Source organism: Juglans microcarpa x Juglans regia, chromosome 1D (genome assembly GCF_004785595.1).
Source record: "Juglans microcarpa x Juglans regia isolate MS1-56 chromosome 1D, Jm3101_v1.0, whole genome shotgun sequence".
Taxonomy (NCBI): domain Eukaryota; kingdom Viridiplantae; phylum Streptophyta; class Magnoliopsida; order Fagales; family Juglandaceae; genus Juglans; species Juglans microcarpa x Juglans regia.
This window is the reverse complement of record NC_054594.1, coordinates 38330697-38474875: the sequence shown is the minus strand read 5'-3', so window position 1 is coordinate 38474875 and position 144179 is coordinate 38330697. Positions and strand designations below refer to the sequence as shown.

The following is a 144179-nucleotide window of genomic DNA, read 5'->3' as shown; positions in this document are numbered from 1 at the left end:
TTTGAAACTACGAGAGAAGCCAACGAAATGGATGGCTTGTGAAATTCATGCATGTTCAGAGCGGCGTGTGTGGCTCACGTGCCGATGAGTGGGTTCGCCAGGATAGGAGGAGAGTTGGAGCATGGCGGAGGACTGATGCGGATTCATGTGAACGTGAATGTTAAACATCTAACCTTCTTTCTTAGATAAACATATTTAAGTGTAACTATGCAGAGCTCCTCCCTTGCTACGTTAACATTGAAAGAAAGGAGGATTCAAGTAGGTGTTGAAGAACTACTGTGATGAATGGTTTTTATCGGGTACCCTGGTATAATTGATAATTGATCTTGATTTTATTTGATTTTTATTTTTTTTCTTGTTCTTGTTCATGTTTTTTTCAACCCATTATTTATTTATTTATTGACCTATAATTGGTATGGCTAGAATTTTTGTATCATTAAAGCATACACAAGCCAATGCTTGATGTCTGGGACCGATGCCGGTACCAAGCACTGGCTATATAGTGACCAACTGTGTGCCAACCACTGCCATCACAATCAGAGGCAGTCCACACCAGAGTACAGGAAGAAATTTATACCTATATGCTTAAAACTTATTATATAAATGACTTGATTGACAGAAATAAAAAGAAAACTGTGCTAGAAAGTAAACTTGTTCAATTTGATTTTACCGGTTTGCGTTTGGTTTTTATATTCAGAGGAGTTCAGTTAAATTCAATTTAATTTTAAATTGATTTTAATATCTAAATATTCAATTCTCAAATTATTAAACTCATTCCAACTCAAAATCTTCTTATACGTGAGACCTACAATTTTTTTTAACTTAAAATATCTTTTATACATAAGACGCATAACTTTTTTCAATTTTTCATAAAAAATATTAAACTCATTTTAACATCCAAATATATTTTAAACTCAATTTAGATGGACCTTACATAACTCTCTCCATTACTCAACTCAATACTATTCATAAAAAACTCGACTTAGCTTAACTCAGCTTAATATCAAAACACAATCTAATATTTCTAAGTTTTTTTTTTCCATGCAATACATGGTACAAAACAATTTAGGCTGTTTGGCTCGTGAAGAGAAAGTTGTGCCCTAAAAATGGATATCTAGGGGAATTAATACTCAAAGTACAAACATTTTGAGATTAGGGTTTCAGGGAACCATATGGCTTATTAAGAGTTATGGAAGGTAGGACCACCCAACATGAGAATTCTTTTAAGTCTTTCACCGAACAAGGAAATTCTTTAAAGTCTGCAACTTTTCCTCAAGTCACAAAAAGCAATTCATTGCAAATCTAAAGCATTTGGGTCCCCAAAAGCTAATAACAAGCTCATGCTCCCTAAAGCTTTTAGATATATAGGAAATGATGAGTTGTTTTTTTTTTTTTTTTTTTTTTTTTTTAAATCCAATAATTTCAATAGACATCATCAAAAGAAGTTCTCACTAAAGTGGCATCAATAGTCTTTGCCACATTAAAGTTCTAACAAGGAAAGATATTGTGAACCAGCAGTTTAGTGACAAATTGCTAACCCATTTTGTTTTTACTAATTGTACAGCTTTGGCTTCTCATCATTCAAAGCATAAAGTCGGGAAAAAACAAAAAAACAAAGGAAAAGAAAAGATAGCTGCAGTGTTTTGACAAATGGTAAATTTTTAATTTTTAATGTTGTTAGGCACTACTTAGGCCTTGATGTTTGGGAAAAAGTAGATGCTGGTATTTGAAAACTTTGGTTGCCAGTTACTTTGCTCAATAATATTGGTATACTGTTTACACCAATTTTACAGCTTTCTTTCATCATGGCAAAAGGCTACATGCTCTCTATCTATGGAATGCCACTTTTCCTGTGCAAGAGTTAAGATTCACACTAATTTCACATAATGCTTAGTACCATAGATATCTAGCATTACAATCATGACTCATTTTAGATCATTGAGATGTTGCTTTATTGAAATAATCATGTTAATATTATCCCCCAAATCAACGGTCGTCAATGTAATTTAAGATACACAAAATTATTATCAACGTCGGGATATATATCACGTCTAGGCAAGAGTTTTCAAGCTTTTGGCGACAACCCACCGCGGCCATAACACAAAAATAAACATGTATTAAAAATTATAATAGGAGATACTGAGCACCTAAATTCAAGACAACAAAGAGTCATATGTCAATTTCTTTCATGCGAAGTAATGCACTCTCAAGGTTGGAGGCAAACTCATTGGTGCTTTGTTTTTCAGAAGCTAGAGCCAACAGTAGTGCATTCAACTCGACCATGCATTGGCTTTGGTTGCCTTCAATTCGTATTGGGTGGAATTGTTGATCTTGTTTTGTCCCTTTTGTATGAATAGGATGACATTTTTTTAGGTAAATGTACCCACAAAATTGAACACAAAATAGTAAACATTGTTGTCCTGGTTATAAATGATAAATCCGAGGACAATGACCACACAAGCGTGCCAATGAAGAGTCATGCTCACTGTAAACCTTGATTTAACTCTTTCTACCCTAAGAAAGTAAGACACATTTGTCCATTTTTTATTGATTTCAAATGTGGGCTCGAACAAACGGTCCACTTCTTGCAACTGTTGACTGGTCATGCTCCCCCCCTCAAATATTAACTCTTCATTATTGCACTATTAATCGATTAATTAATAATGTATTAGATTTATATATAAGTAATGTTACATACAGTCATAAAGTGAGTAAACAAAGTGTAATAATTTTGAAAAATAATGAGGTCTACAATTAAAAAATTAATTTTTTTTATATAAGTATTGTATTTACTCATTTTTTTCAAAAAAAATTGTTCATTATTTACACACTCCACAACTGTAAATAACATTTATGTTTACCATAATATTCAACCAAGTATTTTCTGGCTTATTACTCAAAAAAGTATAATATTCTCACAAAACCCGTTATGTGGCACGTAAATTAATTACTTTTTATTATTGACATTATAATCTTGACAAATATAGACTATCACGTCAATAATATTATACTTATGTTATATTTAGGTGTATTTTAGATGGTAAATTGAGATGAAAATTAAATACAGTATAGTTAAAATATTATTTTTTAATATTATTATTATTTTAAAATTTAAAAAATTTTAAAAAATTAAATTATTTATTATATTTTATATTAAAATTTTAAAAAATTATAATAATAAAATGATTAAGTTCTTCGTCAGAATGTTAACTACTTTCAAACGCTAACGCGTTCTTTTTAAATCATCAAATATTAATTGCATTAAAGTACAATGAGAAGTTTGATTACTGACCTATGACTAGATTTTTTGCGGTTGTCATTAATTGGTCAAGTCTCTTGACTTTGTATTAAATTGCCATCTAAATATGGTAACGCAGTGGATTAAAAGAAAAATCAACGCTTATGTTTTCTCAAGGAAATTAACGATCTAAGTACTCAGGAAAGTAAAAAGAAGAAAGGAAAAGTTTTCTTGTAAGTGAGTTCATGCATTAAATTGTGTACTGATACTGACATGTAAGGAATTCATTTAATAAAATAATACAAATTGAGACGGATATAATTTTTATAAGACAGATGACTTTCTTATTTTCTCAATTTTTTTTCATTTATTTTTCTTTTCAATAAAAAAAAAATTATATCAATATTAATACATGATTTGGTGCATCAAACTACTTCTATCTAATAAGGCTAAAAAAGAAAACAATAAACTTCACTTCTTGAAGATATAAGTAAAGAGCGCGCAATTCTTGAATCTTTACAATACAAATGGAAAAAACACGTACAATATGTGCCAGTCGATCTCAAATCTTCCCCTTTGTGGGCCAAATTACAGCGAGCCATGAAAAATGACAAGGAAAGAAACCAGATACATTCCAAGTGTCAAACGATTAGGCCCCTTGGCTGGATAAATAGCAAGCAAATTAAATTAATGCAAAATATTATCTATACTATAATTATATATATATATAGATATATATATATTCTACACCTCACATCATATACAAGATAAGATATAATTTGATTTGTAAGATTTAAATTATAAAATTTATATTTTAAATTAAGTTATACAGATAATATGTGGTGTAAAGGCTTTCAATAGAGCTATTCATTAGTTATACATGTTGACGCATTAGTTATAAGTCATTCTATTCGTCATTTCTACAATACACATTACATATTACACTTATTTTTATTTTTATTTTTTTCTTATTCTAGCTAAACTAAAAGAATTTTTCTACTCATCATCTATATATCACATATTTAATAAGAGAAAAAAATAAAAAAAAATTATGTATAGTGTGTTATGTAAAAATGATAAATAAAATCTTTCGTTAGTTATTGATATTAAAAATGTTAAAATTTAATTTAAAAAATAAGTTACTGATAAAATAACTTTGTTTGACAAAAAAAAAAAAAGCATATATTATATATATGGGCAGAAAAGAAAATAGTCTTTCAAGTGTGTTATAATGAAAGGAAGGAAATGGGGCAGGATTGTTTTTTGTCCTATACATCAGGTAGCAATAGAAAGTAACACTTGGCTATTATATAAATTATTAAAACGACAGTGTCGTAATGCAGGCTATAAAAAAATTTCACAGACAATTCTGCTTCTTGAATCTTTTGCCATTGTGATGTGGCAGAAATTTGTTTGTATTCGTCGTTTCACATGCATCCTTCGTCACGCGTAAGACCAATAATTGGTCGGTCTGCACGACAACATTTATTCGGACAGTACCCAATAAAAAATAAAAAATAAAAATAAAATTACATTCAACAATCTAGAATTTATACTTTTTTTTATTGGCAAATATAATTTATATAAACTAATTTAGTATCAATAATTGCATATAAGCAATCGTTTTATATACCTAAACTAACTTTCTTAATGCTCATTAATTACCATTCAAATGTACAAATGAGTCTACAATTTAATTTTTTTTTTAGTTAATGAATTATAGACTAATGTTAGGATTTACACTGTCTATAAATAATATTAAATAATCAAACATTTAGATCGATAATTATATAGAATATTAGTAAATTATACATTCACCCAAAAAAATTATTATAATCATTTACATCCATTTATCAGAAATGTATTCAATTTTCAACACCAATAAAAAAGAAGGTAGCTTGGTCAAAAAATGATAAAAAAGAAAATTAGCAAAGACAATGTTTTATAGAAACAAAAATATTAAAAAAAAAAAACGTAAGGAGATAATAGAAGATATTAATATATATATACAACACGTGTCATGCAATGACTGGAGTACACCACTGAAGATCGTCCGAGTATACACACTTTAAGATCTCCCCGTTTCTGAAAGACTGAACCCCACCATCAACCTTACTTTTCTCTTTCTACTTTTCAAACATTTACACATTTGCCACCATCGCCTCGAAGACGGTTGAGTTTTCGATATCTCCGGATTACGAGGCCGAAAATTCCACACAAGTGGCAGGACTGTTTAGTAATTTCGACCGAAAAGAGCCAATCGAGACCGTCCTTGATCGTCACCTTCAACACGTGTCGCCCACTCCAATTGTCCACAAACTACTACTGCATGTAACCCCTAACATGTGAGCGAACATCCGCTTTCAGGATAACCCCGCCATGTAGGACTACACGTGGCAAATGACTCCGACTCAGCATCCCCAGACCTCTTTCGTTCTCCCTATAAATACCCATTCCAGCACATCACCCACTCCACGAGTCTTCGCCGATAACCAGAAACCTCCAAAGCCATTCTCTCCGTTTCTCCTAACTTTGACATTGAAGATCATCTCGCCGGGAAAATGAATATTCCGGCGAACTTCTCGTCCCTACAAACACCTGCTCTCCATATTTCCGATCATCGTCGTCACGTGTTCCACGAAAGACCCTGACTGGAAAAAATATTCTTCATCATCGTGCCAAAGGTTATTCCATTTTTCTTTGCCACTATAATTCCTGGAGAAGGTACAACGATTTCTCGCTCGTTTGAAAATTTGTTTGAAAATTTTGGTAGATTATTTTTTTGTTCTTTGTTTAGTTTAGCTTCGGACCGGATTGACCCGGTGATCGGCGAAAATTTACGACCGGCAGAGATGCTTTGTCTGTTGAGAGACTTTTCAAAAGATGAAAGTGGATGCAGACTGTGTGTGAAACTGTGCACTGAGTTGTGGCATTGAATTGAAGTATATTTTTTGTTTTTTGTTTTTTTTTTCTGTTCTCTGGTTCATGGATATGTGTGTGTATTTGGAAGTGAGGGAGGCACATTTGGATTAAGGTGCAGTTTGCTTTTTTAAAATATTGTTACTCTGAGGCTGTGAATTTCCAAGCGAATCCGATATTATTCAGCTCTGAAAATGGACCAGAAATAGCAGAGCGGTTTCATACAAGATTGTATTAACTTCACCATGCCTTTTCCGATGAAGATCCAACCCATTGACGTTGATTCTCAAGCAGCAGTGAGGGAACCGGTTGTCAGAACCGATAATGCCAAACCGGTGTTGAAATCACGGCTCAGGAGGCTTTTTGATCGGCAGTTCCCTAGCGTTCTGAAGATTTCTTCGGTGGAGAAGCCCAGTGGTGGCGAGGCTCAGTACAGCAACAAAGATGGAGGGCCAGAGTTCGAGCCCAGCTCGGTTTGCTTGGCGAAGATGGTGCAGAACTTTATCGAGCAGGAGAGCAACGACAAACAATCCTCCGCGGCGGCCAAGTTCGGCCGGAACCGCTGCAATTGCTTCAACGGCAATAGCAATGACAGCTCCGATGACGAATTTGAGGTGTTCGCTGGTTTTGGCGGCGAATCCATGACCTCCGGATCATCGTTCGGCGGCGATTCCTTTGATATAATCAAGGTAAAATGTCGCTTCAATTCCTGCTTCCGCCAACTTCTAACTTGTGATCGTTTTAAAAGATTTTCAATAACCAAACGGAGCATAGGTAATGCTTCCTTTAAGAATTGAGAAAAAAAAAAATCTTATGAGCTAAAATTAATCAGGATGAATCCTGTTTCTTGCAACAGAATCTAATTCCTTGCTCCAGCGTCGCCGAGAGAAACCTCTTAGCAGACGCAGCGAAGATCGTCGAGAACAACAAAACTCACAAACTTAAAGACGATCTGAAAACAATTGTCACGGAGTCTCTCTCATTTCTCGGCTACGATACCTCAATCTGCAAATCCAAATGGGACAAATCCCCCTCTTACCCAGCCGGTATTCTCTCTCTCTATCTCTCTGTTTTTTTTAATCAATTTCTTTTTAATTAGATACAAAAATTGAGAAAATTGGTTGGTTTTGGTTCAGGGGAATACGAATACATAGATGTAATAGTGGAGGGGGAAAGATTGTTGCTCGACATCGATTTCCGATCGGAGTTTGAGATAGCTCGATCGACCGGAACCTACAAGGCGGTCCTGCAATATCTGCCGTACATTTTCGTGGGTAAACCGGATCGGCTGGACCGGATTGTCTCAATCGTATCGGAGGCAGCAAGGCAAAGCCTGAAGAAGAAAGGGTTGCACTTTCCGCCGTGGAGGAAGGCCGAGTACATGCGGGCCAAGTGGCTCTCTACTTACACCAGAACCACCCAACCCCGATCATCCTCTACCGTTGGAGACACAGTTTCGGGGACCGAGAATGAAGATTCTTCGGTCACGACGGACAGCGATTGGGGTGAGTTGGAGCTGATCTTCGGAGAGGAAATGGTGCCGTCCGATGCTATCCCATGTGATTCGGTATTTTCGCGCCAGTCGAGAAATCTCGGTATGGAAGAGGAAGCGAAAGTGGTTCCCCCGTGGCAGCCACCGGCGGTAAAACCGAAGAGCGTTGAGAGAGGAGCAAAGATGGTCACCGGATTGGCTTCTCTTCTGAAGGAGAAGCCCTAAAAATATTTTTGGATTTTCAACCGTATATTTTTCCCAAAACTTACGGGTATAAAAGGCATCAATATATAAATAACATATAGTCGTAATTAGGGCAATGGTACAACTTTTTTTTTTTTTCCCACTCTTTTTGATGATCTAAGAAGCAGTAAATCTATGATCGTTGTAATAAAATAGGACCAGAAAAGGTGAAAAAAAAAAAAAAAAAGGAGAGTACATAACTTCCAAAATCTTGTAAATTGAAACACACTGAGATCGTTAAGATATTTTATTTGCTTCTTATCGGTTTCGTAAAATGAGTTTTGTGTTTACAATACAAGAGTTGCTTTATTTTATTTTTATTTACCATGTTGGAATATATCAAAATGCGCAAGTATTTTTGGTGGGGTGGTGGCTTTCTAGTTGTTCTCTTCAAGGCATGGTGGGTGCGGTAATGACGGTTTCTTGGAAGGGAACAAAGGGGAATCCTTTTACCAATTTCACATTTTTTTAGAGGGCACTCGTTTCTTTTTTTATTTTATTGAATTTGGTTCGTAGCAAAGAGAGAGAGGCAGAGAATGGTAGCGATAGGATTACTACCTATCATTATTTAGCAGAGAAAGGGCTCGTGGTGTCTCGAACGTTTTAATTCAGAGGCAAAAGCTCTCGCACTAAAACAGTGTGATACTCAATGTCTTTTATTTGCTCTTTGATCTGTACACTTTTTAGCTTTCGGAAGAAGGTATTGGGAACGCGTTTCTTTGGTATTTGACCCAACTCGTGATCGTGAAACCCACCGGTTAAATGACTCGAGATCCACGGCCACCGGCGAACCGTGAAATGGATCCTCCTTAGTTTGACCGAATGTGCAGAGGAGGTGCTGTTATTAGCACGTGTGAGATTTTTATTTTTATTGACCAGTTAATTTTTATTATTCAAGTCTGAAAAACAGAATTTTGACCATCTCGAATCTCTTGACTCACTCTCAGTTCACTTATAAGCCTAATCCTTATCTGATAAACTGCGAAAATATGTTATCTATTTGTGCTCTGAGTCCAACATTTGATACTACCTCGTATAAAATTTTTTGCACTCATATAATTAATTGTATTGTTATTCTTTTACGGTGAAAGGTGGTGCATAATCTCTGAAATGAACTCTCGAAATTGCCCCATTTTTAGAAATTGCATAATTTGGGATATAGGCATTTCAAGCAAAAGCCCAATCAGCTGGGATTTTTTTTTTTTTTTTAATTCACAAACACCTTTACCATTGTAACGTTATTTTTTATTTCTTTTTGTAAAACTACATCTCACAATCATTGTAGTGTGGGGACACTTGCAATCTATTGTGCTTTGTATTTATCCTTTGATAATACATTATGGAGTATAATTTAGGAAGTGGGTAGGGTCGGTTGCAAGGGTTGTGGGGTCCTTTTCCTTATCTCTCTTCTTTTTTTTTTGGGGGGGGGTGATAAGACGCATACTGGGGGGTCCCTTTCCTGTTGCAAAGCAAAAACTATAAAAGCAATTTGCCCGAAGTTTGACAATAATACTCTCTCTCACCTATGAAAGCAACCTCTCACCTACTCTCTCTCTCTCTCTCTCTCTCTCTCTCTCTCTGAGATTGCTTGTTGAGCTTGCCTAGGCCATACGGAATCAGATATTCTGATTGGAGAGCTAGGGAAGATTAAGATGCGTACAGTTTCATTTTAAGAATAGTGAACTCGATCCCATTTGGGTGGATCGGGATATTATTTATGTGATATATGCACTCCTTTTTGGATGAGCAGGAATGGCGAGGAAGTGGAACATTGGCATTAATCAGGGACAAAAGCTGTGTGATAGAGTTCATGAAAAAGTCTAGACACCTTCCCCCTCTTATCCAATCATGATTTGACATGTCTGAGGGTACAGATACATTGTTGGAATCTTTGTTTAATCGAATCTTCTTCTTCTTTTGACAATTTTCAATGCATGTATCATGTATGCATACAATTTCATGGGGAGTGGATGGATTGCCATACTTCATCATGATTATCCAATTAAAATGAGAATAATGAAATCTGTTTTACTTCCCATTTAACACATTGCAAATTCGGTTTGAATCGGTTACTCAATCTTATGTTAAGTCGCTGGGATTAAATAAAATGTCACACAATGATCTCAAATTCTCAATAATATGCCAAAATAATAACATATTGCGCCATTACACTATAAAAAATTGACACCATGCACCATTCCTTGAGAGAGTAATGTAATGCCCGGTTCCACACGGGTCGGAGAGTTACTTTCTATCACTTAAACTCATATTTCAACAATATAATAATAGACTATAAATTCCTAATATCATATAGAAATTTCGTTTCAAATTAATTTACTCAATATAATCAATTTTTCAAAATGCCAAGTCATCATAATACAATAAATTTTTTTTAATAAAAACCGACAATACTCATAAAAACTTTTTATGCTTAATCCACTATATTTAAATCATCTCACCCAATGCCTTATAATCTTGATCCTCAGCTGAACCATCAAAATATCTAAAAATGTTATGGAGATAAGGATGAGTTATCAACAACTCAGTAAGCAGATAACTTATACTAACATGTAAATATGAGCATTTATAAAGTTTGGTATGCAGAACAAAATATTTACTTTCAGAATACAGAAACAACATATTTGCTTTCAAAATGTATAAACAAAACTTGTGTTACAAAATATCAAAGCGAAAACTTTCAGAAAAAACTTTCTTATTAAAAAATCTTTCGACATATCATAAACAAAGACATCATCTTCATATCATATTGAAACATTGCATCATGAAAAATACCATGTTTAACCCAGGGTTATAAACCATTATTATACCCGTGGTTGGGCTATATACCATGTTTCATCCCGTGGTAGGGTTATAAACCACCATTATACCCGTAACTGAGCCTTAACAGAAACAGAACATAACAACATTAGAGCCAAATCATCTTCAAATTTAGAATCAGAAATTCATGCCAAAATTTTCAGATACCACATCATATCAAAACCGAATACTGAACAACTTCATATCACTTCACATGTTCGAAATAATATAATAAAAACATCTTCATTTATTCACAGTAAAATCTTTTAGATTTTCATATTCGCTCTTTTTGTATAATTTAGAAACAAAATGCACAAAATTAGCTCATGTTTATACCAGTCATGATAGAAAAATATTTTCTCTTATATAAAATTTATGCATATGCAGAACAAACATATGAGGTCGTTTTTAGATTTCTTTAAAAAAAAAAAACATGCTTATTTTCAAAATCAACCTTATTTCATTTATTTTGTGCAAAACTAGTATATGAATCTCGCTTACTTGGACTTCTTAATTTTTCAGAAATTTTCCTCAATAATGCCACACAAATATAAATAGTCATCTATAAAAATAATCGCATAACTTCCGTAAATTTCTAAATGAACACATCATTTGTAATTAAACATAAAAAAATGTTTAAGTAACTTACTTTATTCCTCAAGCCCTAACATCTTCGAAACCTTAAGATCTGATTACTCCAAATATTCTAATTTTCCCATCAACTCTCCAAATGATGATGTGATTATAATGTAAAATTTCTCCAATAGTCACACATCTAAATTCTCTTAGTTTAATCAGAACAATATCATCATAATTAAGAAACTGTGTGTTATCTATTAGGGCCTATATGTAATTTACTATCTAAGGGCTTAAAAATCTGACAATGGAAAAAGGAGGAGAGACCGAGCAGAGTGTGCATGCGGCGTGAGTCATGGGTTCGACTGTGGACCTCCGACGTGGGTGAGCGGCAGTGGATGTTCTAGTTGGCAAAGCACGAAAATGATAGAGAGGGAGAGAGAGTAAGCCAAGAGAACACGGTAAAAGAATGAGGGAGAGACGGAGAGAGTACAATGTGCGAAAGGGAGAGATAGCTCACCGTGGGACAACGAGGAGGCGTGCGACCGGTCGGGAGCTATGTGCGGTGGCTTCCGTTGTGTAACGTGGCTGAAAAACCTAGGGGCACGGGGTGAGTGAGAGGCCGACGAAGGGGAGCTCAATGGAGGACTTGAGCAAGAACTTGCTCTGTTTTTAGCTAGTTAAAACAGAGGAGTATGGGGCTTGGTGGTGCACGACATCAAAAAGGAGGAGCTGTGCAGTGGGCTATGATTTCACGCGGCTTGGCAGCAGCAAAGCAGGAGTGTTACGGTGCAACCGTTGAATGTGGCTGAGCCGTGACTTTCTCTAGGTCCGAAAGTCAAGGTGCAGCAGCGGTCTCCTTGGAAACTACAAGGCTGCATGCACATGAAGGTGGCTCGCGGGGGGAGGTGTTTTCCGGTGGTTGGTTGCTATTTTCATGGTATTTTTGACGCGAGGCAGTGCCTAGTGAGATGGTTGAATAGAGGAGAAAAGCTGTTGTCTAGTTTGCGGAGGAGGCTGATCGAAATGCTTGGCATCGAAGGAGCGTACGGGAAAGGAAAAAAAAGAAAAGAAAAGAGGAAGGTGGTTATGTGCATAGGGGCAGCGGTTACCATGCAGTTGTCGTGCTTGATGCAGTGAACTTCTTGTACACGGGGAGGAACAAATAATTGGGAAGAGAAACGGTTAGGAGAACAAAAAAAAAGCACACGGAGTAAAGAGGGCAAGTGTGCCTATAAAAAACAACAAAATAAAAGAAACCGTTGTGCAAGAGAAGGAAAGACATAGGAAAAAAAGGAGTTCAGTGTAAGGGGAAGACAAGGACATCGGAGAATTAGTTGTGGGAAACTGAAGTGAAGGAGAGAGCGGAGATTTGAAACCGAAATAACATGGGGGTTTAATTGGTGTTGTGGTTGTGTAAAAACCTAAGGGCTTTGAATCTATCACGAGATAAGAAAAAAAAAAAAAAAAAAGGGGGCCTATATCTTGATAGTATAAGAACTAAAAATAAGAATAAAAAAAATAAAAATTGAATGCGAGCTTTGTGTTGGGCCCGGGTGTTACAAGTAATGTTAGATACAATTCAAAGATACACAAATTCTATATACTCTATTTGTATAAAAGTGAGATTCACTATTAAAAAAATAATTTTTTTATGTAGATCTTATATTTACTCGTTTTTTTCAAAATGAATGTGCGAGACTTGCACACTATAAAACTGCAAATGTCATTTCTCCCCTTGAGAATTCTATCGTCAAGAGTGTGTGCCTCACCTATATTCCATCCATTTTTACAAGAAAACTGTTATACATCAGCTACTATTCACTCTCATACCTCACACCTATAATTTTTTTGTTCATAAGACGTGAGGTTTGGGGTAGTGAATAGTGATTGATGTGAAGGATTTTTTTTTTTAACAATACTAACTAACGGAAGATGATGCAAAATATCAATTTTTAACTCTTTAAATAATGCAATGTGCTAAATTTATTAGTTATGAAGTATACAATATAAATACTCTAATTTGAAAGTACAAGATCATATACATTTTCCTTTTTTTTTTTATTTATTAAATTACGTGGAGGATTGTTGGGCCAACCCCACCAAGCTGCACCCGATAATCACAAAAAGAAAAATTAAAGGATTTTTATTTAAAGCAACAACATTTAATGTATCCATAGAACATAAACAAATACAATCCATGCATACTTTTCAGCCTAAATAGAGGCGAAATGTTCAATTGAGGAATGTTCATAACTTTGATTTCCTTTTCTAATTGTCTATACACAAAACCTAATCCAAGTAAGAAATATATAAAGGCAAAAATCTCAATAAATTCTTTGAGTAATGATATACCTATAATATTTTATATAATATATTGTATAACAATATGTTAAATGAGAAATATTTTTATAAAATTATATTATTTTTATAAGATATTTTACAAAAATATTCTTTATTTAATACATTATTATATAATATATTATATAAAATATTGTGAGTAAATTATTTTCCAATCAATTTAATGTTATTTGCAGAAATCTGGTCAGGGATTTAAACCGTACACGACAAAGGGTCCAATAAAACGTAGATATATATCTCTAAGTCTCTAACATAACATAATATTTGATTTATATGTACAATACTGGGTGATGTTAGAGATGTGAGACGTATGCCTGCAAGTGCTTTCATTACTTGTGGATATGAATGGGATTTTGGAAAGCAATAAAGGAAGATTATTGGCAAAGAAATTAAGCAACTGGAAATGATGAAGCAAAGCATTAATTTGAGATGTGACAACATCATTTCCTTGTCGCTTTGAAGCTGCTTCTTATGATGCAGTTGGAGCTAGAACAAACGATTCGCCACGAATCCATCTCTTCACAACTGGAATAAATGCCAAAGCTGTAAAAAGTCAGACATTCGGGGAGCTTTGATTTCCACTTTGGATAGCATTTTCAAGCAGTCCCCTCTCTCTTTCAAATATGTGCAAAAAGTTGCAGGAAAAAAAAGAAAAAAGAAGAAGAAAATATAAACAAATACAAATAAGAGGTTATTGTATAGAAATAAAAAAGAACAAGGAGGTTGGTAATTAGATTTGAATTTTTATCCTTGTTTCCGGTGAGGAAATTCAAATGGCGCTTTTTGTTTAAATCACTAATTGCACAAAAAGTTTAAGTTGATAAGTAATAACGGATTTAATTATTTAAATAAGATATTCTAATTAACTAACTTATTAATAAGATTATATGAGCAAAACCATATCTTGGCTCTCTCACTCATGATATGTAGTTTACATAATTAAGGACAGATTGTGCAGAAGATCTTGATCATACTTTTAAATGAATTGCTCATGAATAGTGTGTGTGTATATATATTTATATATAGAGTTCCTTGGGAATATGATATGGATGGAGTTGAAGCCAAGCAATAGGCATGTTGCTGAATGAGCCTTTTATGGATCATATGCAACCTCTTGCAAAGACATACATTATATATTAATAACTTGTTATGTGGTATTCTACAATAATTCAACTGCAAAAATGTCTTAATGTAATAATCATTTGTGTCTATTCTATTAAAAGAGTATCGACTAATCAAACTAAAGATGGTACGGAATTCTAACTAATCTTCATAAATAAATATGAACAAATTGGTGGGACCATTATCTAATTTTTAAGACAAAAGTGATAGAGACTGTACACCTCATGTTCGATTTCTGGAATAGACAGATGTTCAACAATCAACATACATATATGATATAATCTGCAACTGCATGCAATTGGGTAGAAACCGAAACCAAGCTTTGGCATTCCTCATCATCAGGATCTGAATATATATATATATATATATATATATATATATATATATATATATTTTTGAGTTGGAGGAGGGGAGTTTCAAATTCTAGGATTCAATTTTGAAGGCGGAGAGTTATGCCAATCAGGTCACAGGCCTTCAGCCAAGTCTCTATATCTTCTATTTGAAGCAACCATTTGAGTCAATTTTTCATAATCCTTGAGGGAACGTTAGGGGAATAAAGTTCAAAAAGAAAAAGGGCCACAATTTTTTTCCCTTGTTGATAGAGAACAAACTGCCTTGGGCCACAATTTTCCTCTTCCTTTTGTCATCATTTTCTTCCAACCTTGGGCCACAATCTTCTTGCCTGCCCTCTAGCTTTTAAAAATCTCTTTTTCCAAATGAACCAAACTGCTCATTAAAAGGAGCAGCCTTTCAAATCTCTGATCCTGTTTGTCCAAAAAGATAATTGTAAGTCCTCAGCTGAAATCTTAATTACCAATCATCAACCCGGGCATCTTCACACATTCTGAGTCTAATAATGTGGATGTTACTCCTTTCCCAACGTTCTAAAGCATAAAGCATCCTTTGCTTTGCAACTAACACGGGAGCAGGTTTATCTCTCTACCTCTGGCTATTGACCTTTTACAGAGTTAAGTCGCTTAAATGACACAGTAGCTTGAGAATGATCACAAGTTTCCCTCTTTTTTCATTTTTCTCTCTTTTTCATAAGCTCACTATGCATCAATGGGAATCGCCCCCTTAAAAAACTGTATGTAATAGATGGCACCTTCATAAGTTTCCCCAACTGACAATGTATACTTGCCATTTGCTTTTGATGATCTGGTCTATTTCAATTAATACATGAACTCCTCCTAATTCCTATGCAGTTTAAATAATTCTCTACTCTGATTGCTTTCCTTATTTTAAAATCTTTATGCCATTAAAAGGTTTAGACAAAAATTAAGATAGAAATGAACAAAAAAGAGAAGAAAAAGCTTTTTGAACAGCTTTTCCAGTGGGCCAACCATGGGTATGCCATAAGGACTCATGTCTTGCACATGGACCACAACATTCATGATCTAGGTTGGGCGTTGAGTATTGTATTGGTGAGATGAGTTGAAGGGATAGGGAGGTCTGCCACCACGACCATTGTAAGGGTAACGTCCCCTATTGTGCTCTTATCGTCCTCCTCGATTGGGTCCACGACCACACTGATCTCTTGTAGAGGAGGTGTAGTTTGCAGATGGTTCCAAAGAAGAAGAAATGGATCAGTTGGTATGAGTAAGTCTAGATTCATGGATTAGAAGAAGTTGATAGAGTTCATGGGAGGAGACCAGGGTGGGTCTGGTGGTGATAGAGGTAACAAACAGCTCATAAGATGGACCAAGTCTATTTAACAGATATGTAACAAGGTCCTTATTTGATAAAGGACTACCAGTAGCGGTGAGAGAGTCTACAAGGCGACAAACTTTGTCAAAGTAGTCGAATATGGACTGGTCACCTCGGGACAGATTTGTGAGTTGGAAATGAGTTTGAAAATCTTTGGCATGGGATTTAGATGAGTACATGGATGAGAGAGAAGTCCATAGTTGATGGGCAGTTTTGGAGGAGAGAACGTGACTAGGGGTGTAACTGGTCCGATCTGATTTTAGACAAAATCTAGGACCGAACCGGTATGTATCGATTTTGTATTTTCTAAAATCGATTACGCACCGGTTACCCTCATAAATCGGTACTTCCAGTTTTACCGGTTTCCAGTCTGATTTTTCGATTTTTTTAAAATGTAAGTTTCACAGTTTGTCATTAAAAATATTTAAAAAAAAAATTGATTTAAAAGAATCTGTTTTAACTTTTACTAAAAAAATCTGTTTTACTAAAAACTACTTCAATAAAATATCTGCTTTACTACAAAAAATCTGATTAACTAAAATCTGTTTTAGTAAAATCCGCTTTCCAAAAAACTGCTTTACTAAAAATAATTTACAACAAACTTATATATATAACTACTACAAAAACTGGAAAAAAAATATGCAATAAACTGCTTCATCCGCTATGAGTCTATGACTAATGGTCCAATGGATACAACTTACAGAATTTACACATCATACATTAAATAAAACACTGCAAGTCTACAACAAGTCCTTGCATGTTAAAGGAAATAACTTAGTACTTACACATATTTTTTAGAGCAGTCACAAGAAATTCAAGAATGAACATCAACAAGCCTATGAGCATATGGAATAAAATAAGTTCAAAAGTCTAAATCAGAAGTCCAAAAGTCCAACAAATTACAAGTCCAAAAGTCTAAATTACAAGTCCAAACACTTAAAAGTCTGAATTACAAGTCTAAAAATCTAACAAATTACAAGTCTAAATTACAATAACTTAGAAGTTAGAACATCCAACAAAAAACTTCAATAACTATGCACCAAGCCACCAACTCCAATAGTCCCTTCAATAATCCTTGCAATTGCATAAAAATAAATCAAACAATTAATTCTAATAAAAAGTTAGTAATTACATTAAATAATAAAAAAAATTAAAGGAATATGTTATACAAGTTGACCTACCTTAAATTTAATTATCTCCAGCCAAAGAAGTAGGTCTTGAAGAACTTCCTAAGTCTTCCATGAGCTCTACACAAAAGGGAAAAAAAATAAGCAATAATTAAAACAAATTACTAATACGATTTACACTTTAGATATAGTTAAAGAAAATGTGAATGATGTTACATACCTGTATCAATTTTCTCAAACTCCTCAACATCATCCATTAAAGTACGAATGTTAATCGGGGCAGAAGAACGAAGCCAATTTTGTGTACAAATAAGAGCTTCTACCATAAGTGGAGATAGGCTGTTGCGGAAAGGATCAAGTACTCGACCTGCTATGCTAAAAGCTGACTGAAAGGCCACTGTAGATATTGGAACTGCAAGAACATCCTGTGCAACTCTTGAAAGCACGCGGTATCTAATGGAGTTGACCTTCCACCAAGTCAATAAGTCGAATCTCACATCATTTTCTTCACATTTTTCAAATAAATCTCTCCAATTCAGATTTAGTCACCTAAGAGTTCTTTTGACTCCAAACGCTTCTTAATTTATGCATGAATTAATGATCTAAAATCACCTTGACCTACCCTTGCAGTTGAACTTGTACTACTAGCCCTTCTCTCGCTTGATTGGCTTATAGTTTGATTTTGTGCCCTAACATTACTTCCATCATTTTCACAATAACTGTCATATAAACGAGTCAAGACATCTTGAACCCGATCCACCAACATAAGAACTTTTGAACTATTATCCTCATATATTCCTTCAAAAATATATGTTAGACCACGCATTTTATACCAAGGATAAAAAAACCAAACCAACATATAACAAAAGATTCATTTTTTCAATATTTCTCCAATACTTCTCACATTTAGATTTCATACTAAATGTCATTGTCCTCAAATTATGAGTCCCTTCCACACACTCCAAATTAATTGCAGCTTGAATTGTTACTAGGTCAAACAAAAAACTGTTGCAAGTGACATAATTGGTCCCCGAGAAACGTAAGGTTGCATCATAAAAAAGTTTCAAAAATTTTGCAAACAACCTACTCTTATCCCAATCATCCATGGTTGGAGGCCCTAACTTGGATGCCCCTCCCTTACCCAACTACCTAACACCATCATCATCCTCACTATCATCTTCCCCAACACTCTTAAGATATACCGGATCTTCATTCTCTAGCCGTTGAAATGCTTTTTGAAACTTTTCAGCCCTATCCAACATCATATAAGTGGAGTTCAAACGAGTTGCTACATCTAAGCATACACCACTTTTACAAGTAATGTCTTCACTGTCACAATATTGCTTAAATGTGTTCCACCTTTATGGAGATGATTTTACATACTTCACAGCTCTTCTAATTCTTGCAATTGATTGATCATATTCTTTCAACCCATCCCGAACAATCAAGTTCAAGATATGAGCACAACATCTCATATGCAAGAACTCATGTTCTAAAATAGTATCCCTTCTATTCCTTGTTTTTCTTTTGAAATACGAAACTGTCTCATTATTTAAACTTGCATTATCACGTGTAATTGTAAATATTTTGGGTCTTCCCATTCTAGTAAACACATTTCAATTTGTTTACCTAGTGTTTCACCCTTATAGTTTTCAACCTTGCAAAAATTGATAATTTTTTTGTGCATGTTCCAATTTTCATCAATAAAATGTGCAGTGAGATACATGTAGTTAAAATTTTACACAGATGCCCATGTATACGTGGTTAGACAAATGCGCTGCCCTTTAAGAGCATTTTTCGGATTGTCTTTCTCTATCAAATAAAGTTTATAAATATCTTTTGCAACCGTTACACGTAATGGAATTACATTCCATTTAGGTTGCAAAACAAGCATGAATTTCTTAAATCCCTCCCCTTCCACATGTTTAAAAGGAAGCTCATCAATAACCAACATTTCTGCTAAAACTTCTCTACACGCCTCAACACTAAAAGAAATAGGTACAAGCCCCCTACTGCTTGATCCAGACTGGAAACCCAATATAGATTGGTTTCTATCTACTTTCCTAAGTGGAGACTTCTTACATGTTTTTTCCAAGTGTCCTAACATTGATTTTGTGCTATTTATATTAGGATCACAAGCATAAGTCATCCCACAAAGGTTACATGAAGCCCTAGGTTTCGACTTATCCTCAGTACGAATCTTTGTAAAATAATCCCAAACTACTGATCTTTTCCTACCAATAGATGGCTTACTTACATTGGATTTGGGAGAAAGCGGATCATTAGTCGCCATTGATTCCACAGTCCTTTGACTCATTTCTATTGTAGGTTGAATATTACTGTGTGTTTCTGTTTCATTTGAAGGATTCATATATGATTTTGTAGTAACAAAAATAAACATCAATTGTTGATCATATTTAGAAAAGCTTACTCGCAATGATTGTAAAATCTAGAAATACAAGATTTTAAATACAAGATTATAGAAAAATCCCATGGTTCCTTAGGTTTCTATACATGTTAACCATCCACTGATCTAGGCCATTCATTTTATTTGGGTAAGTTACCTGGTGTTAACATTAAATACCACACATACATGGATTGCCTTTTACCGATCAACCTAATTAAGGTTTGAGTAGAATGGTTCATTTTATTACAGGAGAATGGGCATTAGACCAATTCAACAACAAAGCCTAGGCCACAACCAACAACAACCCAATCGGCAATAACAAACACTAATAAATTTCGGATTCAAAAACCCTACCCTAATATCACAAAACCCAATCAACCCAATCAGCAATCAAGATTCACAAAAATCCCAAAATCACAAAACCTAATCACAAAAACCTTAATATCACAAAATCCAATCACAAAAATCATAGTAGGCTAGTATGTAATTTCAAAAAAAAAAAAAAAACTTACCGTGGGGGCAGATCGGCAGAGAGACTGAGACAGGGGCTGAGAGAGTTGAGAGAAGAGAGATTGAGAGCGACGAGAGAGTTGAGAGATGAGAGAGTGAGACACGGGAGAGTTGAGAGTGAGAGACGAAAGAGTTCAGAGACGAAAGACTGAGAGGCGGGAGAGTTGAGAGTGAGAGACGAGAGAGTGAGAGACGGTGAGAGAGAGCTGCGACTGTGAGAGAGTGAGCCATCGAGCGCAGTGTGCACGCGGCACGACGGCACAAGAGACGGAGAAAGCGAGATGCGAGAGGCGAGAGCAGAGTGAGTGAGAAGTGAGAATACTGTGACTGAGAAGTGAGAAGTGAGAGACGAAGGCGGAAAGACTACTGCTGACTGCTGAGTTCATGAAAGAGATGAATTAGATTTTAGGGTTTTCAAATAGATTAAAACGGCACCGTTTGGCCTTTGGCCATTTACTATTTAATTAAAGTTTAATTCTTTGAATCTTTTCAATGTGTTTTTTTTTAACTGATAATTAAAATTTGTATATATTTGTAATACATTTAATAGACTATAGACTATAGTGATTATAGTGATTTAATATAATGATTAACTATATATATTTGTAATACATTTAATATACTATAGTCAAATATTTTATATTTTATATATTAGACTATATAATATATATATATGTAATACATTTAATATACCATAGTCTAATAGTATTAATATTAGCCTATTAGTATACTTATATATTAGTATTAGTTATAGCGATTTAGTATAACTATATTAGTATAACTATAACTATAGTCTATGGTCTACATTAAACTATTAGTATTAGTTATGGTGATTTAGTATAACTATATTTGTATAACTATAACTATAGTCTATATTAAACTATTAATATTAGTTAAATAGTTATAGACTTATATATCAGTATAACTATATAATATATTAGACTAGTCTAATAGTATTAATATTAGCCTACTAGTATAGTTATATATTAGTATTAGTTATGGTGATTTAGTATAACTATATTAGTATAACTATAACTATAGTCTATATTAAACTATTAATATTAGTTAAATAGTTATAGACTTATATATTAGTATAGCTATATAATATATTAGACTATATAATAATATTAATATTAGCATATTAGTATAGTTATATATTAGTACTAGTTATAGTGATTTAGTATAAGTATAACTATAGTCTATAGTCTATATTAAACTATTAGTATTAGATTATTAGTTAAATAGTTATAGACTTGTATATTAGTATAGCTATATAATATATTATACTATATAATAGTATTAATATTAGACTATTGGTATAGTTATAAGTTATATATTAGTATTAGTTATAAACTATATATTTAATATTAGTATTAGTTATAAACTTTTAGTAAAAACTTGTAGTATTAATTATAAGTATAACTATAGTCATTAGTCTATATTAGACTATTAGTATTAGTTATAAACTTTTTGTGATTTATTATTAACATTTTATGTAATAATTTATAAATTATAATAAGAAATTATTTCATATATGATATTATTTCATATATATAATTATATATAAAAATTTCACATAAAAATTTATAATTATACATAATATATAAAACTTATATATATATTAATTATTAATATATATATAATATTTTGTATAAAACTTATATGTACAATAATACAAATATTATTATTTTATATATATTTTTAATCAACCGGTCCAGTCCGAGCCGAAAAATCCTAAAACCGAAACCGGACTGGAACCGGCCAGTTTTCACATTATAAGAACCGATCCGGTCCAGTCCGGTCTGGACCGATTTTCCAATTTGAATTTACACCCCTAAACGTGACCCAAAACAGAGTCCGAAAGAGAGGAGAACATGATGCTAAGAATAAGTTGGTCGGTGCGCCTCCATGAGTGAAAATCAGAGTTAGGTTTTGGGTTAGATTGAGAGGAATTGGGAAGAAATTCTAATGGAAGTTTGGAAGAACCATCAAAGAAAGAGAAGAGATCATGTCCAAATCGGTAGGCAGAAACTTAAACATTCCATGAAAGATAGTTATCAGTGAAAAGTTTTGTGGATACAATGTGAGAAAAAGGAGTAGCGGAAGAGTGAGGGGAATGAAAGGGAGGCGGATTTTTTGCCATTGATGCAGAATCGAAAGGACTAGTGGTCTGTTGGCTCTGATGCCATGTTAAACATAGCATGAATTAATGGAATTCACCTCAGTGATTTACTGTATTGATGCGCTGGTATATATACAAGAGAAAAGGAAAAAAGTTTGTTACATGTAACCGTAGAGAATAACAAAATTTTCCTACTCTACAGTTCCTTTCTAGTCTGCACATTATGTGTTTGTGACAAGTTCTCCTCTTGTGTAGTAGAGTCTGAAACAAAGGTGGTATATATCTTAATATTTAGGACACCATTTTAATGGTGAAATATTAAAGGCGAACCTTGTTTGTTTGAAATATTTTTTCAAAGTTTTATCTAATTTTAGATTTACAAAATTAAACCTACAAATTAATAGGATTTCATGTTAAATATACTTTATAATAAAAATTAATTTTATAATCTAAAATAACACATTAAATATTTATTTTTATAAAAACTTTTTATATTTAAAGCATTTCACAAAACTAAATAGCCGTCACCAATACTCTTATCCTAATCAGATATACGAGAGAATATATTTCAAAAAAAAAAAAAAAAAGATATACGAGAGAATATCCTAGCAATTGGGACGAAAATCTAACCCAACCCAAAACTCACTGAATCTATACCGTCTCTACACAGACTCACATAGGGCTTTCTTGAGGGCCTTAGGCCCAATATTGCAGTTTGAAATCAGTCCATTCGGTTCAATTGTCGGATCCGGGTCTGAAATTCCGCATGCCCTAAATCAGGTATCTGCCAATTTACCAAATCGCCATAGCAGAACCCGAAAGAGAGTGAGAGCGCAATGCAGAAGAGAGACCAGAGCAAGTCGGCTGGAGGCGCAGGAGGCGCCGCCGGTCCCACTCCCAAGAGAGGCCGCCCATTCGGCAGCAGCTCCGCCGCTGCAGCCGCAGCATCTGAAACGGCTGCTCCGTCGAACCTTCTCGGCCCATCTCTCCACGTTCATAGCTCCTTCGCTGGTCAGTTTTTCAAAACCCTATCTCTCATAATATAGTTCGATTTCATAGGACAAGACTACCGAAGTTTAGTTAATATTCTACTTAGTCATAAGCCCTAATGCATGCGTGAATTATGCTTTAAGATAATATTAATTTTAGAGTTAGAGCTGAATGTGAAGCTGGTATTGTGTAATATTTCTAAAGCTGAAGTTAAAATCGATTGAATGCTATGAAATAGTCCATGAATTTCAAGAGTGATCATTTGGAGGCAAAAAGTGTAATTGTGCTTTAAATGGTAAAATAATATGCCGCAGATCCCTGGATTTATTTATCTGTGCTTATATTGAGTGGTCTCTATTTGTATTTTGTACAATTCACTATGTTTTTTGCCTGGATGCAATTATGATGCACCTCAAATCGACATGGTAGAGTATAGGTGGCTCAGATCAATGCAACATGTTCTATATTGTGTTGTCAAGTTGAACTATAGATATGAAGTGGGAGCAGAAATGGTTGAGTATAAATTATTAGACGAAGGTAAGAAAAAGTGAATAGAATTGTGTAGGTGACGTGAGGTGAGAAATTGAATTTGGAATCTCACTAGAACACGTTGGTGCAACAGATGGGGACTGTCAAATAACTCAAGAAAGTTTATATGGTGAGCTGAGGTAGGCATTTTAAGAGAAGATGGAAATAAATTAGAATGGTGCGCGCATGAGTTATGTCTTCTGATATTTTGGGAATCTAAGTTTAATGAAAAAAATAACATATACCTCCGACATGCTTCTTATATTTTCCCCTAAGTTCTCCCTTTTCTCCTGTCTTGCTTCCTAAACATGTTGGGACTAGACTTTTCTGTTGGTGGTGATTATGATATATTCTGCTCTATCTCTTCACTTTATTCACTCTTATGCACTACACGGGCTTTCCAAGATTTGTCCATCATTAAAATTTTAGATTGTTGTTGACCTCTTCTGACTGTTACACTCATTCTAGATCAAAACAATAAAAGGATAGTTCTTGCCCTTCAAAGTGGATTAAAGAGTGAGCTGACCTGGGCATTGAATACTCTCACACTGCTCTCATTCAAGGAAAAGGATGACATGCGCAAAGATGCAACCCCTCTTGCAAAAATTCCTGGGTTGCTGGATGCTCTTCTCCAAGTTGTATGTGGTTTCCTTTGTCTTTACCATGCTTAATTTGATCATAATGAATTAAGTACTTACTGCATATCAAATGAAACAGATTGATGACTGGCGCGATATAGCTCTTCCTAAAGAACTCATAAGGACACCAAGGGTCAGAACACTAGGTGCAAATTCTACCGTAACAGGATTTGGGAATGAGTTGGGTTCGTTGGGGTCAAATGGTACTCCCCTGCATCCTATGTAAGCTTGACGTGGTTCTTTTCTTCTTCTTCCAAAATTTTTCTGTCTGATCCAAGTGTTGAATATGTTAAGCTTACTTTGAATAACTGGATCCTGAGTATGTGATAAGTTCATATGGCAGCCTAAAGTCTGGTTCGTCTGTCATGGAACCAGTGGTACAGAACAATATTTCCAAATCTCATCCTTCGAATTGGTGGTTTGATGAAGATGGTCTGTTTAATCTTGATGAAGAAGGGCGAGGAGAAAAGCAGCAATGCGCTGCTGCTGCTTCAAACATTATCCGGAACTTCTCTTTCATGCCTGAAAATGAAATTATTATGGCCCAGCATCGTCATTGCTTGGAAACAGCTTTCCAGTGCATAGAAGATCACATCACGGGTGAGAATTGTTGTTGTTGAAAGCTTAAGGGTTTCTTTCATGTCATAAAATGTAATACTGTCATGGTATTAGTCCTAGTACATTTTTTTTTTATCAGTGGTATCTCCTAGTATATTTGATCATTTGATGTTTGTCTTTATGTTTTGGTGTATGACATCTCTGAAAGTTCCCATTGTTAACAGAGGATGAGGAACTTGTCACAAATGCCCTTGAGACTATTGTAAATTTGGCTCCATTGCTTGACCTTCGAATTTTTAGCTCATCAAAGCCATCCTATATCAAAATAACGTGAGAAATCTGACCTTACTTTTCGCTTTAGCTCCTGCTACTTTTGATTTCTAACTTCTGGCTTATAACTTCACCAATCAAAAAGTTCATAAGCTATTTCCTCCAAACAGAGAAAAACGTGCAGTTCAATCCGTAATGGGGATGCTAGGATCTGCAGTCAAAGCATGGCATTGTGCAGCCGCTGAATTACTAGGGCGTTTGATAATAAATCCTGATAACGAGCCTTTCCTTCGTCCCTTTGTTCCTCAGGTTAGTTTTGTCCCAGTATGGGTAGATTAAACATGTACACATGCATGCATTAAGACTATAATATGGGTCGAATGCACAATGCAGATACACAAGCGTTTAGTTGATCTTATGAGTTTTCCAGCGTTGGATGCCCAAGCAGTTGCTGTCGGTGCTCTCTATAACCTTGCAGAAGTTAATATGGACTGCAGATTGAAGCTCGCCAGCGAGCGATGGTGATTGATTTTCTTTTTGCTCGTTCAGATGACTAACATTTCAGTTTTATGTTTATGCTTTTTAAGATTTTAAAATAGAAACGTTTGTTGCCGATATTCAGGTAATAATTTTGTTTTTAATTTCACCAAATACAGGGCAATTGACCGACTGCTCAAGGTGATCAAGACGCCGCACCCTGTTCCCGAAATTTGCAGGAAAGCTGCAATGATACTTGAGAGCCTGGTCTCTGAACCACAGAATAGGGGGTTGCTGCTAGCTTATGAGAATTCCTTTGCGGAGATACTCTTTGCCGATGGCAGATATTCTGATACATTTGCGAGGATATTGTACGAGCTAACGGCTAGACCCAACAACAAAGTGGCAGCAGCTCGTGGTGTTTGGGGCATGTAACTGGAAGACCGACATCTTTTGGTGATCTGGCCCAATTAGCATCCATCCGGGCCTGGTATCTCTGAATGTATATATCTGCTGCCTTTGACTCACTCGAGTGTCTACCACAAGAATTATTTATTTATTCGGTCAAAACGCAATGCCTAATTTATAGATTTATTAATAGCCAAATCTAGTCTTTTTGGACTTCAGAAGCTATATAATACATATATATATATATATATATATATATATATTTGTTAATATAGCTCACTCGTGTGTCATCGATATCAGTAGTTTATTTTGGTTAATATATGATGTTCAGTACTTTTTTTTTTTTTAGTGTTGATGTTCAGTACTTGGTGCTTGCTGTTGTTTTTCTCATGTCTGTCTCTCATAGGATTGCTGTTGTTTGCCGATTCTCGAAGAAGAAAATGTCAAGCTGAATCAATAATATATATATATATATATATTTTAAAGAAAGGTTTGGCTAAACTATGACTAGTCCAATACTAGTGCTCTTAGCTAGAAACCTAAAGAATCTTTGTTATTATTTTCATTTCTGCAACAATGGTGGCATGCATGCATGCATGCTTTTCGGCCACTGCAGCAAAGTCTGCCACCTTTCACGGTGTTATATGTTAGATTTAGGCAGACCAAGCTATCCAAAAAGGGAAGTAGTCATCAAGCTATACTGTAGATGATCGCAACATGGTTTTAATAGCTTGATCATGATCACGTTGATTAGACACCAATTAAGGAAGGATGGACGGTTGCAGAAAACGATCTGATCAGTTCACCACCTCCCGTTGAGCAAGCCACCTTGCCTGAGGCTGACATACTTGTTTCTGCAAATTATCACGTCGTCCCTATGCAAGTTAAATAATATTTCCTAATGCATGATCTCTTGCCGTTCATAAAATTGTTTTTGCTAGCATTTACCATCTTTGGTTGGAAGTGGATCAAATATTTTTTTTAAGAGAAGTGGTAAATGTACGAACAATTTTACGCACAATAGTAGTATACGTATTGAATATTTATTCCATTTTATCATGTTCTTATCTTTTAATTCGAATTTCAATTTTTAAATTTCAAATTTTTTACCATTTCAATTACTGACACGTTAATACATATAGTTATGTGGATAAAATTAGAAGTGCAAATAACAATTTTCTTTTTTTTAATTATCAAATTAGCCCGCTTGAATTGTGTAATCCTTACATATACAGTACCATAGGGTCGCCAAACATCAAGATTACTGAAGGTGGAGAATTATCTGGTCCAAAATATTTTACTTGCAAATTACTTCAAAGACATTGATCCTCCAATTAAAAGCTAGCCAGTTTTGTTTAACATCGAGAAGTTATATCGGATGCAAGCCCTATGAGATTTCCCTTGTTTATATACAAAGATTAAAGATATATATGTAGCTGCAGGGACTTCATCGATTGAGACATGAAAACCATGAAATTGATTATGCATTAACATATTAAATCACAATATACGATCATTCAATACATTCATGATATAACAGATTATCTCAGTTTAACGTCATGATTAAAGCACAATATATGTATATATATATATATATATATATATTTATAGGGATATAGGGGGAAGGATGCATTGCACTTGGAAGTAATAAGCCCAAATCCGCTGCTCCCACGACTGAAACTTTCATGAAATAATATATAATGGATGCCACTTCTGGAAATATTCAAGAAACGTTAATGGATACGACTTTTGGAACATGAACTGGGAACTCGTGAATCTCATCCATCCAAGGACTCTTTTCCTTTGTCGGATCGATGGTCCTCAATGCACGCCACACAGCACTGTTACACTTAAATCCAGAACCGAAAGCAATCTGCCATGTTCGGTCACCCTTTCTGATCCTACCCTTGGCCTCAGAGTAAGCCAGCTCATACCACAGAGAACTGCTTGAAGTGTTTCCAAACCTATTAAGAGTCATTCTTGAAGGCTCCATGTGCCAGTCGGTGAGCTCAAGGTTTTTCTCAAGCTCATCCAGCACTGCTCTCCCTCCTGCATGAATGCAGAAATGCTCGAATGCAAGTTTAAAGTCAGGAATGTATGGCTTTATTTTCATTTTAAGAATTTTTCTTCCCACCAAGGTCGCAAAAAATAGGAGTTGTTCTGACATGGGAAGGACCAAAGGCCCAAGCGTAGTGATATTGGTCTTGAGTGCGTCTCCAGCAACTGCCATTAGATCTTTAGAAAGCGAAACGCCAATTCTTTTGGTTTCATCCTCTCTTTGTAAGACGCAGTTGTAACACTTATCATCGGAACCCTTGTGAGTGCGTACGGTGTGGATTAGCTGGTACTTTGAGCGGCGACGATCGGAGGATCGGTTTGATAAGAGGATCGCTGCGCCGCCCATGCGGAAGAGGCAATTGGAGACGAGCATGGATCGGTCGTTGCCAAAGTACCAGTTGAGGGTGATGTTCTCCATGCTCACAACCAAGGCATAAGAGTTGGGGTGCACCTAGTAATTTTAAATTGACAAGTAATATTTATTTCAGAGTTAAGGCGCTGTATGTCATGTGTACGCATGCACTTGTCAAATTAAGAGCAAATCCACCTTATAATTAAGCAAGAGAAATGATAGAAATACGTACATATTGTATAATTATTTAAAAAAAAAATAAATATAAAATTTATATAAAAATAAATTATTTTATTAATAATATATTTTATTCTTTTTCAAAATAATTATACGATATTTATATATTTTGCTATTGTTCGTGACATTACCCCTTAAACAAAAACAATTACTAAAATTGGGTAAAGTAATGGCTTCAGTCCTTACGCGCGGATCCCATTAACTGGTACATAGCAGCATTCATCATTAGATCAGAAGGTTAATGGGGATCGAGGCCAGGAAATTTTTTAATTTGTTGCCAACCTAATATCCTTTAAAATGTCACGCTCCAAATTAAGCAGGTTGATACGTGGAGAATAAGATATCTCTATTTTATTTGAAATAGATAGATATTATATATAGCACCTGTTTAGTATATATAAAACATGAGGTATTTTAGACATATTGGTCATTTCATTTAATCTAATATTAATAACGAAAATATCTCCTATGGTATATGAAAGAGATAAAATGTTATAGCCATAAATAGATTCTACAAAAATAAATCTAAAAATTGATATGATTTTTATGATATGTTAGATTTATTTTACAATAAAAATAATTTTATAATTTAATATATGACATATTACGTCAGTTTATAAATTTACTTTTATAGAATCTCTTAATAGTTAAAACATTTATCTACATGAAAGATATATTATTTAATCTTGCAAAACAACATTAAAAAATTATGAGAAATATTATAACTTAATACATATATGCATAAAATTAAATAATTTTTTTTTTAATCCAACGAACGTACTCCGAATTATTATAGGCTACAAATAACACATGCAACCATCAACACGGTACGTAATAAAAGCTAAAAATGATGTTAATAACAATATATAATTGATAATGACGACGATGATGATAATATAATAACTGACCTGTAGAAGTTGTTTAGCAAGGTCTATAGAAATAAGGCCAGCACTGCAACCCATACCACCAAGATTATAGCTTACAATGTTCCCTCTGAGCTTGTAGTGATTGACGATCATGGCCGAGAGGGACGGAGTTGGATTGAACAAGCTACAATTGACCACAAGAATCCCGATGTCCTTAGCCCTCACTCCGGTCTTTGCCAAGAGCTCATCAATGGCTCCGAACATCACAGTCTCAGCCTCCTTCCTTGCCTCGGCCATACACGGGTTGGGGGGGACTCGCAAGATGGCCTCCGGCAAGTACGTTTTCTGGCCCAACCCTGACCTCTCCAATATCTTCTTTTGAAAGGCCAAGTTTTCCTCTGAGAAACTCCCAAGTCGAATAGATCTTTCCATGAAAATCTCCCGAGTACACGTTCGCTCTGCTTCTGGCTTGTAACATGCGAAGTTTACCAGGTAAACTTTTCTTGGACGGCTCATGAAGTAAAGGGTGGCAAGGAAAACCATAAGAGCTGAGCAGACAGTCCCCGAAACAAGATCGAACTTTAGGTTTTGCCATAACTGGACGAGTTCTTGGACATTGATTGTTGAAAGATGAGCTGAAGCTATGCAAAGAAGCGGAACAAGCAAGAGGTACATGGCGTTGGAGATCAAGTAGTGGTACCCAAGCTTCACATACTTGAGTCTGACAGACAAGAGAAAGTTGGGAAGGTTGTTTTTCCTTCTCTCCACCGGAGCTTGAACCGAAACCGATTCAGTCTCCGGATTTTGTTTCCTCTCATCTGCCATAGTCGATCAGAATATAAAAGACGTAAAGGAGGACTTGGAATCAAGCTTTCGAAGCAAAGTAGCTAGCATGCAACACCCAAAAGGGAAAAAAAGGAAAAGAGACCAAAGCGAAAAGAGTTATTTGAGCTGAAGATCTGTACTTGTATTTGAAAAGGAAAACCCAACCAGAATTGCAGCGAAAAGAATGTGAGAAGGAAAGAAAGCCGAGGGACTAAATTAAATGTTGGAAGGTGAATTGGAGTCTGAGATAGTAATGCCCTGCGAAAATGGAGGGCGGAATTACAAGATTTAAAGGGATGAGGTGTGTGCGTGAGAGAGTGGGGGATGCAACCACCCCCAACGAACTTTGATAGTTAGGCCGCAGGAGCATTGAATTTGCCAACCATGAGAATACATGGGGTTTCGTGGGAACAAGTATACATTTGACCTTTTAATTGCCATTTGCCACTCGCAACTCACAAGGTACTATCTCCCACAATTTCCGGACCTAGATAGCTAGCTGCAGCTTGATGATCTCTTAGTGTTCGAATTTAGAGTGTGAATGTTTGGGAATATATTTAATTAATTAAAAGCTTAAAAGTATTATTGTACGTGGTGAGATCCATTTTAATTTTTGTATATCCATCGATCGATCGATCGCTCTCACTGATCATCTACATGCATGCATGCTAACTAAAACACGAAAGAGATCCATAATGTAAGTACGTCCACACGATTTCACCGTCATTGGGGCGTACTTAGTACGTGCGAAGTATAATGACGATCGATTTTAGGCGATTTCAAGAGATAGCATATATATTAGGCAAATACGTAAGTAATTTTTTAGGGGCCGGGGGTGCAATTGCGTCGTTTTATAACACTTTCTATAAGAAGTTTTACGTGTTTTTGATAAATTGGTCAAACTTTGTTATCTGAACACAATACTAGCTATTATATATATATATATATATATATATATATATATATATATATATATATATATATATGGCCGGTCAACAACCCATTGCCTTCTGATCTACTGGCACTTTCTGTTTTCTATCCCAATCTTTCCAAAACTTCATGTGTTTTGTTTTTGGATGAGATCATCCCCAAACTACTTAAGCATATTGCAAGAGCTGATTCAAGATTCTTGTACATGCAGTAGTAGTAGTACTGCATGCAACACCATGCATATACATATATAGGTGTCCATTAATTGTGTACAGGCTAGCTAGGAGGCTTGAATTAATATAAATATTCAAATCAAGACTTCATGCATTTTGCCTAGACGTGACCATAAACTAGTAATTACCCCATGCAACATTCTCCCGGACTTAACCGACCTAGCTAGCTAGAGTTTTCCTTTCATTAATGCGATGTTTGGAAGTTAGTAATACTAGCTGTTTACACTATAACAGATCTCGTTTTTTTCTAGAGAGTGATTGTGGTGGGAAAAAGTGTAGATTTCGAGAAAAATATCTATTTTTCACTAATTTGTATGGTAGGAGAGCCGTGGCATAAAATTGGTGGAAAAAAATTCTTTTTCCATCAAACCACATTTCTTTTTACCATGAACTACTGTACGTGGTGGTTAAAATATTTTTTTCTCGTGACAAATAAGGTTTCATCTGGCATAATATGGTGGAAAATAACACTATTTTTCATGAAAAAGAGGTTGTGACAAAAAGTGTTTACTCATGACATATCCTTGTGGGAAAATATTATTAAATGTATTTTGGAATTGAAAATTAGATGTAATAGAGTAAAATCTTCTCTTTTGCATCTTATTTATCAAGCTTCCATACTCAATACGATACCAACTCATTACTTATTTGGAAAACCAAAGGCGCCGCCGGCATAGATATCCTTGGCTAGCTACTTGGTTTTATGGTACATATTATATTTTATATATATATATATATATATATTTATATATAACTAGGTGAAAGCAACGTGCAATGTACGTTGGCTTAGTTTATATTTATTTATTTTGTTAAGAATTAATTTTTTATTAATAAAGACGTAATGTTTTGGTTAATTAAATAATAATGTAATGTTTATGTAATTTATAAATAATTACACGCTATGATATATTATAAAAGAAGAGCATTAATAGAAGCTTTAATATGGTCCTATAAATAAACATCACAAGCAAAATAGATCATTGTATACCTAAATATCTATCCCTACAGCATTTCTGGAATGTGCAGGAAAAAAGCAGGAAAAAAGGCGATGCAGCAGATAAGACAAGATGTGCTTTATTTTGAAATTAAACTTGGGAGGAAAAACATTTTGGTACTTTCTCTAAACAAATTGAAATATTGTTTCCAAGGGACAAATAATTAGAACAGAAATTATTTGTGGAAACATCAATGTGTGAGTTTGCTTCTGCACTTAATTTCTTGCATGTGACCTTCGGAAGCCATATTTTTAAATTTTAACTTATAAAAATTATATATCATCTTATATATAAAAGCGGCAATGCAAAAAGCAACAATATTTTTCCTCTCACGTTTATTTTTCAATGTTGCCCTTCTTTTTTTGGTATTTTTTTGCTTTATCCCTGTTCTTTTTTATATTATGCTTGTGCTTTTACAGCTTTTCCCCTCTTTTTTTTTTTTTTTTAATTTGTGATTTTATGTTTTTATCCCTCAATTCCATTAACAGTAGCTTCTCGACCATTTTTCCTTCCCGTTCAGATGTAAAGAAAAAAAAAATATGTTTAAATCCTATTAGGTTTGTTAATTGCATTAGTTTTGAAACTATCCGATCATAGAAATTAATTGCATGCTCGATGGATCGAACTATATATATATATATGAGCTTTATTATAATTACCCATTACTTATGATAATATTATAATATATTTTATAAACATTAAATGTGAATGTCAGGAGTACATATCTAGCTAGCTTATACGAATTCATGACTTGATAAGCCGGCCAGCTTCAAGTGATCTTCTAGAATCTAGATTGCAGATCATCAAGATGCTCATCTGAGATACACAGCTAGTGACAGCTTGTCACCAACAAAGTCCCACTCACACCTCTATTCCTCCTAACTACGTTTTTTCTCTCTCCCTCTCTGCTCTCTCCCTCTTCGTGCGAATAGGGTTTCTCTGATCTTGTTTTGTAATTCTCTAAAGATCTGAGTGGTTTTAATTTTTTTTGGTGATGTAAATCTATGATGTTATTGTGTGATATGTTAATATTGTTTCTTTTTCAGAATTGCAATTGTTTTTCCCATTCTTGTCCATTTTCTCCATTTTTCTTTCTGAGATGTAAATCAAGTACTTGACTCGTGAGATGTTAATATTGTTTTTTTCTGAGAGACTTATCCTTATAACAAACATGGTGTCTAGATCTGTGTGGTTTTAATTTTTTTTTCTTTTTGATTGATCTGCAAATTTCTTTTTTGATTTCGTTTTCTGTTGTTTCATTTTTTTTTTTCCCTTCTATGGTGTGTTTGGATGTAGATGAAGAAATAGGTGGTTTTTTTGTGATTCTGTCTAATCCTTTTTTTTTTTTTTTTTTTTTTTTTTTTTTTTTTTTTTTTTTTTTTTTTTTTTTTTACTTTCACTCCAATATTCGTTGTCTTTTATTTATTTTGTTTGTTGTCTATTTTTCTGTTGTTTTTTTTATTATTATTATTCCTATTAGGTTTGTTAATGATGTTCAGATCTTCATATCTTCAAAGAGGTCGTGTTCAAATCTGACTATTTTTTTTTTCTTTCATTTTCCTACAGATCTGTAGATCTTTAGAAGGGAGTTAATGTTCATTTTTCTCTCTTAATTTTTTTTCTTCATACACATCCGAGTCGTTGTATTTTTTTTTTTAAAGTTGGTTTATTTCTGGTTTCTTTTTCTCTATAGATCTGAACAGGTCTTCATATATTTGAAGACATGGTGTCCATATTTGAGTGGTTTTATTTTCTTTTTCTTTTACTTTTTCGTTGATCTACAAATTTCTTTTTTGCTTTCGCTTTCAGTTGTTTCATTTTTTTGTTTTTCCTTCTATGGTGTGTTTGGATACAGTCTATCACTATAGAATGACCCTCCAGGTGATTTCTAGCCTTTCTTTTTCCTCAGTTTTTATACTTGATTTTCTAATTATTACTGCTACATTTTTCTTACAAATATGAACAAACATGTGTAACGGATAGATAGACTATATATATACTATAAACACACAAAACATAGATAAACTATATATATATATATACTATAAACACACAAAAGGTAGTTAGACTGATTTTTTCAATGTTTCTTCAAACCTTAGGACCACTGCACTACTTCCACACACCTGATTTGAGAGAAATGGAGCGTAGAAGAAACTGAAATAAATAGAAGATAAACTGAATATGTAGTTGCACGTATAATTTTTCTGAATTGAGTTTTCTGAATTGAGTTAAGTTTTCTGATAGGTTTTTTAATAAGTTTTATGAATTTCTAGGTTTTATGATATCAGTTTATTTCATTTCTTAGAAATATGAACAAACATATGTAATGCATAGATAAGCTTATACTATAAACACAGAAGGCAGTTATACTCACTTTTCAATCTTTCTTGAAACCGTAGCACCACTGTACTGCTTGTTATAGAAGGGTTATTTGAGAAAGAAGGTATTAAGTCACTTTTCAAGCCTTAGCACTAATGCACTGAAAGTAATAGAAGGGTTTTCTTAAACATAATTGAATGCCTCTAGGGTTGCTACGAAGTATGTCTCTTGGTGTTCAAATTACATTGAACCTGACTACTGCACTACCTGGCCATTCGACTGCCTCATGTGATTATAAATTTCAAATTTATCACTGCCTAGACAAACGAACATAAAAAGTAAATTATTAAAAATGATAAGTTATACTGCATATTATAACTTACATGTAATTAAAATCTGCCTCCACATATTTAATACTGCATGCAATATAATATGTTATCTAATTTCTAAAATATTTTCTCTCTCTTTGCAACTACCATTCTAATGCATGTATTCACAAATTCAGTTGCTGAGACACGAACAATAATGGAAAAATTGCTATTTAAATTTAGTTGTTGTGTTTTTTTAAATTGTAAATTATTATAATGTTTTGCTATTATAATGAATAGGAAATGACAATTGCATCCATGATTTATTATTATAATAAATCTATTTTATTAGCAGATTTAAATATATTAATAATGGAATACAAACCGACAGAAACAACAAAAATAGCCACAAAAGGAATGTATAGGAAAATACAATTATATCCCTGTGCATTGTTTTCAATGTTGATTTAAAGTTATTATAATGGAATACAAATAGACACAAATAACAGAAATGGACACAAACGGAGGCTTAACAGAAAGTTAATGGAAACAAGAAAATTCCGTTAAAACAAAAAAAATTCGATTGATAGGCTCTTTATATATATAAAGAGATATATGTATGTATGTTCATGGCCTTATATTGAAGTACCTAGCTAGCTGCTATCAGCAATTCATGTGTACGTATAATATTAAGCATTAATATTGTTTGCGCTTATTTATATATAATATTATAGGGATAAGCAAGCATATATTACGTACGGTGAAAAGGTGGTGTCCATACTCGATATATATATACATATACGCGGGTAGCCGTCCAGAAATTAAAATAAAGACAGCTATATATTGATCACTGTCCGGTACGTTCCCAACTATATATGAACTGAAATGAGAGCAGCAGCCTCATTCATAACACATATATGCAGGGGACAGTTTGGAAGTGGCGCCCATTTATATCACACGTACGTACAATATGCATGCATGCATGCAGAGATATATATATATATATATATATATTGTGGTTGATCTCTAATTTATTTTTCTTCGTTTAGTGTAATGCTCGCTCCAAATTATATTGATCATGATTCATGTTTACATTTTTGGAAAATCTTTTGGCAATCATATTCGAACATGCATGTTTCTTAATTTGTCAGGAGAGCTAGGTTTTTTCATGGGACGTTTGGTACTCCGATCCGTAGTGACTTGGGAAATATTCTCTCTCACTCGCCCTCCTGTCTTTACCTGATCTCTTAGTTTAAGAAAATGATACGGAAATATTATCTTTCTTTCTTGTTTCACATGATCATATTTTACCTTTAGAATGAACAAATTAAAAGTGTCAACTAGCTAGCTTACTGATGATCAACATTGAGATCAAACAAAAGGGTTACCTTTTAAAAGTGGTAGCTAGCTTAAAGAAGCTGCATTTATTTATGTAGTGGGGGCCCGTAACCTCGATCAAATATCATGTATAAACTTCCACAAAATAAACAGAAACAAAAAAGTATATATTTTCATGTAATTGAATTCTATGAATATTGATCATTAAGGCCGGGCCGGGTAGCATCAGGGCGGGGGTCGACCGGTCAAGTTCCCTCAAACTTCAAAATCCACATATATAATATTATTTTAACAATATCATGATATAATTAGATAGTACTTTATTCACTTTGTGTCTTAATTTTCCCTTTTGACTGAGAACCGAATTAGCGTATCTGTTAGCTAGGCCGATCAGATTCACATTGGAAATTAATTAAATGAAAGATATACCGAAGGTGGAAGAAAAGTAGAAAAAATTGGTCATCCATGGCCGAGCGAGGACGGTTGGAAAGAGCTCATGGCCCCACTCATTTATAGAGGTCCATTTATGTGTTAGAGCTAGCAGAAACTGCATAATTAATATATATATTTGGCATTATTTTTAGAAGAAAAATTCTTTTGATCATCATCTTCATGTATACCACACATTATACATAATTTTTTTTTCCTTGCCAAATATGTGATATATGAATGATGAATAGAAGAAATCAATTAATTTAAGAAGAATACAATAAAAATAAAATAAAATAAAAGTAATTGTAGTACTGTATATATGAAGTTGATGAGTAACAAAACTGTTTCTAGAATACAACCAACGACGTGTGAACGCAGAAGGCCCAAATGGATATGAAATTATATATGGGTCTGGTAACAGGTGTGTGTGTATATATATATATATTATATATGAAAAAAGTAATTAATGCCTCCCACTCCCAGCTTCATCTAATTTTTAAAAAAATGCGTTTCGTTTGAGGCACATTCATATGAAAGCTACATTAAACAAACTGATCATCAAAGCACCATTCGTCTCTTAAATGCTCAAACTTCCAACCAAATCTCTACCAATTTATGTAAATTGTGGGAACCGAACACGGTTGGATACAGCATGCACATCTGCCCGGCCTATAATTAGATAATGGATGGAACACCACACACATGATATTATTACGTCGTCACGTACGTGTTCTCAATTCGCAGGAGTCATGCATGCATGTCGTACGTCCCGCTGATCTGGCAGCTAATTAGAAGGGCTGCTAGCTGCGTATATATGAGCCACATATATACATATATACTCATGCATAAGCTGAAAGTAATTAGGAAACATTGTGGTGGCCGGTACGAGCCTAACATCAGGAACGTCCACAACAAGTTAGAAAGGCCGGTAGACAAGAAATAATCCGCACACGAAATCTAATTCCATACTATATATTAATATATATATATATATATATATATATATATTGTACGTACGTACTATACTGGATCAATTTTAATTTATAAATTGATCAAAAGTTAATTAATTTTTAATTAATTATTTTTTATTGTTGAGTGTTGCTAAGCTAAATATTGCCTGTCCAACCTGCATTAATGTTGGTTGGATTCCTTGCTTAACAAGTAATTGATGGAGCACTTTTTGGACTTGGTAAGTTTGCCGACCCCTGCATATTCTAATATCTAGCTATCTAGTCTAATTTATTTGTACGCTGTCTCGGCAAACCAACTACTCTATCTATCAATTTCGGGAAAAACTCTAGCTAAAGCACCAGATCATACTAATAAAACTATGTCTTGCATAGAATAAAAAAAAAAGCAAATGTAAGCTGGGGACCTCGAGTTCATCATCATGACCGTAAGTTTAGAAGTCAGCCTGTGGATCATTTGCTAGCTGCTTTTTTAAATTTCGGCATCGTACAAGTCAAAGCGGCTAATTAATTAGGTTTAAGGTCAAAGCAAGGGAATCTTAAATAGAACATTTATAGGATTATGTTTGGTAGGAGATCGAGGTGGAATTAATGGAGAGAGGAAGGGAAGGAAGGACGCATGCAGGCATCATGTCGACGATCGTTTGGTATATGTTACTTTCTCATTCCACATCTATCAATTTATACTACTTTACACGTTGATGTAACATTATTTATTAACCATTAGATTAGTTTTTTATTTTTAAATAAAAGAATTAATTAGGATTAATGATTAATAATAACAAATCATGACATGAGTAGCATATATATATATATATATATAAATATATAATTTTAGTAAGTATATAACATGATTTTAATTACTTATTCGAAGTGGGTGGGTTAGTTCTTATATAAATATATGGTGGCGTGGGATTGGATTGATCTAGCTACATGCATGTACATCCCAGCTTTAATTTCCTCTGATCTCTAGCTAGCCTTTTCCCGGCCGGCCTCTATAAAATAGGGAGTCGATTCTACCTCCCCATTCCCTTTCTCATGTCCTCGATCGCGCGCATCCCGCCAAACAATAGATGGCTATCTATCATGTGCAATTAAAATGATCAAAGCGCCCTAAGTATATATAATATAAGGTATATATATATATATATATGTATGTATGTATAAGTACGTATAAAACATGATCAACGCGGTGATTTAATCTATCATTTTGTTAAATGAAAGAAGATTAATAATGAAAAGCAACGGCTGATGAAATAAATATAATCAAAGAAAGAAAGATGGAGACAAGATCTCAACCACCTTGAGAGAAGAATCAAAACAACGTCGTACGTACTACAGCTAGGTTCATGTATGTTTGCGTACGCAAGCTGCGTGCACGGGGTGAGTGAGCAATTATTATCTATAGCTAACCCAATTTATAAACTTTGTTATAATATTAATATTGAAAGCATGACCCTTAGTCCCTTCTTGACGTGGACCCCTCTAAGAGCACTAGTATTGTACTAACCAAATGTCAGTCAAGTCCAAATTTTGACTAAATTTTCTCAAAATCAATTGCATTGGATTAGCCAAATTTTAAATCAAGTTATAAGCTACAGTAAATGAAAAACCAAAGCCATATTTAGTGAGTTTAACCAAAACCTCAAATTTTAATTAAAATTTAGACTAGCCATTGCCAATGCTCCCTAGCTACCACATCTTCGCAATAACATGATCTATATATATTAATTGGTTTATATGCCCAGGCTAGGTTAGGTATTATACGTGAAAGATGATCATCCTGAATAATTTTTCTTCTTCTGTTTTTGTTTTTAAATAAAAGAAATAATATCTATATTCATAGAATGCACAAGTACTGCCATGCAATCTTTTTTAAAAAAATGAATAAATGTAAAATTCATATGAAAAAAAAAATTAATAATTAACCTCATTCTCTTTCAAAACAATTACACGACTCTTAAACGTTTCCATGATATAATATTACTCTTTCAATAATTACTGCATGTTGACTGCATATTTCTCGAATCATTATTAATATTATTTTCTATTACTTCAAGTTATCTGAGAACACTCTGGTGATTTGGTCCAATGGATCATGTATTTTACATGCATGTATATTCAAAATAATCATTTTTTGTCCAAAAAAGAGCTCCAATGGATCATGTTTTTTATTTTTATTTTTATTTTTATTTTTATTTTTATTTTTATTTTTTTACTATGGTGGTCCCGCTAAATTTCATCCATGCAATTTTTTTTTATTCATTTCTCTTTATCTTCTTTTTAACATTTGCTAGATGAAATGGGCTTCAATATTTTGCTACATGCGTACCTAGGAATGAAATGATCGTTCTAGTATTTCTAATTTTTTTTCTCATAATATAGTCACATTTTTTTCATTTTTTGATTTCATTTTCCATTTTTTGCTTATAATTTTTTTAAAATTTTGTGTATATATAGGAAGAAATAATATTATATTGTATATGAATAGATATTGAAAATATAAAAGAATATATATATATGGAGATATTGCAAAGTCATTTGTAGTTAGAAAGAATATTTGAAATTAATAAATTAATTAAAAAAATATTTAAATGATATAAAGAAAAACAGATAAGCTAATGTATATTATATTATAAAAATGATTAGTTAAAATAGAAACAATAAATTTTGAGATGTATTATAAAGAAAATATTATACACGTCCCATTAGGAATGCTCTATAGTTTGTTGCAACTACAATAAAACAATGAAACAACTTCAATGTCCCACGCTTCAGGAAATTAGGTACACGAATTTCAAACCAACATAGTATAAGAATATTTCTTCGAAGAATGCGCCATATCAATGAGTGTGCCTGGGTGATTGGGTTGTTTGATAAGTGAGATAATCTTGTTTTTACTTCAAAAAATTTTTTAATTTTTTTTCCTAAACATAATTTTATAAACATAAATACTTTTCAATTAAGAACCGCTTCACACCTGTCGGATTGATTTTCTCATAAAAACAGCCTCCATTCATCTCAAGCCATATTGGAAAAAAACACTCTAAGAGAAATACACCCCACCACAGACAATCAATTCATATGTGTTAGCCTTCTTTTCCTCATTTCCATTGTCATCTGCCTTCTCTTCCTCACTGCTCTCTCTGCCCTCAGTCTGATACCAACTCCGACACAGACGCCGACGCAGACGCAAGCATCTCAGTTCGACACTGACTCAACCATCTCAGTCCGATGCATCTCTATCGCCGATCTCCCCCATCTCCATCGATCGTCTCCATCTCCTCTCCATCAAAACCCAATCAAACCAAAATTCACAATCAAACCAAAATCAACCCACAATCAAACCCAAATTCACAATTAACCCACAATCAAATCATAATCCATTCAAAATCACAGTGAAAATCATCTCAAACCCACAATCTCAAATCATCAAGTATAGAGAATAAACTCAAAATCATAATGAAACCATCTCAAACCTGCAATCTCGAGTTGAGCTTCAACAAAGGGGGTGCGATTGATTTCCTTCGGGTTGAGCTTCGACCTAGAGGTTATGATTTGGGGGGGTGAGTGCGATTCGGGGTTGCGATTTGGTATGGTGCGAGACACGAAAGGGGGTGGGTGCGATTCAGGGTTGCGATTTGGTATGATGCGAGGGACAAAGGCCTATGCGAGGGACAAGGGATGAATGGGGGTGCGATGATTTCTCTGTTTGAAATCAGTTTTCTAATGTTTGCTGGTTTAGGATATATATGATGGAATGCATACGTGTAACTATATAAGTGGCAGGCTGTTTTTGTGTGAAAACCAACCAGACCGGCCTTAAGAATTTCTCTTTTCAATTTCAAATATTTAACTTTTTCATTTAATCATTACTATTTTTTCAAACTTCTAAATAACTTTTTCAAATTCGAAAATAAAAATTATATTTTAACAATATTTTAACTTTATAATATTTTTATTTAACTTTTTCTCCCATCTTTCCCAAAACCTAATAAAACATCTTAACTCAAACCATTTGAATACTATTCACAAAATTCTCATCTCATCTTACTTTCCAAACAAACACTTATTCTTCTTCAAATCTTACAAAGGCATTTTATTAGAAGTCTACAAAAATGCAAATTAAAACATAATCTTTTGTTTCAAAAGGAGAATTATAGAAATTTTCTTTCATTCCAGTAGAATTTATCATAATATTACTTATCAAAAAAAGAATTTATCATAATATTCATTAGCTTATCACACTATTATAAGATCTTATAATTACTTTGTTGGGAACTATTTTTCAATATCCTAATTTTCGTCATCTTTAATTACACCAATTGATGTGACATTTTATAAGGGCTATCTTTAAGGTTGCGTTTGGGTGCTGAGTTGATTTATGAATAGAAGTGTATTGTGAGTCCCATTAAGATGTGTTTGAATGTATAAAATATGTTGAGATATGTTTTTGAACGTATGAAATAAGTTAAGATATGTTTAACATTTTATAAAAAGTTGAAAAGATAGTAGATCTCATCAATAATTGGCCTGAGATAGGTTATGATGTGTTTGACACACAAACATACACTAAGTGTTTGATATAAAAGGTTAGTTCAACTGTACTACATCGTTTCTCTTACCGAGGAATGCTATACATCAACTATTATTCACTTCCACACCCCACACCTATAATTTTTTACAGGATGTGGGGGTATTTTTCATAGAGTATAAGGTATGGGTGGTAAATAATGACTGATGAGAAGAATTTTTCATACAAGAATTAGAGTCAAATCTGATTTAATAAGACAAAATTAGAGACAGACTCAGTTGCAGCGGCAGTAAACTATATACGTTGGTAGTAAACTATATACGGGGCAACTGAATATCACATCAAAATGTTTTTCAGCTTCCCAACAGAAACAAGTATAACTTAAAAGTTTACCACATCTTCTCACTCACAATTAGTCACAGAAAGTTTTTGTTTCTGAAGTTCCACAGTTGACTTCCAAGCTCACCAATTTCAAGCTAGTTACAGAAAGCTCCCTATTTCATATAGCTTCAGCATGAGATTGCTGTGAAATTATGCAGATCTTTGAGGTATACAGATTTCATGGGTGGGTTCCATTAGAATGATTGCATTATTATGCAAGAATTCTTTCACCAAGTCCCTCAGCTTTGCCCATGAAGAAAAACATACATCTCTTAAGCCAATAAAAATATAAACGAAAGCGATTTATAAACAATAAGAAAAAGAAAACCATACAAATTATTCTACTTCAAAAATGAACTCCACAGGGTCCATTTTCGCATATTACATGTATTATGACTTTTTAAGAGGCACTAGTAATACAACTGAACAGAACAGATACAAATGGTCACTCACAAATCCAAAGAACATTCAGCGGTTTTTGTTCTTGCGAGCTAGTTCACGGGCCATCTCCCTTAGTTCCTCTGGCGAGGGAGGCCTTGGTCCCTCAGGGGGATACACTACATAAGAACGCTTCACACCAAAAATAATCAACAATAATGTAGGCCGTTGACAATATATCAAGAACAACACCCCCCCCCCCCAAAAAACAAAAACCATAAAAGCCTATACAGTATGACCACATCTCAATGGGATAACCCAATCTCTTCGTGAAATTTCGCTGAAAAGGATTATGTATTTTTCGAGTAATATTAAGCCCAAAGCTAAACTACCAAATTATGCAAAAAGGACTCCTCTATATCACGCGCACACATAAACTGCATGTGAATTGATATATATTACCAACTATCAGTAAAGAGGACATTTTTTACATCGTATAACAAGTTGAATTCTTGCAAAACTTAAAACAGAAATTGTTGATTCTGAAACACAAGCAGTACCACCTACCATAAACAGTGATAAATGTTTTTGATAATGCTATACAATCGAAGATTTCAGCAATTCCTACAACACAAGACAAAGTTCCCATAAAACCACGACTGCTTTCTCGCAAACTAATCAAATTCTGATCCGTAAACTGGAAAGAAAAGTCCAAAAACAAACCCATGTACAAAAACATTCAGACAGTGAAAGAAAGAAGGGGGGGCTTACATTTCCCATAAATTTCTGAAGATTCTTAGTATTGTTAGCGAAGGCGTACATAAGAACGATCGGCACGGAAACATAGATCCCGAACTTCGCGATCTCAAGGACTCCCTTCGAAGTTCCCAGAGAGGACATTTTTCCACCGCCAAAATACCAATACTAAATTAAACGAAAACTACTTCGTGGAAAAATTTAATTCAACTCCCGCAACCCGAAAGTCTAGAAAAATGCTTCGCCTAGAGAGAGAGAGGAGCTGCACTGCGGTAGTGCGGTGCAGGGTTTGTGAAGCCGAGGATGAGGACAAAACCTTGGCGACGTGGGTGCTTCTGAGTTACGAGTGCAGCTACGAGATTGGGCCGACTAAGATGAGCTCTAACAGATTTAGTGGGCTCAACTTTTAGGATCCTATTCATCCATGATAAATCTGGGCCTTCTTCTACCTAGGTCTCAAAAGTGATGCAGTTCTTCAACTTCGATTATTTTTAATCAAATACTTTCAGCATTTATCGTTTTTAAAAAATATTCAATTTTTTTTTATTCGTTTGTATCAAACCAAATTATATGTCTTGTCAACGAAATATTAACCATATATTTAGAGTAATGTTATTCGTCATTTCAATTCTCGTCATCTTTTTATTATTTCATGATGTGATATTAAATGGTTGGAAACTATTTATTATATTTTACTTATGAACCTATCATCTAATACCATATCATAAAATGATGAATGATAAAAAAAATAAATAATAAAATGATGAGAGGATGATAAGAAAATAGATAACGAATAAATTTTTTTCTCATCCAAAAGAGGCCTAAACCGTGCATTGTGATTGGACAGTGTCAAATTAAAAGGGTTACTTGAACCATACACAATTTGGAAAGCAGTCCTAAAGTTGCGTAAAAAATGCAAAGCAACTTCACAAGATTGGCCAAAAAGTTCAAATGCCTTAGTTGCTAGGTACAGTCACTATTGAAGGATTGCAATATAAATCTGGATAATTTTATCTTTAAAATTTTTTAAAATTATAAAATTATCTCTCTTAAAATAATATTTTTTTTTTCATTTAATAAAGAGTCTGGACAAACAGTCTCTAAGTAGAAATTACAAATAGAATTTCTCTTCGTCAAATATCCCCATCAAAATGAAGTACAAAATTTTGAGCAGTCAAGTGCTTTATCAATTTGGCTTGAGATAAGGTTGTGCTTGAGTAGTGAGATATTTAGAGATATTTTGTGAATAATAATAAAAAAATAATAATAAAAAAAATATATAAAAAATAATAATAAAATAATAAATAGTAATAAGGTATTCTTAGAATACCTGAAAATCTGGAATTAAGCAAAGCAAATGGTTTTACTCGAAGCTCATTGTTTTTGGTGTTAGCCAGTCTTCTCTTCTTGTACAATAATATTAAGCATTTCGCGTACGTTGTTAATTTATCTAACAGTGTCACATTGATATGCACAGATATAATACTCCATCCCGAGTGGTCAAACGAGGCACATGAATATTGGCATCTCAATCCATTAAAAAAGGGTAGGTCTATGCCTGAAATTAATTAGAAGATAAGATATATAATGATTTAGATAGATATATAATTATATCAATGCATTATAGTTATCATGAGAAATTATTTTTAATAGGCTTGGAGAAATCTCGAAATTATTTTGTGTTAGATCCGGTTTCTTAATACATTCTTTTTTTTTTCTGTTAATTCTCCATACTAAGTATTAACAGACCGTAACAAGCCGCTGAATATCAAAACTGGCCAAAACTGATGAAAAACCGGTCGATTAACGGTCCAACAAGGTGGAAACCGATAAAAATTAACTCGGTTTTCGATTTGCACAAAGTTTAAACTAATTAACCAATAGATTATATATTTTTATTTTTATTTATTTTAATTTATGTTTATATAAAATGACGGTCTAGAATTGTAGACCAGCAATTCTCCTTGTGAGCATCGTTTCGCCAATTTCCACCCCGGCGACTCAAAACAATGAATTAACCGTAGCTCGGCCGAGGCCAAACGAATCAGTCAGTTCAGTTTGGTTTTGGGATAGAAACGAACAGGCTAACCTATTTTTTACCCCTAATTTAAAACTAACTTTAATAAATTTATGGAATGTAAGAGTCTGTATACATTCTTCATTTGTTATGAAAGTCGCCATGAAAATCTCTAAATTTAACCAGTTTTAAATAGCTTAGATATATGCCTCGGCAGTAAACTGATCGGGCTCCTTGTTTTGTTCAGCTTGTCGTTTATCGTACAAAAAGTAGGCTTAAACATATATATAGTTGTTTCTTTAAAAGTGTGAAATTGTTGGATGATAGTAAATCATGTCTTTTCATAATCTTCTTCTTGCTTCGGCCAATAAACATGAGCTTTAGATTAATCAGCTTCATGTCTGTCTCTTCGTAATTTTCTTCTAGCTTCGGCCAATAAACATCAACTTTATGGCTGCATTTGATATCTAAATTCAGCTGAGCTTAATTGAGTTTAATTTAATTTTAAACTAATTCTAACATTTAAACATTCAACTCTAAAATTATTAAATTCATTCTAACTCAAAACTTTCTTACACATGAAACCTATAACATTTGTCAATTTAAAATATCTTTATACGTGGGATCCATAACCTTTTTTAATTTTTCATAAAAAGTATTAAATTCATCTTAACATCTAAATATACTTTAAACTTAATTTATATAGGTCTCATATAACTTTTTTCATTACTTAATTCACTATTATTTATAAAAAAAATTAAACTTAACTGAACTTAACTCAACATTTAAATACAACCTAAATTGTTATGATCCCTAGCTCCTTTCTGTGAATAAAAAAAAGTGTGACATTGATATAAGAAATAATATAAAATACTCTCTACCCAGTGACCCAACGAGGCACGATAGCATCTAATAACTTGTTCTTAGTGGTCCAAATGGATGGCATTGTCCAATCAAAATGACAAGGTCTATGGCCCAAAAAATAGAATACAAAATCCCCACTTGCATTGTACCACACGGATTTAGATTTTTTCTTTTTTAATCATTAGAACATAATTTTCGTGAAGTAAACTATAGCTTTCCAAAACCACTAGGAGTGCAAGTGGAGGGTGCATCGGTGGGTAAATTAATCGGAAGAAATATGCTACTTTATCAACTTATGACTCGTTTGTTTTCAAGAAACATCTTATCTCATTTTATCTCATTTCATTATTACAACTTTCTCAAATTTTCACACAAAATAAAATAAACAATTCAACTTTTTTAAATCCCAAAATAAAAATAATATTAAAAAATATATTTTAACAATATTTTATTTAACTTTTTAACTTTAATCTCATCTCATCTCATCTTATCTCTAAAAACAAACGAGTCTTAATTTGTCTCTTATTTTAACATCTCATATATTATAATTTTTTTTACTTAATAAGAAAGTGTCGGTTAATATATTGATATTTTTTACTTTTTAAAATATTTTAAAATGATAAAAATATATGAATAAAAATATTAAAAAATAAAATAAAATGATGATTTTAACAAGTGATAAGCTGCAACGGATTACACTGAGCGACAGAGTAGCAGTGGTCTTCATTGTAATATTCAATCAGCAATGCATGGTATATTCTCTGCACAGAAACCCCGTCAACTTATCACGTGATTCTCTGTACATATGCTGCTTTTGCAAATATCCCCGCCTGATAACGTCAATGGCTTCCCTTTCTTTATGCAAAAGAAGCCAAGATAAAGTTATCTCTCTCTCTCACATTAATTTTCAACGATTGTAAATGAACCCCTAGCCCTTATCAAAGGTCACAATCATTTATTTGCTCCCTAAACAAACCCTTTTTTTCTTTTTCAACTCTTCCAAAAAAAATATTCATTTACGAATACTTCTATATCTCTGTTTATTTTTCTTTTTTTTTTTAAAGGAAAAAAAAATCCAAACGACATGATATGATATGGATGTCAATTCTAATAAATCACTTCCCTAGGTTAGTGGAGAAAAGGGCCCATTCCTCCAATTATCGACTCACTCTACGGCTTAAAGAAGAAGTCTCGTATTTATGGACAAACAGCCAATAACCGTTAAGCCACGAATATTAGACGTCGCATAGATTCGATTACACTTTAGAAAAAATATATATAGCATATATCAAGTAGTACTGATATGAATATACAAAGTCTCTGGTTCAAAACTCTTTACATGCATACACACAGGCGCATATATATATATATATATACATACACGATAACCTCTTGTTGGAGGAAGAAATGAATAGAAGCTGTATGGATACATACCAAAAGGTTGTCCATCCAACGATTGCATTGCATGCACCTAATCTTCAATGCACGACACATCTTGACAATTTGGCAATTGAGTTATTTTATGTTTAAGTATGTGTGCTAGATCTAGTTGCTTAACACATACTTTTTTGTTGATTCTTCATATCAAGTATTAACCGACCATAACGGGCAGCTAGATAGCGAAACCGGCTGAAATCGATGGAGAACTAGTCTGTCAACTGTCCAACAAGATGGAAACTAATAAAAATTGACCAAGTTCTCGATTTGCATGACATATATCATTAGTGCATCATTTAAACGATAAAATTTAATTTATATAATTCAAATTTTATTTTAATTTTTGAATCAAATTATGACATATAAATATGTATTTACTTTTAACTTATAAATATAATTTTTTTGGTAATTATGATGTTTTGTAATCAATATTTAATTAGAAAGCTGTTTATATGTTTTAACTTTTAATTGTATATTGTAAATTATTATTGAAAGGTAATAATATATATTTTTTCCTTAGCTCCTAGGGCCCTACACCTCAATTAATTGTTGGTTTTTTGTGTTAGGTGCGTAGAGTAGCATGCGCGCTCAATTTGTCAGTACTCGGAACACTTGACTTCTGTGAGGACCCAATCCCTTAAGAATGGGTCATGAGTTATTGACGTGGCAGGTTTTCCGCCGTCAACTGTTGAATGCAACAACCTCGTCCAGGTTTTAAGATACAACAGAGACACTTCGTATCTCACGCCTTGGGAATTGCGAGTTGCGAAACCTGGAGCACCCTTCTTCCTATGTAAGCTCTCAGCGCCTCGACTATTCTACGACCCGCATCACCTTGGGAGAGTGATGAAACTACTACGCAATTGCAAATACCCTTGGTCTCACACGAAATGACTGAAACGCCACTATGGCGGCTCCCGACTTCCACCCTTTGACCCCGTGCAAAAAATGGCCAAAAAAAAAAAAAGAAAAACATGAAATTTCTGCGCATAGCCTGTGAAATTTCGGAGACAACTTGGAGTAGAAAGTTGAATCACAATGGAGAGAGAGCCAGAGCAGCCGGTTGGCTGGGAGGTTTGTACAATAAGTTAAGATTTGAAATAAAAATTAAAAGTTAAATAAAATATTATTTTTTAATATTAAATTTATTTAAAATTTAAAAAAATTAAATTATTTATTATATTATATATAAAAAATTTAAAAAATTATAATGATAAAATAAGATGATAGAAATTAAAAATATTTTTAAAAATTAAATTGAGGCTCAAAATAGTCCGCTAAAAAAATAATATCTATGAATAGGTAAGCAAACGTGGTATAGTGATGGACAGTTAATGATCGACTAGATTCATGATTTCATTGATTTGCATATTCCACTAACATTGGTATATATTTATGAGAGAATAGTAAAAAGTCTCGTTTTTGTGGGCTTAAAAAAACACAAAAGATTTTTTTTTTTTTTTTTTTGTCCCAACAGAGATGATATTTTGGGTTCCTGCAAGTAGATGCCGACTTTCAGTTTGGCTTTAATGCCTTAATTGTTAGCGCCAATCCCTTTCACACACCGTCCTTTTCCTTCGAGTTTCGATTTGATTTTCACTTTGTTTATTTTGTTTATTTCTCCCAACTTGAAAGAAAAAAAAAAAAAAAAGGCCTTTCCCTTCGAAAATAGAATGAGCTCGACAAACTCCTCCCTTGTTTTTCTATCTATATTTACGTAAAGTAATATTAAATATAATCATAGAATACATAAATAATATATAATTATTTTAAAAAAAATAAAGTCTACTATTAAAAAATTAAAATTTTTTTTATATAAATTTTATATTTATTTATTTTTTTTAAAATAATTATGTGCTTGCATATTCGTAACTACAATTATTATTTTTTATTTATTTAACACTTAGTTGTCTCATTTCATTGAGGTTTGTTTTTTTTTTTTTATTTACAAAAACTTATTACCAAATTACAAAATAGTTATACAATATTGATGTATCCAAAAATAAAATATAGATATCTTATGATCAATCACAAATTCAAGAAAAATTGGAGCATTATTTACCATAGAAGGGGGATACCAGTCTAATCAAATCCGATTCAGCACACAAAAATTAAGAAACAAAAAAACCTTGAGCTGTACGTATCGTGAAGTGCAAATTTGATTATTGGAAAGTGAATTTTATTTTTTTTAACTGTTTAAAAATATTAAAAAAATGAAATTGAACTGGGGTACATGGTCGGCACAGTAGAAGGATCCAATCCCTAAATATAGAAATTAAAGAGCCATTCATGGAGACACCATTAACGGGGCGATTTATAATACAAACAGTTATAAAGACGAGTGATAGAATCAAGAGCAAACTAAGGGGTAGTTTAGGAAATTAAGTAGAACTACCTCGCCTGGATCCGAGCAAATGCCAGTTGCTAGCCAGCTCCAACTGCGTTACGCTATATATAAGCAAAATCACCGCCATTCTTCAAATCCGTACCGTGCATCTCTTGGGTTCTTTCCCTTCTCTTTCTCTCTCTCTCTCTCGGCCTCTCGAGCCATGGAACCAGGGGTTGCGCCTCCCCCAACACCATCACCAGCATCCAACACCACTACCCTACTGGGGAAGTACCAATTGGGGCGGTTACTGGACGAGGCAGCTTCGCCAAGGTGTACGAAGCACGGTCAATAGTGGACGGCACAGCTGTGGCCGTGAAGATCATCGACAAGTCCAAAACCGTCGACGCCGCCATGGAACCACGGATAATCCGAGAGATCATGGCCATGCGTCGCCTCCAGGACCACCCCAACATCCTCAAAATCCTCGAGGTCATGGCCACCAAGACCAAGATCTATCTCGTCGTGGAGCTCGCCACGGGCGGTGAGCTGTTCTCCAAGATCTCGCGTCGCGGCAAGCTGGCTGAGCCGTCCGCGCGGCGGTACTTCCAGCAGCTGGTATCGGCGCTGCATTTCTGCCACCAAAACGGCGTCGCCCACCGCGACGTGAAGCCTCAGAACCTCCTCCTGGACAAAGACGGCAACCTGAAGGTCTCGGACTTCGGGCTCTCGGCTCTCCCCGAGCAGCTCAAGAACGGATTGCTCCATACGGCGTGCGGCACCCCGGCTTATACGGCCCCCGAGGTAGTCCGCCGGCGCGGCTACGACGGTTCCAAAGCCGATGCATGGTCTTGCGGGGTCATCCTCTTCGTGTTACTCGCAGGGTACCTCCCATTCGACGATAACAATATCGTAGCCATGTACAAGAAGATTCACCACCGAGACTATCAGTTCCCGGCCTGGTTCTCCAAGCCGGCGCGCTACGTGATCTTTCAGCTCCTCGATCCGAACCCCGACACGAGAATGGGCATCGAAGCTCTCATGCAGAACGCATGGTTCAAGAAGTCGTTACGAGATAGATCCCAAAACCAGAGTCTATTCAATTCAGCCAGTAACTGCAAATACGAAAAATTGACAAGCATGAACGCGTTCGATATAATATCGTTGTCGTCAGGGCTGGACTTGTCGGGGCTGTTTGAAACGACGTCGAGCCGGACTACTGGGAAAGAGAAGCGGTTCACCTCGAAGGTTTCCGGGGAGGTGGTGATAGAGAGAGTGAGGGAGGTGGGTGGGAGATTAGGATATAAAGTAGAGGAAGGGAAGGCTGGGAGTAGTTTAGGGTTGGGGAAAGGGAGGGTGGTTTTGTTGATTGGAGTGTCAGAAATCGCGACCGAGTTGGTGTTGGGTGAGGTTAAGGTGATCGAGGGTGGGGTGGAGTTTGAGGAACTTAATCAGTGGGGAGACTTGAAGGCTGGGCTTCAAGACATTGTTGTTGCTTGGCACAGCGATAATGTTAATGGTGGGGATGGTTAATTTTAATTTTCTGCGGGGGAATTAGTTGCATGCGTTTGAGCTATAGGATGATTGGGATGGGGAACATGGACGGTTGGATCTATGTACATGAAAAATATTCAGTTAAGGTTGTAGGTGTTGGATTGGATTGATGAATAGCTTAAGATTTGTTTCTCGGACACTGAAAATCATCTTTAGCATCAGAATAGTAATAGTTCTCTTTTCTCTGTGTTGCTTTAGCCTTTTGCAACTTGTTTGTTAATGTTGGAGGCCATTTTTCTTTTCCAAATCAAACACGAATCCTTCCTTGTATTTGCAGAGCTGTGGCCTACTTTTGTACAAATATGTTTGGCATATATTTCATGTATATGTTCTCAGAAATGTACTAGCAATCCTGTGTCAGTACAGGTAAGATCAGCAAAAGAATTGGCGAAGTCAGCATATATATGTGCAATTCGAGTGTAAAAGAGAGTAGTTCTTCAGATGTCTTGCTCCCCCCTTTACTTAAGTCCTCCATATATATAACAAACAATAATAGTACGATTATCCTTTAGAACTTATTGTGGTCAATCAAAGTTGCCGATTAAAATGTGTCGCAGTTTCAGTAGCAAACATACTTGGGGTCTGCTGCATGAAGGAAAACAACTTGGGTTTTTATGAAAAAGCAAGTCTCAGGTATGTAAAGGAATGCACGGATGCAAGGATGGAATATGCGTAATCCAGTTTCAGATGTCTATACATTAGTGCTACAAAAGGAAATCGTAGTAGAACGGAGCAATGGAGACAGAAAGCTACTAGGATGTTACTAATCAGATTTTTCAAGCCAACACACTGACGTAAGCGATTTACTAACTGGTGCCACGCTTCTTATAATATTCAAATAAGGATTCCAGATTATGAAAGATCCGGGACATGATAACATGAATCAAAAGAGAGATTGACAGAGAAACCATGTACTGACACTTTCTGCAAATTAATATACAAACTTCGCTGCTCACGCGGGATGTTAAGAAGCTGCCACGGTTGCTACAAAGCAGTACGACTGTTACAGAAAATTAGCAATTCCCATCTCAATGGCATGATCCACAGCTTAATCACTCAAAACCTGCTCGGTACAGCTAAAAACAATGGAGAGGATCCTAAAGCTTGAAGACGGGCAAAATACAGATAAATACTCCATTTTATCTAGTGCAAATATGTAATCTATTTCCCGGCCATATCCAGAGAAAGTAGAAATCGCAGTCAAATAATATTCAGACGAATCTGAGATTTCTATGCAAAAATGCTAGCAAGGAGAGACATGTCAAATGCCTAGCCGGCAAATATTAAAACCATCAGACCATACCATTGGCATCCTTTACTACTTAATCCTGTTGTGTAGGTTTATCATACAGGTGGACTTACAAAACGCCCGATTTGACTCAACGAAACCTTTTTCTAACCACTTGGGGGTTGGCTATACATCCACTGTGCAGACAATCAACTCTATACAAGGCCATTTCTTCTACAAAGAACAGGCCATGCGTTTCCCCACATAGCCTCCATACATGTACTTGTTGGGCTTCTTTCTGGTCCCTTCTAGGCCCTTCAGATAAATTTACGTTCACATGTTGAATATGGGATCCTCGACATTTTCAACATCACAATTGATTTCCAGCTTTACACTTGTGAATTGCAACCTTAAATCATATAGCCCTATTGAAAAAACCGGCCGAGGATGAAGTAACTATATGTCTTCATAATTATCCACTCCAACCACAGACGAGAGAGTTGACACCCATGCCTGCAAACCACTCTGAGCATCCTTCTTCATATCTACTTCCAGCTTTCCAACAGCTTGCTTTGGAACTCCACACTTCACAAGCACAACTCCAAGTAATTTGAATGTACAATTGTTGGGTTGAATAGCAGCTTCTATCATTTCATTGAAGGTTTCCACTGCCTCCTTGAACCTGCCATCCATTGCATACAACCCAAGCACATTATTGTAGCTCAACAGATCTGTTAGAAGTCCCAGCTCTCTCATCTGTTTAACGATTTGAATGGCTTCTTCAAGCCTCCCAATTTTCTTGTACATGCACAACATCATTGCAAAAGTAAATTCATTTGCATCCCCCTTTCTCTTCAAGCTGTTAAAAATCTCTTCTGCTTGTTTAACCATAGATCTCTCGCAATAAAGATCAATCATGCAATTCGAAGAATATACAGCTGGACCCTCCTCTAATGATAGCAGCATTTTGTATATTTCTTCTGCTTCCTTCAAGTAGCCAACTTTGGTATAAAGCTTAATCAGGGAGTTATATATAACCGTATTTCCAGGCAAACCTGCGCTTTTCATTGCATCAACATAACCGATGGCTTCTTTGACACTTCCAATGTCAGCAAAAGCATTTATCATTACCCCATAAACTATAACATCGGGTTGTACATCAAATCTGATCATCTCCTTGTATAGTTCCTCTGCCATTTCCAGTTGACCTAATTTTGCAAAGCCTGAGATCACAGAACAATATTGGATGCAATCACTTACAAGTCCTGCTTCCTGCATCCTCCTCAGATAGGGTCTTGCTATGTGAGGCATATCAGCGCTAGCCAAAATTTGAATTAAAGAAATATAGCTGCATTTGTCTGGAAACACCCCATAACTCTCCATTCTATCAAACAACTTACAGGCTTTATCATAGTGCTTTCCTATCCCATAAGCTTTAATCATCACGTTGAACTGAAGGACACTCAGCTTCATTTTGTCTTTGCAACAAATGAAAACCTTTTCAGCTTCCAAAATATGGCCACCCTCACCATATGCATCAATATTAGCAGAATAGCACTCAGAACTCATATTCCCTGCAAGATGAAACCTCCTGAACCATAACCATGACTTCTCAAGCATCCCAGCTCCTATGTACATTCTCGTAAGAGCTGATTGACTGTACTCATCAATCTCAAACCCCCTTCCATCCATCTCTGATATCAGGTCTTCAGCTTGGGGAACCATATGCCTTATTGAGTAAGCATACAAGAGGGTGCGGTAACTCACAATGTCTGGCTTGAGGTGAGCCTCCTTCATCTTATCAAAGTAGTTTGCTGCCATCTTTATATCATCATGCCTAGCATGAAGGAAAATGAGAATATTATACGTTCTTGTGTCAGGTGGGCATCGGAGCTCCTCCATTTTCTGAATCAGCAAAGCCACCTCGTCTAGTTGGCCATGGTTGCCACAAATGTGAATCATTGTGTTGAAAGTTACTGTGTTTGGAGCTATCCCAACCTTGAGCATCTGCGCAAAAGTCTCTGATGCTTCTTTAAGTTGCCCGGCCTTCCCAAATGTGTCTATCAATGTATTATACGTATGTGAGCTCAAACTACGATGGGAATGCAAAGCACTCCCCACTTCAGTAGTAGTTGTAGCAGTACTATTCTCGTTCCTCAAAGCTTCAAAGGCTGACCACTTCTTGAAAAAGTCCTCGGCCTTTTGAAATTCTCCTGACTTCTTATACAACTGAATAACAGTCCCCATAGTGACCTCATCAGGTACTATCCCCTGTTTGTTCATCCTCTCAAGCCAAAGAAGAGCTTCTTCCTTAAGCCCACCTTTGCTATAAACATCAATCAGAGTTCCATATGTAGAATTTATCGGCACAATTCCCTTAACTTTCATCTCATCCCACAAATTCTCAACATGGTTCCACTTTTGTGCTTTCCCAAGAACCCGAAGCATAATGTTATAGTGAATCACATTTAGTTCATAACAACCCTTTCTCTTAAACCACTCAAAAATCTCCAAGGCCCTCTTCCAACTCCGCTGCTCCTTCAAAATTATGCTCCTTTCCTTATTACCGATCTTGTCTTCCCATGGCCTCAAAGCCTCGTCCAAATCCTGAACCAAATCCAACATTTGTAATATCGCTGGAATACATCCACCGTAGGCGACCCATTTTTTCGAACACCTAGAATGCGCTTTCTCCAATAATCCATTTTCACAACCCAACCTAAATTTAACCTGAAAATCCCCCCTTTCCCCAACTCTATCACTATCCCGCGTGCCCCTTCTCTGCTTTCTATCTGGGTTATTCGCCGAACTCTGTTCCTTCAATCCGGGCCCATGAATAACACCAGTTTTTCTGTGAACTCCACCAAAACTTTTGGATTCTCCATTCGGACATTTAAGTAGTCTTTGTTCTCCGTGTTTCTTGGTAATGAGCTCAACTTGGTCTAGTGGCGAAACTGAGACACCGATGCTGGGTGAGGTCCTCGAGGAAGCCAATATGTGGAGGCAATTGTTATCTAAAAGCTGGAACTTCACAAGCATTTCCACTAAAGGGTGTGTGCCAAATATTTTGAAGAAAATGTCGAGAATTGTTAAAAAAGCAACACAGTTTCGGGAACTAGTGGCGGTAATTCACCTTCTCGGAAGTATTGGAATGGTCTTCTGTTCGTTCGTTCAGGTCAGTGTTTCAAAAGAATATATGATGGAATGTTGAGATGTCCAGTAAAATCCGCAGTTGAGGCGATATGCTTTGACGTGATATCGATCCCAAGACGCCACAACGTGATCTAGGTCGTTGTTTTTATATCTCTTACCTCATCTCTTTTAATTTTTATAATTTTCTTAAATTTTTATACAAAATTAAATAAATAATTTAAAATTTTCAAATCTTAAAATAAAAATATTTAAAATAAAATTTAAAATAAAAATAATATTAAAAAAATATATTTTAATAATATTTTATTTAACTTTCAACATCTCATTTATCAAAACAAACGAATCTCTTTCTTAAATTTATATATAAAATAAAATAAACAATTCAATATTTTCAAATTTCAAAATAAAAATAATATTTTAATAATATTTTATTTAATTTTAAATTTTTATCTCAATTTATCTCTACATAATTACATTTACGAATAAAGCTGTGATAATGCGTCGTAACCAAGGAATTTGTCAGGAAGAGAACTGTAACGACAAGTTGTAGAGATAAGGGCCAGAAATTGTCGCCGTAGTAACTTGTTTTGAGTGAAGGTAAATTTTTCACGCATTAATAAATGAAAATATATCTCTTCCAATTTGAATTAGAAAACTCAAAAATTCCAATTTCTTCAAATATCAGAAGATTTTATGTTTGATATTTATTTATTTTTAGTTTTTTGTATCTGAGTTTGTGATATACACGTGATGCTAACGGTTAATTAAAACGTGATTTGTTTATTCTATTGTTAATATATCCCTAAACAAAATATATAAGGTTTACATGAAGAAGCTAATGTGCATTATTAAAAAGCATGCACAACAGTGTAGAAGAGGATATATCTTCCATGTTAACTTACAAATATAATATTAGCAGTAATATATGTACTTATAATTTTACGTACAAAATTTATTTTGTCAATTTTCTTTTTAAATTTCATAATTTTCAACATATCAATATCTAACATGAAAATAAATAAATTCTTTTTGTAAATTTTTCTTAAATATAATTAAACATTTTTCATATAATTTTTCGCGCCATTATTAGTTTATAGTACAGGAACAGACTAGATTGGTTTTATTTTGTACAAGACGAGCAGTAAGAGACTCAGAGCTGAGTTTAATGTTTTTGATGGAATGTTGGAAAATTATTCAGTTTGAAATGCCACAAAGTCTTGGGCTATATATATATATATATATAAACCTCTAAAAATAGCAACCAATAGAGTTCTAGAGGGAGCAAACAATGACATAAGTTTTATTAAAGTTTATTATAATAAACTTATAAGTTCACCTCTAAGATGAAGGTGAAGGGTTTTATGCTTTTATTATTAGTTTGATTCGACACTCTTTCAAAGTCACTACGACATTCAATACATTTGGACATAAAACCCAAACCCATGGGCACAACACAGCCAGGCTAACACCTGCTTATTTACAGTACTTCCTGAACCAAACCCCGATATTAAGAAAGCTTTCGAAGTCGGATTGTGGCCTGCAATTCAAGCCCAAAAAAAAAGGGGGGAAGAGAATTCATCAGACTGCAAGATATTGTGCAACATCAGCTTTGAGATACGTTGTATTGACTAGAATGTAGGAGCTCATGTTAGGAGTAATGTTCACCTTTCAATTGCATGAACATCATTGGGAAACACAATAACTTTAACCTCGACACCTTTCTCTCTGAGTGCCCGGGCATACTGCACATTTCGAACATCAATATCTTTATGTAATCATAAAAGGTAACAATCTATAGTCAAACACTCCAAACCCCCCACCAAAAAAAAAAAAAAAAAAAAAAAAAATAGAAGAACAGACTCTAAAATATATTCAATCATTCTCAGTTTTTGTTTTGATTCCAGCCTATCAGAGCGACTATCTGTGCAACAGAGATAACTGATATAAAAACTTCAACAATGCCAGTCATCATTTAAAAGAGGATCAGGATATCGTACTTGCAATCCATTAGAAACTGGAACACGGAGATCCTGGGCACCTAAAAGAAAAATTGTTGGTGTTTTGACCTGCAGATACAATCAAGCTAAAGTAAATGACACCACATTTATTTCAAGTAGAAACCTCCTAAATATAAGTGTACGGGTGAACAATTCGACTCTTTAGTTTGGTCTGAGGCTCAAACCATAAACTCAATCGAGCTTCAAATTTCTAGGTTTTGTCTTATCTGGACTACTTTCAGTGGTGTGGTGCCACCCAGATTGCTACCAATATGAACACCCTCATAATTGTGAAAAGTATGGATACTCCCTAAAAGGAAACTAGATGCAAGTTTTATGTTTCCTGATTGAAGAATGTAGACTTGATACCTACAAGATGTTTACCCCATACAATATGGCATTCAATAGTGAAAACAAAGCAAAGCTTGAAGAATGAATCCTATCACGCCTAGCAGAGTTGGCATTAAAGATGGACAAAGCTATGTTACAATGAGTTTTTATATGGCATTGTCTTTATATAGAATTTCCTTTACATTCTATTTGCTTTTATCAAATGCCCTAAATAACCTTCTGATAAGGTAATAAGCCTCCATTAAGCATACCTTTGAGAGGTGTGAAATAGGAGACTTGCTATAAAAAAGAGTCAGAAGTTCAGCTGGAGGTGCTTCCGTAAAGTTATCTTTCCCCTTGCTTCCACAGACCTCCACGTAGCACCAATCTGGGATATCTGTAGTACCAACCATCAATGCTAAGTTACAAACAGGATTCCTCACAGCTGCAGCAACAAACTTATCCGGTGCCTGCAGCATTAGAAACAAATGTGATCTGTATTGAGTGAGTCCTTCAGTTGAGAAAGAAATATAAACATAAGGTCACAAATTATAACATCTAGTCTGCTAAGCATTTTCATGCCGCATATGCAAACAAGAGGCCCACTTTTTAAGTTTGACTGGCATACGTTTCTCATATCTAAACACCGATGGAAGAGATCTCTTTATTGGAAACCACCAATTGGCAGCAGATAAATAAAAAAACAATAAGAAAGAGAACTGCAAGACTCAAAAACAAATAAAAATTGGAAGGCATAAAAGATAAACAAAATTTTAACAAAAACCACTAAACAAAAATTTCAATTTGTGGAATTACTGCACCTGGCCAATCAAGTGGGTTGTCAGAAAGCCACCATGGGAACCACCAAGCACTGCAATTTTTGATGGACTGGCCAGCCCCTTGTCAATGACATGATCTATAGCTGTCAGTACATCACTGACATCCTGTCCATAACACATCTTAAAGATTAGGACTGATATGACATTCCCAAACTAGTCTGCTCAACAATAAATTATTTAAAAAAAATGTAACTACTTTAGCAGGTATAACAAAACTAGATAGGTAATAAGTACCTGAGACCCAACTTTTCCCGGAAGAGATTGCAGTGCTTCTTCACCAAATCCAAGTGAACCTCTGATACAAAATTATCATGTTAGAAGACAAAATCAAAACTACACAAATCTGATAGTTAAAAGAGGCTCTTTTCAAGGATGTGACAATTAAAACCCTGAAGGACCCCAACAAAAATTAATGAAAGAACAAGTGGCATGAGAGGGGAGAGAACCCATACATTGAATTGTTCTTTGGACATAGACAAAACGTGAATGGAAGACATGATTTTATCCATTCAAGGAATCTTATTGACATTCTTAATGTATAAAAGAAACTCATGGCATTTTAAATTTAAAATAATGAGTCGAAATATAGGTCTAGATTACGGTTAAAATCTTCATTTCTGAATCCTATTTTCTTCCAACTTCATAAATAGTCAGATTCCCTTTCCTGTCAATTAGGTATGTAGTGCCGCTGTGGCTTTACAAGCAACACCACCTCAACACAGAAGGACTTCATCCTGGAGAAGAAAAAGTTTTTTTGGGAGGTGTGCATGTATGTTTGTGTGTGTGAGAGAGATAGAGAGATCCACTGTGCTCAACCAGATTCTTGATGATTGGTGCAGAATGTGATAGTTAAACCCAAGGTCCCAATGTGTATTGAGGACAAAGATTCTGATTATTATGTTAAAAAAGTACCACCTCTCTTATTACTTCGACTACAACAAAATACCTATAGTTTACGATCAATAAGTTGTATCCAATCGAAGAAAGAAATGCCAAGGACTTTGAAAAGCTTGATATCGACACAGAATGTGGGCCTCCATGAAGGACTACAATTAACGGATTACATGCATCACTTTCCTTACAGTGGGAAGATACAAAGATAGCTTCAAAAGGCTTGCTAGCACCTGAAATGAATTAAATACATACAGGCCATCAAAACCAAATCTCTATAACTCAAGAATATTACGAGTAACACATCGGACTGTTACTAGTAAAGGACCAGGAAACTAGAAAATATATTTCCCTTTCAAAGGGTTTTCAACAAAAAAAAAAAAAAAAAAAGTTGGTTATAAAGAAGAGTAAGAGTGGCGCTATCACTTGTTCAAGAGCGAGATACTTAGCGCAAGACAGCACTGCCCAAAGGTCCTTTCAAAGGCGGGTCTGTGGTATTCAACCCAATATACATAACGACAAAAAAACCAGCTAAAGATAGTGGTTGTTTCGGTATGGTGATATTGTATGAAAAAAAATAATCTGAAAATTTAAAACACAAAAAAATATGAATCAAGAGTGCAATCTCGAATTCTTTCAATAAAAGAGTATCATTTTGCTTAAATATGGTCAACAAGAATTGAAGAGTTTATCATTCACTTCTGGAAATGGAGTGGTAATAATCTAAAGTTTATATGCGAGTTGTATCGCCCATAATTACTTCTTAATCACATTCATCTGGATTATTATTTTTTATATAGGAGAGGATGAAACCCCAATTTTATTGAACATTTGGATTAATACTGGTCAAGAAAATGATTAAAAGAAATACTTGTCTTCTCTACTTTTTCAATAGTGTTCCTTCCATTGACCTGTAAGAATTATAGTCCAATGACCCAACAATGTATTAAATATGGATGATCAGGTTTGAGAAAGAAATCAAAGTGGCATTTAATACCTTTAGTCAGGCTATCAGAAACATCCTTGACTGGTATCTTCATTACACTGAACTGAAGAGAAGAGAGCAAAGATATAACCTGCAGCATGAAGACGTTCATTCACAAAGATGCAAGCATTCGGGATAATCTCTATGTGCAAAAATGATTTGCATGGAATAAAAGGAAACTTAAGTAAACCTTCTCAGAGCATTTTAAAATGGGGCTTGATACGTCTAACCAACTCCATGCAGCAGCTTTAGTAGCTTCCTCAACAATATAGCCATACTTGATTTGAGGAACATCTACTGGACTGCTAGACACTTCAAACAATAAAATCCAATGTAAAAACATTTATTCCAACTGGGCATTGATAAAGATCAGCATTTGATGTTACCAGCAACAATATTGTCACCATCCAATGTAAGAACATTCCACGAAAAATTCGAGTCAGCAGGGCTGATACGTGATACCTCCCCACTGTAATTTGAAGGAAGATATGAATTGATTGTGCAAACAACATTATAAAGATCTGCCAACCTGAAAATACCATCTGTAACCAGCCCTTAAAGTTACCTCAACACATTCACAGAAAGTATCACTTGGCTGCTGCCCCAAATGGAAGGTATAATCATAGTGCAACCATCCGAAAGCCATGGTTTGCTAAGGAAGCTCGAACAGTAAAGTCCCGGCAAGCAACCATCCTCAGCACACATCACAACAGGAATCTTCAAAGATTTATAGATAAAGATATATAGTTATGAGTGCAGTGACATGGAATTTACAGAAAACAATTGCAGTCTAATTAGGCATTTTACTCTGTAATTTATTGCAAATACTATAAGAAAGTATGATATATATAATACTCTACAAAAGCTTCATGAAAAAAATCTCGCAGTTAAGTATGGACCAGAAAGGTTGCATGCACATTTCAAATTGGGAAGCTTCAAAACTAATCAAAATTAAGTTTAACACATAGACACATCAAACAATTCAGCTCATCCGAAAATATCATATGATTACCTCAGTCTAGTACATGTTGTCATTAGCACTCAAGGTGCATGATAGCAATATAAAATTCAGATGTAAATGCTTATATAAAAGCCCAACAAGGAATTTTGGCACTCACCACATCAACAATTTTAGCAGATGGCCACAGCTTTACATCAGTTGGCCAATCAATTCTGTGAAGTGAATCTGTCGCGGAATGTGCCCCAGAATCCACAGAACTTCTTGCACTTAAAAACACTAGAAACTTTCCATCTGGGCTGGAAAAAAGAATTACTCATAATCATCAGGTCCCAAAGCTGGTGTTCAGAGTATGTTTAGTAGATGCATTCAACAACTAATATAGCTTCATAGTTCAGACACTCCGGAGCTTTCCAGTTTATTGTATATGTCAGTAGAAACAAGCATATTGTACTCTATACATAACAGAGCCGTATTATGAGGCAATTTAATTGCACTTGACAATCAAAACATGAGCCCAAAATCAATCAACTTAAGAGTACTGAGAAAGAAAGATTAGAATGTTAAATGCATTTTTGACCTGTCAAACAACATCACAATCATAAAACCATTTGAGATTAGTAGTATACCTGAATCGTGGAAAGAACGCACTGGTTATCTGTTGAGTAAGATTAAACACTGGCACGTCTTCAGTAGAGCTATCTCTGGAACATTACATGTACTGAATGAGTGATTTATATATTGATGACAGAACACCCCATCACCAACATGAAATAATTTACGTGAAGAAAGGTGTAATAATGAAAAAAAAAGGGTCTTTTTACAAAAGCAACCCACTTGAGTTCAAGTCCCTTGGTTTCTGATTCATAAAGTGGTGCCCTAACTGCATATAATGCACAGGGCCTATTATAGCAGTACTTTATACCAAGCTTTCTTGTATCATATGACCACCCAACGAAAACCAAATATTGATGCGCGCCTTTAGTCGATGGAGCCCACACAACTTGGCCAACACTCAAGGACTTCTCAATTCCTTTAACAGCCTGTACCTCTCCACTGTACAACACAATTAACTTAGAATTAAAGATCTTCCATCTAAATAAAAGCTCTTATAAAAGTTACAAAGCAATGAAACTCTACCTATTAGTATTGATGACAAAAAGTGCAGGCTGCCTTTTTCCTGCATAGGTTTCTCCCCAGTCCTCCTCCCATTCTCCCTGACCTTTCCAGCTACTGCAGTCCTTCTCGGTGGAACCACCTTTCTTGTATCCAAGGTCATTAAATGTGGGCTTGGAGGGTGACGGTTCCTCGGCAACATAAGCAATAAGCGTTTCATCAAAATTCCAAGAAACCCCCTCAAACCTGTAAAATTAAGAGTCCAGGTTGGCGAGGATGGTATAGCCTTACTACAAATATCTTTGGAACAGAAGTATTACAAGCATTACTGCTAGTACAACCGGTAATACTACAGCTACAAGCTATGAGCACATTGAGCAGCATTATTACCTACAAATGGACAACTTCTATAACTAAAACCATACACAAACAAAGTCAATAGTATGCCAGGTTATAATTGAAAGTTAAATAAATTCATCAGATAAACTATATTCATCTTATTAGTTACCATCCATCAGTGTATACTGAGCCATGAATTGATTGGGGAATATGGAACTCCTTTTCCAATTGAGATGGATCCCAAATTTCAAATGTAGAAGGAGACTCATTTTCAGGATTGCGAATTACAAGAAGCTTTGAGCCAGATGGTGATGGAACAATTGTAGATGCTCCCGCCATCTCAATGGGAAATGGGGTCCATCTAAAGTTTACAGAACTTTTACTTTCATTAGATATATAAGAGGAAACAATAAATTTCCTCCTCTTGTTTGCCAAAATGTTTGCTTGGCTGAGTGAAAACATTGCCTGAGAACCTGTGCCTGCAGCAAAGTTTTAAGGGCAAAGATTATTGTCAGTAACTCCTGTTGGCTTTTTTGGCTAGGGAAAAATGAGTAGAAATTGGAGGGAAAAAAAAGCTATTAACTGAGTAGTCATACCATCATCAGACTTGAAAATCCAAGCCTTGTCAATATTGGAGATACTAGTGAACTCTTGAAGTAACTTAGACTGTGAAGCATATTCTTCCTCCATTGTTGTATCTAATCCCAGGGGCATTTCCTTTATTGAGCCAGCTTTAGAATCATCCATGGCCAAAGAGGCCGAAAATATACTAAATGGTGAATGAAAAAGAAAATTAATAAATAGGATACAAGCAAGAATAACGAGGCGGAAAAGGGTGGAAAACAGGAAAAAAAAAAAAAAAGATGAAAAAACCCCAGGCTGGGAGAACAACAACAAAAAGATTATAAAATTCGAGGGAAACTATAAGAACAAGGTAGGGTTCTAGATGTCCACAGAAATTAGTCAAACAAGGTAGTTCGAAGAGTGGTGAAACAGTAGCTCAGAGCACATATAATCTGCAGCACTTAACTAAATAAAGGTACCACGATACTTGTATATCTAACCTCTTCCCATCACCCCTACAAATGCATTATGTGTTTCCTATGATGGAAACCGAATAGTATAGGAAACGGTGATGGGAAATGGAATAAAGTGATTCAAGGTGTTAATAAGTACAAGTGCAGAGAGCAAGGGGATAACATAGGACAGCATCTGAAAATGAACCAAATGTCTTGATTATTAACCTCAAGGAGGCAGAAGTAATACACCAATAAATTCGGAATGCAGAGAGCAAGGGGATAACAGAAGACAATCGCTTTTAATGCCAGAAATTTGATTGAACTCTTTATTATCTCAATTGGATGTGATCTCTTATTTTGCTGGATACATAACAGATAAACAATAATAAGTTTATCATGTAAGAATAATTTCTTCGTTTTCTGTGTCTTTTCCTGTCAAACTGTCACTCTTTGTTTTCCCGGCTGCTTCAATCTCGCTTCCATTACTAATTATCTTGGCTTTCAGTACATTGACTTTTATATGCTTTTGAGCTTCCCAAGATCTTAAGAGGTTATTTCAAAACCAGTTCCACATCAGTTCAAATAAAGTTTGACGCAAGCATTTACATTCAACACTCTTCAAAGCCAAACCAAAATCAGCTGCTGAATATGAATAATAGACACACACACACAAACTTCAATACTTCATACGACTCTGATGCAGAACCGCAGTCTACAATACCCAAATCTCTGTAATCCATTGCATGTCCTGAACACCGAGTGCCCGATTCTAACTATGCACACAACTATAAGATTCTTTTTTTTTTTTTTTTTTTTTGGGGGGGGGGGACCAATGAAACCATATATTACTCCTCACCACAAATAAGATTCATCCAGACAGAAAACCAAAATAAGAAGAGAACCCAGAAAAACACACAAAGCCTTGACCCAGGGGTCAGAAAATGAAATATCACGGATACACTCATATAAGGCAGTATGCGAATATGTTCAGCAAAACTAACATTCAACTTAGCATCATTGAAAGAAGAGTTACACGATGCCATGAGAGAGAGGATTGAATTCACCTTGAGATTGAAGAGGGTGCACAAAGAGGGTGGCGAGAAGGTGAAATAAGAGGAGAGAATCGAGGGCGAGGGAAGTAGTAATTGAAGTTCACGCGCCAACAAGAGGGGGTGACGAATAACTCCCTGGCCATTGGCACTCACTTCTGCTTTGCATTGTTTTCTTCTACGGCTTCGGACGACTCCTTTCGGATATGTGCTCATCCAACGCTACTAATCTATGGCCCACTTTTTTCTTTTTTCTTTTTTAATCTGGCCATTAGCTATTAAATTAAGAAATGTTCTTTGCTAATTGCTATTCGACACAGAGACACCAAACATATTGCTACTCTATTAAATAAATTTAAGCCTTGTTTATTTTTAAGAATAAAATTCAGAATTTTAAAATTGTTTCATCTCATCATTATAATTTTTTAAATTTTTACATAAAATAAAATAAATAATTCAATTTTTTTAAATATTAAAATAAAAATAATAGTAAAAAATATATTTACATAATATTTTACTTATTTTTTTAACTTTAACTCTAATTTATCTCATCTCAAAATAAACGGGGCTTAGATTTTATACAATGTGATGCGGGACAGCTCTCAACAACTTCGAGTACCATCAAATATCATGTGCAAACTCGAGCTATGATGATAAGTCTTGCGTAAATATTTTTTAAAATATTAGTTAATCAAATAGTGAAGTCTATTGTCTTTTAAAAATTTTAATTTTTTTTAAAATTCATTTAAAATAGTTTTAAAATTCATACGAAATATGTTAAATTACTTTTAATAATCTATTTAAAAGTTTAACATTAAAAAATAAAAAACCTATTACCACCCTAGAGGGGTGAGGCGAGGAGATTCACCCAAAGTTTTAAATTTCGTACCGTACCGGTCGGTATGGTCGAAATTTTTCGTTTCGGCCGTCCGGTCGGTACAGGTACTATACCTGTTCCATACCGACCAAAATATCAGCCGTACCGACCAGTACCGGTCATACCGACCTCAATTTCGACCTGTATCGGCCTATATTTCGGCCGGTACCGGCCGATATTTCGGCCTGTGTTTTTTTTTTTTTTCATTTTTTCGTTTTTTCAAACTACAAATTTATTTTTTAACCCTTAATTCAGACTAGACTATTTATAATTTATATATATATGTATTTGTATATAATTTATTTATAGAACGACTATCCCGAAACGTTATCCCGAAACGCTATCTCGAAACAATACCAATACTAAAATATTTCATTTCAGTATCTTAACCGGTACATTATCTGATACGATATTCAATACATTGGATTCACCTCTGAGATGACCGGTGGCCGTATCAATCTGGGCAGCAAGATAAATCGTGAACAACTCACGTACACCGGGACACCAAATTCCAATAATTGCTACTTTTTTTCCAACACGCGTCACAATATAATTAGTCATTAGGCCAACTTACGAAGACCGGCCGTCAATTTGAACATTATCGTACCGTTGCGAATGCAAGGCGCGCATTTAACGCCCGAACAAATAGCCAATCGCCAAAACCAAGGATAAAACAAAAAAATGGCGGTCTGCTCTTCCTCGCTCCCAGTTCTCTCTGCCGTTTCAACCCCAAAACTCAGCTCCGATTCATTTATTAGGACTGGGATTAGGGTTTTGAACCTCAACACCCAAGTTCCCTTGCCCTCCAGTTTTTACCGGAACCTGGGGAAGAATCGCAGGTCTACGAAGTTAAACCGTGCTGGACTGTCCGAGATCGAGCCCGATCTCAACGAAGATCCCGTTGACCGTTGGGGCATAAACAGTGTTGACCCTGTATGGTCTTTCACTTTCAGCCACTCCTCTTTTAGTGTCAGTGTGTGTGAGTGACTTTTTCTGACGGGCTTTTGTCTTTCAGGATGATTTCAAGTACGGGGAGTACGATGGACACCACACGTATCACGAAGGCGAAGAGAAAGGTATATACTTCATTATCTGTGGGTTCAGTGGGGATTAAGTTTTATTTTATTTTATTTTTTTAATGTTGAAGAGGTCGTGATCGGCTATTTTTGGACATAGAGTTTTTCTTTTAGGAAGAGGGACAATATCCCAAATATAATGCTCGAAAATTTATCAGGATTTTAAATTCATGGGAGTATGGAATTTAATCCCCCATTTTCCAAACTATTGGGTTTCCTGTGTTATGGGAAATTGGATCACGATGCGGGGAACGGTTAACAAACCCTGCCATTGACAGTAAATTTTTGGGGCTTCAAGTTTGCTCCTAGGAAAAAAAAAATACAATTTCAGAAAACAGAAGTTCAGAATAGTTTGAAGAAACTATGAATGAGGATATTCACGAAACTCACAAGGAATAAAAAGGGAGTCAGGCAAAAAGAGCACATTTTTTTTTTATAAGTAAGAAATTTCATTGATTGAATAAGACTAGGCAAAGCCCATGTACACATGACGTATACAAAAGAGACACCTATTTACATACTAGAAAACTGAAAAGAAAACAAAAACTCATGCACATTCCCTCCCTTTAAAACTATAGCCGAAAGCCATTGAACCAAAGAAAGTACAAAATAATTTCATAATTTCCCCCTAGTTCTCTCCTTGTTGTTGAAGCATCTCTCATTTCTTTCCATCCATATACACCACAATAAGCACAAATGGGTCATCCTCCACGTCACAGTCAGTTGAGAACTCTGATGATGCCTATTCCAACATGCTAAGAGCTCCGCCACACTCTTAGGCATAATCCAAGACAACCCAACTCTACTAAGTAAGCCATCCCATAACTCCCTTGCCACCTCGTAATGTAGAAGAAGATGATCAATCGATTTGTCATTGTTCTTATACATGTAACACCACTCTATTACGACCATCCCCCGTTTTCTTAAGTTGTCAGCTATCAAAATCTTTCTTAAAGTTGTTGTCCAAATAAAAAAAGCAAACTTTGGGAGGCACAGGAACTCTCCAAATACCCTTCCAAGGAAATGCAATGTGCTGATAATTTGTCAGCACCTTGTAGAAAGATTTAACAGAAAATTTCTCGCTCCCTGAAGGTTTCCACAACATTCTATCGCTCCCATTACCTCCTATCCTCTTGGAATAAAGCAAGCTGAAAAAACCTGCTATCTCCTCGACTTCCCAATCCTGCGCATTTCTAGAAAAGATCATATTTCAATGTATAGAACCATTAGCTTGACACAGCACATCTGAGACAGCAGCCTGCTAATTTCCACCGAATCTGAAAACACCTGGAAAAACAGAAGACAGGGCTCTCTCACTACACCACTCATCAAACGAGAACCTAATTCTTGTGCCCTCTCCGACCTCAAAGTTAATATGTGTTGCAAACACCTTCCACCCTTCCTGATAAATTTCCAAAAGCTCACACCATACAACTCCCTACCCTTCTTAGAACACCCCCCCTCCCCCAAATTCACAACCATACTTCTGACCCACGACTATTCTCCACAACGAAGTCCCTTCCAATTGGAATCTCCCACTTTCCTAGTTGGGCTTTATTAAAATTGATCAAGTTAGGCACCCCCAAACCTCCCAACTTCTTCGGACTGCACACTTTTTGCCAATTCACAAGATGAAATTTATTTTCCTTACCCATGCCTCCCCACAAAAAGGCTCTAAATAGATTTTCAATCCAATTAGCCACCCCCACCGATAAAGGGAATAAGGAAAGAAAGTACGTTGAGAGATTAGAAATGGTACTTTGGATGAGAGTTAGGGTACGTTTGGATCCTCAACCCCTTTCAACTCATCTCAACTCATCATTGCAACTTTTTCAAATTCCAACTCAAAATATAATAAACAATTCAACTTTTTCAAATTTTAAAATAATAATAATATTAAAAAATAATATTCTAACAATATTTTATCATCTCAACTCAACTCAACTCAACTTAGTTCAACATCCAAACATAGCCTTAATCTCCCTCATTTTGAAAGATAAAGCCGCTTCCAGCCCGACAACCTTTTATCTACCTTCTCTACGACTCCGTCCCAAATGTTTTTTGCTTTAATAGAAGCTCCCAAAGGGAGTTCGAGGTATTTCATAGGAAGAGTAGCCACTTTGCATCCCAACAACTCAGATAGGAGGTTAATATTCGCCACCTCCCCAACCGGGACCAATTCCGACTTACCCAAATTCACCTTAAATCTTGAAACGGCTTCGAAACACAATAGTACAGTCCTTAAAGCTTGAATATGTCTGTTGTCTGCATCACAAAAAATTAGATTATAATCCGTGAATAATAAATGGGAGATGGATATAGCCTCATTATTAACATTACCCATTGCAAAACTAGCAAGAAAACCCCTCCTCACAGCAATCTCCACTATGCGACTCAGAACCTCCATAACTACAACAAAGAGAAAATGAGATAGCAGATCCCGTTGTCTCAGACCCCTCAAACTTTGAAAAAATCCACAAGGTTGGCCATTAACTAATATGGAAAACCTAGCGGTCGAAACACAATGTTTGATCCATCCACACCATCTATCCCCAAAGCCGCATCTTCTCAACATATATGCAAAAAATCCAACGCACGTGATCATATGCCTTTTCCATATCCAGCTGGCAAATGACTCCCGGGATGCCATCCCTCAACCAATTATCCAAGCATTCATTTGCAATTAAAACAGAGTCTAGATTTTCCGACCTCTTACAAAAGCATTTTGAGACTTGGAGATAATTTTATCCATCACCAAACTCATACGATTTACTAACACCTTTGAAATGATCTTATAGATCCCGCCAACTAGGCTAATTGGACGGAAATCTTTCAACTCAATGGCCCTCACTATTTTCGGAATAAGAGCAATGAAGGTAGCATTAAGGGACTTCTCAAACTTGTGGCAAAGATGGAACTTATGAAAAACCCGCATCACGTCATCCTTTACTATGTCCCAACACTCTTGAGAAAAGGCCAAAGAAAATCCATCCGGACCCGGGGCTTTGTCTTTGCACATGCCATTCACCACCTGTAGCACTCCGGCTTCCTCAAAAGGTCTCTACAACCATCTAGCTGCACTAGCATCCAGCTAATCAAAAGACAACCCATCCAATTTAGGATGCCACACCGCAGTCTCTTCGAGGAGATCTTCATAATCATACACGATGTGATCTTGTATAGCCTCCGGGGTTTGATGCACCATATTACCTGAATGAAGCACATCAATCACATTATTACACCTGTGAGAGTTTGCCATTATGTGGAAGAACTTAGTGCATCTGTCGCCCTCCTTCAACCAAGTTTTTTTTTTGATAAGTAAAAGTATATTAATAAAAGAATAGGCAAAAAGCCATGTGCAGCACAAGGTGTGTCCTAACTACGTAGGAACCATAGATACAAGGAAATCTTGGCCATTGAAATTAATGGCAAAGGCACAAGTACAAAGGGTTCTAAAGAGAAAAGCTTTAAGTTCCTCCATTGATCTCTCTTTATCCTCAAATGTCCGTTCATTGCGCTCCTGCCACACACACCACATGATGCAAATAGGGAGCATCTTCCAAACAGCCTTGATCCTTTGATTACCTCTCAGGTCTGTCCAACTAGCCAACATTGCCACCACTGACTCTGACATAACCCAATCCAAGTCTAGCCTCCTAAAAACCTCATTCCATAACCCTCGAGCTACCTCACAATGTAGTAGAAGGTCATCCACTGATTCTCCATCTTTCCTACACATACAACACCAATCAGCTATGATCACCCTTCGTCTCCTCAAATTATCCGTTGTGAGGATCTTGCCCAAGGAAGCAGTCCAAACAAAAAATGCTACTTTGAGAGGCGCCTTATCTTGGATTTTTGTCTCCAAGAAATTTCTTCCAACAACAACACATTTTCTATCTCAGACACCACCTCAGTCTTTCTCAATTCGCACTCCTTTGTAACCACCCCATCTTCTAGTGAATGCAGTTCATTCCAAAGAAGCCTTTTTTGCTCATCCATATGTCTGAACACCTCCATGTTCCACTTCTTTAGGTCCAGCTTAAGGGCTTTAAGTTTACTAGCCACAATAAAACTGGGAGTGCCATAAAAAGAATAAGAAGCCCACCAATCTCTCACTCTTTCCACAAAGCCAACTGTTTGCAGTCACATATTCTCAAATTTGAAGTATCGCCTACCACCATGAATGCCCTTGCAATCTAATAAAATGGGAAAATGATCAGAGCATACCTGTGACAATCTCTTCTGGCATAAGTCTGGATAACGTGTCTCCCAAGATGGAGAAACTAGGAATCTGTCCAACCTTGACCCCCCTCGACCATTCAACCACGTGAAACACCCCCCAATCAACGGAAGGTCAATCAAGTTTAGGTCGAAAATCAGCTCCGAGAATTCTTCCATTGACCTTGTCAAATAAGTAGCCCCTACCTCTCGCACGGGAAACGTACATCATTAAAATCCCTACACACAACCAGGTAAATCCCATAAATAATGCATACCCGCCAATTCCCCCCACAAAGAGCTCATTTCTCGAACTACATTGGGACCATACATGCATGCGAGAGCCCACCTCCACCCATCCTCAATGTTCTTGAAGGACCCTGCCACAAAATGATTCCCAATATAGTCTTTTACTAACTCCACCACTCTCATATCCCACATCAGCAACACCCCTCCCGAAGCTCTCAAAGAAGCTAAATAACTCCATCCCACACAAGAACATCCCCATAGACTACAAATAATGTTTCTGTCAACATAGCACATCTTAGTCTCTTGGAGACAAGCAATATCGACCTTCCAACTGCAAATGAGGGATCTAATACGAAGTCGCTTGTTAACAACGTTGATCCCCCTAACGTTCCACGATAAGATTCTAGGCTTCATAAAATAAACAGCTCCCCTGCCCCTTCGACCTTTCCCTCCCACTACTACTCTCTTTGTTATCATAATTAATAGAACAAGTCAATCTTTTCAGCTCTCTATCTTTTTTAGCTGTTGTCTTTAGCGCCGATGGTCTCCCTGCTTCTTTAGATGCATTTTTTTTTATCGGTAAACAATTTTTTATTGATAAAAAAGTAGGCAATAGCCCAAGTATACGGGACATATACAAGAGCAATGCGTAAGGATGCTAGTTTAGTGATACAAGGAAATTATGGAAGGTCATGCCATGAAAATCAATTACAATTGACCAATGGAGTAAGTATTGAAAAACAAAGTTTTCCATTGACCGCTCTTGGTCTTCAAAGCTTCTATCATTCCTCTCCCTCCAAATGTATCACCATAGGCATATTTGTACCATTTTCCATATGGATGCAATTTGAGAGTTGTCCCGAATGCCTCTCCAAGAAGCTAGGAGGTCACTTACTCTTCTCAGCATCACCCAAGCTAATCCCAAATGAGCAAAAACTTCCTTCCACAAAGTTGGAGGGGGGAAAAAGAAAAAAGTAGCATGGACGAAAAGAAAGGAAGTGACTTTAAGGGAATGGTACTGGATGACTAGTAATGACTAGCTAGTACAAGCTATCTCTTTCACGTCCATCTGCTAAAAAGCCTCAATTTCCTCAAGTTTCCTCCACACTTACCTCCATGCCTATATTTTTTTTAACTGATACTTGCCTGCATGCCAATATACACACCTTCACTAATTCTTATAAGTTTTCCTATATAAGGGAAAGAGCAGCTAGAGTACGATATCAACTAAAAATATTATGAAAGTGGGTGTCCTCTCTCCCACCTTTCTCGTTTTTGCAAATTGTTAGGCTTGTGCACAGCTTGGAGCCGCATCATTTGTTCTCAGAGTGGGTTTTTTAACTTTTTATGTAACTGGGGGAGTAGAAGGTGAAAACATTGTTCAAGCTTCTTAGGGGACTTAAATCATGACATAAGGTGGAAATACCCAACATACTTTCCTGTTGGTCCCAAAGGAAATAACTACATGTAAGTCTGCCAAATCGTCAATTCTTTTACAAAAAGATATATGAATTTTCTCAGGGTCTCTAAGTTTGACCTCTTTGTTAGTGAGACTTGGTCACAATCTCTCTTTTTGAAGAATAAATCCTTGTTTTCTGATCATGGAGGCTGCTTACATTGATTAGCTTTTACTGGGCTTTTAACAGGAACCTTTTGGGGAGCCATAGCAGAAGATATTGCGGCAGTAGAACCTCCTACTGGTTTTCAGGGTATAAATGACTACTGATCTTTTATAATTTGCTACTGTAGGAGTTACTAAAGATCGTTTGGGTTGATCTTCTTCACAGGGTTAATTTCATGGCTCTTCCTCCCGGCAATTGCCACTGGGATGTTCATGCATGTTCCGGTACTACAAATCCATATTTAGCACATACAAAAGATTATTAAAGCCACTGTTATGTACTTTGGAATGAACAAAACGGTTTAGTTTGTCATGGTTTTGAAATAATTCTCTCATTGCTTGTCTTTCAGATGGTTTACTTGTTCATCGGAACAGGCTTGTTTGTGACAGTATTTACCATAATTGAGATGGATAAGCCAGACAAACCTCACAACTTTGAACCTCAAATATACAATATGGATAGGGGATCTCGTGATAAGTTGATAGCTGACTACAATACCATGAGCATATGGGATTTCAATGAGAAATATGGGGACCTCTGGGATTTCACTGTGAAAAAGGACGATATAACAAAGAGATAATATCTCCTTAGCATATTGCATTGTCACGAGAATTCATAATCAAGATGAGAATGGAGGTATAGTTATTTCCTTTCCCCCAGGTTTCTTCAATCTCTTTTCTTGTACTTTTTGTATCTTCCATTGTGTTATGTTTATGGAGTGAATAAAGTGATTGTTATTCTAGAAGGAAGCATTAAATTTTAAATGATGTGTGTGTGTGTGTGTGTGTGAGAGAGAGAGAGAGAGAGAGAGAGAGAAAGAGCTTTGGCAGAGCCTAGCCTTTCCCACTCCTCCCAAAAAAAAAAGGATAAAGAAGTTTGGAAGAAGCAATCAATTGCATACCATTTGCTATTGGCCTTTGTAAACATGTATATGATATCTGAGAACAGAAGGGCTTGAAAATGCTTGTTTCTGTCTATTAGTCCATTCCCCAATGTCCTGAGAACAGTACTTATAAAAAATGTATATGATAACCCCTAGCATTTTCCAATCCTTCTTTGAGTTGTTTGCTTAAATCGTAAAATACTTGATTTCCAGTTTCTTTTTTTAATGGACCTTGATTGTTCATTAAACTTGACTCAGTCAAGCCAAGGTTTGTTAGGGATCCTTTTTTTATGATAAGAGGGTTTGTTAGTGATCCTTATGTTCATCAAACCTTTTATGGTTTTGGGCTGCTTCCTAGGAGATTCATGGTGCATCGATCTGAAGGTGCATAGCAGTGGCAGTCCTTGTGGATTTTGATGCTCTCCCCCACCCCACCCCCAAAAAGGAAAAGTGCAAAAGGATGCAAATTTTTTTTTTGATCTTCATGTTTCTATTCACCATGTTTGCATTTATTACTCATAATATCCTTGTAATTAGTGGAGAATGCTTGTAAATGTGTTTGAGGGATCCATGCTGGTCCAAAACCTTGTCCAGTTACGACCAGCCTATGACCTCCCAATTGGAATCTCTTCCACAACCCGACCATCACATTGGCCATCTTGGTTTACCTTGAGGCACTGATGCCCTAGTATGTCAGCTGGCAAATAAGGTTTAATATTTATTTTAATGTAGCATCGTCAATCTGCTCCTCTCAAAGAGATCTTGATTGAATCATAATTACATCTATAGATGTGATTAATCATCTAACGTGATACCTACTAGCATCACCATGCTAGTTAGTGCATTAGACTCGTCGTACTGACACGTTTTTCCTAATTCGGATAGGGTACATGGTTGCAATATGTTTTTTTATTTTCTTTTCTATCTTTGGGCCAAAATTTATCAATGTTGCTGAAATTTTCCCTTCTGGTTTAATTCTATCTTCTTTTTATTCTTAATATCAGCTTTCTGAATCATTATTATATATTAGATTTTAGTATTTTATATAAAGTATACGTTTAACAATCTTGGTGGATGACATAGATTAAAAGTGGTGGATGGATGGATGATGGTGGTGGAATGGCTATTGCAGAGGTGGTACTTTTTTTTTTTATAATTAATAGAAAATTAAATTAATAAAATTTGCGAAAGGCATATTGCAGAGATGGAACATAGCAGCAATGATATAATTGGAGGTCTCTGGGGCAAATTTCATTCGCCAGCTGGGAGAGAGAGGAGGGAGGGATGCGGGATGGTTATTTATTAGGATATTTGAATTTCGCAGTTTCTAATGTGCTATGGATTATTACTTATCAGTTGAGTAGCTGTACGAGCCACGAGGAGTGCTCTGTGAGCTGACTTCGTTATTCTATCTTTACCAACTTATACCGTGTCTTCTGAATTCTGCTATTTGTCATATTTTGACAGTATTTGTCGTGGATGTTCATCTTCATTTCAGAGTTTTTGCTTATTCAGTAATTTCAGAAAATAATGTGTATGCCTTTGAGTAATAGCTTGGTGAAGAAGAAACTTATGTGCTCATGATTGAGATTATGTTTTGGATCTTCAAAGCTTATTTCAAGAACACCTGTAATTTTTCCCCCATGTAACTTGTATAGCGGGTTTTTATCAAAGATACAGTTTTTGGAAGATTTAAGTTATCACAAGATTAGAATTATGGAGCTATTGTCATCATTAAAGAGCGTGATATTGATAAGTTAAAATGAACAACATTCTACTTGTGGGTGCAGCTTGGATGATAGAAGGAAATACATATAATCTTAACTCCCGAGTGTATGTCAAGGATTGTAGGAAAAAGTTGTCAAGTATGTCACTCACCCCTGCAACATCATCAAATTTGTGTAATCTTATTCTGACACTTTGGAAAGAAGATAAAGGAATTTACTTTCTTTTAAACCTTAACCTTAAAACATAATTGCAGTGAGTAGAGGGAAAAACGAAGTTACCAAGGAGTTTAGCTAACTGCAATCAAGCTGTATGGCACATCTAGATTTTTTCTAGTGGTCATATTCTACAGATGTTTTGCTGCTTCTGTGACTTGATTTTCATTTTGTACATAATGTATTGGCTCAAATGTAGTATTGGTGATGAATAGTCTTCTTCCATCGGTCACTATAAATTTATTCATTGCAATCGCTCTATTTTCTTTGTCGCATGCGAGACTTAGCCCTCATTTGTTTTACAGTTCAATTTAATTCATTTTATTTCATCTAATTTAATCATTATAATTTTTTTAAATTTTTACAAAATATAATAAATAAATCAGTTTTTTTATATTTTAATTTAAATTTTTTCAAATTTTAAATAAAAATAATATTACAAAAAATATATACTAAAAATATTTTATTTAACTTTCGTATTAATTCATCTCTTCTCAAAACGAGGTGGAAGTGGAAGGAAATCGAGGGAATGAATCCAGATGCACGATTAGAGCAGGGACACGTGTAATCATATGCGTATTCATCTATTCTTAGATTAAAAAAAAAAAAAAAAAAAGTGAGCTGAGGTGATCCCTCCTATCATTATTAAATGAATAATATTACTGATCATATTCTTATTTTATTTTAATTATATTAAATAATATATAACATATTTATTATTATTAAATAATAAATAATTATACAATAAATTATTATTTAATAATAATAAATATATCATATTATATTTAATAAGATAAAAGTAAGATGATAATATAAAATTTTATTTATTAAATTATGGAGGTAGAATTTTGAACTGCTTTGGTATTTGTGAGACTAATTCTAGAAGTTGCATAAATTTTGCCGTCAAGCTCCGAATAATTTAGTACAAAATTGAAGCCAGTTACAAGATTAGAACCCACACGCATGATCTTCGACAGTTCAAAATTTCTAGTCTTTAAAATAACCATGACGGTCCAATGCTGCTCGTTTTTCTTTGCTGTCGTAAGTTTAAGGAAATGTTATATAGTCAGGCAATGTCGTGTGTTGCCAGCTTAGAAAGTCGAGGTTGAAATTCATTTGGGTGTTCAAAATTGTGAATCAGCTTCAACGTGACGGACTCCAATGGATTACTGACACGGTGGCCATCCTAGTTGGCTCTGTTCCCTTGGACGCAGGGTGCTTTTGTGTTCCCATTGAAAAAGTCCAGCTTCTCGCCCCGGTTATCTGAATCGCAATATATTTTCAAACGCGTTGACCCCGGAAAACAAAAAAAAAAAAAAAAAAAAACATGAGTGGTGGGACCAATATGACATTAATGGGAGAAGGTGTGTGTTACAGCGGAAGCGCCTTTGACTCCTGACAAAGAACTCGACAAGGAGAGCTTCTAAGTTCATTTTCTGCAATTGAGCTTCTATATTTACGATCTATCACAAACACTTGTAGCGGTCGGAAGAAGGACGAAACAGAAAGGCCACATGAGAATTAAATCCCTTTACGCTTCTTCTCTCCCTCTCTTCTTCTTCTACCACCTCCTTCTCCACACATCAAATGCCCAACCCGAACCAAATACCACAGGCTTCACCTGCTCAGCAAACCAGACAACATATCCATGCCAAACCTACGCCTTCTACCGAGCCACGGCGCCCAACTTCCTGGACCTGGCCTCCATAGCTGACCTCTTCTCAGTCAGCCGCCTCATGATATCAAAACCCAGCAATATATCCTCCCCTTCCTCCCCTCTTGTTGCCAGCCAACCCTCTTTGTTCCTCTCACCTGCTCTTGCAACTCGGTTAACACTTCCACTAGCATCTCTTATGCCAACCTCTCCTATACAATCGTTCGTGATGATACGTTCTACCTTGTCTCCACCAATAAATTTCAGAATCTTACAACCTATCAATCTGTCGAGGTTGTCAATCCCACTCTCGTCCCTACCAATCTTTCTATTGGTGTGAACGTCATCTTTCCTATCTTTTGCAAGTGTCCTAACAGTACCCAGTTGCAAAACCAAGTCAGTTACCTCGTATCCTATGTCTTCCAACCTTCTGATAACCTGTCATCGGTTGCTTCAAGGTTTGGAGTACAACCACAGTCTATAATTGATGTCAATGGAGATAATTTCCAGCCTTTCAATACTATATTCATTCCAGTCACTCAGCTTCCAGAACTTTCACAGCCTGATGTGGCTCCTTCCCCTGCTCCTGTACCACCTCCACCTCCTGTAGAGAGCGATGAGCGGGAAGGGGTTGTTAGAGGCTTGGCAATTGGGTTGGGAATTTCCGGGTTCTTGCTGCTTTTGCTTAGTGGGTTATGGGTTTACAGAGAGTCTGGGTTGAAGAGCAACAAGGAGAGGGAGCGAGATTTGGAGAAGCAGAGGCAGCTTTTGGGTAAGAAAGGAAAGGGGTTGATTGGAACGGAGAACTTGATGGCAGATGTTTCAGATTGCTTGGACAAGTACAGGGTGTTTAAGATTGAAGATTTGATAGAAGCCACTGATGGATTCAGCGAGAGTTGCTTGATTCAGGGGTCTGTGTACAAAGGGAGCATTGATGGGGAAGTCTATGCCATCAAGAAGATGAAGTGGAATGCCTATGAGGAGCTCAAGATCTTACAGAAGGTATCAAAATTCTCTTCCCATAGTTCAGTTTCTGTCATTCTGTTGCTAAACGCTTTCGTGAATAACATTGAAGTATCACTGCTAAATTACAACAATACAATGCACATGATTCGTATAGGGAAAGAAGCAGATGTTACGTATTGCACTCATTTATTAAAACCACAGACTCTTGCAAATTTCCAGCCAAGGAGGCTTAAAAACTACCGTTTTACTATCCTATTATAATTTATGGCTAGCTAACTTTTTTGCCCCAGAAACTCCATACATAAGATTATCAAATTTTGGCAGACATTCTAACAGTGATACTTTAAATTTAATCAGTAAGGTTTACATTTGCAAATAAATGGTTTCATGTTGTGAGGGAAAGCTGCTTTTCAGAATAAAAATGTTGTAACATTGAAAGTGTTTGATGATGAATTGTGTTAACTGATGTCAAAACTTCGAGTACATCTATTTGTTTTAGCAGATAGATGACATTCATATGGTTTTTAACGTATTAGAATATAAATTTGACGATTTAATTCACTTCATTCCATTGGTTTTAATTTTTTTCTGAAGAAGAGATCTAGAGTTTTAACTCCCAACTCTACACTTCACCTGAAGCACTTTTCTGAATGAATAACCAATGATGTTCCCAATTAGCACTATAAGAAGTATGTTTGGCAACACAGAAACGGAGTTGAAATGCCGGAAAATACAGAACTACAAAATGAAACAAAACTTGAAACATTTTAAAAGATAAGGATCAATGACATGGGTCAAGGAGCCCCATAATAACTCCGATTCCTTACTCGCAATATGAGACTAAAGAATGGATTATGGTTAGGTGAAATGACCAATCTATAATAACAAAATGTGCAGGTCTTATTTAGCATTATTTTAGAATTATGTCAGAATGGTCCACACCTTTTGGTTCTAATATTCTTTAGATGCCCATGGAAATGCCATTATCTATCGTTCATCTAGCAGACACATCCCTTTAGAAATGCTACCGAATATCTTATAGTAATGATGAAAGGGTTTCTATAAAGTGAACCATGACCAAGAATGAAATAAGAAATATAAGTATTGTCATGGACTTTGGAAGAGACACAGTTTAATACAAAATTTTATTCCATTAACTTCCAACTTTACCTTACGATTTGTATTTTAGTCATTCCTAATTTATTGGTTGAGTCACATCTGATTTGGTTCTTTAGCTACGAGTCTAGGAATCTTTTCAATTCCAGTCTTATTGTTTAGATTGTTCTTAAATGCATTATGATTTCCTTTTTATGGTATTCTTTAAAAAAAAATGAAAGTGAAAGGAGAAAAGAACAAACAAGAAGACTGCTAGAGGCAAACAGACGAAACAGAAGGTCCGGATTAGATTTCTATTGAGGCCAGATGGGCCTAAAACTTTGCCAAGGAAGTATATCATTAAAGCTAAAAACAACCATGGCAGAAAGCCTTGGATGCTCATGGGAAACATAAAAGACTTTCTATACTAAACTCCTATATATCCACCTCGTTCAATATCCACTTGGGAACCGAAAATTAGCCTATTAACTCTTGAAACGATTCTTAAACCAGAAAATTCACTTTTATAGGATTTATTGCTGAGGGAATTTGGATGAGAGGGAGTATTGCTTTGAGAGTAGTGATTAATCTCTCTTCAGAAATCCTCCTAAATGAGTTTACTCTTGGAAGATCATAAATTGCAGAGTCAATTACTACTGATAATTTCTATTTTCTTTTGTTTTAATGAGTTTACTTTTGAACAAAGGTTTCATTTTCTTCTTTAATTATAAATAACAAAATCTCCGTTTTCTCTTATGGAGGTAAACCATGGCAATCTGGTGAAGCTAGAGGGATTCTGCATAGACCCGGAGGATGCAACTTGCTATCTAGTTTATGAGTATGTCGAAAATGGGTCTCTTCATTCATGGCTGCATGGAAACAAGAACGAAAAACTGAACTGGAAAACAAGGTTACGAATAGCCATCGATGTTGCAAATGGTCTCCAATACATCCACGAGCACACCAGGCCACGTGTTGTTCATAAAGACATCAAAACCAGCAACATTCTCTTGGACACGAACATGAGAGCCAAAATTGCCAATTTTGGACTGGCCAAATCCGGATGCAATGCCATAACAATGCACATTGTTGGAACCCAAGGTTATATAGCACCCGAGTATTTAGCAGATGGGGTGGTCTCTACAAAAATGGATGTGTTCTCTTTTGGGGTGGTTCTGCTAGAACTTATTTCTGGGAAGGAGGCCATTGATGAGGAAGGGAATGTTTTGTGGGCAAAGACCAGTGGGATTTTGGGGGGGAACGAAGAGAGGAAAGTGAAGAGAGTGCAGCAATGGATGGATGGAGTCCTGATTGCGGAGTCATCCTCCACGGACAGTGTGATGAATGTCATGACTATTGCCATTGCTTGTCTGCATAGAGACCCTTCAAAGAGGCCAAGCATGGTGGATGTCGTTTACGCGTTGTGCAAGAGCGAGGACTTGTTCTTTGACATCTCGGATGATACATTATCAACTTCACTGGTGATGGCAAGATAATTTAGAGAATGGTAGTCAGTAAGCAGTAGACAACGCTACTAGAAGTAGAAGGTCTGCAATAGTAGAAAGACGATGTTACCTTTTTACAGTAAGGTTGAATATATGTATGTCTTACTCCACAAAACATTGAATAAAGGAGGAGGGACAAGGAAAGTACGTGTAAGAGTAGTCGCTGCTCGATCTGGTGGTTCCGGTGTTGCGTGCTGGTGACACCTGACAGTATTTGTGCTCGATGTTTCCCAAAAAAAACAAAAAAACAAAAAAACAGTGATAAAAGCCACGGATTCAACTAAACTACAATCATGTGGGCTTGCTCATGCTGTTGCAACTTGTCACATCCTTCAAAATGGACTTATCTACGCTTTAATGACAGCTGGACTCAAATGTGTTCAGCCCATTCTTCCACCCCTTGAAAACAGAAAAACACTCCCTTCAGCCCTCTGAAGTGAAGCCCATATTTTCTTTTTCCAAATTTCAGTGCCCTGTTCTGACACTCAAATGTTTCAGTTTCCTGGCACCATAAAATGGACAATCCTCTACATTAAGTTTGGATCCATGGTGTCCATTCCTCCCCCGTGTTAGAATTGGCGGGCCTCACTTCATATGACCCAGTATTTAAGAATCTCGTTTACTTTATTTCATCGTTCTTGCCTTGTAGATGTTGATGATGATCGCGAGCTGTTCGATGAAATTACTTACAAAACCGCCTTTTCATTGACAGCTATATTCATGGCCATTCTAAATGTAGTATCGTCTATATTCAGAAGTTCTTGTTGTACGTCTGAAAGGATGGTGTGCCTGTCCCGTCCTCGAGTTTCACTATCTCATCCGTGTGGGCATTAGTTTGGTATAATAGATCCAAAGGTGGGGGACAAATTATAAATTGGGTTTGGCATGAAATTTAGATGCCGTATTGAATTGAAAGTTCAAGAATAAGGGTTTGACTGAGATAACTGAGATGTCCATCAAATCGTCCCGTAAGATGGGCATTTGATATTTGAGATTGAGACGTGATGTTCATCGCTTTGTCCTTTAAGATATGCCTAATTATGATTCGAAAAGCGTATTATGTTGGATTTGCTCCGGAAAGATATGAAGCATCGATCTGGGCTATCTACTGAACTCCAAATAGAAAGAAGTACTAGATCAGCTGTTGCAAATGCATTAAAATGCAAATCTTCTACAACATTTCTGGAGATGATTTACAACAACACAACAAAAATGTACATGAAATAAAAGAAAATGAGGATGTTAGGGCAAAACGATCTCCTGGAGTCTTGTTAATCAAAAGATCTTCTATCTACGTACTTAAACCAGGCTTACTCCATTTCTCATGTCTGTGACGGGTCTCATAGCTTTGTTGGATAGCATCATGGTCTAGAACCATAATGTTTTCATGGTACTTAGTACTTACCATCTTGATTGATGCCCCAATTTAGAGAGTGAACGGAACTTGGACATGTCATGATAGACCAGGTCATATAGCTAATGTGAGAAGGGGAAAAAACAAAAAGAAAGAAACATAGAACAACAAAACTATTTCAAACGAGAAATGGAAGTGCTGGCTTGTGACTAGATATTTCTATTTCATAATTCCTTAGTTATGAACACTATATGCATGGTGCCTACCTTTGCATGAGGTGAGATGTGGCCGAGAAGGTGACTTGTTATTGCCTCGTTGGCTAAGGTATGATGTATATTTTACCCTAAATCCTTATACATACCCTTAGGTGTTCTTAAATGATGAGAAAAAGGTCTTATAACTAGTTTGGGTTTGAGGAATAGTTGATCAGTAAGATCTCACATATTTTCTCACATTGCATCTTACCTTCTTAGTATTGGTCTCATGCCAAACAGGTCTACAAGTTAATAAAATCATGTATTATGGTTATTGTATTAGACACATATAATTTATTTATTTTTTTATCTGTATAAGCTATAAAGGAATTCACATAAATCACGCTCATCCGTGATTCTCTCTATCAATATATTTGTATAGTTACTCTATTTTCTGGCTGTATATTCCTTCAATAGCTGTAGTGTTGTTTATGGTTATATTTTCCTTAAATAGCCGTGGTCTTGTATTATATAAAGACGTATTGTAATGCAAAATATGAGTGAAGATTTTTACCAAATCACTTGTGTAATCCTTATATAAGCTCTTTTGCGTAAGGAAAATGCTAAGCGTCCCGCTCTCAGCTCCCGCTGGGAGCTACTGCTTGCATTAGTATATGTTTTTTTATGTGTTTTTTGTTTAGTTCTTTTTTAATATAGATTTTATTAATAATTTTAAATATTTAAAAAAAATAAAAAAAAAGTATTATAATATTATTAAAAAATATTTTCTTAATCATGAAGTAAAATAATTAAGAAAGTGTTTTTGGCCCGGTTTGTATTCGCAATTCATCTCAACTCATCTCACTATTATTCATTACTATTCATCAACTTTAACTCACAAATCTCACTACTATTCACAATCTATCTCATTACTATTTACAATTCATCTCAACTTATCTCAACTCATATTCGAATCCAAACGACATCTTAATGATTTTTTTTAATTTCTGATTAAAGAAGTATTTTTTAATAATGTTTTAAATCTATTTTATTTTTTTAAAATATGTAAAAGTGTTAAAAAATTTATATAATAAATAACTTAAAAAAAACACTTTAGAAGAACAATGCTAGGCCCCGCTGGGGGCTGTAGCATTCTCCTTTGCGTAATAGGCTTGATGATAAATTGATCCTTTATATTGCCCTCTACCATCTCTCAAGCCTACTCAAGTTGTTTAGTGTTTGGCAACTCTAACCATTAGTTAATCCTAAACTTGATCCATGTATTGCACCTATTCTTTGATAAGGACCATTGGATTGTGCCTTCAGAGTGCTTAAATCGTGCCCTAAACCCAGGCTTCCAAACAACTGCCTGGCACCGATACTTTTCCTTTCAGAGCATTGTCCATGCATTGTGTAGTCAATGCCTGCCTACCACAGCCCTAAATCAACCACGTGTTTGGCCTGGTAAGGCAACGTACACCTTGATTAATTGCCCATACGGGGGTAGTGAGCAATTGATGCCAAGTGGCAGTGCATTTACTGACAATATAGACTTGAGCAACACAGCATGCTAGCTGTAGAACACTTCATGTTCCTCTTTTGATTTGCATAAGGAGAATACATGTCCATTGGTCAAGCATGGATATTTTCAGTGCATGAACTCTCAACTGACTTATCTGAATAGCTTAGAATCATTAAGAGTCAAGCCTTGGCTTTGTGTCAGACTCTGTTTTTCCATCACCAGCTAGTAGACAGAGGGAAAGAGAAGTTAGTCTTTAATGTTTAAAGAAAAGCAGAATTTGCAAACCTGCTAGAAAACAGTTGGAATAGTTTAGCAACAAGATTTCATTTCGTAAACCTAACCCAAATTATATTTCATAGCTGAAATCCAATGAACCTTTACCCTTTTTAATTACATGGATAACTGTCACTAATAATCTTTCTAAGAAGAAAAATAAGAGAGAAGAAAAGAAAAGAATTTATTTATCATATCGATAAGTACATTCTTTAGACTAAAAGTAAATTGAAGTTGTTAGCTTGGGGCTCCAACTAATCAGCCTTTTAAGTAGAATATTAACTAACTAAAATGAAGTTTACAAAGTCCAAAAAATTTTCTCTTTGCTCGATACGATTTTCCAAAGAAAAGTATAGTACTGGTTGCTGCCACCAACGGACAGAATAACATGTAAGGTTAGATAGACTTATAGGTAGCTATGACCTAAAAATACCTAATTAAAATTACAGCCAACCAATAATGGTCTCCACCTTTGTGTTTACCCAAACACAATAGCGTTACTAGCTACTCGGATAAGTACTACACCCCCTCCCTCTCAGGTTTTGTTTGCAAGTGCATGGAATAAAGGAGTGCTGTCTAATATGTTTCATTTTAGTAGCTAGATTGAAAGGGTAAAGCGACTTATGACATCTGTGGTTTTAACATAAACTTTTACCTCACTTTATTGGTCTTTACTAACAGTTTGGCTGCATATTTAGCACCTGGTCTAGGTCCACCTTTCCTTTGGAAATTGGAAGACAGAACTGCAAGTGAAAAATGTTTCTGAACCTATTGTTCTTCAATTTCATGCAGTCATGAAATCAGACAGGGACACATGATCATGGGCACACTTTCTGGTTGATTAGAAACTGACAGTACCTCAAGTACTGTTGTCTAGTAAAGATATATAATGAGTTCCACTTTTATCAAAGGAATTACTTTTATAGAACAGAGCAAAACATGGCAACTTCAGTTCTAATCTAACATTTCAGATTTGATTAAAGTCAGTGACTCAATTAGTAGTTAGCACAGTAATAGTTCATAGACTCTGGTGGGAAATCTCTGTTGCTTTTTCTATCTCTGAAATGATTTTCGAAGAGTCCATCTTCCGCATTATTATTAGTTTCTGAAGTCATACACTATATTTTAATCAATATTACGACGGTCATTTAACTAACCTGCCATCATTTATCATGTTGATCATACTGATTGCGTCCAATTTATAGAAATACTGTATGATAGATGGGTTTTGAAATGAAAGGCATTTTTATAGAAATGTTAAAGGATTATTAAATATTGTAGAGAATCTCTCTTGAGATTTTCTCGCGTGTGGACAAAGGTAGCGGTAAAAAAAAGCCTTATTAAGATAAGCATCCTCCAAAACCAATGCCTCAGTACAGTACCCTTTAAAGAGTTTTTTATGCAGGTCTGCTTCTCTTGGCTGGGGGACACTCGTGTGAAGGAGGGTTTCGCACCACTGTAGGTGCTGCTGGACTAGGATTGAACCTCATGTGTCTATCTATCATGTAAAAGGGTTCTGTATCATGACAAGCTGAACACAGAGATTTTGATTCTTTACCCAAGCGAGAATAACACATGCTATTTTCAGATAGAAAGTGTCTGCCATGGAAAGAGGAACAAAATCTGGATAGCACACATAATTTTGATCAGGTTCAATCAGATCAGAAATACATTGGGTAAACTTATATGGTATATAGTTTTATATCACTATATCAATATTAACAATACAAAACCAAACTGAATAAACATGTCATTTAGTTTATACGACTTTCGAAGCAATAACTCCTTCCATGCAGTTTTGGCTTGACAGAATCAGTAGGAGCAATACAATAGCATCAGAGATGCCACAAACCACCAGTCAAACACTACGTTTCTGACGCTTTCCAGCCGAACACTAGCGACTGTGAACGACGCGACCAAACTTCAAACCGATCCAATTTTTTTTTTCGAGAACCCAAGCTGAGGGATTTGCTCTTAATGACAGAAATCGTTGCTCGACCTGCTTTTCTGGGTTGCTGTGTGTTGTAGGTACCTCATACTCCACATCCCAAGCCTCTAGCTTCTGATCCTTTCATGATTCTGAGTCTTTTGCAGGATGACATAAACATACTGCAGCAAGAGTAGGTAATATATATCCGTAAGTAATGAGAAATACGACAAATGGAGAGAGAGAGAGAGAGAGAGCTTACTCCCATGGAACATCTCCAACCAGCATCCAATCTCCATCTTTGTCTTCATAAGTTGGTGCATATTCCGACCCCTTGTAGCCTTCCCTCTCTGAGTACTCACCTGGAAAATGGTAAAACCAAGGTCATTTTTACCCTAAGAAACGTCGTCAAACACACGAGAACAACGTCAAAGCATTTTACCAACAAAAGCAACACTAATTAATGTTCTTACGTACCAATGGTGAATTTGAACATGCTCTCCAAAGCCTTTAGGAGTTCCGGGTAGCCCTTGTAAATCCCTAGGTCAATCTTTCTGAGGTAAGGGGCTCCGTCCATGCTTACTTTCAGGTAAATACCAGCAGCCTCAGCCTGATCAGATTTCTTCGGCTGCAGGTTGTTTTTTCTGTAGGATCGGATTGGCGGCCACCCCACTATCTGTGCCCTGTCATGTCAGACATGATGTGAGTTTTTTTTTTTTCAAGATTTAAACCTAAGACGTAAACTCCACGATCGAACTCAACCATTTTAGCCAAACTTATACATGATAAAAAATGAGTTAAAAGAACTTACTTCGCGGGAGGAGCAGTTTCATTGTCCACGTGCTGAGCATCAGAATTTTTCTTTGATCCGCACTCCTTGCTCGTGTCAGGCAGTGGCCGCTTGTTGTTTCTAGCACTAAAAAGTGCTTGTTCTTCTCTGTCATCTGTCCCCGGCAACCCCAATCTAAGCTCGGTTGCCTTGAGGTTGAGATCGTTGTCATATGCCACCTTGCTTTCCATATTCCCTATAATCTTTAGCCAAAAGATAAGGGCTTGACAAGTTCTTGCTTCTTGCAGGTGTTTGTTATTTTCTTTGGAGGCTGCTAAAGTTCTTGGGAAGAAAGTTGAAGGAAATGTCCAATGCGGGGAAGGTGGGAATGCAAGGTTGTATTTTTATAGAATATGATAAAGAAGGTATTAAAGAGATGTGAATGACTTTGTTATTCCCAGAAATGCATGAATTATGGACAAAGGCAAACTCAGCTGTCGGTAGCAATAGCAGCACCCTTTAGGCAAGCTGTCCATGCAAAATGGGGACAAGGGTGGGACAAGCTCAGCCGCCCATATGGAAGGAAGACTGGGGATTCACTGGGACGGTCAAGATGCGTTTTGGGGGGTTGTGGGAGGGAAATCAGGAGCGTCGGTTTGAAGGAAAGGAGAGGAGCATACCCATGTGAAGAGGTCCACATGGCTGTATGGTATGGGCATGGCATGGCCACGTGGGACTCCAAACGTTGGCAGGGTACTTTCGATTCTTAAGAATTGGGGTAATGGATTGTGGGGTACATCACATGTGGGATGGCATGTGTACATGGTCAGCCCTGACATTAAATTTTTTATATTTAAGAATATATATTATTATTTCCTTTTATTTCTAACAGAATAGTTTATATTTTGGGTCCGGTACGATTATAATTCATTGGGATAGTTGAAACTCAAACCCGATATCGTGTAATTAAATACCTACAATGGTAGATTAACTGACAATACTAACCTTGATATTAACATTACTTTGACCAATTCTTTAGTTTTTATCTTCTTCTTCTTCTTTCTTTTTTATTTTTATTTTTATTTTTCCTCCTATAGGCCATTGTTAGATTCCTAAGATATATAGACAGAAGTGCTATAGTTATAAAGAGATTATTCTATAAAAATAAACTCACAAATTAATATACCACATCAAGCTATTTCATTTTATGAATTTACTTTTATAAAATTTCTTTATAGGTAAAACATTTCTCTCTATAGACTACTTTACTAATATTTTACCAAGCATGAATGTCACTTATATTCTTGTGACTTATGTTGCTAATATCCTAACTTATTATACATACGAAGTGTAGTTAGCATTGTAAAACTGATAAATAATTACTAAATTATAAACCTTGTAGAAAATCTTATAAGCTAATGATTTTTTTTTTTTCTCAAAAGAGTGAGGAGGAGCAATTTGTGTAACTTCTCCCTCTAGGCATGACCTGCATAAGGACCCCCACTCGCTAGGGCATATTCAGATTGAGCCATAGTTATTGATTCCGGGTGGAGCAGCCCATCACCGCAACCTCACCAAAGTGTCACCATGCAAAGGTTTCCAAGATTTTGGTTCACAAGTTTTACCAAGACAGACCATTTTGAACCTGTGACCTCAGGCAAGGGAGAGAAGAATGATCCCTTGACCTTTGCCAACTGGGCTACCACCTTGGTGGCTTATAAGCTAATGAATTGATTAGTAAATTTAGTTATTTAACCACAATGTGCTTAAATAGAGAATGTTCCCAGTTGTTTAACGCGCGAGGGCTTTCAGGAGTTTCTTTGCTCATATTATTTTTTTAAAATTATTATTAGAAATATTTTACTATATAGAAAATCACTTTTACTTTGATTTTTAACCTTCCCAACTTTGTCATTTTGGCCAGTTCATATATATATATAGTAGTCTATATATAATTGGAAACAGCTAGCTTTTGTAGTGGCTTCACTTGATCATATAATATATAGGGTCCGGATGGTCAAATATTGAAAGGAAGCCTCAGATTATTTCTCAGGCATTTCTTATGTTTGAAATTGTTGGAAGAATCAATGCATGATTATTAGCAAAGTAATTAATCATGTCATGGTTTGAACATATATCTTAGGCCGGCACATGAACATGAACATTATCATGATCTATATATATGGACCATTTCCCTTGTAGGGAGTAGTATGTGATGTGTCTCTACATTCAACATATAATTCCATAGGAAGTTCATTCGAAGCAGCTAGCGCAGCATACAAATGATAAAATATTATTAATTTGGGTCCTTTCATGCTGCATGCAACCGTACGTGCGCGTTAGAAAGCTGTTGTTATAATTCTCATCTTAATTTGTCACGTAACTTAATTGTTTCATCAACCTCAACAAATTATATATATATATATATATATATATATATATATATATATATATAAGTACTACTATATAACTATGTATGTGCTACCCTCTCCAATATAAAATTTTCAATTTCTACTCGAAATAATCACCGGCCCAATTTAAAAAGAAAAAAGCCTTGCTCGAATTTCCTATTTTATAGCATAAGCAATATTGCTGGGTTTTATTTACCAGGTTAATTATTTTGGTTTATATTTTAAATTAACGATCGATCCAACGTCCCAGACCATCATCTATATATTTGTTTTTTCCTCCCCCTAGCTGGTATAGTGCTTACTGTTTTATTTAGTTCACGTTGGATTCGCCTAATTATACCACGGGGCCAGGGATTGTACTTAATCTCGAATTGGGTTTTTAAATAAAATTTAAACCGATGAAAAGAGATTGAATTAATTATATATATATTTATTTATTTTGTTTTTACTTAAACACTCTCCCTCATCGTGTGTGGGCCGGGCTCCATTCAATAAATTGACTTAATATATAAAATATTTAATTAAAAGATAGAGTGTAGACTTATGATTTAAATTTAGAATCTCTATTTTGATAGCATGTAAAATTATCACTTATTTTAAATATTTAAATTGCTAAAAAAAATATATATTTAATTATTTATATGGACTTGCAAACTTCCCGAATATGCAAAGAATGAATTGAAATTCCAAATTAATAAAATTCATTTCCTGGTGGCCAAGATCAGGAAATATCAATTACTTGGACCACTGGATTTTTTAACTTAACCCCTTAACTGGTGATCTTCACCGTGCGCACAGTGCAGTCCTTAGGATGCGAGAATTGGCTACTTAATTTACCAAATTGTAGAAAGTAAATATTGTTTTTTCATGCCCCTCATATATCTTTGGCCAGGTGCACTTCTTATCTGAACCCAAATTTCCAATGCTCTTGCGGTACAAAAGCAATAGGAACCCATTCAAGTGAATCACGAAATAATAAGAGCCGGTTTGGATTGGGAGATCTCACTTCCGCCTATTACTATTTACAAATTATCTCATCTCATAATCGTGGAGCAATATGATTTGTGATGCAGATGATCTAAAACCCCAATATAATATCAGATGGTTCTAGACTGACTTGTCAATCCAAAGATTATATATCTTTAATTCTGAGGAATCCAAATGTTCAGTACGATTGCTCGATCTGTCCAACCATTGATGGCTATGCTGAAATTTGTCATTATTGCTTCAGCAATGCGGTGATAACAACATTGAGATTAATCTACACATTAGTTAGCTGAAGTTTGTGGCATATATATGGCCAATGTATGGCAATGTAACTTTGATCATGAGCTTGTACTTGTGGTGTCAGAGCTAGAAGCTTGGCACTTGCTCGAGCGGTCTTAAAATTAAGAGTAATATTAAATATAGTTATAGAATATATAAATATCGTACAGTCATTTTAAAAAATAATAAAATTTATTATTAAAAATTTAATTTTTTTATATAAATCTTATATTTTTCTATTTTCTTTTAAATAATTATACGACACTTATACTCATTAACTGCGATTAGCATTTCTCTAAAACTAATCGCTCGATATACAGGCGATGCAAAACCAAACGAATCAGATCTAGCTAGGTCTATTTTTGCAGATTTTGGTCCACAAGAATTTCCTGGTTGGATATGCATGATATGAGTCAATGACACTTCACTGGTGTCGCTAAAAGCCTAGTTGGCATTGCAGGCCGGCCAGCAAGCTTTGACCAAAAACTTGACATGGAATATTATTTGGCATCGGTGGTGCACAAATATTCTGATTAGTGTTGAGTATCTGATGAAAGAAACGTGTGGTAGTAGTGATAGATTAGACCTTTGTCATAAGCATTGAATGGTGAACTTTAAGATCAAATCTATCATATACAGTTCTAATACTGTAAAATGCAATTCAGTAATCGCTGTGCAATTCCACAAACATGAGGCAGAATATATATATATATATATATTATTGACAACTCTAAATTATGAACGTACATGCTATTGGGCAGACTAACACCGACAGTGCGATCCCCATACAGGATGTCAAAGATTAGTGTAGCATCCCGCTGCTTTTAGGACCAACTCTTTCCGCTTAATCCTTTAAAAAAAAAAAAAAAGCCAAACAAACTAAACAGCTTTTGAATAAAGAACTTACCGACATTTAAAGCAATAGGGGTCAGTACTGTTAGAGCTTAAAACTAATATAAAAATGGCACAAGTGGTGGAGCTTTTAGAACATAGAGAATTTTCTTGGCTGTAGGATACCCCATGAGTCTAACAAAGTATGACAGACAAGTGATACCAAGTTAGCGGTCCCTAGCTAGAAGAAGTAGAACTAGACAAAATAAGGGAAAGGGTGTCAGAATTTCATTTTGGGTACGTGGGGGTGGTCATGAAATCCGTGGGTATCCCTATACTTGGCTGGCTGCATTTTTCAGTGTCATATCTGGCTAGGACCCAATTATATCGGCCGGTATTCTCTTGTTATAAGCTACCCCATTTTCCGTGTAACATCTGGCAGGCCATGCCAGGACCACGTTTGCAGAAAAGGGTCCACTATTTGTTGCAGCTTTGAGCATCAGCACCTCCATCAATTTATCTGCAATATTGATATTAGACCAGCTCACGTGTTTCAAGGGGAAGTCGCATTATACGCACTCACCCACCCACCCACCGCGCCGGCCCGGCCCGGCCCCTACATCTCTTGTGGTATAGAAATGTCCTCATAATATTTGCACATGATATTGATCATATATAGAACGTACGCATGCATTTAGAAATGTTGATCAAGTCCAAAGATATTCGCGGGGGGTGAGTTTGTGGGGTTCTTTCTATCGAGAACAATATGCATCTGCTGGCCTATTCAAAGCTACGACAATTACATATACCAGAATGTCACTCTTGCTATAAGTACAGGAAGTTTTGAAGGTGTATATAGCTTTCAATATTTTAATTATTAATTTATATATGATCGATATTTGGTTTTTGTGATTTGCATATATAATAATATACATGCATGGATGTGTACATACAAATTACAATATCATATATCGTTTTAGGATAATCTGCGAGTGAGGGCTTTTAGGAAAAATAATTAAATGCTTTTAGAAATTTTTAAATCCATTTTAATTGGACCTAAATTTACTAAAATATATGTTTGGACAGATTTAAAAGAGAGAGAATGCTTAAACTGCTATCATATTCATGTTGATTATATAATCAGAGGAAACATGTGCACGAAGGGTGTGAAAAAGACATGCCAGACAGGAAGATTTCGATAAGACTTGAGCGTGCTCATGTGTCTGTGTCAGTTGGTGGGTCTCAAGTCTAAGGACGAAGGAGAGAACCCACACGGGAGCTACTGTTGCCTATTGGGTCCCATCCCATTTGGGGTTGGATGTTGTTACCTGGGAGTACAGAGTTGAGCTGTCTTTACCATTTCCTACCCATCAAATAGCCATCTGTTGCCTGTTGGCCTAAAACCCTTGAGCCACGTCTGTTCAGCCAGAACCATTCGTGGGCTTTGGAGGGGTGGGGCCCTAAGGAACCTGCGATGATGCATCGTGGGGCCCATCATGTGTCCTGTCCAGGTGAAAGCCTTTTGTACTGCGTCTTTCACCAACTGCTCCATAACAACAAAAATACTCAAAGAAACAAAAAGAGAGAAAAAGAAAGAAATACTTATAATTTCGAATTCCATCTGTATGCAAGTAAATGCTAGCCCTAAATTAAATGACATGTTATCTAACATGTTATTGTAAAAGTATTCTGATGAAATTGCGTTACTTAGGGAGGGGGAAAAAACATGTCATATCTCAAATAATTATGTTATATTCAATTATTTTTACGTACTTCACTAATGTGATCGATTAAAATAATTATTTTATATTGAAAAAATATGAAATAACCAATCACAATAATAAAATACGTAAGAAGTACGTAAAAGTTATTGCCAATAAAATTTTTGTATATTTATCTCAAAAGCAAGACATTTCCATTTGATTTGTAATCAACTCAAGAAACTTGTGACTTGATAATGTTAGCATAAGATTATGGTTTTGAGATGGGCAAGTGTACGTGGAAAACAAAAGGAAGAAAAAACCTGTTAGCGAATAATTATGTTAAGCCCTTCGTGTCCACTAAACAAGGGAAATAAAACAAATCAAATCATGACCAACAAGGGCCTGACTACCGTGACATAATTTTATTGAGGTTTTTAAGAGAAAATCTTTGGTCATTGATTAATTAAAATGAAATAAAAAAGGCGATAAATATCACGAGTCATCACGATATTTTCTGTAAGATTGAAATGAGTTATGTTTTATCTTAAATTTTTTTAATCCTTGAATGCATAAATTTAATGTATCACATTGTTAAAGACGTATTTCACATTACCAACTACTCAGATCACCTGTAACGAACAAAGGAGCAGCACTGGTTGTCTTGTGGAGTATTCGATGTCAAACTAAGTATAGTAAAATGAGAGTAAATGTATGTAAAGAAGAAGTGAATCAAGTTCAAGTATATAATTTGTTACGAGAATCAAGTTCAAGTATATAATTTGTTACCTCTTGTAGGCTATTTATAGAGGTTATTTCCTTGGAATGATAGAGTCTAATTTGCATTGTGAAACATTTTCCTTTTAGGAGTGTGAATCTATTTCCTGTTAGAAGTGTGAGTCCATTTCCTATTAAGACTCTATGCCTATCTCTTATTAGGAGTTTGAGTCATCTTCTTGACTTTATCTCTTAGCTAAAATTGTGGAGCTCAAATATCTCTTCCAGTTATCCCGCTAATTTTCTTTGTGCTGACACATGAAAAATTAAATACTTTACATTTTCTGTACATGCCTTTCACTCCGCTAACTCGTGGGCGCTTGCTTGCTTTTGTTTTTTCCTACCTCGTCAAGGATCCATGCTAGTTAGTGTGTGTGGGTGTCTTTACTTCCTTTTGGTTAGCTAACAGTTGGTTGCACCTTGAATGAGGCTCGACATTTTGGTTGTCTTGGAAATTTTCAAGTCAATTGTGATGGAGGTAACTTGCAGAAAAAGAAATTCTGGTAGCTGTGAATCCTTAGAAGCCTTATAAGGTATTGAGAATCTTTAAGTCAATAATCTGCAAAATAAACTTAGAAAATTGGTCACTAGTTTCTCGTTCGGTCGTTGGTTTGTTGTTTATTCCCTAGTTTTCTGTTTGTTTCGTACTAAACGGTGAGAGACTCAACTTGGAGAGATAGACGGGAGATGTACTTGACTACATTAGGTGTAAGCGTGGAGCTCGATTTTGAGTTTGTTTGTTTGTTTGTGTGAATGTTTGCCTCAGATATTGTTATTGTCGGTGAAAAGTGATTGTTTTTGTTTATTGATTTTTTGTGTGTATTTTAGTGATTGTTTTTGCTTTTGTTGGTAATAGTGGATTTCCTGCCCATTGGTGTAAATTTTTGTTGTGTTCTTGATTTGTTGTTGGTGTTCGCTGGTAGTAACCTGTGCTTAAGTAATCAGGGAGCTCGTCGACTCTCTGAATCCATCTTAAGCCATTGCTGAGCCCATCGGCCCATTCTCGAAGGTGACCCACTCGAGACAGTTGTAGAGCCTGGTGGCTCATTCCTGAAGGTAACCCACTCGAGATTGTTGTAGAGCCTGGTGGCTCGTTCCCCAAGGTGACCCGCTGGTTGGAAAGGGTCATGTGGTCTTCTAACCTTCACGCCCATTCGTTTGGAAAGGGTCATGTGATCTTCTAACCTTCACACTCGTTCGATTGCACCGTGAGTGCGTGACTTGACTTTTGGTTGCACCACGTCCCAACAAGTTCTCACAAAAAACAAAATAGGTAAGTGTAATATAAATTACAAATTTGAGATTTGTGAACTTGAGCCACCTCGCTAAAGCGTGGTGAAGGCTGGTGATACATGGGCGATGCTCGTGGGTAGCCATGCCTTGGCACGAGCAGTGACAGAAAAACATATGCTTTCTACGGAGACCTTGGTTTGGTTGCATGGTGTAGATGTCTATTTTGTTGCTTGCCAAGAGGAGCGAGTCTTGTTGCTAAGTGGGTCGTGGGGGTTCTTTGACCTCCATGCCCTTCTTGATTGCATCGCGTCTCTACTTTCCAGCATAAAAAAAAATCACGGTTTGCATGTGATCGCGTGGTAGTTGGCATATGAAAATCGCGTTGAAGTCTGTAAAGATCCCACAGACGACGCCACTGTTAAGAACATGTTTCACACCACCAACCACTCAGATCACCTGCAATGAACAAAAGGGCAACATTGGTTACCATGTGGAGTCTCCGATGCCAAAGTCAGTATATCAATATGAGAGTAAATGTATGTAAATAAGAAGTGAATCAAGTTTAAGTGTAGAATTTGTTACCTTTTGTAGGCTATTTATAAAGGTTATTTATTTGAAATGATAGAGTCTAATTTGTATTGTGAAACCTTTTCCGTTTAGGAGTGTGAGTCTATCTCCTATTAGGAGTCTGTGTCTATCTCTTATTATGAATCAAGTTATTTTCTTGACTTTATCTCTTAACTAAAATTATAGAGCTCAAATATCCCTTCCACATTTTAAGCAACTCTTGATTGGTTTATAAAATTATTTAAAATAATTACATCAATTAGTATAAATAAAGAGAATATAATTAAATATAAAAGCTCCAGGGAATATTTGTAGAAAAGTCTTTTAGAGCCCTTAGAGAAATAGATGGGCTTGAAACTTTCCTTACGTAATTGGACCAAATGTAGGATGGGCTATCCTGGCCTAAAACAGTTTTTGTAGGTTCCAGATTAATAGTTCGAATAAAAAGCAAAAAAATAAACATAAACATAAAAAGGGCGTTTAAAAATAAAGAGTCCAAGAAGGGCAAAGATGGATGGTACAGGATCCCAATCCTCGGTCACCTGCAGGTTGTGCTGCATGGTAGCATTATTGTTACTATTTATTGTCACACACCTTATATCTTATGAAAAATAACCTTACTTCATATGAAAAGCATCCTCACATTCTATAAAAAAAAAAAATTATAAATGTAAGGTGTAGAAGTGAATAATGATTGATGTATAATATTTCTATATTTGGAAATACCACTCATGTTTCCACTGTTTCCCCCTTTTCTTTTCGGAAATAAATCAAGGACGAGATGGTTGTGGTATAACAGCCAAAGGGTGTAGCACGAGGATGGCTACAGATCAAATGGTCTTTTTTTATTTATTTTTTATTTTTTTCATTCATTTTTCTCATATTCTTAAATATTTTTAAAAAAATCATAACATCAATAAAAAGGTACTTAAAACAAAAGGAAAAAAACTATTGGCAAAAATGCTCGCGGGACCCATTATATCGATAGGGTACTACACAATGTGATCCGATAAAGTCTCTTTTCACTTTAATTTTTATTATTATTTATCTTTTGTTTTTTGATCTGTTTATATTTTTTATATCTCTTTACTTTTATTTTTTCTTTAAGTTGGGGTATAGTGTAAAACTGCTGAGTAGAATAACTAATTTGTTTCAATTTCTCCCTCTAACCATGTTTATCAATTTTCTATCTTTTGTGACTCTTAATTTTGGTTACCACATGGTCCCTCTCTACCCTTTAATTTCCAAGACTATTATCTACCTAACATGATATTATATTTACAGGGAAATATAATCTGATTCGTCTAATATTATATATGATCTTTCTAAAAAGAGTCGAGACGTTGATTATTTTGCCACCCACTAGGCAGCTAAAAAGAATTGATATATTTTATATCCTCTTTGATTTCAGTAAGCAGATGAGATTCATCAATCGTATATTTATCCAATCTGTCCCTACATTACAGATAAACCAAACTTGATCGATCAATATCATGGATGGATGGCCTCGATGAGCTCAAAACATCAAAGTTGGTTTGACTTCAATTATATATATCTTTTTTTTTTTTTTTTCAAGGGGTAATTATAGTTGTAAAGTACCGCGAAAGTTAGAAGAAAGAAGATATATATATATATATATATATATATATATATATATATATATATATATATTAGAGCAAGAGGCTGCATGCACCCAAGGCCAGCCATATTTTTAACGAGAGATGAATATATATTATTCCAAGCAAAGGGTACCCTGGCCAGCCCCCACCATGGTATCTGATGTCCCAAGTTCTACCAACATTTGGAATATTATTATTGTGGAGAGAGGATTCTCGCGTATATATTTCTTTTTGTAGGAACAATATAATTAAAGTCACTTGATATCGGTACTGAATATTATTATTGATAATTGTTGATTAACTAATGCTTTATTGTTAATCTCGAGATATATATGTCCCCCTCTTCGAAAGTAATATCAATTGGGGATCACTTCTGGACCTACACCATGCATTGATTTGATCGGTAGACCAGCACAGGACAAGAACAGAAGGACGGAAACTAGCTTGCTAGTCTAAAAGTGAGTGTCCCGAAAGCAACTACACGCATTTATATATAGAGTAATTAACTCTTTGCATGCGCGCTATCAGCATATATAGATATAGTAATTAACTTGAAGGGGGTAAAAAATGAAAGAAAAGAAACAAAGATCAAAGGGATCATAAGTACTTTTGAGTTGTCGCATCCATTAAGTGACACTTGACATGATCTCCAAGATTAAATACTGCATCATGTTGACATGGTCTTGAAGAACCGCTTTGTTTTTATAGAAAATGAAAAAATAAGTGCGCACACGATTACACTAGAGTTGTTGCGTTAGTTAATGCCATGAAACTTGGTGGTCAATAGATGACCGAATTAAGGACCAGCAAGCTGGATTGACCTGATTTATTGACCCCATCTAATTAGTGGCATTAGGACCACCTCAAAAATACAAATCCTTTGAAGTAGTACTTCGGCCCTTTTTTCCCTTAAGCTAGCCTTTGAACTTTATAGTCACTATGCATGCATGCATGCATTGTAAAAGTTATCTGAAGTGGAAGTCACTTTCTAACCTAGATTAGGAGCCAGGTGTGTGAGATTTTCAAAGCCAAGAAAAATGGTTTCTTGTATTCTTATATGCTTTTGACTTGACCAAGTCCAAAGTTGAAATCAGGGTTATATTAGTACTTATTTTCTTGAGGGAAATCCTGATTTGGTCACTGTTCTAATAAGAATATATATATATAGACACACATGTGTGTGTGTGATTAGGAATTTGGAAGGTTGCAGACCATGGGATAGTTATCATCGAGGTAGGTTAAAAAAAACAAACTAGTTAGAATGGGGTTGGGGGACGTTGACAGGGCAAGGGCACAGCTAGGGTTAGGGATGTTTCCTTCTCTTAGGATGTGACCTGTCTCTAAGTCACGACCATGCCCTAAAAAGTTTCAGAACGAATGATATTGAGAATTAGAAGTAGTACTGTTGACTGATTCGTACGTATGTCACGCACGAGTATTGTTGCAGCAGGACCGGAGCTAGAATATTGCATGCAGCTCAAACATTAATATATGATCAAGTGCTAATTGCATGTCTAAACTCAGCCAACTCACCGCATGGCGATTATGTATCCAAATTAGCTGATTCAGTTTCTTGTACGTTGGGACATTATTTAATTTCGCGCTGAAAGAAGTAAGTAAATGAAGAAAATATTCATTAATATTTTGTGCTGGAAGCAATGTTATCAATTAAGCTCGATCGTATAAAAGTGATTCTGACGGAAAACGAGGCAGAATAATGGTTTGAGTTTCAACGATTAAACTTTGACCAGATAGTTATAATTAATTGTTTAATTATAACAATCACGATACTGCATGTGTTAATTTAGACCTTAATTATATAAAGTAGTAGTGAGTAATTAATTAGCTAATTTCATGTGAATTTGAGGAAAAGGGATTACTTTTTTCTACCAAAAGATAATTATTATTTAGATAATGAGATGAGATGAATTTATATAAAAATTAAAAGTTGAATATAATATTATTTTTTAATTATTATTATTATTTTAATATTTAAAAAAATTAAATTATATATTATATTTTATGTAAAAATTTTAAAAAATTATAATAATAAAATGATACGAGATAAAACGAATACGTTTAAAGTGAACTAGCTAGCTAGACAATAATAGTTAAGTCTTAGCCCCTCTTTATGTTTAGCATGTCCCACACAACCATGCCTGTGATAGTTGACTGAGGAGCTAGCGCTAGCTGTACTACTTGGGTATAATTTGGACATGATCCACAGCCAGTCCCTCCAAATAATTTAATCATGCACGTCGGCAAAATCACATGATAATCGTCAAGATCGGATAACTCCTCCAAGATCTAACGTCCCAAGTATCTCCGCGTTTCAACACGCCACACGCCAGAAACTCGACATGACGTACACATGCAGCCACACACACAAACTTCCAGGCAGTTATATTATTGAGGGAGGGGGGGTGGTTCTCTCAAGCTAAGCAACATAATAATAGAAGGAAGAGGACACAGAGAGAGAGAAGCAAGAAAAGCAACTCTCACCAACAAATTAAGCAGATATAGATAGAGGCCGAAGCAAAACCTTTGAAAGTTTCTGAAGCATTCTTGGCCACACCCGGAATTCTCTCATGGAAGTTAGCCGGAAAATGGCGAACATGCTGGGCACCGACCGTGATTTGAACTTTAAGGAGACTGAGCTGTGTCTGGGGCTGCCTGGTGGGGGTGGGAGCTGCGAGCCTGAGACTGCGAAAGCTACTGGAAAGAGAGGGTTTTCAGAGACTGTTGACCTGAAGCTTATCCTTCAATCTAAGGAAGAGAGCATGAAGAATGCTTCAAAGGAAAATAACCAGCTCCTTCCTTGCACCAAGGATCCGGCTAAACCACCTGCCAAGTAAGTTTTTAGGTTTTTGACAAGAAAAGAAAAAGTTTTTTTCAACTTTTTTATTTCTAAATCTAGTTGAACTCCATATGTTAGTTGCGGTATGCTCTCTAGTATATTTGTAGGATGTTGATATAATTACATAATATTCTTCTTGTTGTTATCACAGGAACAACACCTTTTGTAATTTTAAATTTTAAGCCTAGCTAGATCATATTTATTTACACCTTTTGCAATGAATAAGTTTACTGATTATTTAAGCTCTATTTTTTTTTTTTCCAAACTTCTTTCCATTGGTAGCTCCAAAATTAAAGATCTTGTTACTATTAGGGTTAGATATTTAGTTCTATTAGCTAGTAACGAGAAAGAATAATTACAAAGGTGAGATGGATTTCAGGGCACAAGTTGTGGGTTGGCCACCAGTGAGATCGTGCAGGAAGAACATGATGGCTCAGAAGAATACAAGTGAGGAAGGAAAGAAGGCAAATGGCAGTGCGGCCTTAGTGAAGGTTTGCATGGACGGTGCGCCATATCTTCGTAAAGTGGACTTGAAAATGTACAAGAGCTACCAAGAGCTATCCGATGCCTTGGCCAAGATGTTCAGTTCCTTCACCATGGGTACGTAATTTAATTAATTTACAATATATTGTCGCAAATGTTAAAGAAAAATTAAATTGTCAATGATGGACGAATATATATATATGGAGATCGATCGAAGAGGATCTCGGACGTAATATAAATGATTTTCTAAGTGATCTCGTACTGCATGTACTCCAGCCAAAAGAATGAAAAAGAGTATGAAAAGCTATTAACATTTGCCGGTAGATATCCATATATATGTTTGAGACAACACAATCCAGAGAGCTGCACATGCATTAATAGAGAAGAAAATAACAAGATCAGATTCAGGCCGTATAGGTCAGCTTAGTTTTAAAACTTAACTCTTATGGGCAGACAAGTACTCAATCATAAAGTATTGGGAAATTATATTACAAGTTAAAAGTTTCATTTTGTTGTATTTCCAGGCTGTATATATAGATCTTGAACTGAAAATATGTAGGCCAAGATATATATAGGAACTTATTAGAACTGATTAACTTCATATTAGAAGTACCTATAGCTAACATAATTTGTATCGTTTTATTATTAATGCTGGTGTTAATTATTTATATATATATCGATCATATATACAAGCGCTGCTATTTATCTTTTTACGTTTATTAATTGAAGGCAATTATGGGGCCCAAGGAATGATTGACTTCATGAATGAAAGCAAGTTAATGGATCTTCTGAACAGTTCCGAGTATGTGCCAACCTATGAAGATAAGGACGGCGACTGGATGCTCGTGGGCGATGTTCCATGGGAGTAAGCACTTCATCCCTCTGAAAACAAAAACAAAACCCTAAAGCACGCAAGATGCAAAATTATTGTGTCAGATTTCAAGCTTGCTGCATGCTTAGAAAATTCAAAATTCAAGTACTGAAAATTAACCCTAATTACACGCGGTACGTACAGGATGTTTGTCGAGTCATGCAAGCGCCTGCGCTTAATGAAAGGATCAGAAGCTATTGGGCTTGGTACGTACCTTCAAATAGACTAATTAATTTATTACTTATATATATATATATATATATATATATATATATATGTCATGTGTGTGTGTATTATTTTTGCTGCTTCTCGACCATCGTACATTGACAAAGAGACGTAGATATATATGATCTATAGGACTATATAGGTACTCATGATCTTCTGAATTTGGTTAAATTTGCAGCCCCAAGAGCCATGGAGAAGTGCAAGAACCGAAGCTGAACTACGCACGTACGCTTAATTAGCCTGGCAAGGCGGCCTGCTTGTTGCAAGCTGCGTAATTACAGATCAGTTTTCTTTGATTGTGTCTGTAATTTTTATTTGATCGTATATAGATATAATATAGATTAAGAATATGCATGCATGGACATCTGTAATAGACAAGAAGCAATAAACTCAGCCCTATCGTCTGCCTTGTTTATTGCTAATGCATGGCTTGTTTAATAATCACCTATTTTGTACGTTGTTTGTTGATGTCCCGCTGTCATAGTTCATGTTGTGTGTTTTATTCCTTCAAATTTAATGCTATTTTTTTTTTTTTTCTGCTGATCAGAAGATTCTTCACATCACCCTTTGGTCCCTTTTCCTTTTCTATTCATTAATGTATTGCAAGTTGTTATTGTTTTTAGGTGAGGAAGGGCATTAAAATCCATGACCTAAGTAATGTAGGGGAACAAGACCATGTGCATGTTGATGGGGCTTTCATTTGTGGCCTTTAGTTTATGGAATTTGTTCACTATAGTTTGGGACATCCATATTTATTATTGTATGTAGACTGTTGATCATTGGAACGTGGTCCGATTTCTTTATTAGGCTAGCTAGGGACGTCGATCGGATCATTTATATATTGTACGCACTAATTAATTAATTGGGTTTTGCATGCGATTGAAGACTAGTTATTGGTTTTGGATGATATAAAATTGAATTTTATTGGATCACTACTAAATTAGCGAGTCGTGTTACACCTACCGACGGTGTAGCCCGACAAAATCTCTTGAGAAGGCCAAATGGCCTTTTTATTTTTTTCATATATATATTTTTTATATTTTTTAATATTTAAAAAAAAACACTACTCTGCCGCTCTAAATGTACAGCTCGGTGAATTTTTTTTTTTTTTTTTACCGAATGATGATAGAAGTAATTTTAAGTGTATTGGTGTATTTTTTTTTTATTTTTTAAAAATATTTAAATACATTAAAAAAATGTGAATAAAAAAATAAAATAAAAAAGTTACTTTTGCAACTAGTAGCACTGTCGGACTGATTAAAAATATATTTTAATCATTAAGTAATTAAAAAAATAAAAATACCTATCAAGATCCACTGTCGGACTGATTATCGGTGAATTTAGTATTTTCCTTAATGAATTAATTGAGTCAAAGATGGTACTGGCCGTCTGTATTTTCCTCTTTCAACCGCACCGGCGCCAGCTCTTGCACTACTGGTTTTTAAAATTACAACTTATATAATATGTATATACATCGATGATTATTAATTTTATTCGAAACTATATATACAGCTAGATAAGAAATATAAACAAAAATTAGTACAAGAAAATATATATATATATATATATATATATATTGGATTAAATAAATATATTGGATCTATTGGATCTAGCACTGTGACAGGCTCATGTGCCGCTCTTGGTGGAAACTATTGTTTTTGAAATTTGACGAGTGGATTAATGATTGCGGAAAATAACAAAATATCTTCTAATTTTTCTTCTCATCTAGGTTTTGAAAGTTATATTATTGAAACTTTAGCGCTTAGAGTGTCAGTGAATAAATTATGAAATATATAAAGTAAGAATAATAATAATTATTAACTACTTTATATTGTTTAAAGAACTCATGCCAACAACAATAATAATATTATATATGAGATCGATTAATGTGTTAATCTCTCTTCTAACAGCGGGAGCAACTAATTCCCAAAGCTTTGTACCTCAATTAAGTAATTACATATATATCACTATAAGATAAATGAACATTTATATACGACAAGTTATGTAAGGGGATTTTTCCACTTCACAAAGCCCACTGGGCCTCGGTCTGATATGTGGCTCGAAGGTCACCAAGGCCCCATAGGGGGCCAAACATCTGCCAGGAAGGGAAGTTAAGTAATCGACAAGACAGGCCAACCTAACAGTATGCTGCCATGTTTAGAGCCCAAAGACATGTATAGAGCACAACGGGAAATGCAGATGGCCCTCGATCCATTGACATTAGACCATCTACGACTCACAAGGAATAGGCGGAAAGCCAAGAAATCACGCTGCATTAATGACCCTACTACCAAATTACACGCCACATTTATGGTGTCATTGTAGAACCACGCCGCATTAAAGGATTCTGACAGCAGAAACAATAGGAGAGACATGAACTTGGAGGAGACAAGGACGATCTGTACCTCTCCCAACTCACGGTATAAATAATAAGCTCCAGGTACGAAAAAACTCTCGATCCCTAAACTCTTTTACTTATTTACAAATTTTCAAGAATACTTACTAACTTTAGCATCGGAGGTTCTCCAGCTTCAAAACCGCCCTCTCCTAGTTGCACTATTCTCTATCTTTTGCAGGCCTATTTCAAAAGACCCGAATTGTCAAAGTTTGATTTAAATGTGTACGAAACACGATGTTAATAAGTTATTTGCGACAAAATAATTATTTATTTTGAAAATAAATTCATTTTGATAAAAAATAGTCATTCACAAATAAATAATTTTCTTATTGCATGAACCTAAAGAAAAAGAAATTTAATTGAGCCAAAGACCTCCGTTCGGCAAAGCACGAATGCGATCTCCAACCGGGGCAGTACTAGTGATGATCTTCAACCTGGCTAGCTATATAAAATATAGTTTTCTTTCGATTCGAATGATTTCATCACGAGATTATTTTCATATTTTCTAAAAAGTACAAGCTGAAAGAAGACTTTAAGAACAATAAAAAAATATCTCAATTAATTATATGGCCCTAGTTAAAAGATAAAAGATAAAATTGCAAGCGATTAATATTTTTTCATTCAGACTGCATGCTGTTCTTGTTTTTAGTCCACTTGAATCTCTTCTTTTTTATTTCGGTTGTTGCCTGTTGGGATAAAATGAACACAAAATGTAAAGCCCACTAAAAGCTCATCGAAGATGAAAACATGCTATGATACGAAGGATGACTACTGGAAGGGATGGTTTGACGATGGACAAAGTTTGATCGGACATAAAGTAAATATTAGACATGAAAATGGAAGGACAAAACATATAGAAAAGAGGAGGGATTGGTTGAAAAAAAGGAGAGGCAACATGCGAGAGAGGCCGTCGACTTCATTTTGAGATTTGAAGGGAATGGGAGATCAGTCAGAGAGCTCCATTACCATTTTTCCTAGATAAAACTCCACGGGAGCAATTGACAGCTTAGTGATTGAAGGGGATAAAATATTCATGCCCAAACCGGCCTAGCCCACCTAAAGGCCACCACTAGGGAGGAGAAGAGAAAGAGCAAAGGGGGGACAAGGAGGGGACATTAATGAGAGGGAGGATATAAAAAAAAAAAGCCAAGAAAAGATAGGAAGGGAAGGCAAAAAGAGGAAATGAAAGGAAGACATGCAAGGAAAAAATTATCAATCCTCACCACTCCCTAAGGCATGCAAAAAGAGGGGTTAGATAAAAAGAAAGGATCAGACGACTCCATTGGAGACTTCGACTTCTTCTTTAATCTCGACTTTGGCTTCTTGAATGGGAGGAGATGAACTCCAGAGACGATATCTCGATCAGAAGATAAACCTCCAATATTCAATGTATAGTGAGGATAAGAGATTATGAGGAACTGTAAATAAGTTTCTTATATTGGATATTCCATTCCCAAAACCTCCTAGATATAAGTTTTATACTGAATCACCTAAATATGTGTGTCTCCCTCTATTTTACATTCTCAATATTTATTTTTCATTTACTTTCATGGACGTATGCACAGCCACACTGGACCACACTGGGAGCTTCAAATCACACTAATCGAGGCCCAGATCGTCATAGCGGGTTGGGAATATCTATTTCTCTCTTTCCGACCTTTTGTGCGATATTTGGCATTAACAATGATGATAGAGGGCTTATATCAAATTTTGTTTATAGTGAATTTTACTCCCCAGATCCGTTGACATAGATTCTAGAACCGAACCATATAAATACCGTCTTCTTTATTTTTAGTCATTTATTATCAAGCAAATCATGAATGAGCGTTCCGAGCACATTACCAATGCGAACCAACGCTTAAGAGGAAAGGGTCATCCGACCATACTATTGAGACAAAAATTATCAACATTGGTCATACAATTCAATCTAGTTTTCATTTATGTAAGTTGCATATGGTATTCGTGGTTTCAAACTACATGTTCTGTTTCTTTCCAAATCCACATGCATTTACATTTTTTGGATTAATTAGAATAAAGTTATGTTAGAGATCACACTTTCATCTTACTTTTATTACATTGTACTAATATGATATTACTCATCAATCATTAGACTAACTTCTATTTTTTTTATTCAATTCATGTTGAAGAAGAATATCACATCGTCACAACGATAAGATATATGGTAGAAAAAAAGAAGTATAATTCATAGCATTTTCTATTAGAATATATATTATAACTTGCGACTTTCTAACAAAAACTTCTCCCCTATCAGATAAGATGTCAATTGTTTTAAAATGTTTTGACTTTTTTCCTCTCAATAAAAGTAGAGGAAGGGTTGAGAAACCGAATAGTTTATATCACATGAGAAGAAAGGACGTCTTTTCTAGCAAGAAGAAGATAAAGCTGACAAGAGAAACTGAAAGATTTTTAATTCAAAATAATGAATAAATAATAAAATTTGTGAAAATGATTGATGACGTGGTGCATCCATCAGCTATAGAATGCATGGACTAAGAGAGTTGAGTTCAGCTCATGAGATGGGATGTGGGACCTTGAATCCATGTCATGATCACTTCGGCTGGCTGTCTTCAGCTCTGGTTGTGCTCCAGAGAGGGTGAATTGCAGTAGCGCCCAGAAATCCACAACAGGCTCTCGCAGGTTTTGGGAACTTGGGCTTGAGAAGTCCAGCCCATCCAATTACTAGAATTTGGCTTAATTAAGCCCATTCATTGGATGTGCAGAGTGCAACTAAACTTTGTGACATGATTCCTTGGTAAGAAAATTACGCTACCATTGATCCCTTTCACATTATCGATCACGAAAAACAATTGATATTCCCACAGAGAGAAAAGTTCACCGAAGCAAAGGAAAACCGAACCGTCAAGAAGCAGCAGCAGCAGCAGCAGCATAAGATAGCATCCAAAGAGTCACTGCTAGTATTTAGGTCCCTAAGATTATTCGTGTTTTAATCATGTCTACAATGTGATAAATAAACTCATAAAAATGAGTTCCACAACATTTATATATAATTTTCTGATTAAGCCTCATTTGGACAGTAAAAATGTTTTATCCTATTTTATTATTACAATTTTTTTAAATTTTTATACAAAATATAATAAATAATTTAACTTTTTCAAATCATAAAATAATAATAATAATAATATTTTATTCTAATTTTAATTTTTATATAAAATTATCTCATCTCATTCTACAAATCATACCAAATTTCTCAAGCAACATTAAATGTTTAAAAATTAATATATAAAATTTATCAAAACATTTTCTTTTAAAAAGCTGCCGCTCATGTTGGTCTTGTTCACTACTGTAGATATATAGTGACTTCGGACAACAAAAGCATACATATGCGCGCATATATATATACACACACCAGTAGTAATGAAACGTCCAAGGGACGTTTGCCCATTGGAAACAAAATATATATGGTGATTATATATATATATATATGTGTGAAATATATATAGACAGAAATAAAAATAACACAATTGCATTATAAAAAAATATATATTTTCTTACAAATTTATAAATCATATAACAATAAAAAGTTATAACCTAATTGTAAAATATATATATATATATATATATATATCAAATGTGAAAGAAAACAAATAATATATGCAAAAAGCGTAGTAATATATATGCAAAAGAAACTTGATATAAGTTTACAAAATGTAGTTTGATTTTAAGTCCTAAACAATAACTAAAGTTCATGCTACAATCATAGTAACTAACATATTTCTTTCTGTTTTGCAGAATTAATTGATAAGATATTAAAATTATTATGCCGTTGTTGGCTCATCTGCTCTATATTTGTAGATTCGACACGGAGTTCAATTATCTATTCTTTTTCTGAGATTTCTTTGGCCATACTTTATAAGAATGGTAAATGCTCCTGCAAAAAAATACAGAATTTATTATAAAAATTATGTTTTGATTTATAATTGTATTATTTGAATTGAAAAAGCTCAATTAAAACATAAGGACAAAAAAGAGAAAACACAAAAAATGGACTGCAACATGGAGGACAACAAAAAATACTGTTCATAGCTATCCACACTTATTATATATAGTATAGATAAATTAATAATCACATGTTATAACGAAATAGTTGAGAAAGACAAACTTTAAAATAAAACTCTAATGTGAATTCTATTGTTAGAAACCCTCTATAAAAAATAAACAAAAAATCTATGTCATACAATAGATATATTCACAATTAAAAATAATAAAATAATAAAAACAAATTACAAAAGGTTGTAAAAGGAGATACCAACCTGAAAAAAAGGCCAAAACCAATTAGTCAAAAGGCCAAAACCAGTTAGTCATTATAACATCAAATGAAAAAAGATAATAATTTAACAAAACGAAAATAAACAAAATATATATTTTTCATTTGTTCAATATATATATTACATATCAAATCTTGAAACATACAAAAAAATATAGAAACTAAAAAAAAAAAAAACCACATCATGTAACCAATATAATAATAATGAGCAATAAAATACAAAAAAAATTCTCGTATCTTAGACGTAACCCTCTCATCAGAGCTGACTGTAACAAGTAAGCTGCATCAAAGCACTCACTTAAACCAGCCTTTAAAAACAAAACAGATCTGCAGTACCAACACACCCACTTAAACTCGGGAAAAATAATTATATATCTGATCATGCATCACCACATTACCACCTAAAAAAAGAAAATCAGTTTTAAAACTTGAAACAAAACCATATATTTCACAACATAGCAAAAGAAAAGAACCCATATATTTATTCTACAAACAAACAAATACCATATGTGCGCATCATCGACCACAGGATGTGAACAAAACAATAAAAAAAATGCAATCCTCAACCACAAAGAAAGAAAAAAAGAAAAAGAAAAAACCATACCTAATATTAAAACTAGATTAGACAAAAAATACAAAAAAACCACAACATGCAAATCCGAAAGGAAAAGTTTATTTTTTCTCAAAAAAACCAAAAACTCACAGCATACACAAACTCATGTAAAATCACCAAACCAACGACAAAAAAAAAAAAAAAAAACCAACAAATCTATGTAAAATCACCAAACTAACAACACCCGAAAAAATGCACAATAAATCAATAAGAAGAAATCTTGATAGATAAGTAACCGCATATTTCTAGAATGAAATATAAAATTATAACAAAAAATACTAAAGATTTATATAGAAATGAAAAAATCTACAAACACAATCCTCAAACTAAATAGCCCAAACCTAAAAAATCTTGTGTTCTAACATAATGAATTAAAATTTAAAAAATCAGCAACTTAAGAAATTTACATGTAGTACAGAAAAAGCCAGAAAAATCACAACATGCAAGCAAATAACATACAAAAAGAAAGTAAATAACTAAACATAAACTGACTTCCATCTAACTACACAATAAAAAAAGACCTCTGACGCACAACTTGCAAATCTATATTGAAAAAAAACCCACCAAACATAAAAAATAGAGAAAAAAATCTAAAGACAAAACTCACAACATGCAAACTTGCAGGAAAAAAAACCTATCGAACATAAAAAAATTTCAAAAACATTTAAATAACAAAAGTAAAGAATAGAAAATAACTCACAACATTCAAATCTATAGAAAAAAAAATCAACAAAGACAAACCCAACACTGCAAATAACAAATGTGAAGAGAGAAAATCCAAATCCAGAGAACTCACAACATGCAAATCCACAAAAAAAAAAAAAAAAAAACACCATCAAACAACCAAAAAAATCCAAAACAACCCATCAATGAAGACATAAAAATAACTCACAACATGCAAATCTATAGAAAAAATCAATGAAGACAAATCCAATGCTGCAAATAACAAACCCGAAGAGAGAAAACTCAAAACAGAGAACTCACAACATGCAAATACACAAAAAAAAAAAAAAAAAACCATCAAACAACCAAAAAAATATATCTTTTAAAAAAATGAAATGAGAACCAACAAAACCGAGTTCATGAAACGAAAAAATGCGAAAAAAAAAACCAAAGACAAAACTCACAACATGCAAATCCACAGGAAAAAACCCACATCGAACATAAGAAAAAAATATAAACAAAAGCAAAGAATAGAAAATAGACAACTCACGACATGCAAATCCGAAGGAAAAAAAATCGAACAACCAAAAAAGCTGCATCTCTTAAAAAATCTGTAAATAACGAAATGAGAAAAAAAACTATCAATGAAACAAAAAATGCGAAAAAATAAAGAGCCAACAACATAAAAAAAAAAAAAATTAACAAACTCACGAAAAAGTATATTTTTTCACAAAAAACACAAAAAAACCCACAACATGCAAACCTGAAGAAAAAGTTAATTTTTTTGCAAAAAATACAAAAATATAAAAAACCCACAACATACAAATGTGAAGAGAAGTTTATTTCTTCGCAAACGAACAGCACCCCAACATGCAAACCAATATAAAATCCCCAAACAAACGGCACCAAAAAAAAAAACCCAACAAACCCATGTAAAATCTCTAAATCAACAGCATCGAAAAGAAAAAAAAATGGCAAAAAACAAACCAGAGAGAGTGTTGCTTTCAGAGATAAAAACCAAAGAGAGAAGCCGTGAGAAGACAACGCAAATGCAGAGAAAGCGAAAGAGAAGAGAGAGCGTCACTTTCGTAGAAGAGAGAAGAGAAAGCGTTTCGGGAAGGAAAAAAAAGACAGAGAGAGAGTTAAAACAGAAGAATAAAGGCAAAGATAGAGTTAAAACCGAATGATATATCTCGAGAAGGAAAAAATCAAAAGATGAAAATACCCTCAAAAGACCAAAATACTCACAGTTAAACATACACAAAACGTTAAAACAAAAGGATAAAAAGGAGAAAATACACAAAAAACAGATTACAATACAGAGGATGACAAAAACTACTGTTCACAACTATCCCCACTTATTATATATAGTATAGATATTTATGATCAAGTCAATGATCTAACCTCTCTTTCCCTTTCTTGGACAATATTAAATTGATGAATGATGCTATTGTTTCTAATAGAAACAAAATGACGACAAAGACAAAGAAAAAGAAGGAATTGTCTATTGTTGATCTATATCCTATATATTTGTTTGTTTGTCAACCACTACAGAGATTAAAAATGGTTAAAAAAAAAGGATATGAATAAAAAGCTGTTATACATTTTTATAAATGTGGGTCACCAAGATTCAGTAGCTAGTAATTAGTTATTAAGTAATTTCAAAATATATAAGTGTCATAATATATACTTACCTTATCTTGTGATGTTATATTATTAAAAAAATATATTACATTATTTTTTAAAGAATATATTTTAAAATTCGCTTTCGCTTGTTGAGTATTTGATCCACACATAATCTTATATATAAGAAAATTTATAAATTAGGATGATATATTAAATACAAATTATAATAACAAAATTTTATATAATTTAACAAATTATATTAAAAAACCAATATTTCTTCTCACCGATCTTCTGCTTTTGTTTGAAGAAAGTAGTTCAAGGTTCAACCAGACTGTGGGCAACTGAAGTTATCAGTCCCACGACTAAAGTCCTTACCCGGATCGGTCTTCCCCGGGTTGGAACCAACCTTGCCTCGTTACAACGGCAACATGTCGCACGCCATAATGGATCCGGCGAACATCGAGAACTGCATTGGACTCTATTGCCAGCACACGGTCGGTCTCACTTTTTTGGAAGGAACCGAGGCTCACGTTGACAGAACCCGTCATCAGACCAAAGCTCTTTCCCTACACGTAATAAACATCAGCCATCGAGTGACCGAAGCGATTCTCTGTCATCCGGTCATTCATGCTGAAAGTGGTTAAAATGGAATCCAAAAACTAAAAGGTTTACCGAGAAAGATACTTGGGTAGTAAAGGGTGTTAATTAAAAAAAAAAAGGAAAGAAAAGCTGAACCCAACATTTATGAAATTTCTCACATTGAGATCGAGATACGTCCTCGCGCGGCAGGAGTTTTAACGTGCCCGGTCTGCCGTCTGTATCTGATAATCATTAACACCCAAGACTGATTTCCCCTAATCCCTCCAACCAATCCATAACAAATAATCCATAAAACTCTTACCCCTATTTAGTCTCTTTTCCAAGCGAATCTCCCCTTTTTTTCTTAATTAATATATTTATATCATCCGGTAATTGGGTATTCAAGAAAGGTGGTGGTTAGGGTTTGTGAGAGTATTGGTGATGTGAGAAAGAGAGAGAAACAGTGAGGGAGAGGTAGAGAGAGATATGGTTCGGGACGGGGAGGTGGTACCGGTGGACCCCGGTGTGGCGGTGGTGGCGAAGAAGAAGAGCCAGACGGTGGCTCGGAGCTGGATACTGATGGACTGCACGGGGGAAGGGGAGGTCCTGGACGTGGACAAGTACGCCATCATGCACCGCGTCCACATCCACGCCCGCGATCTCCGCATCCTCGACCCCTTGTTGTCCTACCCCTCTACCATCCTTGGCCGTGAAAAGGCCATTGTTCTTAACTTGGAGGTCATCTCTCTCTTTTGCTTTATAATTATTATTTTCTTTTCTTGTGGGGGGGGGGGGGGGGGGGGGGGTGGCGGCGGCGGCGGCCCGGTGGGGTTGATTGTCTTGATTTTTTGCGTTCTACGCTTTTTGAATGCTTTGAGGCTGATGAGTTTTTTGTTTTTTTTTTTTTTTTTTTTTTTTTTACTTTTTGGTTTTTCAGCATATCAAGGCAATTATCACAGCCGAAGAGGTTACTCTCTCTCTCCTGTTAACACAGTAAATTTGTTGATTAGGTCCCGTAGACTTGCTCTTCGGTTTCATTGTCAGAGGTGTTTTGCAGTGTACTCGGAATAATTCTAACTCATTAAATTTAATTATTTTAGCTTTGCTGGTAATAGTCTTATTTGGGATCAATTAATCATTTAAAATAAAAAAATAGGAAGTATGCGTTTAGTGATACATTAATTTATGTCTAAGCGAGGACGAAAAGGTTGGGTTTATGTGGAACACGTCTGCCATTGACTCAAGCTCGATGAGCTGATTGCTGATGGCATGACTTGATACGTGGAAATAAACTAAGGGAAGTTTCAATTGAGTTTGAGTTTGAGGCTTTGAGCTTCGTTTGCAGATTGTAATTGTTATTTTTATCGTGGGATAGGTACTGCTTCGGGATCCAACCGATGAATATGTTATCCCTGTCGTTGAGGAACTTCATAGGCGCTTGCCTCCTGTCAATGTCATTCGCCAAGGTCAAGTCAACATAAAAGAGTACCCGGGTGGGCAAAATGACATGGAAGCCAGTGAAGAAGATGGTATGTGATATTGATTAGTGGTTTAAAATTTAATTCAAAATAGTATTTGATTAGTGAAGAGTTGGAATTTGGGACTGCCCTTGATGCTTTGGAAATTGTTTTATTTTTCATCCTGCTTATTTTACAAGCATTCTCCGTATTAGGACTGCATTTGTTTCTAAATTTCTTGATATCTGAATGATCTAGTTTATGCAATGTAGAGTCCCCTTTTGAATTCCGGGCCCTGGAGGTAGCTTTGGAGGCTATTTGTAGTTTCCTTGCTGCACGTACAACGGAATTGGAGAGTGCTGCTTATCCTGCACTTGATGATCTTACCTCTAAGGTGAGAACTTGCGTGTTTCCTCTTCCTTGAAGTAGTCCTTGTCTTGCTTTTTTGGTAGTTACCCACCCCACCCCTCTTTACCCTGGTCTTGTGGTCCTGTTATGGTTCCGGTTGCCTTTTGTAGTTGGGTTGCATGTAATGTGCCAAAATCTTTGGGAACAATGTAATATCACTGGGCCATTTACATCTGTATCTTCTTAATTTCTTCAGAACTTCTCCAGAGAAAAACATGAGTTATATCTACTTATCAAAACAAGAAAAAAGAAAAACATGAGTTATATGGATAATAACCGACAACTATTTTACAACTCATTCTACAACCATTCAATGTAATTGTATAACTTCATTTAAAACTAAGTTTAATATTACATAACCACCTTCAATTGAAAATAAACTTGTAAAAGAGTTGTAAGATTATCATTTTCCAAGTTCCAACTATATTTTTCTTAATCTTGGCTTTGGTTCTATCTTGCTCCTGTATGCTCTTCTGTATACTCCATATGCTCAAGTCTATTTGGTTAATTAACTTCTCTTAATCACAAGGGAAACTCCTTTTCTGCTTTTATTCTTCATCCCTGTTTTTAACTGTCTACACTTAATGCTCTAAAGCCTCGTCTTTTTTTTTTTTTTTCGTCCTTTCTTTCTTGTAACTTCTTTTTCTGAATTGTTATTCTATACAGATTAGTAGTCGTAACTTGGACAGGGTTCGTAAATTGAAGAGTGCAATGACGAGGTTGACTGCTCGGGTCCAAAAGGTATGCACTTTTTTTTGTCATATGAGATACATTGTACTTCTATGTCCTAACTAGAAAATTTATATTATCAAAGCCATTCTTTTAATGATTTTTATCCAGTTAAGAAATTGTATAATATGGATTATTGACCTTTTATTTGAGAAAAATAATTGAATAACTTCCTAATATTTCCTTTTCGCATACTCCTAACATATATATATATATAAATATATATTATGTGTTATTGAAACTTGGTTTTTCTTCTCTCATTCTCCGTAGTTACTGACCAAAATCATGTTTTTTCTAGCATACCATGCCATTTTGATAATTTTATGTCCAATGTATAGCGTTATCAGTTTATTTTCTGTTGTTTGTATATGTCCAAAAAGACTCAGGAAAATAGCGTAAAAGTATTCATTTTTGGATCATATCATCTTTACCTGTGATGGAGGATTTTGATCTTTGATTTTTCAATTCAAATACAACCAAGCCAACTTGAATCTCTTTGTTATTGGTTTGCATCTGAATCAGTATTTTTCAATTATAAAGGCAAGAAATATGAAAATATTGGCGCTTGAGAAACAGACCATCCAATCTCTTCTTCTCTCTCTCTCGTAAAAGAAAATTTATATCTATTTCAGAAAATATGAGAAGATCCTCATCTACAATATTTCATAGCAGAAGCATGTGTACTTAATCTAACACTATTGTTTTTTACTCGACAGGTAAATTATCATATAATGATCCATTTACGAACCCTGTCCAAGAAATTTGTGACTTTTATTTCATATCTATGGCTTTGGATCAATATACAAACAACATGATTTTTTTATTCTGTGCCTAATATTTCACATCTATGGCTTTGGATTGTTTTCATAACTGGCCATATAAGTTGGGACTGGCAATAAAAACACATCGTGAAACCTTGACAGATATCATTTTGGTTGCTTTCAAGTATGTAATGCCACCTCAGTGGAAGTTGGTTGAGAATGCTTCTTGTGGTTCTGCATTTTTTTCTATTTCCATCAGCAACAGCACGCCCATTAGGTGTATCTGATGCATACTTTGTCTGCTTAGATAATGCCTTTTGATAATCAATAGAACTTATCTTATCGAAATTTATCACTGAATTTATGGACCACTATCACTGAATTTTTGTGTGTGAATTTGATCATAACTTGACAATGTTGTTCCAAAATTTATATGGACCACTATCACTCTGAGTTTTTTGTGTGAATTTGATCATAACTTGACAATGTTGCAATGAAAGAAAATGTATCTATCATTCCCTTTGCTTTCTTAGGCAAAGAGTCATCCGCTGCTTATCACTAATTGCAGGTTAGAGATGAACTTGAACAACTACTTGATGATGACGACGACATGGCTGACCTTTACTTGTCAAGAAAGTTGGCCGGTGGATCTTCACCAGTTAGTGGCTCTGGCGCTGCCAATTGGTTTTCTGCCTCTCCTACCATAGGCTCAAAGATATCCAGAGCAAGCAGAGCAAGTGTGGCAACACTTCGTGGAGATGAGAATGATGTTGAGGAGCTTGAAATGTTATTGGAGGTCGTAATGTTGACTTAACTCTTATATGTCATGTTTTATCTGAATTGAAGTCTCAACCGGGAAAGAATATATTTTGCAGGCTTACTTCATGCAAATTGATGGCACATTGAACAGATTAACCACTGTATGTGATAAAGTTGCTTTTTCTTTCTCTGTTTGTTTGTTGATTGTGGGTTCTTTATGAAACAATATGTAGAATGCACTTTACAATGTAAAGGCAAATTTGAGACGTGATAATTGTAAAAAATCATGAAGGGAAGATGCTACCATCGGTGACTGGCAAGGAGTAATTTTTAATTGGATTAGTGTAGAGATGAGTTGGAGGGTTTTTGTCACTGGAACTGGGTCTTCTGGTGTTAGTTTGCTGACCAACTTATTTTTTTGATAATTAAGTTTGCTGACCAACTTGGAGTCAAGTTAAACTAACATAGCACTCTCAACAGTGTTTGGATCTTTGAATGGCGAGTAATAAGGCTTCGCTCATGAATTATGTGAATTTGAAAGTTTCTCTTTTGTCAGTAATATTTTCCTTTTAAAGATGTTAAAACCATTGCTATCAAGGTGTGGGTCTATACATTCATAGATGGAGAATTCGTTCTTAGGTTTAAGGTTGAATAGTGCTCTCTCTCTCTCTCTCTCTCACACACACACACACACACACACACACACACACCCCACACGCACACACCCCCACACTTTTCTTCATTTCTCTTTACACAATTAGTTTGTAATACTTGTTCTGGCTCTTTTCACAGTCACACAGTCGGGACTTCATTATTTGGTTAAACACACTTGCCTTTATGAAAAATTTACTGTAGTAAAAGAGGAATGTTGAAGGAAAGAAACTTATAAGATAATGTACCTGGAATCTGCTGTGAAAAGAACATAAGTTTGTCATTCAAATTTCTGCATCGATAAGTTTCACAAACATCCAGTGAGTCTTCAACACGCTATCTCACCCTCCCACCCATTCTTATTGTGAGAGGAATGATCCTTCAAAATTCCTGTACCAGGTTGTCAGGAGAAAGTGGTTACAAATGCAAACTAGATATAAAAAATGCGTTTATTTATTTATTTGCACTATTGCTTCCCTTTAGTTGATTAGCTTCCTGAATTAGTAAATAAGCAAGCCAGTGGAATCCATCTGCTGTTAACGTTCCTGTCCAATGCCTTACAATTCTTTGTTTTTGTTCCAATCTTGATGTATTTGATGTGAACTTACCACAAGGAAGCCACCATTCTTGAAATGGCATGATATTGGTTCACATAATTAACAATGTTTACTGCTCCCGTTCAGACATATCACATATGACTGTATATCGCTCTGTGTGTGTGTGTGTGTGTTGTTTTCTGTGTTTTTATTCACGTATTTATGTCTTTACATTTAAGGATGTAAAGATTTATTTTTAAAAAAATTAGTGAAGATAAAGTGTTTGCTGCAACTTTCTGGAAAAGTATATGAAAATTATGGCTATGAAGGTAATAAATTTGGTTTAGAAAATTGAATCACTACTTAATGGACCTGAATTGCTTGCTTATTATGAAGATTTTGGTCCTGGGTTTCTTGACCATTTTCAGTGTTAGAATTATGCCGTTTCATTTTAAATAAGTATTTATTGTTTTTTAAGGCAACACACTGGTTTCTTTTTAGCATTAACTGATATTCTGGTGCCAAATGTCATCCGCATACCCTGTACATTGTCTGCAAAAACCAGAACAGAATAACCCTTTATGGAAAGGCGGGCGTCATGATCAGTTGAACTAACATGGACACCTTTTGTGATCTGTGTTGCTTATTTCTTCCTCATGCATGATTCTGTTTGTTAACTTCAAATCTGCTGCAATAGGTTAGGTTTCCAAAATGTAGCTAAATCTTTTGAAGATTATTGATAAGATGAATGCTATGCCTCGTACTTTTTTAATTACTGATTTTGAGCTTCTGCAGCTGCGAGAATACATTGATGATACAGAAGATTACATCAACATTCAGGTCAACTAAAAATCTTTAGTTTTTTTTTTTTTTGTTCCAGACTATTGTGCTGTGTTTTAGTTTTTTATGATCTGAATATAATCTTGGTTATTCTACAGCTTGACAATCATCGAAATCAGCTGATTCAGGTGATTCAATCTTCCTAATGTTGTGTATCACTTAATATCAATGTGTTTTTTTGTTGGGGGTATTGCTAAGTCCTGGAATGCTTATATTGGTTTTATAAATTTGCAATTTCTTCACCTACTTAATGGCTGCAGTTGGAGCTCTTTCTAAGTTCTGGAACTGTTTGTGTATCCATCTTTTCTTTGGTGACCGCAATATTTGGCATGAATATCCCGTATACTTGGAATGATAACCATGGATTCATGTTTAAATGGGTATGCTTGCAAGTTCTGCTGGTGAATTTGGCTGTAGATTTCTGCACAAAATTCTGTCAAAAAATATTGGATGATTTCCCCGTTTGTGTTGGCAGGTGGTCATTGTCACTGGAATCGGTTGTTCTCTTCTGTTTCTACTAATTGTTTATTATTCTCACCGCAAGGGACTGATTGGTTCTTAGAATCCAAACCAACACATCAAGTGTTCCTGCTGTAAAGGAGTCTCGAGCTTGAACACCATGACTTTCTTTTCATATGCAGTATCCTGAACTAATTGCTTTTTCTCTGTCTGTCTCTCTCTGTGGAGGGAACTTTCGACCAGCATCGCTCGCCTGTGGCAGCAGTGTTTTAATGCCAAGGAAGCATGGCGAGTTCACTAAATTATCAACAATCTGATTTATTGGTTTTAAGAACCAACTCATTTAAGTGTAAAAACAGTCGCCAGAATAATTTCTTGTTTCAATTTTGATTCACAATTCTTCTTATTGTTCTTATTGTTATGGTTACTCTTATTTCCACTCCGGTCCTCCCCTCAATATTCTTTCTTCCTTTTAAGGAGCCAAGAATTGTTAAAGTTGATACCCGGTCTTCGTTTCAAATAGCCTGTCGTTTACTACATTTGGGAGGCAAATGCAATGTCTACACTCTACACGATCCAGTGTGGGGGCATATCTTTTGGAGGATTCGTGTGTGCGCGAGAGAGAGAGAGAGAGAGAGAGAGAGAGAGAGGCATACTCTTGACGCGATAATGAAGAGCCTTCGTGTTCAATAAGTCCTGGCGGAAATTATGAAGTATAAAGATGAGCAAAATTGTAATAGATGGAAACCGTAGATAGGTGAATAGTGTATCCAATTTATGAAGTGTTTTTCCTTAACAGGAACCGATTAATAATGTGGATGAACACAGATCAGATCTTGAATCCCATTTTGTGACAGCTTTTGCATGAATATTAATGATTTTGGACAATCTAATCATCGATCAGTTTATTAAATTCATGAAAAATCAGGGTCTAAGAGAATAAATTCCATGCATAGAAATAAATGATCTCTTGCATGAGTCACCAGAGCTTCACACATAGTACACAAATTACACGTATCGCTTCATTAGAGTCCAAAAAACGTATACGCACATACGTTTAGAAACGCTTTTCTTAAAGGTGGAAAGTAGGAGAGAACAAGATCAGTTTAAAGATGCATGAAGATCAAGCGACCGAAATGAGAGAGTAGGAGGAGGAGCACTGCACAATGACATCAATCTAGAGCTCATAGGGATTTTATTCAACACCGGGTACGTTCTACTCTCTCTTTTCTCTTTTTTGTTTCGGCCAAAATTAGTAGAGATATCAGAGCATAAACCCGGCATTGATGAACCTTCAAGTTTTTCCTCTCTTCTTAAATTATTAAATGCTCACCAAACTAATCCATTTTGAAAGCACAGCACAAAAGGATTTCAAAGCAAAAAAAAAAAAAAAAATCATACTTCATTTGCAAGCTGATCAGAAACGTTTCTTTTTTAGTTCATTAGTACTGGCTGATCATATATTTCAGTGTTCTAGTTTTTTTCTTCATGCATGGATCCTTGTCTGGCCACAATTTTCATTTTCTTCCTTCTTTCTTTAGAATAATTTTTCTTTTTCTTTTTCTTTTTACCGGAAACACATCCGAAGAACTCCATCGGCCTCACCAGTCACCAGACCATATATATTGCATGAGATCAGTCTGGCAAATATGAGCCAGTGGCCTGCCATTTGGAAGCACGCTCTTGTAGTTTCACCTCCACAAAACCAAAACGTCTTTCCAATGTTACAACTTTCTTACATTTAACCTAGCTTTGTCATTAAGTACTGGGACTCTTTTAACTCTTTGTTTTGTTGTCAAACTCCTGGGAAAGTCGCAGATTACCAACCTAATTATATTGCCTTCTGAAACAAAATAAATGACAAACAACCAAAGTACGTTGATAAAATCAAGATGCAAGACAAATATTGGGGGTCTGGTAAACGAGCATTGTGATCGAATCCAGCAATATCTCTGCGGACAGCCTGATCTGCATGCGAACTCGTTGATCTATTTGCGCATCCTTTGCCTTTTCCATTCGTTACATAATACAATATTTCCAATTGGTCATGCATATATATATAGAGTTGTAGAACTCAAAGCATCTCATGTGTCAGATGTAGACTGCTCATGCATTGGCACATGATAACATGCAGATATTGCAGGGCTTGGTGATTCAGAATTATGTTCATACTTATCTTTGACCATGAAACACCATTTTCATGCACTATACACACTACTCTCTCTATCATGTATAAAAAATGCATACAAATTGCATGAGTTACCCATCTTCATTATCTGTGCCTCGAGCGGCCAGCAAAACCAACAACAGCTAGGCACATCCAGGTGAGATAAGATCAGAGCCGTTCATGAAATCATAAATAAGGGGGTGGGCTCTACTTGTACTTGTATTTTCCAGGTTCTAAATGTTTTTTTTAGATGCCATCTCAGAAGAGCTGGGCAGCCGCACCCTCTGACAGCTTTGACTTTGCGCCAAAAAAGAATAATTTGGAAAAACAAAAAAAAACCTACCCAACCCGAGTCCAAAAATAAACCCAAAGTAACACGCCCCGTTCACGTGACCACCTCGTGACATGCTAATGTACGCCGGCTGCCCATTGCGACGCCAATGAGAACTCATCACATAAGAGCTTCTCAGGCACGAGGAAATAAAAAACAATATGACGTGGAGGAACGGATGGTGTAAAGGTTAACACCGTAGGCTCCACGAGCGCAACCTATCGGCTACCCCCCTGTTTTCTTTACATAGAGGCGTCCCACTCGATCTCGAACTCATTCAGCCTTTGTAACATACACAGGAAACATTATAAGGGCTTCATGGTGGTATTTTGTTACAGTTTAGTGTTTCTACAATTGCGCCTCGAACGTTTCATCAACCTCTTTGCCATTGTCCAAATCGTATGAGAACCACGTCGAAGACTCCAAAAATATTCCACGCTCTCTTTTTTTTTTCTCGCCTACCTAACGGAAGCAGAGCCAATAGAAGAAAATTGTCGAACCCCATCCATTACTATCATTTTGTGGGGACGATTTTTCTTCGTGATTGCCGTGGTTTCTCGTCCATAACGGTGTTAAAACTCATGATTTGTGGCCTGTTGTTGACATGCATCATGTGGGTACGTGAATAAGGAGGTGTTTATGTTTGTTTTGTGCGTGTGTGGGGTCAGAGGACGAAGAAGAAGAAGATGATGATGGCAAGCCAGACGGTGAAGGTACAGAGGGAAAAAATCGCCGTATGCATGAACTGTCCTTTATGCAATAAGCTCTTCGAAGACGCCACCACCATATCTGAGTGCCTTCACACCTGTGAGTGCCTCTCTACTTCTCATCTGTTTTTCAAGGTTATGTTCCTCCAATTTCTGAGTTTTTCTATCTTATTTTAAGTAGTCTATTCGTTCCTTTTATTCCTGAACCTTTATGTTTTACGTTCTATGTTTTCTCGGCATTTGAAGTTTTCTATCTTGTATATACTCTTGTTTCTAAATCACTTCTTTTATCTTGGTGTTTAAGTAGTCGATTCGTTCCTTTTATTCTTGAATCTTTGTGGTTTACGTTCTATGTGTTCTTGGCATTTGAAGTCTTCTATATATCTTGTATGTATTCTTGTGACGCGGCTTTTCCTGATCAATTGCATTCTTGTCGCTTTGGTTCATTGTTAGTCGACTTGAATAATGCACTTCATGTTATTAATCGTGTAGGGGTTTTCATATATCCGAGTATTGGCGGACTTGAGCTTTGAGATATAATAATTTGTAGACGGAAACAAGCAAGAGGAAATTTTGAGACTTCCCATAAGATATTTTTTTCTAGTTTCTTTCATGAACGATGACCGTGTGAATGTATGGTTTATAACTTGGATGGCCGTATGGTGTATAAGTTAGTGAATGTGTTTGGCGAATGTCAAGGACTCTAGGAAACACAAGTTAGTGAATGTCCTGGGCAAATCAAAGCTATGGGAGTGGACCCTTGTGACTAGGACGGGAAAATTTATGGACAGGAGTTTTGGATTGTGCCCTTGGGTTGGGGAGCAGGACCTAGAGGAGGTTGTTTAATGCAATCCTCTGGAAATCTTGTTGACGCTTGAGCAGGAATGTTCTACTGATAATTGGAACGGCAGCTTCAGAGGTGGATCCTGTCCCATTGTGTTCTTGCCGTCCGATTGATAATGTAGTGTGTTCCAGTATGAAGTCATCGAATTGAGTAATGCGAAAAGTGAAGGAGTTTCAATATTACTTGAGAGGGAGGGAGGGATAAGTTACTGCCCTTAGTAATGATTTCAAATAATTCCAATTGTAACATTGACAAGTTTCTTTGCAGTAAATTTGCCTTTTATAATGATTGAAGGGGCTCTAATTGTAACATTCAGCAGTCCCTTTGGAGGATAGGCCCGGTATGGCTTAGACTTTTCTTGGGTCATTACAATATGGTTCAGGAACACTCTCTAGAAATGTGATATGCATTGCTCCAGTATTTGTTTCTGCTGGTAGGGCTTTTTAGTTATGTGACTTGGGATCTGTCTCTCTCTGTTCATAAGCTAAGATAAAATTTTCTTTTCCACATAATCTCTGGTTTCCTTTCCAGTTTTTTGGTGAAGCATATTGTCTGCATTAAATGCTGTGTTTCCTTTCAGTATAACTTACACTGCAAGTTGGATGAATTGCATTATAAGTATCTACTAAAAAATATCCGGTGCTTTGTTATTTATAAATTTGATCACAGTTTGCAGGAATTGCATATACGAGAAGTTAACAGATGAGGAGTTGAATCACTGCCCCGTGTGCAATATAGATTTAGGTTGTGCTCCACTGGAGAAATTAAGGTATTTCATCAGTACTCCTACAAATTCAGAATATTAAGAATTTGGTGTCTCTTACTATTTTTTGAGGTTTATTGAGTTATTAGTGCCTAAAAGAAGTGATGGATTGGAAGCTGTTCGATGTAAGAATATTGGCGGGCTTACATACTTTGTCAAAATGAAAGTTTCATGTCAAAGCTCTGTTCTGAAAGAGCATACTTTGTTGAACTTATGCATCTTTTTACTGAAAATGGCGTATTTTTCTTGTGGGAGAAGTTAGTCGCGTTGGAAGTCCTGCAGGCTATTCAATTGTTGATCAACTAGTTTAGTAGGGTTCATTCTTGTTGAAACGTAGTTCATTCTGCAGGATAGCTGGTCTATTGTTTCAGTATCTTTGGTTTGTAATAAGTAGATCCCATTTTGATGACCCTAAGATATTTTTTTTTTTTTTTGGATATTACTGAATTCCGTGGTCTACTTGGGGCTTCTTCTGAAGCATTCTGATTTATTAATGGAAAAATAATTGATGTTAATTAAATCCATAATTATGACAGAGATGCCTGGATGAACCCCACCACTCCCCCTAATCCAAGGGTACAGAGTGTTGATTGCTTGCCTACGTGAAGCCAATTCTATGCTTGAGGCTGCAGTTCAGTTTGTTCACTATGTCGTATTTAGAAATCATTTTCATAAAATCTCTACATCGAAAGACAACAAAAATTGAAAAAAAAGTGTTAATGATTTTGACCGTTGAAATGGTTTGTGTTTGTTTGAAGTAAGCTATAATTTTTTGCTGATCTGCAGGGCAGACCACACTTTGCAAGGCTTAAGGGCTAAAGTCTTCCCTTTTGGAGAAAAAAGCTGATTCACCTGAGTTGATGCCCTCAGTTCCATGTTCAGGAAAAAGGAAGGAGAGATCTCTCTCTTCGTTGGGGTTCAGCATACCTAGACTATCAGCCCGGCCTGGTCTGATTGGAAGAAGATTAAAATCTGCTGCAAGAAAGTCTCTTGTTCTACAAGAATCTACTCTTTTTGTTGATGAGCCTGTTAGGAAGGAGGAAGACGATAAGAAAGTGGGAAATCGCCATGTAAGTTTAAGCTCAACTGAGACTATGTGAAATTGGGCAAAATAGGCGGCAGGTGAAAGAAGAAAAACTTCAGTTCCGATGGGTCTTATAAAATTATAATATTAACTTTTTCTTAGTGGTTTGTCTAAACAAATATGAAGTTAATAACTTGGGCATTCTGGATTTCATTCTCTGAACATTAGTATGTGTTTGCTTTAATTTATAACATCTTCCTTGCCAATTATCTTTTCGTGATGCAGAATCCTTCTAATGCTGAGCCATCTAAGCAAAACATGTCTAATAAAGGTATAGACGACTATCCTGAACCATGTGAAGGGAAAACGGATTTGTGGAAACCCATCAATTGCCTGGTGGAAGCTGCAAACAAAACGAAATCTATTAAATTTACCTTACATGGTACATTGGCCAAACCCGCACTGCCTGATGCTCACGACAATGAATCAGATGTGCCTAAAGCCAAAAGAAAGAGACTTGGTCATAAATCAAAAGGCCATGGTGATGGAAATGACCCGTCTTCTGTACCATCAGGATCAATGAAACCTAGAAAGTTCCAAGGTTCTCGACAAAGAAGAGCTGCTGCCTCTAAGGGGTTGAATATTACAGGACAAGCTCTTGATGTGAATAGCAAGCATGACAGAAGATTTAGTCCAATCTGGTTCGCATTAGTTGCTTCTAATGATAAGTGAGATTTCGTTCCTTTTTGTGTGATAAAGAATTGATATTAAACAGTTCTTCTTATCTCATATATTGAGTTTTAATTTTGATTAATGGTTTCAGGGAGGGAGATGCACCCCTGCCACAGATATCCTCATGCTACTTGCGGGTTAAGTGAGTATTATTGACCCCACTTCCAGCCATGTACTTGTGTTTTTGCTTTGCTTAATATTTCTCCTTTTTTATTTATCATATGAAAATTCCATGGTTAAAACATCTCCCTCCATCAACTTTGTCGATTTTGTAGAAGTTCCATAGTTCATGAGCCATGTTTTGGTATTTAGCAAATACTAGTATGTTATTGATTTGTTAAACTTAATACACTCTTGTCCAAGTTTGTTGCCTGTTGAAGCATGAAATTTGTCCTATCCTTTTTCTTGACATTTTTACTTTTCAAATATTACATATAATGCTTTCAGTGAGTATATAGAAACTATGCAGCTAATGTGGGTTTTGGTAAAAATGCTTTCCTTTGTCACATGGTTTACGATGAAACCAAGACTTAGTACAGTCCATGTGATGCTTTTATTCAGTAACATATGAATAGTTCTGTCTGAAGTATTTTCTAGAATGCATATATTCTACCATTTCTTTAAACAGAATTTAGACAGGGAAGTATTCCAAGTAGTCACGCATTAAGGGCATTCGACCAAGCTAATATGCACTTAAGAGAAAATCTATCATCATAGATTTTGTAATTTGCAGACAAACTGTTCTGCAGAAACCTTACAACCGTCCTTTACTAAAATCAACTTTCTAGACCAAAGTTTGATTAACAATTTTGAAATATTTTTGGCTAGGTTAAAAAAGTTGAGACTTGAGTATATTCTAGCCGCAACTAATAAAAAGAAAAAGAACAGAAACCGTGGTTGGTTAGCCACATGCTGTCTTGTGGATTATTTATTTTGTGCATACATGTGTATGCGAGCGAATTAATTTTGGTAAACAGACATATAAATGGACTTGAACTCTACTGTTTTGTTAACTATGAAGCTGAATTTACGTGATTTACTTTTGTAAGGTGCAAGATACTTCTGATTTTTTATGTTTCTGGCCTATGAAGAGAGATTTATAACCTGCATTCTTCCAGAAGAATATTCCTTGTCCATTTTTTATTCTAGAAGCAGGAAATTCCTGTGTGTATTCAGTGCTTTTTCTCATCAATAAGAACGAATAAGATGGTTAACTATTAGCCTTTGTTGTTAAGTCTGACTGTCTGAGAAAATCAGGTTGAACAATCACCCCCCAGACAGTTTCCACCAGTGAGTAGACTGAGGATGAACTTTGTGGACTTCCATCAAGTGGATCTATTAATGTCGTTTGAGTGCTTGATCTGGACAATCTGATGAGATCTTCATTTACCGAAAATGGAATGGGACAGCCAACATGCTTAAATGTCTGAAGCCAATCATATTAGTACTCATTATTGTGTCGTTAAGTTAGCTGTGAGACTGATGCATTTGAGTTCGTCTAATTATTTTGGTTGGCACTGGCTCTCTGGGGTGCTGCAGTGTATGTGTTTGGTTTGTTTGCTTTTGTTGGTTGGGCTTTGTCATCACTTAAAATGAGAGCACCCTTTAAAATAAATTCTACCTTGACTCCTGCCACTTCATTGAGCACATGCATACTCCCATTTTTTACTGACCTGCTCTTCAAATTGTCACAGGGATGGTAGTTTACCCGTTTCATTTATCAAAAAGTATCTTGTGAAAAAACTGGATCTTGATAGTGAGGCTGAGGTAACTCTTAATTAACTTTGCCCCTTTGTTGAAAAAGGAAGTGTGTATATATGAACATCTTTTTCTGTACATCGTTCATATTATCTCGACACGACCAATCTGTTTCGACTATGGTGTCTCCGTATGAAATATAGATGGACTTGTGATTAAGGAACTATGGGGATTTGTTTGCTGAAAGTCTCTGCTGTTAAAAACCCCTACAGGTGGAGATCTTGTTGCGTGGTCAGCCACTGATTTCTACACAGCAACTTCACAACTTGGTAGACTTGTGGTTGCAGACAAAACCAATATCAGAAAGAATATCGACATCTGTGGGCAGCTCAGCCAAGGATTTTGTGATGGTTCTGTCTTATGTTCGAAAGACAGCCACATGAATATGCTTCAATGACGTTTTTAGTTTGAGGCACCACTTTGAGGCAGCATGAGTAGTCTTCCCGGCATATATACATGCATTGGCGTGGAAAATCGTAAATTTCTTCTGTTTTATTAAGACCACGCATGGATGCATATATGTGCTATATATACATGGCGCCATGTGTCGTGGACATTTCAGGGTTTATCTAATTCCTTGATAAAACTTGCTTCTACTGAAATGAAGTATTATGGAATGGGATGCTTTTTTTTTTTTTTTTTCTCCTTATTGAATGGGATGCTTGTTTTAAGTGTGATTAATATATATATAACTTAAATAACAAAAACTATAAACAATTTCCGCACTATTATAATTCACGAGGTTTTCAAGTACTTCATATGAGTTTAATGTAATGACATGTACATCTCCCCCCCTCTTTTTAGTGTAAAGTTTTTATTTGGGAAACTTGTGTTTTTGCTAAGCTAGCTTGCACTGCATGGTTGTAAATTAAAGATTTTGACCGTTTATTGTTGTTCAACGACTTGTAGGACACGGCCGATAAAACGAATTGTTGCGTTATTCATATGATCTATTGTTGCCTGTAAAGGATATATTTGAAAAGGGAGGATGCTACTCATCCTCTCACACTATACATTTTATATATTTTAATATTATTTTTTAGTTTATTTTTTTAAACTAATTAAGTTATTACTTATTATCTATACATCATATATTTATTATGGAAAGAATGAAAAATAAATAAATAAATGTAATAATATGTGAAGATGATAATTAGTAGAATTATTCTTTTCAAGGGCATGCATTTACTGCATTCATCACTCGAGAAAGGCCTAGCTGTAAGTAACGCCACCTTATATGTGTACGTACCTAATAATTTGTCTTAAATTTCTCAGTCTCACTTACATTTTAAGTGATTTTTCTTTAAATGAACATTAATAAATTAAATTAAATTATATACTCAACTTATCAATATACTTAGATATATTATTTCTTGACGTGGCAGCCACGTGGTTGAGTTATTAAAAAGAAAATTGGACACGCGAAAACTCCAATACCGAATTATGTTTCATTCATTTTCTCCGAGTCCATTTCACTTAGTCGTATATATTCTATTACATTAATTTACGAGCTCCTAAAGGAAATCCGAGAGCATTTTCATATTTAAAGATAGTCTTCAATCCTTTATTATTATTTATTATTAGTATTATTATTATTATTTCAATTCTAATATGGTTTTTTTGTGCCCACAGTCACATGCATGGCTGCAAGTTGGTAGCGGATTACCGCTGAAAATTCATAATTTCCGTGTGTCTTCATTTATTCCATGCACGTTATTTCATGGTCTTACGTACGTCTCTTTCTTGTTCATAACTTCATATGTATATTCTTTCTGACGGGGATATTTTTCATCTAATTAATTAACTCGACTAAGACTAGACGAGGAAGCCCGGCTTAATAAAACAAATTAATATTATATCCGGCCCACCCGAAAGAAAGGCATAATAATCAGTATAAAATGGAGCAGCTTAATTAATTAGATTAAATGACATATTAATTAGGTCACCGGCAGTACGTAGTACGTGTTTGCATGATACTATAAAAAAAAAAGGGTTTTTGATATAGATTATTTGCGACGAAAACGATTCTTTGAAATAAAAATAAATTTATTTTAATAAAAAATAATCATTTTTATAAGAAGTAATTGATATTAACTAATAAATAATTTTCTTATAATGTGATGGATATAAGAAGAGATGCAAGCAGAATCACTCCTCGTGCATGGCCTAAATATAATTCTCATTTATCGCATGCGCATGCCACTTTTGAAATTCTTGATGTATTTCTCGTCGTCTTTGCATCGGCTTTAACTTTAATCATTCCCACGGGTTAATAGGAACGTGACAATTCTCATTGCCTCCGGATATCGAATAATTTATTTCATTAATCTCCCTTTCAAAAAAGAAACATTAACCTCATGGGAATTTTCTTTTAGTGTGGAACTTGATACATTTCATGTTCTCATTAAATAATAAATATATCATTTGAGTTAGGATACGTGATAAGAGTCTTCTATTTATAAGACGTAATAACACATAATATTTTTAGAAAAAATCTATTGATCATTCCACATACAGCACATGACCACATATCTTTTAATTTTTTTTTTCCATAATAAGTATATGGTGTATGAATGATGAGTAGAACAACTTAATTAATTTAACAAGAATAAAATAAAAAATATTTTTTAAAATACATAAAATATGTGGTGTGGGATGATGAGTAACATCTCTTAACATCTTAAGTTTTGTTTTTTCAATTCTGTTTAAAATAAGGAAAAATGTAAAATCAAAATAGAAAAATAATATTTTAATTAAAGAGGTAATAATATTACATTAAGCGATTATAAAATAAATATATAAATATTGTTGTCATTAATAATTATTTTAGTTACAAGATTTATTTTGTTAGTTTTTTTTTTAAATTTAATTACTGAATTTTAAATTTTATTCTTTTTAGCATATTAATAACTAACATGTAGATAAATAAATTTTTTGTATAATTTTATATAAAATATTTTCTATTTTTTAATAATATACTTTACTATTTTTCTATTTCTTAAATAGAGTCCACGTGATTTATCAAGACTGCACACGTCATTCCTCCCGCAAGATACACGATCGTCATCATGAAAAAACTAGTCTCACGTATGGGTGTAACGGGTCCGGTTTTAGATAAAATTTAGGATCAAACCGGTATGTACCGGTTTTATATTTTTAAAAATCGATTACGCACCAGTTACCTCCCTAAGCCGGTACTTCCGGTTTTACCCGTTCCGGTTCGGTTTTCCAGTTTTAATTATCTACTATAAAAAAAATTCTGCCATAAAAAACTGTTCCCATATAAAAAACCTACTGCCATAAAAAATGTGCTATAAAAAAATGTACTATAACAAAAAAATTGCAATAGAAAAAATCTGCTATAAAAATATAAAATCTGATATATAAAATAAAAATAAAAAAACTGTAACAACAAAATAAACCCTAAATCAAAAGCTCATTAAAGTTTTTACAATATGCAGTTATGCACATATTGATGCCAGTTCACAAAAAATACACACAAAAAAAAAAAAAAGAAGGATAAACTAAAACTGACTTTTTTTATAAGTGTTCAATGGACACCAAATAAATTGATATAAAGGAATTTGAAGTGCATGAATTGCAACGACAAGCCAAAAAGGCAAAGTACCCTACCTCTCGTTACATAGCACAAGAGAAAAAGCTTTTGAGTTCCTTATATCAATACACACAGAATAAAGATTAATAGAGAAAGAAAAATCATCAATGCAATAGCAGAAAATTCAAATAAAGAATACACACAATGCAATAAAGATCATAAAGAATACACACAAAAAGAATATACTTAAAATACACACAAAGAAATTCAAATAGAGAATACACACAATGCATAAAACATTATAATGATTCAAGAAAACAGAGAACACACAAGAAACCAAACCAGTAGAATCACTGATTGACATCCATGCAACCCAAAAAAATTTATCAGGTTCAAATCTACTAACATATATATATGAACAAACAAACAAAATTACCCACAAAAACAAAAAGGAAAGAAATTAAGCTATTTTCGACTGGATGGGGAACTATACATGTTCATCCTCGATGGGGAGCTATACAACATATATAAACCCTAAATCCTAAAATATAAAATATAAAATTATACCTTCCACAATTATAAAATGCAGATTCAGCTTGATGGGGAGCTATAAAAAAAAACTATAAAATATAAACCCTAATCAGATTCGAAATCTGTAAAAAACCATAAATCTCAAATCTGTAAATTCGATAAAAACTCTAAATGAAGTTAATCAATTAGCAATGAATTGAAACACTGTAATGATTCATGAAGTAAATGTAAGATTTTGAAAATTAAAAAGCATATATATGTTCACATACCGGTTAGCTCGTCGAGAGAGGGGAAAACAATATATGTGATTCTGTAGCCTCGAGAACAACTGGAAGAGGAGGAGAACATAACAGACCAACAGTGTCGACGGCGAGGGGCTGTTGACGGTGTGAGAGAGAGGCTGAGCGTGAGAGACGGCTGCGGGGACTCGGGGGCTCGAGAGGCAGAGTAGAGATGGTCGAGCGGGGAGAAGGGTCTATGTAATCGTAATATATATATATAGCCCCATTAAACGACACCGTTTAGCCTTTGGGACTAAAATTTAGTCTATATGCATAATATATAATGTATAGTATAGTATATATTTTATATATATATAAATAATATATATAGTGTTATTAATATATAGTTATATATACTTTGTTATAATGATTTAACCTATTAAAAAAATTATAGTGATTTAATATAACTATATTAGTATGACTATAGTTTATATTAAACTATTAGTATTAGTATATATATTAGTATTAGTTATAGCTATATAATATATTAGACTATATAATAGTATTAATATTAGACTATTAGTATGGCTATATATTAGTATAAGTTATAGTGATTTAGTATAACTATATTAGTATAAGTATAACTATAGTCTATATTAGACTAGTAGTATTAGTTATATATTAGTATAGCTATATAATATATTAGACTATATAATAGTATTAATATTAAACTATTGGTATAGCCATATATTAGTATTAGTTATATATTAGTATTAGTTATAATGATTTTAGTATAACTATATTAGTATAACTATAACTATAGTCTATATTAGATTATTAGTATTAGTTAGACTATATAATAGTATTAATATTATACTAAAAATTATAGTGATTTATATCTAATACTATACTATAGTATTAGTTATAGTTATTTAGTATAACTATATTAGTATAAGTATAACTATAGTTTATATTAAATTATTAGTATTAGTATATATATTAGTATTAGTTATAGCTATATAATATATTAGACTATATAATAGTATTAACATTGGACTATTAGTATAGCTATATATTAGTATTAATTATAGTGATTTAGTATAACTATATTTGTATAAGTATAATATATTAGACTATATAATAGTATTAATATTAGACTATTAGTATAGCCATATATTAGTATTAGTTATATATTAGTATTAGTTATAGTGATTTTAGTATAACTATATTAGTATAAGTATAACTATAGTCTATATTAGATTATTAGTATTAGTTAGACTATATAATAGTATTTATATTATACTAAAAATTATAGTGATTTATATCTAATACTATAGTATAGCATTAGTTATAGTTATTTAGCATAGCTATATTAGTATAAAACTATAGTTTATATTAAATTATTAGTATTAGTATATATATTAGTATTAGTTATAGCTATATAATATATTAGACTATATAATAGTATTAATATTGGACTATTAGTATAGCTATATATTTGTATTAATTATAGTGATTTAGTATAACTATATTAGTATAACTATAGTCTATATTAGACTATTAGTAGTAGTTATATATTAGTATAACTATATAATATATTAGACTATATAATAGTATTAATATTAGACTATTAGTATAGCTATATATTAGTATTAGTTATAGTGATTTAATATAACCATATTAGATTAAGTATATATATTAGTATTAGTTATAGCTATATAATGTATTAATATTAGACTATTAGTATAGCCATATATTAGTATTAGTTATAGTGATTTAGTATAACTATATTAGTATAAGTATAACTATAGTCTATATTAGATTATTAATATTAGTTAGACTATATAATAGTATTAATATTATACTATTACTATAGCTATATATTAGTATAGGCTATAGCTATATAATATAAGTATAACTATAGTCTATATTAGACTATAAGTATAACTATAGCTATAGTGAGTTTGTTAATTGTTATAGTGAGTTTAATTTATTATAACTATATTATTGATAGTATTATAGTGATAGTAATAGTATGGTAATTTAGTATTAGTAATTACTATTAACTAATTACCATATCATTATTTTATATGTGATTATTTAGTATAGTGATTATTTAGCTATATATAATATATCAGTATAATTAGTTATATATTAGTATAGCTATAAATAAAATGTTATTAGTAATTAAAATATATATTTTATGCTTAAAGCATATGATAAATTAAATTTTCATATTTAAGATTAACATTTTATGTTATAATTTATAAATTATAATATGAAATTATTTCATATATAATTATATATTATATATAAAAATTAAATATAAAAAATATTTTTTTTAATATTTTGTATAAAACTTATATTTTTTTCTTTAACCGGGCCTGTCCGGTCCGGTCCGGTCTTGGAAACAATGGAACCGGGCTGGATCCGACCGGTTTTACGGTTGCAAGAACCGGTCCCGGACAGGACCGGTTCAAAACCGGTCCAACCAGTCTGGTCTAGTTTCCGGTTCAAATTTACATCTCTAGTCTCACATCATTTTTTGGGTTGGTCTCCGTCAACGATTGATGTGCCTTCGATGATGCCGAACCCCACATGAGACCATTACCTACAGCTTTATCTTAACGTCAGAAAATGCGCGCCTAGCTACAAAAGCTTATAAGGGACGGTTTAGATAGGAGAAAGATTAGATAATTTTAGATAAAATTTAAAAGTGAAAATAAAATACTATTATTGTTAATAGATTTGAAAAAATTGAATTATTTATTATATTTTGTGTAAAAATTTAATAATTTTTTTTTATCAAATAGACGAGATCACATAACCATAAGTGACCCTTTATAATTTTATTAAAAAACCCTTACTTATGGCGGATGAATATCGTGATAACAGCCAAGTCCCAAGGGATTAACAACTAAACAATAATAAAAAATATCCCTATTCTCAACACCAACAAAAATAAAAACAGCACATATACAAAAATTGGACCCAAAAACTTATTTCTCCCGCGAGTAAGCCATTCTCAATTTGTCCAATCTATACCAACCTCTTACGTCTTTGGAGAGATGCCCATCCATTCGAAACATCTTATTCTCCCCCTTAGCACCACTTTTTGCCGAATAATCCGCAACATTATTCACTTCTCTAAAACAATGATGAATAGTGAAACCAAACTCGTCTAACAGAATCAACAGTTTTTCTCAAAAATCTCAAAGATACCAAACTGTACACCTTTTAGACAAAACCTAATTCACAACTACCAAGGAATCACATTCAAAAACTACTGTTAAACACTTCATCTACTAGCATAATATCAAACCCTCCAATACCGCCCTCAATTCAACTTCATTGTTGGAACAATAACAGAGAAAGCAAACACCATCTTGCCTGTACTATCTCTTAAAACACCTCCCCCACCACTACCATCTGAGTTTCGCAAACTATTTTAATCTAAATTTAATTATCTGCCTAGGCTAGGCTTAGACTGACGTACAACTCAAGTATTAACTCGACGTTTCTCCACAATCTGAATGTCTAAACAATTCAATATCACGACATCTGAACTAGACAGACGATTAACCTTAAAAACATTCTTAGCCACTACACAAACTCAATATTTAATTGATCAAAATTTGAAAAAATTATAATGATAAAATGAGATAAAATAAAATGAGACGAAACACAGCTTTTATCATCCAAACGAGCCTAAACTAAGAATCACATTACTGCTGTTAGAAGGGTGCTCTACTCAGCCAATGATTTTTACCTGTACAAAAGTACTTATAATTGTATTTCTATTTAAATATTAAAAAAATAATACTTTCAATAAAAAAATAATACTTTCAATAAAAAAAAAAAGGGATCGGACACAAAAGTAGGTCAATGTCATCGGATACAGGTAGTAGCACCCATAATTGGGGTTGTATGATTCCAGGCAGTTATGGAGTGGTGACAGGAGGGCCCTTCACCTGGGGGCTTTACTTCAACATTGAAATGGGTCCCACTGGGGTGTGCTCCGACTCCGACAAAGTCAGAGTTATCGTTTCAGACCTCCGACTCCGACAAAAGTCGGAGTCGAATTGCAACTCTGACTCCGACTCCGAACTAGAGTCAGAGTCCGACTCCGATCGGATGTCGGAGCTCCAACCACAGTTCGGAGTTTCGATAGGATGTAGGAGCTCTGACCTCCGATAGGAACTCTGAATGGTGGTTGGAGCTTCGACATCCGATTGGAACTCCAAACTGTGGTAAGAGCTCTGACATCCGAATTAAATTTTCGAATTCCGTTCGGAAATAAATTTCTAGTTGTTGTTTTCTGTTCTTTTTTTATATTTAAATTTTGTTGTTCAATTTCGTTTCAGATAGTGAGCAACATATTTTTTTGTTTTTGGGTTCTGCTCGAGCGCCATGTCGAGCGCTCATCAAGCGAACCACTCTGTATGGGTTCCGCTCGAGCGCTGCGTCGAGCACACATCGAGCGAACCACTCTGTATGGATTCTGCTCGAGCGCCACGTTGAGCGCACATCGAGCGAATCACTCTGTATGGGTTCCGCTCGAGCGCTGAGTCGAACGTACATCGAGCGAACCTCTCTGGATCGGTTTCGCTCGAGCTTTGAGTCGAGCGCATATCGAGCGAACCTCTCTGCATGGGTTTCGCTCAAGTGCTGATCGAGCGCCAGTTGAGCCATGTTGAGCACACTTCAATCTTTTTCATATTACATTGCTTCAACACTTGTTACTACTCAATTTTATACAGGTTTTCACAAGAATATACCAATCAACTAATTTTTCCCTCAACACTAGAGTATGGAGGCTTGTTGTTGATGCAACACTTACTTTTTCAAGGCTTTTGATGGGCATAATTTATCCCTTCAAATTTGTTCACATCACTAGTTGTACTTTTAGACCACAAGTATCCTCCATATGCTGAGGTAAGCTTAGATGATGTATGTATATATAGAGAAGAATGATAGTACGGATTTGTATAATTCGATTAATTTCAGTTGGATAATAAATTATAATCGTTTGAGAAATGATGGATAAAATAGAAATTATAGAATAAAGAGTACTTATCCCACGTCTTTGCTCTGGATATAACTATATGAATATAACTACATAAATAGTTTAAAAGTAAATAACATGTATGATGTAGCCATAAGTTATAACAGTCTCATTTGTAACGTAATAACAATATGACTCAGCCTTGAAATATAACTATATAAAAATTAAATACAGATTTCACTCAAATACTTTTTGTTCCATTGGTCATGCCTGAAATGAAGATAGAAAGTTGCAATCAATAAATGAAAAAAAATTGAAAATAAAAAATTGAACACGGTAAAAGAATAATTTGATTCTTACCAATAAATGGGGTTCTTTCAACTCCATCCCAACTCTCATTTGGCGTCTGTTCCATACTCTCAATCATCGGCAATTATATTAGGGTTCACAATTACATCTATAAAATCATAAAAATTAGAAGTTAGAAATATTAAAAATAATTAAATCATCATTTAAAAGTATATAAACTTACCCGATTCAAGCCTATAGCTCTCGGCATCAACACCAACGATATCTAGTCCAATGGGCGTTTCACTTATCCAATTCTGTGTGCAAACGATGGCCTCCACGATTGACGGTGACAATGAACTCCGATAAGCATCCAACACGCGACCTCCAGTGCTAAATGCCTACTCTAAGATAACCGTAGTGACAGGAATGGCTAACACATCTCGGGCCACACGGGAAATGACTGGATATTTGGTGGAATTAACTTTACACCAAGTTAAATACATCACTAGGTGTCTCGACAACTTCCATAAAATATCGTTCAACCTCAGATGTACAATGCATAATATTCCTTATTGACATGAGCTGATGATACTGCCGTATAATACGATTGCCTCTAACCCCTACAAATGGGTCAGTATCACCTGAGGAAACGGTCGATCCCATCGGCCTCAAATGTGAGGAGCTACTAGCTGCGGATGAAAGATTGACAACTATTACTATAGTGATTATATAAGTTATCAACATCACTTTTTAGCAATCTAATAAACTCTGCAGCCTTCACTGTCCCGAGGACGGAATTTACCCAAAATTCTAGAATGACCAACTTAACTCGGGGGTCAAGGATCACAGTCACAAATAGCAATCTATTTATCTTCTCAATATTCTCCCAATATTTATCATATTTAATCTTCATCCTCGTAGCCATAGCAGATAACAATCCAGCAGAGTCAGTACAACTATTTTCCAACTAGAAGTGAAGCCCCGAGAGCTCGCTGAAGAATGAGTTCGCAGTCGTATATTTGGATCCAGATAGCCGTATGGTTATGTCATAAAAAATTTTAAAAATTCAACAAAGTAGCTCACACTGGTCCAATCATGTGCGTCCGGCGCACCAAGCCCCTGTCCTGCTAGTTCCAACAAAGCATACCTCAGGCCCCCATCCTCGACCTTCATCCGCTCGAATTCTTTTTTATACTTCTGTGCCACATCCAACATCATGTATGTAGAATTCTATCGAGTCGAAACGTCCAAGCACAACATACTAGAACATTCAATCTTAAGATCTTATGCTATTGCCTTAAACTTGGCAAGCTTTTGAGGGGAACCCCTCACATATCGTACAATATTGCGGACTCGGGTTATAGAATCATCAACCTCTTTTAACCCCTCAACAACTATGAGGTTAATGATATGAGCACAACATCGAACGTAAATAAACTCGTGGGCCCGAATGACATCATCTCTCACCGTTGTGTTCCGCTTAAACCAATCAATTGTTGTTTCATTCGCACTGGCATTTTCAACTGTAATACACAACACTTTTCAAATTCTCCAGTCCTTTAAACAATCATCCATCTTTGCCCCAATGGATGCACCTTTGTGATCCACAATTTCTTTAAAACCAATAATTTTTTTATGCAAAATCTACTCACTGTCAATGTAGTGTGCTGTGATACACATGTAGCAGGCGTTCTCTATCGAAGTCTATGTGTCAGTCGTAAATGACACTCTCTGGCCAGTGGTAATAAACATCTTCCTCATCTCCTCCTTGTCCTTCGCATGCTTCTTCATACAATCTCGCATCACTGTATACCATGATGGATCAGAAATCGTGGCTCAACAAAATTTAGAAACTTTCGAAAGCCTCTTTTCTCGACTGTGGTAAATGGCATCTCATCAGTAATTATCATCTCTACAAATATATCCCTCAACATCTTCTCATTATATTGAGGGATGACCAATTTTTTACTCTGTGTACCATCAGTGGCTGTAGAAGTTTGGTAACTGAGGTTGGTCTAATCAGTGGCTTGCAATCCCTTCACTATCTTATATTGTTGGCAACCATTTAGATGTGCTATTAACACACTGGTACCTTACTTTTTCGAATGACATCCACAAAGTGATCCACAGTAATGACATCTTGCTACCGGGTTCCAACATCACCAGGAATTTTGATAAAATGCTTCCATATCCACGACCTCTTTTTAGAAGGCCGTGGTGGTTGATCTTGCTCAATGGGCATCTCTTCCTCTTCGTTGAACATATCCTCATCCTCTTTATCAACTAGGAGTGGGTGTCGACTACTCGCATAAGAAGTAGCTGCTCGAGATGTAGCTGCTCTATATGTAGCTGCCCTAGATATAGCTCTAGGGGTGGAAGTATCCACAGGTATAGGAGTTGTAGCATTGGCATCCACCACATCCCCTTGTGGACGATCCATGTCACAATCAAAGAAACTGGAAAAATAATAATGAAAAAAAAATTAGTTTAAAAAATAATTAGTTTAAAAATAATTATGAAATAAGCCAGAGCAAGGTGGCTCCGCCCAAATGAAATTCATGCAATTCTTAGCAATTACAAATATTTCACAATCAATGTCAAGCCACTGAACTTGCCCCAAAGTCATTGAACTATTGTCAACTATCCCCCTCTTTAATTAATGTCTGTTTGGTAATTGCCATTGGGTCGTCACCGGTCACAGTACTACTGTATGGATATATGGACACACACGTACATATAAAACAAATAACAGTTGTACCCACCTATTCACATGTGTGCTCAATAATCATCACAACAAACAATTCACCGCAAACATAATCTATCTTGCATACAAAACAAAACAAAAGAGTTGTTGCATATATATAGACAAATTAGACAAGTGTGAAAACAAAAGATCCTCTAATCATCAAGTAGTACTACTACTACATTAATCGCGATATATATATATATATATATATATATGCGCCTCATTAAATATTATATATCTATGGAATGGTATAAATGGCGATATGCACCATTTCCTCGAAACTTTCTGGCAACCTGCAGTTGTTGCATATATGCTCGTCTGATCATCAGTAGTTTCAATGTTGTCATATATATATATATATATATATATATATATGCATGCTTCTTTTGATTTTGTTTGTTTGGCATCTAGCTAGCTAGCTATCCTCCAACACTATCGATCTATATGTATAATCTAACATGGTGTCTTTCAAATATCTCACCAACTCTACGTTTCCAATTATCCAGTTCTTCTTGACCCATATTTCTTGTCATCATGGTATATACAAATATATCATCATCTTTTTTAAGCATAAAATGGAGGAGGAGTTATATATCTTGAACCCAAAAAATTTTTTTTTTTTCTTTTTTGGTTATGAGAGAAGCCAAGCATACACCTTACAAAATGGATAGAATTAATTACAAAATATTCAACTGTTATATATCTGTTATTTGTTTTATATGTAAAGAAAACAACACAAATCAACCAGCTTGACTCTATGCACATCTCTTACACATTTTATCAAACACTATGCATGCATACAAAACAAATTACAAACACATCATACATTTCATTAAACATATTTCCTTACTACAAATTTACAAAATCAATTCATAGGAATCACAAAAAAATACTAATTCACAAGTGAGTGAGAGACGTTTACATAAAATTAATTAATTAAACTACTAAATTTAATTCTAGGGCTCTGAAGTTTGGAACCCGTCACTCTCACCTTAGGCTGAAGCTCGGCTTGAACTCGCACGGAGGAGCAACGACGAACGGCGGCAACGGAGATGCGAGACAATAGAGAGAGACGTGAGACGCAGCACGGCAGCAGATCGCGGACGCAGGCTGCAGCAGATGAGAGAGAACAGAGAAGTGAGAAGGAAGAAAGAAGAAGGGAATGGAGGGGCTCCTGCGTTTTGGCCCCCTCAATTCCATAAAACGACGCCGTCCCACATTAAGTGGGACGGCGTCGTTTATATTTTTTTTAAGAAAACCCCAGATGTAAAACGACGTCGTTTTACATCTGGGTTTTTTTTAAAAAATTCAGAGTCAGAAGTCGGAAGTCGGAGCTCCATGGAGCTCCGAACTCTGACTCCGAAATCTGACCACTCCAACTCCGTCGAAGTCGGAATCAGAGCGGATGTCGGGGGAAGTCGAAAAATCCAGAATTTTGCCCAGCCTTAGGTCCCAGCCAGTCATACTGCAACGACTCCTACAAATACAAGGCCATGTGCTCCTGGAGCCGAATACTATGGCCGTGGTGCCTTGCCTATCTACTGGGTCTGTTAGCTTTCTATATTTCCGAACCAAACCTTCTGTTTTTCTTCACTATTCTCTTGACTTTCTCTATTGTTTCATTTTCGGCGCCTCAAGCTTTTAGTTTTTACTCAGTTTTTTGCAGTTTATAAAGGACTCTTGTAATGTGAAGAAGCGATATACAACTATTCAATTAATATTACTTCATGATCGTGATATAGTCCTTGCCTCGTACATAAGTTTTAAAATTGTAATGAATGATTGAAGCATCTCTTGCTAGATAACCGACTTACATAATTGGTAGGATCACTTTACAATTTACAGTCAAACATTATGCTTGATTTCGCTCTTTGCTGCTGCTACCTCCCCCCCTCCACCGGAATTTTATAGATCTTTCTGGGTTCTATTTGTTGCCCCACTTTATCATTTTCAATTATTTTTATCGAAGTACGGTGTTTATGGAGTAGTTTTGGTGTGTTTATGTTCAATCCCGTTCTTGGCTTCTTGCTTTGTTTAACAAACTATGGCTGCTTGCGTAGGTTTATCAGCCTTGTGCTGTAAGCATGTTAGTTATGATCCTTTTGTTTCTTGCTAGTAATCCTCTCATGATGGAAGCTTTGAAATTTCTTTTACTTCTGGTATAATATAACTAGTGCATAATTGTTACTCGAATAACATACTACAATAATGCTCCCTATAGCTATGGTCATCTAAACATAGCATCATCTGCCATGGTTCTCTGCTTTTGTCCCCAAAGATAAAAATATTCCAATCCTTTTCTCCATACCATATAAAGAAAGAGGACTGCAAGAGACGCACAAGAATCCTATAAAGGGATCTCATAAACTGATGAGACATTGTACTACATCAGCTAAGTTCTTTTTTTTTTTCCTGCCATGCCCCCCTACCCCAAGCATCGTTCTGATTCTCCGAGCCCCAGTGCCATCCCCCTGCATTCTTGTCCCCGTTCGTCGACGCCTAAGATATTTCTTCCTTTTGTTTTTTTTTTCCTATTTGCCATTGCCCTTGCTAAGTCTTCTGGCACGTCCTTGATGTTCTGACCATCATCCGAAAACATAAAGAGAAAACTTTGAACATTTTCTATAATCATAAAATCAAACCAACATTTTGTCAAACAAAAGTTAGACAGAGAACAACTAGATCTCACAAAAAGTATTCAGCTGAAATTCATGGGAGGATTAAAATGGTAATGGTCCTCTGAACTCAAGTTCCATTCTGGAATCAATTTGACACAGTTCTTCATGTAAAATGGATTTTTTTCTTCTAATCTCAACACTTTTAACTCCTAAATAAATCTGTGGGTACCAAGCAATGAAACCAAGATAGACTATATTTATTTACAGACAAAAAATTGATCCACAACTCGGTGGGTACCAACTCAGTTCATTGATGCTGTTCATGTGGGTGATGAGTACCAACGTGAAGTAGAGGCCGAAGAGAGAGACAGAGATAGAGAGATGAAAACTTGATGTTGCTCATGGGGTTTGGGTGGCTTGTAACGCCCCGGTCCCTCGTGGGACGCAGAATTGCTTATTGTCACTTAAAAATTATATTTCAACCATGCAGTCATAGACTCCAAACTTTCAATGATGCATAGGACTTTTCTGTTTCAAATCAATTGCTCCAATATAATTATTCTAAACACCACAAAATCTCAAAATAAATATCAACCTTCTAAAATATCCAG

General features: G+C 35.2%; 14 protein-coding genes and 2 long non-coding RNA genes across 24 annotated transcripts; 9 read left to right on the top strand and 7 right to left on the bottom strand.

Annotated features, from left to right (window-relative positions):
• The first annotated feature begins 5701 nt into the window (after positions 1-5701).
• On the top strand, positions 5702-8151 carry LOC121255500. Its single transcript, XM_041155863.1, has 3 exons — positions 5702-6846; positions 7014-7203; positions 7294-8151. Exons 1-3 carry the CDS (start codon positions 6403-6405, stop codon positions 7872-7874), a joined length of 1215 nt encoding a protein of 404 aa, XP_041011797.1. The 5' UTR covers positions 5702-6402; the 3' UTR covers positions 7875-8151.
• An 11189-nt stretch (positions 8152-19340) lies between these two features.
• Positions 19341-19895, bottom strand: LOC121247309 (zinc finger BED domain-containing protein RICESLEEPER 3-like). The gene has a single exon (XM_041145680.1). It carries the CDS (start codon positions 19893-19895, stop codon positions 19341-19343), a length of 555 nt encoding a protein of 184 aa, XP_041001614.1.
• A 3507-nt stretch (positions 19896-23402) lies between these two features.
• LOC121237261 (armadillo repeat-containing protein LFR) lies at positions 23403-26696 on the top strand. Of its 2 annotated transcripts, none has more exons than XM_041133933.1 (8): positions 23403-23652; positions 24628-24797; positions 24877-25019; positions 25129-25397; positions 25580-25685; positions 25796-25934; positions 26019-26146; positions 26282-26696. In XM_041133933.1, exons 1-8 carry the CDS (start codon positions 23478-23480, stop codon positions 26535-26537), a joined length of 1386 nt encoding a protein of 461 aa, XP_040989867.1. In that variant the 5' UTR covers positions 23403-23477; the 3' UTR covers positions 26538-26696. The 2 variants fall into 2 exon arrangements, with proteins under 2 accessions (XP_040989867.1, XP_040989876.1); XM_041133942.1 differs by having other exon boundaries at positions 23404-23652; positions 25141-25397.
• A 1273-nt stretch (positions 26697-27969) lies between these two features.
• On the bottom strand, positions 27970-31122 carry LOC121241206 (3-ketoacyl-CoA synthase 11-like). Its single transcript, XM_041138889.1, has 2 exons — positions 30066-31122; positions 27970-29019 (listed from the first exon to the last, which is right to left on the bottom strand). Exons 1-2 carry the CDS (start codon positions 30846-30848, stop codon positions 28234-28236), a joined length of 1569 nt encoding a protein of 522 aa, XP_040994823.1. The 5' UTR covers positions 30849-31122; the 3' UTR covers positions 27970-28233.
• A 12453-nt stretch (positions 31123-43575) lies between these two features.
• On the bottom strand, positions 43576-44743 carry LOC121239570. Its single transcript, XM_041136840.1, has 2 exons — positions 44436-44743; positions 43576-43856 (listed from the first exon to the last, which is right to left on the bottom strand). The coding sequence occupies exons 1-2, from the start codon at positions 44562-44564 to the stop codon at positions 43755-43757; spliced, it is 231 nt and encodes a 76-aa protein (XP_040992774.1). The 5' UTR covers positions 44565-44743; the 3' UTR covers positions 43576-43754.
• A 6379-nt stretch (positions 44744-51122) lies between these two features.
• Positions 51123-52957, top strand: LOC121256060 (CBL-interacting serine/threonine-protein kinase 4-like). Its single transcript, XM_041156680.1, is given in 2 exon segments — positions 51123-51369; positions 51372-52957. Coding segments are annotated over 2 exon segments (1443 nt in total). The 5' UTR covers positions 51123-51152; the 3' UTR covers positions 52598-52957.
• Positions 52958-53762: 805 nt separating this feature from the next.
• Positions 53763-57116, bottom strand: LOC121256050 (pentatricopeptide repeat-containing protein At3g23020). The gene has a single exon (XM_041156668.1). The coding sequence runs from the start codon at positions 56883-56885 to the stop codon at positions 54303-54305; it is 2583 nt and encodes an 860-aa protein (XP_041012602.1). The 5' UTR covers positions 56886-57116; the 3' UTR covers positions 53763-54302.
• Positions 57117-58279: 1163 nt separating this feature from the next.
• LOC121250078 (acylamino-acid-releasing enzyme) lies at positions 58280-66746 on the bottom strand. Of its 3 annotated transcripts, none has more exons than XM_041149007.1 (18): positions 66538-66746; positions 65051-65223; positions 64624-64933; positions 64140-64361; positions 63837-64055; positions 63629-63703; positions 63160-63298; positions 62607-62758; positions 62428-62510; positions 62232-62353; positions 62054-62132; positions 61112-61289; positions 60400-60460; positions 60148-60270; positions 59599-59796; positions 58997-59065; positions 58665-58741; positions 58280-58536 (listed from the first exon to the last, which is right to left on the bottom strand). In XM_041149007.1, the coding sequence occupies exons 1-18, from the start codon at positions 66666-66668 to the stop codon at positions 58473-58475; spliced, it is 2475 nt and encodes an 824-aa protein (XP_041004941.1). In that variant the 5' UTR covers positions 66669-66746; the 3' UTR covers positions 58280-58472. The 3 variants fall into 3 exon arrangements, with proteins under 3 accessions (XP_041004941.1, XP_041004950.1, XP_041004959.1); XM_041149016.1 differs by having other exon boundaries at positions 65051-65220; XM_041149025.1 differs by lacking the exon at positions 66538-66746 and adding an exon at positions 66514-66532 and having other exon boundaries at positions 65051-65220.
• On the top strand, positions 60827-75618 carry LOC121250115. Its single transcript, XR_005937715.1, has 2 exons — positions 60827-60972; positions 75359-75618. It is a non-coding gene; the product is annotated as an uncharacterized LOC121250115 (long non-coding RNA).
• LOC121250095 (photosynthetic NDH subunit of subcomplex B 5, chloroplastic) lies at positions 68031-77167 on the top strand. 5 transcript variants are annotated; one of them, XR_005937710.1, is made up of 6 exons: positions 68031-68332; positions 68415-68475; positions 74592-74654; positions 74733-74791; positions 74917-75203; positions 76975-77167. XR_005937710.1 is itself a non-coding variant. In XM_041149042.1 (5 exons), exons 1-5 carry the CDS (start codon positions 68081-68083, stop codon positions 75145-75147), a joined length of 666 nt encoding a protein of 221 aa, XP_041004976.1. In that variant the 5' UTR covers positions 68031-68080; the 3' UTR covers positions 75148-75331. The 5 variants fall into 5 exon arrangements, 1 of the variants encoding a protein (XP_041004976.1); XR_005937704.1 differs by lacking the exon at positions 76975-77167 and adding an exon at positions 76653-76947; XR_005937706.1 differs by lacking the exon at positions 76975-77167 and adding an exon at positions 76642-76947.
• Positions 77168-78764: 1597 nt separating this feature from the next.
• LOC121265578 (serine/threonine receptor-like kinase NFP) lies at positions 78765-82754 on the top strand. The gene is given in 3 exon segments (XM_041169258.1): positions 78765-79181; positions 79184-80046; positions 81867-82754. Coding segments are annotated over 3 exon segments (1875 nt in total). The 5' UTR covers positions 78765-78904; the 3' UTR covers positions 82602-82754.
• A 4871-nt stretch (positions 82755-87625) lies between these two features.
• On the bottom strand, positions 87626-89187 carry LOC121240136 (auxin-induced protein 22B-like). The gene is made up of 4 exons (XM_041137590.1): positions 88692-89187; positions 88358-88563; positions 88143-88242; positions 87626-88062 (listed from the first exon to the last, which is right to left on the bottom strand). Exons 1-4 carry the CDS (start codon positions 88898-88900, stop codon positions 87987-87989), a joined length of 591 nt encoding a protein of 196 aa, XP_040993524.1. The 5' UTR covers positions 88901-89187; the 3' UTR covers positions 87626-87986.
• Positions 89188-101455: 12268 nt separating this feature from the next.
• Positions 101456-104030, top strand: LOC121239340 (auxin-responsive protein IAA14-like). The gene is made up of 5 exons (XM_041136574.1): positions 101456-101904; positions 102290-102510; positions 103123-103258; positions 103409-103470; positions 103668-104030. The coding sequence occupies exons 1-5, from the start codon at positions 101642-101644 to the stop codon at positions 103703-103705; spliced, it is 720 nt and encodes a 239-aa protein (XP_040992508.1). The 5' UTR covers positions 101456-101641; the 3' UTR covers positions 103706-104030.
• A 9246-nt stretch (positions 104031-113276) lies between these two features.
• Positions 113277-113992, bottom strand: LOC121237335. Its single transcript, XR_005934908.1, has 2 exons — positions 113854-113992; positions 113277-113661 (listed from the first exon to the last, which is right to left on the bottom strand). It is a non-coding gene; the product is annotated as an uncharacterized LOC121237335 (long non-coding RNA).
• Positions 113655-120680, top strand: LOC121237322 (magnesium transporter MRS2-I-like). 2 transcript variants are annotated; one of them, XM_041134016.1, is made up of 11 exons: positions 113655-114412; positions 114612-114641; positions 115050-115203; positions 115404-115525; positions 116206-116280; positions 117598-117825; positions 117905-117949; positions 119771-119815; positions 119914-119943; positions 120076-120195; positions 120291-120680. In XM_041134016.1, exons 1-11 carry the CDS (start codon positions 114161-114163, stop codon positions 120375-120377), a joined length of 1188 nt encoding a protein of 395 aa, XP_040989950.1. In that variant the 5' UTR covers positions 113655-114160; the 3' UTR covers positions 120378-120680. The 2 variants fall into 2 exon arrangements, with proteins under 2 accessions (XP_040989950.1, XP_040989958.1); XM_041134024.1 differs by lacking the exon at positions 114612-114641.
• A 2123-nt stretch (positions 120681-122803) lies between these two features.
• LOC121260745 (E3 ubiquitin protein ligase DRIP2) lies at positions 122804-129239 on the top strand. Its single transcript, XM_041166342.1, is given in 8 exon segments — positions 122804-123579; positions 124993-125092; positions 125873-125911; positions 125913-126156; positions 126396-126838; positions 126934-126984; positions 128537-128609; positions 128813-129239. Coding segments are annotated over 8 exon segments (1242 nt in total). The 5' UTR covers positions 122804-123458; the 3' UTR covers positions 128984-129239.
• The last annotated feature ends 14940 nt before the right edge of the window (positions 129240-144179 follow it).

Bases quoted from the DNA above. Each gene is read 5' to 3' on its own strand.
- LOC121250095 (XM_041149042.1), top strand. From the start codon at position 68,081: ATGGCGGTCTGCTCTTCCTCGCTCCCAGTTCTCTCTGCCGTTTCAACC. The intron at 68,476-74,591 runs GTATATACTTCA...GGCTTTTAACAG, and splicing joins TCACGAAGGCGAAGAGAAAG to GAACCTTTTGGGGAGCCATA. The intron at 74,655-74,732 runs GTATAAATGACT...TCTTCTTCACAG, and splicing joins ACCTCCTACTGGTTTTCAGG to GGTTAATTTCATGGCTCTTC.
- LOC121241206 (XM_041138889.1), bottom strand. From the start codon at position 30,848: ATGGCAGATGAGAGGAAACAAAATCCGGAGACTGAATCGGTTTCGGTT. The intron at 29,020-30,065 runs GTCAGTTATTAT...TAAAATTACTAG, and splicing joins TTGCTAAACAACTTCTACAG to GTGCACCCCAACTCTTATGC.
- LOC121239340 (XM_041136574.1), top strand. From the start codon at position 101,642: ATGGAAGTTAGCCGGAAAATGGCGAACATGCTGGGCACCGACCGTGAT. The intron at 103,259-103,408 runs GTAAGCACTTCA...CGGTACGTACAG, and splicing joins GTGGGCGATGTTCCATGGGA to GATGTTTGTCGAGTCATGCA. The intron at 103,471-103,667 runs GTACGTACCTTC...TTAAATTTGCAG, and splicing joins ATCAGAAGCTATTGGGCTTG to CCCCAAGAGCCATGGAGAAG.
- LOC121255500 (XM_041155863.1), top strand. From the start codon at position 6,403: ATGCCTTTTCCGATGAAGATCCAACCCATTGACGTTGATTCTCAAGCA. The intron at 6,847-7,013 runs GTAAAATGTCGC...TTCTTGCAACAG, and splicing joins ATTCCTTTGATATAATCAAG to AATCTAATTCCTTGCTCCAG. The intron at 7,204-7,293 runs GTATTCTCTCTC...GTTTTGGTTCAG, and splicing joins ATCCCCCTCTTACCCAGCCG to GGGAATACGAATACATAGAT.
- LOC121256050 (XM_041156668.1), bottom strand. From the start codon at position 56,885: ATGCTTGTGAAGTTCCAGCTTTTAGATAACAATTGCCTCCACATATTG.
- LOC121237322 (XM_041134016.1), top strand. From the start codon at position 114,161: ATGGTTCGGGACGGGGAGGTGGTACCGGTGGACCCCGGTGTGGCGGTG. The intron at 115,526-116,205 runs GTGAGAACTTGC...TATTCTATACAG, and splicing joins TTGATGATCTTACCTCTAAG to ATTAGTAGTCGTAACTTGGA. The intron at 116,281-117,597 runs GTATGCACTTTT...CACTAATTGCAG, and splicing joins TGACTGCTCGGGTCCAAAAG to GTTAGAGATGAACTTGAACA.
- LOC121250078 (XM_041149007.1), bottom strand. From the start codon at position 66,668: ATGGCCAGGGAGTTATTCGTCACCCCCTCTTGTTGGCGCGTGAACTTC. The intron at 64,934-65,050 runs GTATGACTACTC...ACTTTGCTGCAG, and splicing joins GATTTTCAAGTCTGATGATG to GCACAGGTTCTCAGGCAATG. The intron at 59,797-60,147 runs GTGCAGTAATTC...CTAATGCTGCAG, and splicing joins CAACCCACTTGATTGGCCAG to GCACCGGATAAGTTTGTTGC.
- LOC121247309 (XM_041145680.1), bottom strand. From the start codon at position 19,895: ATGGCGACTAATGATCCGCTTTCTCCCAAATCCAATGTAAGTAAGCCA.
- LOC121239570 (XM_041136840.1), bottom strand. From the start codon at position 44,564: ATGTCCTCTCTGGGAACTTCGAAGGGAGTCCTTGAGATCGCGAAGTTC. The intron at 43,857-44,435 runs GTAAGCCCCCCC...TTTGGTGTGAAG, and splicing joins TTCAGAAATTTATGGGAAAT to CGTTCTTATGTAGTGTATCC.
- LOC121237261 (XM_041133933.1), top strand. From the start codon at position 23,478: ATGCAGAAGAGAGACCAGAGCAAGTCGGCTGGAGGCGCAGGAGGCGCC. The intron at 23,653-24,627 runs GTCAGTTTTTCA...CACTCATTCTAG, and splicing joins CGTTCATAGCTCCTTCGCTG to ATCAAAACAATAAAAGGATA. The intron at 26,147-26,281 runs GTGATTGATTTT...CACCAAATACAG, and splicing joins AAGCTCGCCAGCGAGCGATG to GGCAATTGACCGACTGCTCA.
- LOC121240136 (XM_041137590.1), bottom strand. From the start codon at position 88,900: ATGGAAAGCAAGGTGGCATATGACAACGATCTCAACCTCAAGGCAACC. The intron at 88,564-88,691 runs GTAAGTTCTTTT...CTGACATGACAG, and splicing joins GAAACTGCTCCTCCCGCGAA to GGCACAGATAGTGGGGTGGC. The intron at 88,063-88,142 runs GTAAGCTCTCTC...CTCTTGCTGCAG, and splicing joins GTTGGAGATGTTCCATGGGA to TATGTTTATGTCATCCTGCA.